General features: G+C 51.0%; 5 protein-coding genes across 7 annotated transcripts; 3 read left to right on the top strand and 2 right to left on the bottom strand.

The window, feature by feature from the left end:
* Nucleotides 1-26,043: 26,043 nt before the first annotated feature.
* LOC123782157 (phospholipase A2 group V) lies at nt 26,044-30,904 on the top strand. The gene is made up of 4 exons (XM_045782109.2): nt 26,044-26,093; nt 27,262-27,406; nt 29,569-29,675; nt 30,391-30,904. Exons 1-4 carry the CDS (start codon nt 26,054-26,056, stop codon nt 30,510-30,512), a joined length of 414 nt encoding a protein of 137 aa, XP_045638065.2. The 5' UTR covers nt 26,044-26,053; the 3' UTR covers nt 30,513-30,904.
* Nucleotides 30,905-46,677: 15,773 nt separating this feature from the next.
* Nucleotides 46,678-53,847, bottom strand: LOC123782466 (group IID secretory phospholipase A2-like). The gene is made up of 4 exons (XM_045782687.2): nt 53,740-53,847; nt 50,516-50,660; nt 49,833-49,939; nt 46,678-48,275 (listed from the first exon to the last, which is right to left on the bottom strand). Exons 1-4 carry the CDS (start codon nt 53,825-53,827, stop codon nt 48,130-48,132), a joined length of 486 nt encoding a protein of 161 aa, XP_045638643.2. The 5' UTR covers nt 53,828-53,847; the 3' UTR covers nt 46,678-48,129.
* A 14,600-nt stretch (nt 53,848-68,447) lies between these two features.
* Nucleotides 68,448-75,740, top strand: PLA2G2F (phospholipase A2 group IIF). Its single transcript, XM_045782640.2, has 5 exons — nt 68,448-68,563; nt 69,222-69,274; nt 72,306-72,450; nt 73,377-73,486; nt 75,565-75,740. Exons 1-5 carry the CDS (start codon nt 68,448-68,450, stop codon nt 75,738-75,740), a joined length of 600 nt encoding a protein of 199 aa, XP_045638596.2.
* A 16,037-nt stretch (nt 75,741-91,777) lies between these two features.
* Nucleotides 91,778-105,753, bottom strand: PLA2G2C (phospholipase A2 group IIC). Its single transcript, XM_087858329.1, is given in 5 exon segments — nt 91,778-93,853; nt 101,788-101,891; nt 103,195-103,295; nt 103,583-103,731; nt 105,651-105,753. Coding segments are annotated over 5 exon segments (618 nt in total). The 5' UTR covers nt 105,745-105,753; the 3' UTR covers nt 91,778-93,683.
* A 5,669-nt stretch (nt 105,754-111,422) lies between these two features.
* On the top strand, nt 111,423-122,054 carry UBXN10 (UBX domain protein 10). 3 transcript variants are annotated; one of them, XM_045782445.2, is made up of 2 exons: nt 111,423-111,522; nt 117,552-122,054. In XM_045782445.2, exon 2 carries the CDS (start codon nt 117,567-117,569, stop codon nt 118,410-118,412), a length of 846 nt encoding a protein of 281 aa, XP_045638401.1. In that variant the 5' UTR covers nt 111,423-111,522; nt 117,552-117,566; the 3' UTR covers nt 118,413-122,054. The 3 variants fall into 3 exon arrangements, with proteins under 3 accessions (XP_045638401.1, XP_087714390.1, XP_045638402.1); XM_087858264.1 differs by having other exon boundaries at nt 111,423-111,736; XM_045782446.2 differs by lacking the exon at nt 111,423-111,522 and adding an exon at nt 112,440-112,936.
* The last annotated feature ends 18,685 nt before the right edge of the window (nt 122,055-140,739 follow it).

The raw sequence follows: 140,739 nt of genomic DNA, 5'->3' as shown, positions 1-140,739 counted from the left end.
CTTCTAAGAAGGGGAAATTGGGCAAGGAGATGAGATGCGTGCTAAGGGAGAAGGTCATGTGCAGATGAAGGGAGAGATTGGGGGGTGCTTCTATGAAATAAGGGATGCTGAAGATTGCCAGGGGAGGGGCTTGGCACAGAGCGTCCCTCCCAGCCCCCAGAGGAGCCAACCGCGGGGGGACCCTGACCTCTGCCTCCAGAACTGTGACACGGTACATTTCCTGTGGCCTCCGCTGTCACGTCTAGGCCCAACACGCGAAGACTCTGGTGACGTCACACGTGGCTTCTCCCTGTTCCTTCTTTTCAGAATTTTTCCCAAGAATTCAAAGTCTGTAATTTGTCCTTTTGTCCTTCATCCAAGGACTAATGTAAGCACTTGGAGGACATCAGTGAACAAAACCAACATCACTACCCTCGGGGGGCTTCCCCTGTAGTGGAGACACAGGCAATAAACACAAGACACCGTAAGTCAATCAGGCAGCACGTTAGGTGGTGATAATGCACTGTGGCAAGAAGGGGTTGCCAAGTGCACCGTGAGGGGTGGGCTGCAATGTTTCCTAGGGTGGGTGGGCTCTAACGCGATGTGCTTCGGGCATGGTCAGAGCTCAGAAAAGTTTTCTCAAATTATTAATAATTAGAAGAGTCAGTTTACTGGCAGTGGTGGTTTTCGGTATCAGGATTGTGGCTGAAATTTTTCTACTAATTTCTGCTGTTTCCCGATTTTCCTTTTGTAAGGAAAAATTACTCAAAATACATTTGCACTTACAGAAAAGTTGCAGAAGTAGAGCTCCCGTACCCCCTCTTCCAGCTTCCCTGAACATACTCCACGAAGTCATGGGACAACACGGAACCCAGGACGTGAACACAATTCACTCATCTGTACACCTTATTTGAATGTTTCCAATTTTCCCGTGAAGTCTGGTTTCGGGTCCAGGATCCAGTCGGGGTTCCACATTGTGTGTCATTTTCGTAGCTAGGTAGTGTCACCGATTTGAGGACAAATCGGTGACAGCTACATTTTTCTTTGCTCATGCTGACCTTGAGACTTTCGAAGAGCACAGCTCAGGTTTTGGCAGAATGTCCCTCCGTTTGGGTTTGTCTCACGTTTTCTCATGACCAGGTTGAGATGATGCATTTTTGGCGAGAACATCACAGAAGGAATACTGTGCTCTTCTTAGGGAGTCTTATCAATGGTCTACGATACTGATCACCTCGATCACTTGGTTAAGGTGGCGTCTGCCAGGTTTTCCCACTGGGAAGTGACTATTTTTCTCCTCGTAACTAGTAGGTATCTCAGGGGAAGATACTTGGAGACCATACAAATATATTTTTTTCTTAGACTTGCACTCACTGATTTTGGCATGAATCCATGGCCCTTGCCTGCAACAATGAAAACAGGTGTTTTTTAGTTCCTGCCTTCCTTTTTCACGAGGAATTCGGATTCTGCTACTGGCAAGAGCTTTTCCTTGTATTTCCTCTTTCAGTTATGTGTTTATATTCTATGCATATCATTTTCATCTATGGGTTATAATTTAATGGCATCATTACTTAATTTTTTCTCTCTGATTGCTCCATCTTGGCCATGGAGACCACATTCAAGCTGAAACCTATGTCCCTTGGCATGCCCTCATCTTTTTTTTTTTTTTCCTCTTAGCACTTCCTTGCTTTCTGACTCCACAAGATATCCCAAGCTTGTCTTGTATTTTGCCTTTCCAAGCTCTGGAATCAGACATTTCTCCTAGGAGTCCCGGTTCTTTTCCTCGCCCTCCCTCACCCTTTCTTTTTTTGAGGATGGTATTTAGAAGCAGATATCTGGGAGCCAGGAGTACTCATTGCTATCGGAGTATCATTACTTCTGGGCTTTCTCAGCAGTCAAAGCTGGAAATACACACACACACACACACACACATGCAGTCGCATGATGAGTTTACACTAATGCCTCCAATTCCAACCTAACACCACAGGGTTCATTCTAACCGCCCCACCTTACCTATTTAGAACTTTTTTTTTTTTTAAGATTTTGTTTATTTATTTGAGAGAGAGAGACAGAAAGAGAGTGGCAGGGAGGGACAGAGGCAGAGGGAGAAGCCAACACCCCGCTGAGTGGGAAGCCCAACACCGGGCTCGATCGCAGGATCCAGGGGTCTTGACTTGAGCCAAAGGCAGACAGACGCTTAACTGACTGAGCCACCCGGGCACCCCTAGAACTTTTTCTGACAGGAGTTTTATTATGCACTATATATTTACCTATTTGTTCAATTCTAGGTCAAATACAGTAGTTTCAGAATTGCAAACCCACGCCTCTATAAGAAACAAATTTATGAATTTCTATACGTATTTTCTCCCAATCTGTGTCTTTTCTTCCCATTCTCTTGACTGTATCTTTTGCAGCACAGAAATTTTTAATTTTTAATTTAGTGAGGTTGTCCAATGTTGCTCAAAAGTCATCCAAAGCCAAAGTCATCTAGATTTTCTCCTATCTTGTCTTCTAGGATTTTTATAGTTTTGTGTTTTTCATTTAGGTCTATGATCCATTTTGAGTTCATTTTTGTGAAGCATGTAAGGTCTGTGTCTGGATTTTTTGTTTGTTTTTGCACGTAGATGTCTAGTTGTTCAAACACCATTTGTTGAAAAGACTATGCTTTCTCCACTGAGTTGCTTTGTTCCTTTATCAAAAATCTATTTGTGTGGGGTTATATCTTTTGCCTCTCCACATAAAGTTCAGAATCTATTCATCAATACCCACAAAATAACTTACCGGGATTTTGGTTAGGATTGCACTGAATCTATAGATCGGGTTGGGAAGAACAGACATCTTAGCAATATAAAGTCTACCGATTTCTGATCATGGACAATTTCTCTATTTTTTTAGTTCTTTGGTTTTTTTCTTCAGAGTTTTATAGTTTTTCTCATATAGATCTTGCACATTTTTGTAAGCGTTATACCTAAGTATTTCATTTTTGGGGGTGCTAATGTAAATGATATTGTTTTTAATTTCAAGTTTCAATTGTTCATTGCTACTATATAGGAAATCAATTAACTTTGGTAGATTAACTTCTTAGTCTACAATGTTGCTATAATTGCTTATCACTTCCACAGTCTTTTTGTTGTTTTGTTGATTCTTCGGGGTTTTGTACATGGACAGTGATGTCATTTGTGGAAAAAGTTTATTTCTTTCTTCCCAATCAGTATATTTTTATTTCCTTTTCTTGCCTTATTGCATTAGCTAGGATCCAAAGAACGACGTTGAATAGGAGTGATGAGAGGGGGTACCTTGGTCTTGTTCCTGATCTTAGTAGGAAAGCATCTAGTTTCTCACGGAAGTATGATTTTAGCTGTAGGTGTTTTGGTAAATATTCTTTATCAAGCTGAAGAAGTTCCCTTCTCTTCCCAGGTTGCTGAGTTTTTATCACGCGTGAGTGTTGGATTTTGCCAAACACTTTTTCTGCAACTATTGTTATGATCATGTGGTTTTTCTTCTTTAACTTGTCGATGTGATGGAATACATTAATTGGTTTTCAAATGTTTAGCCAACTTTCCATATTTGGAATAAATTCCACTTGGTTGTGAGGTATAGTTCTTTTTATACATTATTGGATTCCATTTGCTAACATTTTTGAAGATTTTTAAACCTACGTTCACGGGAAATGTCAGTCTGTGGTTTTCCTTTCTTATAATGTTTTGGGTTTTGGTATCAGAATAATGCTGACCTCATAGAAAAAGGAAGAAAAAAAGAAGTTAGGGAGTATTTCTTCTGTTTCTATTTTTTGGAAAAGATTGTGGAGAATTGGTCTAACTTCCTCCTTAAATATTTAGTGGAATTCACCAGTGATATCATCCGGGTCTGGTAGTTTCTGTTTAGGAAGCTTTAAGAAGGTTACTAATTATTGATTCGATTTCTTTAATAGATATTGACCTTCACTAGGGTATGCAAAATTGGTTTAATTAAACTGAACGTGAATTCCACATGGAATTACCATATGGCCATGTGGACTCCTCATGCCATTGGGAAGATAAGCTCAAAGAGGGACCCTTTAGTTGGAAGTGAGGTACAAATATGGGATGGAGAATGTGTATGACACTTGAATAAACAAAGAAGCAGACTATGAGAGAGATCTATGGACTGGTTTATTTGAATTCTATTTCAATTCCTTCTGGTGTATTCTCCTGTACTTCCAGCAGAGGCTGGAAAGCTTAAAACTGGGTTTATGAGACTTGCTTGCATCTGTTTGAGATCTTTGCTGGTGGAGGCATGACTCTGCGATGGGAGCTGTGACACCAGCGTCATGGCTAGGTGAAGGAGCACTGATCATGTTGTTATCAGAGCAGCGGCTCCCATGGCAGATCAGTTCTGTGAGGTGACTCTGGGAGTTTGTTCTGGAAACTCAGCCTGCTTTTCGGCACTCCCAGGTGTTCTGTAGGATTCGCTGCCCTCCTGTAAATATTTTTCTTCTAAATAAGCTAGACCCCCAGCCCTGAGTGGTGCCCTAGGGGAAGTTTGCTGGGGGCATTCTCGGCAGAGGAAGCTGTAAGTCCTGTGGCCGGCTCCGGGAGGAAGTGTGCTGTTGGAGGAAGTGAGAAAAGGCCAACTGGACAGAGCCTGGAGGCTGGAGTGCAGGCGGAGAGGTCAGAAGGGCCCAGGTTACTGCAGGCCTTCTAGTCTTCTCAGCTCAATCTGTGGCCCTACGAAGCCACAGTGTGAAAGATGGAATATTATTCATTACCCTTATCTTCAATCAATTTGATATTTTCGAGACAGGCAGTATTGTGACAGGTTTAGGCTTGAGAAAGAGAACCTCACTTGGGGGTAGTTTTAAGACCCACAGGCAACCAGAAGCTAGTGGTGGAATGACCTTCAGGAACAAACCAAGAGCCCAGTTTGGGGCAAGTCTTTCACAGTAGCAGGGGCTGGACTTGTAATGACCCTTCGTGGACCACGCAGCCTGGTGATTCCATTCCTCCCTTCCAGCTTGGCTGTGTGTCTCCTTGCTCACACCTCTCTCTGGGATGCGATCCAGGGACACAAATAAAACCACCTCTCCATCTTTGCCAGGGAGCGTCGCTCATTCTGTTTTCCACTGTGAAGACTTGGCACCCAGCAGGGCCTCCTCACACTCGCCCCACACTGGTGTGAGTGCTGCCCTCACATAAATCTCTCGGCACCAGTATGAACGTGGGCTTCTCCTGCACGCTGGAAATGAGCAGGGCTTCGGAGAATCCCTCTTTTCACGTATCTTACGTCGAAACGCCTCTCCTGGGTGTAAGCCACCTCCCTTCCTCCCCTCGGCAACAGGCCAGCTCTCTGTTCTTCGAGAAGGTGCTACAAGTCTTTGGATCTTAGTATCTGTGTGTCCAATCCATCCGCCAGGCAAGGAGGTCTTCAAAGTCTGGGGGCTTTTTAAGTATCAAGCCGTGCCCCCTCCTTCCCATCACCCAGGAAACTTCCTCTGTCTCATATTCCTCTGTCTCCCCATGTTACACTCTAAGAAGCTGTACAAAACTTGTCCCTTTAATTCAAACCACACAGATGGCTCCAGGAGCCGGAGGTGAGCAGGGAGGGCCGCTGCAGAGGAAAAGCTCTGTTACTAGTAGAGGCCAAGGAGACCCCCCCCCCCCCCCCCGCAGAGCTCACTCTCAGAGAGCACTTGCGATGGGCGGCAGGGTGAGGTAGTAACAGCGGCATCTCGTTCCCTAGCACACGGCTCAGGGCCCATGGAATGGAAGGGGCTCTGTAAGTGTGTGCCGAGTGAATGAATGAATGGATTATCCATACGTGGATACAGAGGGCGCATCCTGGACCACTCCGTCCCCGGCCAACACGATTAATTCTCGGCCCCACCTTCGGGAGGCGCTGAGGGGCTGATAAGTTACTTCTCTGGGTCATGACTGGCTCACAGCTGGAAAGAACTCTAGCCAGAAGTTTCCAGAGCCCCAGGACCTACAGCTAACAAGGTCCAGGGAAATGTCCACTCATGGCTTCTCGAAGAGTCTGTGTTTGATTTAGGTCAAGAGTTTGATTTCCTCATAGTAAGTAGGTGCCTTGGTTAGACGGACTGCTTATTCAGTCATTGTCTTAGTTGAATTTCTGCATCTGTTTCAACTGCAGCGAAATCTTTGTGGGCTCCAGGACAGAGCCAGGAACTTCTCCAGCCAGCTGGCCTCAGGGCCATCTGAGGTCAATGGAGGCTGTAGCCAGAAGTCGGGGAGGAAAAGGTGTTCTCTTGGTGCCCAGGAAAGGCTGTCAGTCCCAGAAAGGGATTCTCCCTTGGCTTTGAGATGTGAAGTCAGGCAGCCGGATGATTGGAGCCTTGTCTGACTGCTGCTCAATGGACCGAAGGAGAGATGAGCATGGGCTTGGAGTGGGGAGGGACACAGCTAGAAATCTGAAATCCTTGCTCTGGAAAAAGAAGAGCCGTGCCTTGATTTGGAAGAAACATGCTCAGACAAAAAGTAGAGAATGCGGTGTTGGAAGGGCCCTTAATGAGGATGGAGCTCAAGCATCTCACTTTACAGATGGGGAAGCTGAGACTCAGAACTAGGACTCCAGTGCCCTCCGGGTTGTTGCACCATGCCGTGGCTAGCTGGGAACATGAACAATGCAACCACCTCCCTCTCACGGTGTTGGCCACCTAACTCGAGACTCTCCTTCAAGTAACCAGCAAGTCCTTACTAACCCCGAAGTAGCCGTTGTCTGGGCAACCCCTTCAAAGCATCTAGAACACTATATGCACTTGACTTGTGCAAGCACACATATCTGGTGGTCCTATGCGCAGCCATTAGGGTGTAATTGACCTTTTGTTGAGTTTCACTCAGACATAGGAACTTCTAATCTCAGGTGCCTCCTTTAGTTGAAACAAAAAGTTCCAGTATCTTTGGAAACAGAAAATACATGTGATTCAGAGAGAAAGGGCAGGGAAAACAGCCTTTTAAAAATGAATATAAAAATAACCCCAAAAAACACTCATTAGCATTGCCATGAAATTAGATATTTCTTACTTCCCCTTTATTTAGAAAACAGATTACAGAGGGCTGAGACTGGGTTTTCTGGTCCCGTTAGGTTATCTGTTTGCAAGTCCTGCTACTCTGGGGTGTAGACCCCATACCAGCAACACTGGGATCTCCAGGGAGCTTGTTAGAAATGCAAAGTCTCAAGCCTTGCCCCAGACCTGTGGATCAAAACATGCATCCTGACAAGATCCCTGGATAATCTGTAGGCACAGAAGGGTTTGAGAAACACCGCCCTAGAGCATGAAAGCCCGTCAAACACAAAACAGGCTCTGAACAAAGAAAGAAAAGAAAATCTTGACCATGCTTGTGTTGTAATCGAGAATGCATGTAATCATATAAAAGCATTTATTACAACAATGGTTCTTTTAAAATTAATAGGCTCTGTTTTTTTAGAGCAGTTTTAGATTTGTACATAGACCTCCTCCCAGTCTGGATGTGCACGAAGTTTCCCCTACTGGTAATGTCTTAGCGTGGTACCCGTGTTACAATGAATGAATCAATACTGATACATTATTATTAACTGAAGTCTACAGTTTATGTGAAGACTGACTCTTTGTGTGGTATATTCTATGGGTTTTGACAGATGCATGATGTCATGTATCTACCATTATCATATCTTACAGGATAGTTTCACTACCCTAAAGCCACCCCACATCCCATGTTTCACCTAGATATCCATTCTCCCTATCCCACATTCCTGGCAACCACTGATCTTTTTACTGTCTCCCTCAGTCTTGCTTATTCCAGAATGTCATATCGTTGATATCACATGTAGACTTTTCAGATTGGTTTCTTTCATTTAGTAATCTGCCTTTGGGACTTCTCCATATGTCTTTTTGTGGCTTGATGATTCATGTGTCTTGTCGCTGAAGAGTATCCCACTGCACGGATGTACACAGTTTGCTTATTTACTGCTGAAGGACACCTTGGTTGCTGCCAGTGTCTGGCAATTATGAATAAGGCTGCTATAAACATTCATGTGCAGGTTTTTGTGTGGGTGTAAGTTTTCAACTCCATTGAGTAAAAAGACCTAGGAGGACAATTGCTGGATCACCTGGTAAGACTATATTTAGCTTTGTAAAAAAGTTGGGAAGCCAAACTGTCTTCCAAAGTGGGTGTACCGTTTTGCATTTCCGCCATCAATTTCCAGCACCCTCACCGGCATTTGGTGCCGTCCGTGTTTTGGATGTTAGCCACGATCATAGGTGTGTCATGGCTGTTGCTTTACTTTGCATTTCCCCGATCACATACGGCATGGAACATCTTTTCATCTGCTTACTTGCCATCTGTATGTCTTCTCTGATGAGGTGTCTGCTCAGATCTTTTGCCCATTTTGTAACTGGGTTGTTTGTTTTCTTACTGTTGAGTGTCAGGAGTTCTTTGTATATTTTGGATACAAGTCCTTTACCAGATGTGTGTTTTGCAAGCATTTGCTTCCAGCCTGTGGCTTACGTCTTTCACAGAGCAGAAGTTTTTAATTTTAATAAAGTCCAACTTAACAATTCCTCACTTGGTGGTGTGATGTTGGTAGCTTGAAATCAGTTGTAGTGGGAATACTTACCACACTTCGGAACTGGCGAACTCTACACAGCAAGTTTTGTTTTGTCTTCCCCCCCACAAAGGCTGGCTGTAGACCATTTGCTGGCAAACCACTGCTTCTCGCTGTCTGTCTAATCATTCCGGTTCTGTGACTTTTCTTTTTTTTTTTTTTTAAGATTTATTTATTTATTTGTTTATTTATTTGATGGAGAGAGACAGCCAGTGAGAGAGGGAACACAAGCAGGGACAGTGGGAGAGGAAGAAGCAGGCTCCTAGCAGAAGAGCCTGATGTGGGGCTCGATCCCAGAATGCCGGGATCACGCCCTGAGCCGAAGGCAGACGCTTAAGGACTGCGCCACCCAGGCGCCCCAAGGTTCTGTGATTTTCTAATGATTTTTTTTATATGTGCTGTAGAACATTCTTCTGTTTTGTGTACATATGTAAAATATTGGTATTTTCTCTTTCTTTTTTTTTCTTTTTAATTGTTCTTAATTTTCATATGTTCCCCCTAACATAGGAGATATGGTGATGGTCATTTCTTATCTGGGGATTTTTCATCCTGAATAATACAAATTGGTTTTTAAAAAAAATTATTTATTTACTTATTTATTTAGAGAGAGTGGTGGGGAGGGGCAGAGGGAGAGGGAAAGAGAGAATCTTAAGCAGACTCCATGCTCAGCACAGTGTCTGATGCGAGCCTCGATCCCACGACCCTGAGATCATGACCTGAGCCCAAATTAAGAGTCCGACGCTTAACCAGCCATGCCACACAGGTGCCCCTACAAATTGGTCTTTAATCCTCATTTTTACTGTGTTATTTATTTATAAATGACTTCGATATTAATAATTAGACAAAATTCTGACTATTGATGCAATGTCATCACAAATGATTATTTGTTTGAAAAACAACAAGTTTGTATCTAAAATGAATAATCACAAATAACTTAGTTAAACCAATTCAATAAAGGAGGCAAGGAGCTTTTATAGCTTCAGATAACTGATTTTTTTTGAACATATCTAAAATCATTCCAAGTGTAAGTAATAGTTATATTTTGCAAATTTTTGTAATTTAATTTAAAGAACTAAGTGCAATTTGACCTGACAAACCTCCTGTTTTGCTTTGCTTTGTGTTTGGTGAAGTTCTTGTCATAAAGGAGGCACTCAATAAATATATGCTGAAACTACAATTAAGGTCAAGAATAAGACCCAGATACCTGCTATCACACCTGCAATTCATTATTTTACTAGAGGTCTTAGCCAATGGAATAAGATGACAAAAATAAATAGATATAAAATTTAGGGAAAGAAGACAAAATCACTGTTTGCAGACACTATGACTCTCCTTGCAGAGACAATTAGCATTATAGACTAAGACAATTTGACAAAGTTGCTAAATATAAGAACAATATACAAAAAAAAAAAAATCAAACCCCAAAACAAAAAAACAAAACCTGAAGTCATTCCCACATACCACCAACAATCATTTAGAAAATGTAATGGGAAAAAATTCCATTCACAATGAATACAAAAAATACAGGATTTCTACAGGAAACCTACTATACAGTTAGTAGATTTTTTTTTTGAAGAAAAATCATACAACTTTGTCGAAGAACATATAAGAAGACCCGAATAAATAGTAAGACTATGTCATGTTCAGAGTTGGCAAGATGAAAGGTCATCAAGCCATCTACAAAATTCCATGTAATTCCAATAAAACTCCAATGGGAGTTGTCATGGAACTTGAAGAAACTTCTAAAATTCGCCTGGAGGAGGTAATGTTTAACCAACCCCTTTGGGAATAACCAAAACATTTCTAAAGAAGGAAGAAGAGAGACTTTCTTTAGGATGCGTGAAGACTTAAATGGTCATAATATTAGGGCAGAGTAATACCAGGGCAAGCGTGCACAGGTAGACGAACGTGAAATAAGGAAAGCCCAGAGACAGACCTCGGTGTAGGTGGAAGCTTATGTCCTAGAGGAAATACTAAAACTGGAGGGGAAAGGTTGGATCATTCAACCAAAAGTGTTGAAATAATTGACCTTTATGGAGACATTGAATTCCTGCCTCATGTCATACTCACAAGCAAATTCTGATAGAAGAAAATGCAGAAAAGTATTCTTTTGACCTCAGAGTCATGAGCGACTTTGCGAATAAAATACCAAAGCAGACCGATAACTTATTACATAAGAGTCAAATGTTTTTATACTGTAAAAGATGCCATGAATAGAGCTGAAAGACAATCGGCATGCGTGGGGCATATATATAGCAAAAGCTTGATGTCTTGCCAATCTTCTGCTTCCTGGAAGCAGCTGACACAGGAAGTGTACCCCTCTCACGGCCCTCCTGCCCCCAAATAGAGCTGAGCAGGGGAAAGACAGGGGTGGAGCTGGGGGCACATGGGGTCAGAAGCAGCACAGATACAAACAGCCCATTCATGAAAGAGGAAGTCCAAATGGCGAGTAAGGACATGCAAAACTGCTCGATTGCACTAATGGCGTTGAGGTACCATTTCATACTCATCAGATATGGAAAAATTGACAAAGGTGACATTATTAAGTGTTGGCCATGGTGCTGCTAGGCAAGTAAACTGGTACAACCGTTAAGGACAGAATTTTGGGATAACGAGTAAACTTGAAAATGTGCATGCCCCCCGCCTGACCTAGGTAGCATCCTTACCAAACATGTGTAACCTGATAGCCATGAGGAAACAACCAGACCAATCTAAATCGAAAGGTATTCTGCAAGACAAATGGCCTAGACGAAAAAAATATCAATGTCATAAAAGACTAAATAAAAAAAAGATGGAGGGGGGCGCCTGGGTGGCACAGCGGTTGGGCGTCTGCCTTCGGCTCAGGGCGTGATCCCGGCGTTATGGGATCGAGTCCCACATCGGGCTCCTCCGCTATGAGCCTGCTTCTTCCTCTCCCACTCCCCCTGCTTGTGTTCCCTCTCTCGCTGGCTGTCTCTATCTCTGTCAAATAAATAAATAAAATCTTTTAAAAAAAAAAGATGGAAGAATTTAGTAGATTAAAGAAGATTAAAGAAGCACAACAGATTACGACTGAATGCAATGCCTGATTCTCGTTTGGATTCTGGATGGAAAAAAGCAAAAAAAAAAAAATTGGACATAATGGATGTTACTTTGGCAATAGGGGAAAATTGAATATTAGACATTTTTAATGTCCATTAGATAATAGTATTACTGAATCAATGCTGAATTTCTTGAGTGCCAAAATTATATTGGGTTATGTAAAAGAATGTCTTGTCCTTAGATGGTAGATGTGGAATTCTTTAGGATAAAGCATCTGCAATTTATCCTCAAACGTGTGTGTGTGTATAAAACAGAAGTGGGACAATTATAGCAAAATGTTAACAATTGGTGAACCGAAGGGTTTATGGATGTTCACTGTACGAATTTTGCAACTTTTCTGTAGGTTTCAAATGTTTAATTTTTCAAAATAAAATTTTGGAAAAAACGTGAAAACTCTATGACCCAAGATTGCCCTTTTCCATACATACCTAAGAAGAAATCAGACCCAGAGGGACCAATATGGATTGCGTGAACGAAGCAAGTTGTGGGATATTAAGTATGCTATCATTCCATCTGTGGAAAAATAAAAGACAAAAACAACAAGGAATAATGTTATATATTGTTTATGGATCATGTATGCAGCAGGAGCATAAATTGTGCACTAGATATCAATTTCAGAATCTGGGTACCTGTGGAAGGAGAAGGAGCAGGGAAGGAGGGATGGAGATAGGATGGGAGAAAGGGCAATGAGGAATTTCCACTTAATCTGCAAGGCGTTAATTAAAAAACAAAAATCCAAAGCTAAACTGAAAAAAAAAAAAGAAAGAAACAACAAAACCCTGTAACAAACATAAAAGCCAATTTAGATAAAATCAAACAGGAAGAAAAAGAAAAATTATTCTTACTAGTGATTATCTTGGGTGAATATGGGGAAGTTTCACGTGTCTAGATTTTTTTTAAATGATATTTTTTCCTCCTCTCTGATCATGCAAAAAATAAAATTGAATATCTGTATTGTGTCAAAGACTATAGCAGTTGAACTGGGAGTTGCCAACCTGGACAAATAGAGTCTTTCTAAGCTCACGGGAGCCTCTGGTTAGCTGTGTGACCTTGACCACTTTCCTGGACCCACTGTCTGAAGAGCACTTCTCCCCATGGAGTTAACGTCCGTATTCAATGGGGTAAATCATGTGTTGCACTTAGCATAGCGCCCGGCACACAGTAAGCACCCTGTAAGGGTTAATGCCTCCACTATCATTGCAGTGGCAGCTGTATTATTATTTCCCAGCCCCTGCTGGCCAGGGCAGGGAGTCCCTCTCTAGGCGGCTGCTCTGGGCTTATCCATCCATCTCTGCACTTCTCCACTGTTCTTGGTGACGTGCTCATTCCTCTGCTTGAAACTCCAAGCAAGGGGTCTCCTGCTCGCGTTCATCTCTGTACCCAGCGGCTAGCACATAGTAGGTACTCAGGACATTATTTTTGAGTGAGTGTTGACACCACCGCCTTTCTGGCCACTGGTGCCTGCTCTCAGAGCTCACTTCGGTACATCTGCTTCCCCAATGGCTCTAGCACCTTGCACCCTACCCGGCTCCTCCCCACGTGTGTTCCTGGGCATCCCGTCCCTGGGCTCTCGGCTCATGCCCCTGTCTCAGCCGAGACTGAGGATCCCAGATGTTCCGATAGCCACGTTACTTAGCAGATTGTCAGGTCCTTAAGAGAGCTCTGAGCTCAGGAGGGGGGTGAATACTACAGGCTGGGGGGATTAGCAAAGGCCTTGTGGAGCCGGATAAGGCTGTGACCTGGATCATTCTGAACGCAAAGCCACCCCTGCTGGAATTCTCTGGGTCGCTGCCCAGGCCCCTCTGGTAACACCTACAGCCCCAGGCCCTGGGGTTTGTTGGACTTCCTGGATCTGTGAAGGCGGTTAGGGGCTGAGCAGAAGAATGCCTGGCTGGGAGCGGGCAGAAGTTTCTCTCGCCACCTCCAGACCTGTCTTCATCACTTGCTCCCATTCAGGCCTTTAGGACTCTGGAGGCCAAGAGTCTACTGGGATTCGCAGCCTACGGACCCCAATGTTGTGGCTGGGGGCGGAGCCAGGAGGCCCTGGAGCCCCACGGGGCTGCTCATGACAGCAAGCCACAGAAGCAGGAGCCGAGGCCAGGCCAGAAAGGTCAGTCATGGGCATGAGGCTGCATATACCGGGAGGGGCAGACCAGCTGCCGTGGGAGAGACGGGAGAAGGAAGGGTGTGGAGAGCAAGGAGGGTCCCTGGGGAGTGTGGGCAAGGCCTAAGCCCGGCCGGAAGACTCTCACTAGGGCCCTGGGGTCCCTTTCCCGTAAGGTGGCAAGCCCTGGGAGCCGTGTGGTTCTGACGGAGGCCAGGCCCACCTGAAGGGAGCCGAGATCACCCAGAAGGTTGTCCCTGAAACTGGGGGCAAAGCCAGGTACAGTCATGAAGAGGGTTAGAGTTGGAATCTGAATTTACGTTAATCTGAGGCTTTGCCTGAATTTCTTTATAACTCAAACCACAAGAAAATATTCGTCTTTGGAAAAAGAACCATCGACAGTTCTGAGCATCCCCTGTATGCAGACACTCCGGTACACGTGGGCGGGAGTGCAGGGCCGGAGGATGCCATTCTGGCCCGAAAGGGAAACCTCTCTGGCCTCTTCCTCCAGCCCCCTGGAGCCCTCCTCTCCCGGCCCCCATGCCCAGCCCCCTTTCTCTGGAAGGCAGTGTAGCTTTGGGCTGAATTTATGCAGCCTCGGAGGTCAGATCCATCAGGTTTGACTCACGGCTTTGCTGCTCACCAGAGGCGTGATATTCCTTCGATCCTTGCTGTCCTTGTGTGCAAATGGCAGATGATGGCAGCACCCACCTCCTAGGATCCCTTTAAGGGTAAAATGGGATCAGCCATAAAGAGCTCAGCATGGTGTCTGAGATCCATGAGCCTTGGCTATTTCTATTAGTCATTCGACAAACATTTTTTTCTCCGATCCAGTCTGGGACAGCATGCTAGATGCTGCCAAGCGTCGAGATGCAGTGAGACATCCTCACAGATTCACGGCCTAGTTTGTCCATTCACTGATGGATTTGCTCAGGCAGTCAATAAATGTATATTAAACCCTACGCTGGGCACTGGGGGTGTCAAAATAAAAGACACAGACCCCGTCCCCGGGTTGCTCGCAGTCTTGTGGGGGAGACACTGTGATAGAACACAATTGTCTTGTGATGAGGGTGCTCACAGGGTGCTGGGGGACAGCGAAGGGAACCCATCCAGTCCGGGGAGGGGGGCGGCGGTGGGCTCACTAAAAGGTTTTTTTTGGGGGGGAGGGCAAAGGAAGACCTAACGTCCTTACTGTTTCTCCAACTCACAGCCATGCTTCTACTCCAGGACCTTTGTACGTGCTCTCCTCTCCGTCCGCAATGCTGCTCTCCAGGATGTCCCCCTGGTCTGCTCCCACACCTCCACCATCGGACCTTTCCTGGCCACCCTATTTAAACTGACAAAGCCCACCATCAAGCTCTCTGTCCCAACACACACCCCCAGCACTCCTGTCCCCCTTCCCTGCATTACTGTTCTCTGGAGTGTTGATCACCCGCCAAACTGTATCTTCTATGCGGCATATTTGGGGACGAATTGGGGAACAAAAAGCGTTCTTCCCAGGAATGCACTGGGGGGCAGGTGGTGGATAAGGCAAGGCTGGAAAGGGTGGTAGTGGGGCCAGATCATAAAGGGTCACATGTCTGTGGGGGAGACAGGCACATTTGACCTTGGCAGCTGGTGATACGTGATGACCCAGAGGTTCAGAAGATCGATCCGAGAACAGAGGAGGAAAGCAGGCTGGCAGGTATCAGGAAAGGCATCCAAAGAAGGGCACAGCTCCTGTTAGGCCCAGGGAAGGAGTCCAAATATTATTCTAGATTTATGGCATTCTAAAAGCCTGGTCTCAGTTCCCCCATCCTAACAGACTGACAATGGATTCTCGACGCTAGAGTGCAGAGGCTGGTGGACTTAGCTTTGCCTCTGTTTCCTGCAGCGCCCAGCGGGAGCTCGGCCCACAGGAGTTGCTCCAGAAATGATTGCTGGGTTGGACTGGGATTGGAGGCCAGTGGAAGGGCCTGGGATTGTGCGTGTCAGGATCATGAGCCGAGAATCTCGGGCGCCACGTCGGATCTTGCCAGTCAGAGCCTGTGCTAGGTTTTCTCCAAAAAAAGAAGTGACATTACAGTGTGGAAAAACAAGTAGGCGTTTACAAGGCAAAAAAGACAATGAAGAGCCTTCTGGGGGTGCAGGGAACAACAGAAACGAAGGCAGAAAGGAAGGCTAGCTCAAAGCATGTTTCTAGAGAATGGAGACTGGTTTCTCAAAGGTAAACTGGTTTCTCAAAGGTAAAACTAGACAGGTACTTGCTATTGACGAGGTGTTTGAATTTGCATTTTCAGCAAAGGTTTTGGCGGAAATCAGACTTCAGTTTGTGATTGAAAAATAACCATTACATATGTAGGAACAGACTGAACCCCAGAGAAGACTAGCCGTGTGTATCTTTATTTTATTTTTATTGAAGTCATCTCTACACCCAACTTGGGGCTTGAACTCGCGACCCCGAGATCAAGAGTCGCACGTTCTTTCGACTGAGCCAGCCGGGTGCCCCCGTGTGTATCTTTAGGGCAGGCTGCCAACTTATCAAACGACTGAAATCCGGTGAGCCTGGCTGCTCCCTCAAGTCTTGGCTCATCCCCCCAATTATTCTTTATTCCACAGATAAATATCAAATACTAATACGTATGAGGCTCTGTGCTAGCTGCTGAAACTATGATGAACAAGACAGACGAGTTTCCTGGCCTCTAGCAGCAGGGGCAGGAGACAGGAGTCCTAAACAAGTCACGAAAGAAATGCATGAGAGGGAAAGACGATGGTCAGGGCCATGAAGGGGAAAAACAGTGATCTGAGCCTAACTGGAGGAGGAGGCGCTCTCTTGGGTAGGTGGTCAGGGAAGGCCTCCTGGAAGAGGTGGCATTGAGGATGAGACCTGGAGCTCGTACTCATGCTAAGTATTAGTATTCCCGGCACGGGGGGCAGCAAGTGCTGAAGCCCTCAGTAGAAAAGCTTGGAGTGCTCAAGGTTCATGGGATGGTAGGCACTGTCACTAGAAGGTCAGAGCCGGAGGTCCGGAGGTCATCCAGTCCGTACCCCACTCAATTGTTGCTTTTGCAACAGCCCTGAACGTGACTGTGCCATGAATCAATGTCAGGGGTGGGGGGACCCACGAGGCAGCGAACACAGAATATCTGACAGCTCTCCCCACACCGTAGAGCAACTGAAGGGCTGCTGACTTTTCTCGGTGTGTTTTTTTAATTTCGCTAAATTGTCATTTTTTTACACTTTTACCGACTAGAACTGATGCTTCATAATTGACTTAAGCTAACTTCATGTGCTTGTGACAGGTTGTCCGTGTTCCTAAAACTTAAAGAAATCTCCTTCTCCGGAGGAGTCAGGTGGGGGCTGCCCCATCTCCCGAGTCCCCATCTTTTGCACTATATTCCTTGTTCCAAAAATGCGGTAAAGAAAAAGTGCCTCTAGGGGCAGGAAGCTCACCCCCTCGGGACTGCTCACTCTATTCCCAGGACGTTTGGGCTCTTAGAAAAAACTTTCCAGACTCGAACCAAAATCAGCACCCTTGCTGCTGCTGGCTCCTTGATCTGGAACCACATGGGACACCTGTGGTCCTTTTCACCCTTGACAGCCCTTCAGAGATTTGGAGACAGAGGCTGGGTACCCCGAGCCCCCTTCCAAACACCGGTCAGCCCCTGTTCCCTCCATCTGACAGGCATTCTGTGACCCAGACACCCTCCCCCTTCAATTTTCCAGAAAGGTTCTCAGAGCGGGGATCAGACTGGGCACATCCCTCCCGATGAGGTTGGCGAGGAGCCCTCACTCTGGGCATCACACTCCTGCCATCATGGCACAGACGGCGCTGGCTCTGTGATCTGAGTGCTACCAGGCTTGGGGTCACAGGTCTGATGGCTGACCTCTGTCATCCCGCCCTGTCTTTGCGTGGTTCAGTTTTGGGGTTCTCAGGGTAGGACTTATTCATCTCCTGTTGAACTCACATCACCTTGCTCTTGCTCAAAGGCCATTCTGGGACACCATCAGGAGCAAAGTCCAAACTCCTTGGCCTGACACCCAAGGTTCTCTGTGACCTACCCCGCTGCATCTCTTCTGCCAGCCCTTCCTCAATTCCTGCTAACCACGTAGAAGTTCCCTTTTCTGAGGAATCAAGCGCGGGCCTGCCCCGCTTTCCTAGTGAAAACAGCCAATGTTTGTTGAGCCCTTATGATGTGGCCACGCAGTTCTGAACACCTGCCACGCATCAGCTCGGAACACTGGGATGACGCAGGTACAATGATTATCCCCATGACCGAGCTTAGCAAACCGAGGCCACAGAGCAGTTAAAAACCTTGCTTAAGGCCACACAGCTCATGAGTGGTGGTTCCAGAACACGGGCTTCTTATCAGTAGGAGGCGTGCCTCCATCAGCTTCTTGCACATCTTCCCTACTCGGCATCCGGTATCGTTACTAGTGTGAGATTGCTGACAGCACGAGTACTTACAACACCGCCATGGGCAGATGTTAAAAATTAGGGCTTATCTTCCCCTAAGAGAGCCAGTTGTTAAATATTCACTCAAATACACCTGCCTAATGCCCTCAGCTACCTCAAACATTTGTGGCTCCCCACATGAGCCATCATGACGCATGCCTGTGAGCCTTGCATAGGCTGTTCCTTCCGCCTGGGATGCCCTTCCTCGCATCCTTGCTTGGTGAACTCTGATCCACTCTTTTTTTTTTCCAATTTTTTTTATTGTGGTAAAATACACACAACCTCAAATTTACCATCTCAACCATATTAAATGTAAGTTCAGTGGTATTAAATACACTTATAATGTCGTACAACCACCATCACCGTCCATCTCCAGAACTCTTTTCATCTTGTAAAGCTAAGAGTCTGTTCCCATGAAATGCTAACTCCCTATCCTTCTTCCTCTCCCCTGGCACCCCCCCCCCTTTCTGTTTCTATGATGTTGACTACTCTAAGTGTCTCCTACAAGTGGCATTGCCCAGTATTTGTGTTTTTGTGACTGGCTTATTTCACTTCGTGTAACGCCCCCAGGGTTCAGCCCTATTGTAGCATACTGCAGAATTTCCTTCCTTTTCTGGGCTGAGTAATATTCCACCAGATGTATCTACCGCCTTTTGTGTATCCATTTGCCTGTTGATAGACTGTTGGGTCTTTTCCACATTTAAGCTACTGTGACTAATGCTGCTATCAACATGCATGTGCCAATGACTCTTTGAGACCCTGCTTTTAATTCTTTTGGGCACATACCACAGGTGGAACTGCTGGGTCGTATGGTGATTCCACTTTTAATTTTTTAAGGACTTGTACTGCTTTCCACAGCAACTGTACCATTTCACATTCCCACCAATGGTGTACAAGGGTTCCAATGTCTCCAGCCTACTTTTAAAGATGCAGTACAGGTGCCTTTTCTTCTAGAAAGCCCTCCGTGATCTCCTCATCCTGAGATAGGTGCCCCGATGTACATTTACTGAGCAACTACTGTGTGCTAGGCTCTGAGCTCAGCACTTGAGACACAAGTTTGCACAGGAGATGATGTCTGCTCTCCAGGCACTCCCTGTCCCATTACTGGGGGACAGCCTGAGAGAGGAGGACTCAAGCCTGAGTTCTATGACAGGCCATTAGAGGGCCCTCCAGGCCGGAAGAAACTGTGAAGCTGATAGGGATAAGACAGTAAGGAACGGCGGAGACCAGGGCAAAGCTAACCACGTGTCCAGGGGATGGGTGCAGCTCTTTCTCCACTCCGGCCAGTTGTTGTCATGTAGGAATCCAGAGCTGGGATCGGCAGGTGTTTTAAAGAGAAGCTGGAAATCTGGATTTCTGTCTGAGATCTCTTAAGAGATCTTAATGCTCACATGTTAACAACTAATTCCAGTGTTTGGAAAGGCAGTGTGTAGGACCAGCTCAGCACTAGCCCGGGGCTGCAAGTTCATAAATAAAGACCCAGGTCCACTCACTAAGCAATTACCAGGAATTATGAGCTCTGACTATAGCTCAGCTTTCACTTCTCCATGTACAGGAGGAGGAAATCACATGATACTTTGGTCTTTTTAGGTCTTTATTGGGCGTCAGCCCCTTTGTGGAGAGGCCAGAACATGGACCAGGGTGTCAGGCCAGGTTTTGGGTCCATCTTTTATAAGCTACCTCACATCTGCTCCTCAGTTTCCTCACTTACCGAATGGGGTCCTAAAGCCCCATAAGATTTTGTGAGAATTCAAGATCCCAAATGGGGACGTTGCCTTGTGCTGGTGGCACAGTGGGTAACCCACCGAGTAAGGAACTCCTCCCTCCTTCCTTCCTGATTGACCAGCCTCGAAACTCCCTTCAGATGGAAGAGCTAGAGTAGGCAGTATGGGTGATGCGTTCTGCATCATTCCAGAGACAGGCAAGCTTCCTGTGGAAGGAGGAATCAGGTAGAACTTCCTGGAGGAGGAGGAGAACTCAATGCGGACCATCTACCAGTGAGCTCTGGGCAATCCTGCTCTATGTGCCAGCCTCCTGAGGGGACAGCCGACCCTCTGAGGAGGCCGAGGGCCCTTCGGCAGCTCTGGTCTCGGGATGAGAGCGTGTCCAAGTGTCTCTTGCTGCCCTCCATGGGGCTTCCGCCCTGGGACGAACCTGCACAAAAGTGATTCAGCAGCTGCCAGAGAACAAGCACATTTATGACATGTTTAATTTATTCCACAGATATTTCCTGAAGGGCCCACCAGGTGTCAGATGGTACCCTAGGTGCTGGGGTCAGAAATGGCTCCGAGAAGGATCCTGCCCTCCAAGGGTCTTCCCCTCGATGGGGGTGGGAGTGGTTGGGGCATTTTCATCCCTGAGGTGTAAAGGACTGACTGGATCCAGTACCAGGCAGAGGAGGCTGGGTTGTGGGGTAGATGAGGAGTTTGGTCCTGGGGTTCCTGCGGGACTCTGAGCTACACTGTCAGGCAGGTATTCGGATTGTAAGGGTTACATTTATTTAATCACTATATTTGCTGTGGGAGCCGGGGCAGTGGGTATGAAGCTAGAGCTGGAGGAGTCACGCGTTCCCTCGGCAAGCCTAACTTAGCACCTGCTGTGTGCCGAGCACCAGCAGTGCAGACATGAAGCAGACACAGTGCCTACCCTCGGGGGGGCTGGTTCTCAGGTTAGTGCAATGACGTAACGGCAATAATATTTATACTAGTTACGATTCACGGAGCACCTACGAGGCGCCTGGCACGGTGCCGAGCCTCTCTGTCTGCTTTGCTTTATGGAATGATCACAACTACAGAACGAAGCTGGTTCCATTCTTGTCCTGTTCTACAGATGCTGACGGACACGAGACCTGAGGAGGCCAGGGGACGCAGGGGGTCGGAGGTGACACGCAGATTTGAATCCAGCTCTGTCTGACTGGAAGCTCAGACGCTTGGACCTGACATTGTACCTTCTCTTCATTCCCGTACTCATTTCTGGGAGTGTCATTGCTGTGTCAAAGCCAGTGCCAGGCACTGCACAGCCGGGCTACCCCTGGACATTTGCATGGAAATAAGATCTAAGTCTCTGACCCCCGGGGAGGTGGAGAGAGAGAGGAGCAGACTCTGAGCTCAGATTCTGTGAAACACCTGCATGCGGGAGGCCGACAGAGAGGGGGTGAGCCGCAGAGGGCGGATGGCAGAGCGTGGCCTCTCAAGGCCAGAGAGAGACGGGGGGTTGGGGGACAGTGAAGCCCAAGCTTGGGTAGCGCCAGGCTTTGGGGGGTCCCTGGGACCGGCTCCGGGACACAGCAGAGGCTTCAGGTGGCGCCGCGTTCAGAAGGAAGTGGGTGATGGGCAAGTGGAGGCTTCTCTGTCCAGAAATGTGGCTTTTAGAGGGAAAAACAAAAGCTGGAGAGACAGGTAGACAGAGCCGGGGAGGTTTCCTTCTGCTCGCTTCATTTGTTGTTGTTGTTTTTAAAGATTTTATTTATTTATTGGACAGAGAGAGAGACAGCCAGCGAGAGAGGGAACACAAGCAGGGGGAGTGGGAGAGGAAGAAGCAGGCTCCCAGCGGAGGAGCCTGATGTGGGGCTTGATCCCAGAATGCCGGGATCACGCCCTGAGCTGAAGGCAGACACTTAATGACTGAGCCACCCAGGCGCCCCTGCTTGCTTCGTTTTGTTTGGTTTTGGATGGCGAGGGCTGAGTGTTCGTGGCTGGAGGAAAGAACTAGTGGAGAAAGAGAAAAGACAGAGAAGAGTCTTCCCCCCTCCCCGCTATCACCCCCCAGACGTATTGCGTGTTTACTTGATGCCTTTATTATCTGTTCCCTCAACCCCAGGTCAAGCGCGAGGGAGCCCGGCCTCTGTCCCGTTCACAGCGGTTCCCCCGCAGCGCCTTGCGTGCATGAGACACTCAGTAGGTACCTTCTGTATTGAACTGGGGTTCACAGGGTTCCGCTGGGTGCCCAGCCTTCGGGTCTCAGGAAGAGAAGGGCTCCTGAGGACCGGAAGGAGGGGCTTCTCTCTGATGCTGCCGTGAGCGAGCAGAGAGAGGGGAGAAAAGACGCCAAGAGGGAGGAGAAGGAGGAACTCATACCCACGTCTCAGAAAAGTGTGTGCACATGGGGGTCAGGGACAGGGCAGGGCTCGGGAGTCACAGAAGTGGAGAACAGAGCATAGTAACAGTTACCTATGCTCCTGAAGAACATTCTAGAAGGTTACTCGTCATTTACTTATTCGCATTGTTTGGCCACTGCTGTGTTATAAATGCATTCATTCACTTCATCCTAACAAGGACTGTCTGAGGCAGGCCAAGTCCAGCCAGCCCCGGGAGAGATGTAGCTTGTAGTGGGGAAGCCAGGATTGGAACCCAGGACTTGCAGCTCATCTAGAGTCTGTGATGTCGACAACCCCTGAGCCACACACCTCGCCACCTGGCCTTAGTTTATATACTATGTTCCTCACCACAAGCCTCTGGGGTGGCAGGGAGTCATTATTCTCCCAGGTCACAGGAGCAGAGAAGTGTGGTGACTTGCCCGGAGTCACACAGCTCCCAAGTGGCTGAGTGGGGACTAAAGTTTGCATGGTTCTGCCTGCAAGCCTGGTGGGTTCTCCTTCCCAGAGAGAAGGAATGCAGGAATTTGGCAAGGAAGCCGGTGCCAAAAGGGAGGTGCCAGCTGGGTCCCAGGGACAGTTTACAGCATCTCCAGAGTGGGGTTCTCATGGGCTCCTGGGTCACCCCACCCCGGGAACAGGGCAGAGTCGGGGGTTGACAGGTTGGAAACGACAGGAAGAGGGGGTGCCGCCTGGCTGCCATGGTTGTCCCTGAGTTGAGCCCCAGGGAGACAGAATGAGATAGGAGCAGGAGTCGTGGGCTGGAGGACGGCACAGAGACGCAGGGTGGCGGGAGGAGGGAGGCTGCCCTGGGAGGGGGATTCCAGATCTCCTGTCCCCGCTGGAGAACCCTGGACCACGGGGTGGCCCAAGCCAGACCCTCCTCAGCATCTCTCCTGAATGTCACCCAGGCACCATGAGACACTCCAGGGAATGCTGCTTCGGGACCCAGAGAGGCAAAAAGTCCGCAGGGGTCTTGACGGGGCGGGGCGGGGGTGGGGGGAGAAACAGGGCTTCCTATGTGAGCCGTGAGGACTCCTGGAGCCAGCCCAGGCAGGAGCGTGGGAGGCGGGCAGAGAGGCCTTTAAAAACAGACGGCCCAGCCCCTTCTGCAGGCCTGAGACGGAGAGAAGGTCTCCCTGGTGAGGAATCTCATTCTGGGGGCTGCCTTGCTGGAGGTGGGGTGGTGCGCCAGGAGAGGGGCTGGGAGAGGAGGCCCCCTGGTGCCCCAGGGCCTCCCCCCCAGATTGAGGGGCTGTCACTCCCATGCCTGCTGTGCTGTCCATCCTTTGTGGCCAGAGACCTGACCTGGGGGTCCTAGAGCGTGGGGGGGGGTGCTGCATCCTGTCCCTCCAGGGACCTGGCCACTTCCGACCCCCACGTTTTCAGGCTTCCGTTCGGCTGTCTGTCTCCACTCTCTCCACCTCTCATGACTTCAGCCACCACTTTACTCCAAAATTATCTCGTGGCTGTGCTCATTTCCCTCTGTGGTTGCTTGATAAAAATAACCAGCCCCACATCCTTCTCCCCGGGGCCGGCTCTGAGCTCCACCAATGGGCCGCTTTCCTGGCCCGTGGGGCGGCTGTGTCCATGCCTCTGTCGCCTTCTCGGTGAGACCTCTCGGCATCATTCGGACCCCTCTCCACGGGGCCTCGCGCTGCTCCCTCACACCAATGGCCCTGGCCCAAAGTGCCCTAAAACGTGCCTGGGAGTTTGGTTCCATTCAGATACAGTGAGGCCAAGAGATCAGGAGCCGGGTGCCATTTAGAAGACAGTCTGTTCCTTACGGTTTCTGAGAGAAGGGGACGCACCGCACGGCGCAGGGCCCCACGGGGGAACACCAGGGTTGCTCAGGAGGCACGAGAAATGAGAGCGAGCTCTCCCCAAAGCCTTTCTTGTGTTTTCCACGGGCAGGGCAGGGGAGGGCAAAGGGTTTGGGATTGGCCAGCTCGAAGGATTTCAGCAGACTCTGGGCTGCAGGGGTGGTCGGTCCCTCGCTGCCTGCTTCCTGGCCCTGGGGTGATTTAGGGCAGGGGAAATACTGGCTGGGAGTGGGAGAGTTAGACAGGGGGATTGGGATGTGAGTTGAGGACTGGTTGGTTTACATAGATGAAAGCCGTGCTCCTCGGGGAGTCTTGAGTTCCCTCCAGGAATTAGCTGCTTCTGGGAGGGACTGTGTCTTCCCAGCCCCGCAAAGCGTCCACAGGACATCAAAGCATCCTCAAATATGAAAAAGGAAGAGCATGAATGGTACACAGGGCTGCTCAGAGGCAGAGGAGCAGAGCAGATTTACGGTTCTGGGCTGACTCGTTGGGCAGCTCACGTCTCTTCCTGAGCCTCAGTTTCCCCATCTGTGAGATCAACGACTGCTATCCCCTCCTTCAACAAATTGACTGTCGAGAGGACGGACACTGTGCCAGCAGGTTTAACAAGAGCCACCTGCCAGGGTCTTCGGCAGGCTTAAAGAGACAGGGGACAGAACCTGGTACACCGTGGGGGCCCCGTGCGTGTGGCGGGCCCCTTCCTCCTGTTGCAGCTCCAGGAAGCAGCCGAGGAAGACTGGTGTGGAAGGGTAGGGTCTAGAGCCTTTTCCCTTGGCTGGTTAGAGCTCTTGGAGTAGAGGCCATGTGGGACAGAACCCTCAGGAATGTTCTTGGAACTCAGAGGGGCTGCTGGACAAAGGGTGGCAAGGAGAGGCCAGCCCGGTAGCCAGGAGCCCCGGGGCGCGGGGCAGAGCGCTGCACAAGTGACCGCTGAACTCAGGGATCAGACACAGCTGGGCACCGCAGGGGAAATCCTGGCAGACCATCAGCCAACCGAGCAGCTGTGGATAAACAAGGACTTTGGGATCCAGACAGGGAGGGGACGCAGGCAGCCGCCGGTAAGGAACCTCCGAGAGGCCAAGTTAGAATCAGGCACTGGCCCAAGACACATGGAATTTCCTCTGCCTTCTGGGTGTGAGTTTTCGGGACTCAAAGGCAGTGATTCATGTGTTTGCCAAAGGCAGGTGCTGGGGAGGGAGGCTGGGGTCTCCGGCCTCCACAGCCTCCACGGCTCAAAGGCAACTTACTCGTTTGTGAAGGGAGGCTGTGTTGTGCAGTGAGAGGTGCGCAGGCCTGGGTTTGAGCCCTTCTTCCACTTCTTACTAGCTGTGTGGCTTCTGGAAAGTTCCATGAGCTCTTTGATCCCCCAATTCTCCACTGGAAAAATGGGAGAAGTGATACCTACCCTTCGGAGCCCTCATGAGTACCCAGGGTCGCCTTATTCTTTGGGTAGGCCCAGTGCCTGGGGCCCATGGAAATGATTGAACTTGAATTCTTTTAGAATCAGGAAGAAAAAATGAAGGTAGAGTCACGAATATGTAACACCACGTCCAGCCTGGATCGCGTTAGTTTCCATACCAACACAGTTGTAAAATATCACTTGAAAGAATATTTTTTGGAGGAAGGGGCCGACGAAGGCAAAAGTGCTCAGGACCCACAAAGCCACAAAAAGGCCTTGAAAGGTGGTCACACTGTCTGCAGAGGGGGGCAGTTGCATTGGGGCATTTGTGGTGGGAAAGTCCTCTCCTGCCTCTACGGGGGACCATACCCACGAGCGCTCCACTGCCCTGAGGGACCTCTGGGATCCACTCCTTGAGGTTTTTGCGTCTTTTCCGACCGAGGTCACCCTTGTGCTGCCCATAAGGAGCGACTGGGGCCTGGCGGGGACCCGGGGGTGGGGTCCTAATGTGTCCCCTGAGAGGCATGTCACGGGATGTGTTTTCTTTTCCAGAACCCCAGAGATGAATGCCCTTCTCACACTGGCTTGGTTCCTGGTTTGCAGTAAGTGCTGGCCCCATGACCTCTGAACTTGTGACCTTCCACCCCTAGGAACAGTAGTGTAGTGAAAAGGAGGCTAGTCTTTGAGGTAGAGACTTGAGTTTGAAGGTCGGCTCTGCCCTTCCCGTGTAGACTTGGCAAGAGCCTTCGCCTCTCTGGGCCTCTGTCTCCTCCTCAGTGACACAGGATGATGGTCAGCCCCCTGGTGGGACTGTCGCATGATTCTAGGTGGTGACGGGTAAAGGTTGTGCTGCGGGGACGATATGTGGCTTGCAAATGTGGGAGGCATTATTTCTTACTTCGGTGCAAAACAAAACCAGACATAGCCCAAATGAGAACAAGACCCTTCTGTAACTCTTCTGTTCCTGGGTTGTTCTCTGCGGAGGCCAGCCCCTCCTGCGGCCACCTCCCAGCTGGAGGTTACTGCACAGCACAGGGGAGCCCCATCACATGTACAAGCCCCCGACAGGCTGTCCTAATCTTAATGTCTTGCCAGATCCCTGGAGACTCACGGGGGCGGGGGGGGGGGGGGCAGAGGTGGGAGGTCTAGTGCAGGGAGGGAGCCCTTGGCTCACTGTGAAGCCCTGAACCTTTCCCTCCAAACTACTGTTTCCCAATCTGGAAGGCGAGGCAGCTGGCTTCAGTGATCTGGAAGGATTCCCCCTCCCCCCGCCCCGCTAAGGTCCTGGGCCTTGTGTTCTAAATGGTGCTATTTGCAGGGAGGGACGTATGCACCTGTCTGCCTGCTTTCTACAGCTGCCGTATTCAGACCTCCCATTTCTTGGTCATTCACTAAGTGTCCGCCACTGTGCTCAAATCTCATGTACTTTCTCTGATTTTAACCCTCAGGATAACTCCAAAATGTAGGCTTTCGCTTTAGCGCCCCTCCCCCAGCAATTTGCAGATGAGGGGGCAGAAGTTCTGAGAGATTAAGTGACATGTCAACATCATGTTGTGAAACGAGTGGCAGAGGCAGGATTTGAACCCATGTTTCCCATTCTCCGAGTCCGGACTTTTAGCTCTACTGCTTGCCCTCCCCTTTCTTGCTCCCATCCCACTAATGGGGAGAATAAGGAGGAGACGCCTGGGTCCCCGCAAGCCCCAGGGCAGGAGCAGGGGCAAGTGCAAGCTGGGCAACCGTGTTCACCGGGGTCCGGGGGCTGTCTTCCAGGTGTTCCTGCTGTGCCCGGGAGCTTGCTGGACCTCAGGTCCATGATTGAGAAGGTGACTGGGAAGAACGCCTTGACGAACTACGGCTTCTATGGCTGCTACTGCGGCTGGGGCGGTCGGGGGACCCCCAAGGACGGCACGGATTGGTGAGCCGATTATCATGATTATCCCTTACGTTCAGCATCTGTGCCTGCACAATCTCATATGATTCCACGTCAGTTCTGGAAGATGAATATTAAAGTACCATTTTATTGGTGAGAAAACTGCATGTCAGAGAGGTTAACTGACTTGCTTGGGATACATCTAGTAACGTCACGCGTCTCAGTGACCACACGTGTCAGGTGGTCCATTGCTACATAACATGTTACCCCCAAATGTAGTGCCTTCAAGCCACCATGACCATTTATTTTGCTAAGAATCTGCCTTTGGGGCCGGTCTTGGTGGGATGGCTTGTCTCTGCTACACCCGGCTTCAACTTGGGCAGCTCAAATGAGGCTGGACCATCCAGTTTCTGGATGGCTCACTCCCGTGGCCGACATGCTGTGGCCGGGCTGGCTGGGGGCTCAGCGGAGGCTGTGGCCCGGGGGCCTTGGTTCCTCTCACTTTGGCCTCTCCAAGGCTGTTGGGACTTCCCCACAGCACAGTGACCACTGGGTTCCAAGAATGAGTGTCCCAAGACTGCAAGACGAAAGGGTCTAACCTCAGAAATTCTATGGTGTCGGTTGGTGGAGGCAGTCACAAAGGCTTTTAGAGGAAGGGGACCTAGATTCCATTTCTCGATTGGAAAACATCAAAGTTCTAGAACATGTGAGAAGGAGTGACGGTTCTTTGGAAAATTCTGGGACCTCTGATGTGGATAATGGGATGGGGTCATTAGGTAAATGGATGGAAGATGGTGGGAGCCAAGTTTCCCACTGCTGAAGGGGGAGTTCACTCCCTCTGGTGATGGATTAGAGGTGGGGATGTCAGTATGAACTCCTGTTTAGCTTAATACAGGTGCGGGTGTTTACATACAGAAATAGGTACAGATGTGTGTACAAACACAGGTTAATATAGACACATTTCTTGCTCTGGCAGCTGAGAGGACCTAAAAGAAACAACATCCCAGGGGCCATAAGCAACTCGTAGTGCCCAGACCTGGTCTCTAACACCATTCTCCGAAAAACGGAACCAAGGTTCCTTGGAGACCTGGCTGATTCTAGGACCAGGGCAGAAAATGTACAAGATGAGCCTGGAGTCTCACGTAAGGCCAAAAGATAAGGCAGGTGTTTGAGAAGAACCACCTGCCATATTGGTGGAGGTATGTCGGGAGGGCAGGAGCCAACTGGAAGGGCTCCCAATGGCCAAAGCTGGAGTAAGTAGAGCAGCGAAATAAACCCATAGCCCCAGTCTTATCATGAGAGACCCCATAGAGGGGCATCCTTCAAAATGCCTACCCAGCGCTCCTCCAAACATCAAGGTCATCAAAACCAAGGAAAACGTGAGAAAGTATCGCAGCCAAGAGGAGCCTAATGAGACGTGACAATTAAATGTAACAAGGTGTCCTGGATGGGATCCTCACATGGAAAAAGGACGTTAGGTAAAAACTGAAGAAATCTAAATAAACTATGGACTTTTTACAATTAATGAATCAATAATGATGTATTGTGATTTAGCTGATTAGTTATTTAGTCCATGACATCAATATTGGTTTGTTCATTGTAACAAGTGTATTGTACTAATAGAAGATGTTAATGATGGGGAAAACTGGGTGTGGGGTAAAAGGGAACACTCTGTATGACTGTCTCTATTTTTCTGTAAATCAACTTTAAAAAATGCCATCTGCCCCACCTAACATACTGGACATTTGTCTTTTGCTTACCTAACTGTTCCACGTGAATTATGTGTTAATGCCAGGACCCAGGTTCCTTCCCCCTTGTGGCTCTGCCATCCCCTGTGGCCTCAAAGTCCTCTGCTGGGTGATCTCCATCCAGCTGAGAGATGGAGAAAGAGGGAAAGAGGAGGACAGTGTGGGAGGGTTTCATGGGTAGGTCTGGAGATGGTGGGCATCCCTTCTGCCCATGATGCCCTGGCAGAAACCTAGTCATGTGTCCACACCCACTTGCCAGGGAGGCTGGGAAATGGAGACCCACTGTGAGCCCTGGAGGAGAAAGTGGGTCAGTGAACCTCTAGCCAGTGGCAGGCAGCCCCAGTGGAAGAGCAGAGAAGGACTCAGCATTCTTTCTTTGCCAGACCATACCCACCCAGGTGGCCTCTGCTAAAGTGACACACCCCTTCCACTCAGGACCTCCGTCTCTTGCGTTGACAGGTGCTGTTGGGTGCATGATCGCTGCTATGGGCAGCTGGAGGAGAAAGGCTGCCACATCCGGACACAATCATACAAATACAGATTTGCACGGGGACTGGTCACCTGTGGTAAGGCAGGGGCTTCCCATTTGGGCCGCTGATAGAACCTGGGTCTTTGCTGGTTCTGAGTTCAGTGAATGCTCAGTCTGTGATGTTTCCGCCCTACCCCAGAGGTCAGACACAGCTGCAGTAATCCTGCCTTCTTGCCCCCAGCTCTGCCGTCCGAGATATAGGCTGGCTGACCTCGAGGGGCAGCTGAACTCATGCCAAATGCTTTGCATACCTCCATTGACTTGCTCCCCCAACTATCTTTTGGGGTGTGTTTAGTCTCCCCATTTTACAAACGAGAAACCTGGAATGCAGAGCCTTGCCAGGGCACACAGCTGGAGCTGGGATTCAAGCTCAGGTCCATCTGAGTTCAAAGCTAAGTCTGGGCGGGGGGTGTCTCCTTTGCGAGAACTGGAGTTTCTCCGCAGCAGGGTCTGTCTCCACCATCAGAGTGGGAACTCCCGGCTAGAGAACGTGTCTCCGCAGTCAGATTGGGAACTCCCAGAGGGCAGGGGCTGTGTCTGCCTGAGCAGAAACCTCCCCCTGGGGCAGCAGCTACACCTCTTCCATCAGCTCATGCATTCCCCAGTGTGGAGGCTGTGCCTCCCTCATCAGACTGAGGGCTTCCTGGGGTAGGAGGCAGCCTGGGGCGTCCGCTCAGACTAGCAGCAGGCCCGAGAAGCAGTGTTGGCACAGCCTTCCCTTCCTCATTGCGCTTGGGGTGTCTGGTTTGCAGAGTTCGGGCCCCTCTGCCAAGCGCAGCTCTGTGCCTGTGACCGGAAGCTGGTCTATTGCCTGAAGAGGAACCTAAGGAGCTACAACCCTCTCTACCAGTATTTTCCCAACATCCTCTGCTGACCAAGACATTGTCCCCTTCTCCTACACCACAGAGCTCACCGACGCTGCTGGGCTCCTGAGAGAGGCTGCCGATCTCGGACCTTCTCCTCTCTCCACGCTCCTTAGGGCTTGGAGGAGCCCCACGGCCCCTCTTCACAGTCCACAGTGTCCCAGGAGAGTGACTCTGGTCATAGGACCTGGTAAGGTCAAGGTCCCTGACCTCCCCTGGCGAGGTCGGCCCCTCTGATGCCGGGAGCTTGCCCTCAGCTCCAGGCCAGCTGTCTCCCCCTTGCCCTGCAGACGGAGCCCCTTCTCTGGCAAGATGCATTTACTTTTCAGTTTCTGCAATCGGATTCTCACTACCACACTCTAGAGAATTACGACTCAAGGTAGAAGCCAAATTGACCCCATAAGTCTGCCATATAGATATTAAATAAAATTTATTCTGAAGACAAATAAAACCATACAGGCACTTTCCTCTGCTCTGGGGATCTCCCTCACCTCTTCTTCCTCTGCCAATGAGGCGCTGGACCCCAAGTCAACCCCTGACTCCCAAGAACAGAAGGGGCAGATTCATAAATGGAAGGTTTTCTGGGACCAGAGCCAAGCCTCCTTTGGGGTTCATCTCCTTACACCTGGGGGTCCTCTCCAGCCAAGCACTGGGCTTCATTCTTCCTTGAGGGGGTGGGGAGAAGGTGCTGGCAATCATACCAGCATGGGCTTCCGGGCCAGAGAGCATCACGGTCAAATCCCAGCACCGGCTTCTCCAGCCGTGTGGTCTCAGGCTTGTTACTGAAATCCTCTGACTTCCAGTTTCTTTAAAAAAGAAACTAGATCGTTTCTTGTAATGTAAAGTGGGTAATGCGGAGGGCACCTGGGTGCTGACACGGGAACGGTGAGGTTCTGGAATGTCACCGAGCAGGACATTAAAAAAAATAGGGTTCAGCGGAGGGGTTTATTTTTACCAAGCAAGGATTCTAAAAAACCCACCTCATCTATCAATTCATAAGAGAAAGGGCCTTCTAATACCAAGACTGCAGGAAGAAAGCACACATTCCAAAACAGAGGACAGCTCTTTCCAAGAAAGGACCTTTAGTTTCCTTACGCAGACAAACCCCAAAATAACCACACAATAAATGGAATCTATATTTAAAAAGCTCCAACGCTGAACGTTTTCAAAATAAAATTTAATTTTATGAGATGACTCTGAAGGTACAAATGTCTTAGAAAAGTTCACGTCTGTATTTGACAGTGTTACAAAGAATGGGGCTCAAATGTCCCATTTGCTCATTAAATTTTTTTTTAAATCAAAACCACTTCCCAAGTCCAATGTTAAATAGGAATGTAGGAGAGTCAGAAGCTTCCCTCTGATGCCATCTCTCCCCAGTTGCGATATCCTGGCTGATGGAGAGCCCAGCCCCAGCTTCTCCCGCCTCCCATCAGGGTCAGGTGGCAGGCGGGGGTGGTCTGGCTGCTAGCTTCTGCAGGCTGTCATCTCTGGGCATCCCAGCTCGGGGCACCAGCATTCAGACAGGCGCAGGCAGGCATTTGTGGACAAGGGAAGCTGCGAGGTTACAGAAGCAACACCGCAGGCTGAGATGGGCTTGAGCAGGAGGGGCCCATGGGGAACTTTTATCTACTAGGAAATTGAGGTTCAGAGAGGTTAGGAGACTTTCCCAAAGTCACACAGCACATCAACAGCAGAAGGGAGAGTTAGATCTCAGATCCTGGTTCTAAGCACTAGACTCTGACCACTAACCCCACTGTCTTTGGCTCTAGCCCACACAGAGAGAACACAGAACCTGGGGTGGCTCAGGGACTTGTCCATATTAGGAGTTTTCAGGAGGAGCCCCTGGTTTCCACCTGAGGGCCAGGTTCTTCTCTGCTCTAACTGCCTTGGATAACGGAGGCCGTCCCTGGGTGGTTAGTCTGGTTGGGGCTCTGGCTTCGTCTTCTGTAGAGGGGGACCCCACGGAGGTCCTCCATGGTGGCTGCCCTGGACCCTCTCTCGCTTCTAGGAACAGTTCTGAGGAAATGAGGAAATCCGGGAATCGCCAAAACCTGGCTTGAGGCGGTCTCTTTGACTCTGTTATTTGACCAGCACTTGGGTGACGGGAGAGCCATCAGGGAGGTCGTCTCTCCAAATCTCATGGCCCCCCAGGGGGTGGACTGTCCTGGCCCTGTCACTCGGGCCACAGGATTTCAGGCAGCAGCACCAGCAGTACAAGAAACAGCCTCTCACAGAATGTTTTTCTTTACCGGCACCCACCATCGTGGAAGTCCAGTGCCCGTGAAAAGTCCCTGGATTTCTATATGGGTATCTCCTCGCCGTTCTGGGGCTCCGATCAAACCCTGGTTGATAAAGCCGGCTTCCTGGGGCCTGGCAGCATGCCTGACACCCAGTAGGTGCTTCACAAGTGTGTGTTGACTGAGTGAGGGACCGGATGAACGGGTGAAGGAAGGGGACATAGTCCCCGTGCTCGAGGTGTTCACAGACCAGGGTGGAGACAACTGAGGAGCTGGGCAGCAGTACAGCGGCTGTGGCGCGTTGACCTCTCTGGTGGCGCAGTCTGGACGAGTGCCGGCTCATCCTTGTCCCTTCGGCCTCCCAGTCCCTGATGAGTCCCTGGTCGGGGTTTGTACTGAGTGAGGGGATGGGCCCTTCATCAGACAGCCATGCTGGGACGGTATCCTCAGGGGCCAGGGGCCAGAGGGCAGGGGTGATGACTCAGTGCCCCGAAGTCTAGCAGGGGTGTGGTCTTCCTGCGTATGGCTTGCCCTGAGATGAGGTTCCAGCCTGCTCTATGTGTCCAGCCCCTGCTCAGACACAAGGCCAATGCTGGTCACACTTGCACATCTGTTTCTGGCACTTGCTCCCAGGCCCTATGCCGGTGCGGGAAGGAAACCGGAGTGCTCCCTTCTGCGGCCGTCAGAGAGACCCGTTCTATCGCACTCAGATGGCAAGAGCCTACCTGGGGATCCTCAGAAATCCTGCCACCTCCTGCAGGCCCCTCAGGATGGTGACCCTGCCCTTCCCTGCTGAATTGAAAGCCCACGACCATGGCATAAGTCAAGCCCTGGTGGAGGTTTGTTGTTCTCAGTCGAGGGTCCTTGATCCATCTTTTCTTTCACAGACTCCAATTGCGCCACTCCCTTCCTCTAAGGCCTTCAGTGGCTCCCCATTGCCACGTTCTTCAGCCTGATGTTCAAGGTCTTTCTGTGGCTGGGCCACACTGCCCTTCCACTTGCTCTCCCAACCATTCTCTTCTTCCCCAGACCTCCACGCCTCCCATCTTGCCCTGTGTGTGCCCCTCTGCCTCTGCTCTCATTGTTTCTTCCCTTCTGGGATGTTGTCCCCTCTCCTTTACCTGTGAGTTGCTTTTTTCCTTATTGGTAATAAAAATCATGAAAGCTACCGCTTCCTGACCACCTGCCACGTGCCAGGGACTTGCCTACGGGTTACGTCCCTTCATCCTCCCAACAACCCGACAGGCAGGTGTCATAATCCCGCTTCATGGGCGAGTCGATTGAGACCGAGCATGGAACCTCGGCCACATACCCCGAGAGAGGCAGAGTGGGGATTTGAACCCGGGACCGTGCAGATCCAGAGCCTGAACTCCCCGGGGGCAGGGCCTGTGCCTCACTGCTGCCGGCTCACCTTTCCTTGCTTGGCACAGGGTCTGGCGTGGGGGGAGTGCTCAGCGAGTGTGCCCTGCGTCAGAGCCCCTGCATGCTGCTGCCTCTGTCAGCGCTGCCTCAGATCAGAGACACCGAGGGGGCAACATCTTCTCGGAAGCCACAGCCAGGAGGCAGAATTACGTCAATACAGAAAACCTGGTTTTGGGGGAGCCTGGCCGCCGAGACTCCCACTGGCTCAGTGAGAACCGACAGCCACAGCCGGGACCCACAGACGCTGCCGTGCCTCCCGAGCACTCAGAGAAACGCGGGGTTAGACCCTGGCCAGCTGTAGCGGCTTCGTACCCCAGATCATCCGAACACCCCCTCCACACTCAACTGGGTTAGCATTCCATTGACCGGAATTTAATTTGGGGTAACGAAAAGGATGGGAACTAGATACAAGGTTCTAGTGCTGACTTTGCACGCGTCCCGGGTGACCTTGGGCAGCCCCCTTCCTGACCTCAGCTTTCCCATTTTACGAGAGCAGTTTGACAGATAATTGGAACTATAGCCCTGGTCGGTGAGTGGGTCATGAGATCAGTTTAGAGGGTTGCGCACACGTGTGTGTGTGTGTGTGTGTGTGTGTGTGTGTGTGTGTGTGTGTCGTGTGTGTGTGTGGGGGGGCTTATGCATGTGTTACTATATCACAAACAGTGAAGTGCTGCTTCAGCAAATTGTGTCTCCGTGGTGGGTGTGTGTGTTGGGTGACTGGGTCCGGGTGTGAAATGTATTACGTCTGTGGGTTGCCATTAAAAGGATTTGAGAAACCCTTGCTCACATGACCCCTCAGGGCCTGCCTGGGTCTGAAGCTGCCGGCATCTGAGTGGCTTCTCTGTCTGAGCCTTGATTGCACAAACCCCCAAAGGCTCCCCTGGGGTCCGGTGCCCCCGGACTCCCTTCTCCTTCTCCTCAAGCATTAGATCAGAACGGGGCTTCTGGCCGTGGATCTTCAAGCCTGGGATGGCATCAGTCCCTGAACGTGCTGGAACCGCCCAGCAGAGGAACTGGACATAAACTCAGGTGTCTGGCTCCTGGAAGCCATGACTTTAAATCCTGGGGGGCCAGTGTTTAAGGGCTTTGGACCAGACGGGGGCTCAGGTGGTAGCTCTGTGTATTTCCTCCCCTGTGACCCCAGGCCTATGATTCTAATTCTCCAAGCCTCAGTTTCTTGGCTGTCAAACGGGCTAATAATACCTTCCTCACTAGGCTGTTGGGAATATTTGATGATATGATGCCCTTAAATTATCTGTTGCAATGCCTGGTAAATAGTAGGCACTCAGTAATGGCACCTATTGTGGGAGAGGACCACCAAGCCCAAGCCCAAGAGTTTGACTCCAACCGGTTGGCTCTAAACACAAGCCCTGGGGCAGAGGTTGGTGTCCAGGGCGGAAGATGGCCCCGGGCTGCCCCATGAAGCGCTTACCACGTGGACGTGGGTGTCGGTGATGCTGTGGGCATGGTGATCCCGTGGGGAGCACGGCAATCTCTCAGGTGGGCGTAGCAGCACTCACAGGTGAGGCAGCACCTGTGGGGAGCCCCAAGCTGGGCCTGGGGCAGCGGGCCCGGCATCCAGTTAGAGGCTGCACGTTTCTGCACCTCCAGCCTCTGTCTGCGCGCTACCCCGTGTCACCTGTCCACTGACCCCACTGGCTAAACCTCTCCCACCTGCCCAGGCCAGCTGTATACTCCCTCCAGGGGACATCTGTCCTAGCGTCCCCAGCAGAGGTCACCATTCCTCTCCAGGGCTCCCATGGAGTACCAGTCATTTGTCCACTTGAGACCCCCCTCCCCCGCATCAGGCCTTCCCTGCCCATCTGGGCGAGGCGTGGGAACGCAGAGAAAATAGCAACCACAACACAATATGGATCTCTCTTTCAAGAAGCTCAGTCCAGGGAAGGAGACAGGTACTCCCCACCGCGGCAAGAATGAGATGCTCGATGAAGGAGTTTTGAGTCGAACCAAGAGGCTACTGTCTAAGCAGAAAGGTGGTGGGTGATGCCGCCGCCAGCCTCTCTCCGCACAGATCCTCTTGGCCCAGCAGGGACAGCTGTGCACCATCGCCACCAAAGCCAGCATCGAGCAGCGCGCCCTGCACACGAGGTCCCCGGTTCACACACGCTCAGGCCTTGGCGAGGTCACTGGGCCACACCACCAATACAGGGGGACCGTAACTCTAGCTCGACCTCCTAGCGCCGTGCGTCTCCTCTGCTGGGATAGAAGGGTTAGGAGTCGAGTCCTGGTGGAGCTGGGAAAGCTGGGCACCGATGCATCCTAGGGCTGCCCTCTGGCCTGGCAGGTAGAGGGGCTGCTGCAGAACTACCTGTCCTTGCAAATACAAATCCCGGGGCTGGACCACAACTTCTTGCCTGGGGACCAGAAATCTGTGTTTGTAGACAAACACATGGATACACAAAGCAGTCAGGCGTGGGGACACCGGGAGGCTGCACAGGTGACAAAAGATGAGCAAAGCCCACTTGGTACACTCGCGTATACCTGTGCGGACAGCCTGCTGACACCCGCAGAGGCTCAGATGCCCCGTGGTCCCAGCCCTAAGTTTATACATTTCTAATTTCGAGACAGCGTCTCCAGGGGTAGAAGTGCAGGACGTGTGCCCTCCTGATAAGACTGAGTTACAGATGACCCATCCTAGTCTACTTAACATATGTACATTTTATAACTTCCCCTTTTTATTAAAAAATTTATTTAAAACATTTTTCATTTTGGGGGCATCTGGGTGGCTCAGTCTGCTAAGTGTCAGACTCTTGATTACTGCTCAGGTCATGATCTCAGGGTCGAGAGATTGGACTCTGTGCTCAGGGGGGAGTCTGCTCCTCTCCCTCTGCCCCTCCCCCCATGCTTTCTCTCCCCCAAATAGATCTTTAAAACACTTTCCGTTTTTTTTGATAGAATATTTTCTTAAAATGTGTCACTCACCTCTCCACTGTTTAAACCAAGAACACCCCTGTAAGTTTGTCAGGCTCTCTCCTTACCCACCTTTTACCCAGGCTCGTCTAAGCCCTTGTTTGGGCCCTGTCCCTGAGTCTCGTCCTGAATGGCAAAAATCTTGTTAAGTCATCTTAGCGAGGATCATTAGAACATTGCTGGGTCTCTAACTTTCTATTTTCCAGCTATAACGAACCTCTTTTTCTTGTCTGGTAAGTCTGTGCTCATACCACTCTAGTAGACTATACTTTTGTGAACAGAAATGAAATATTTATGTGGTCTCCTTACCTGCTCCCTCCAACATCCAGAAACTCTTCGTGAGTATTCTTATTTCCATGGCAATATAATTATTTGCCTGAGTCCACTAAGAATCAGTTCTCCTTGCAACAGATCATCAGTGGAAACATTGGTTATATAACCAAGGCTCTAATGGAAATGTCCTATTTGAGAATGATGCCCTTAGGATCAGATATGACCAGATAGTTTTACGAACTTAAGGTTGATTTTATGGAGCCGATGTTCGCAAAACCCTCTTGAAAAAAGTGTTTTGGTACCTAGCTTTATGGGGTTCTTAGCCTTGCAGGTGAGTCAGGAAGGTCACTTCCTGGCAGACCCAGGGAACTCAGGGTATCTTGGGGACCTTGAGAAGAGAAGAAGTCACCCAAATCTGTGGGTACTGAAGGTAAAGTCTGGTGGTGAGTTCCTGGCTTGGCTTCCTAGGCTCCTGAAGTTTCTTAAGTGTCTAATCTGAGATTCCCTGTGAAAGCTTCTAGGACAGCAAACTCAAAAAGGCCTATGTGGCCAATCTCTGTTTTTACTGCCCTTATGTAAATAATCATGTCCAATTGAATAACGAGACCAGAATAATTTTGTAAACAAGAACAGCCGTGCTTAGATTATCTTTGGTCAGAAAGGGGAGTGACTGTAGAGAGAAATTTTGTGTTTTAATGGAAAACTATAGCCCACCCGTGGGGTTCTCCAATATCCAGCTATAATTCCCCAGATTAAAATTTCCAATTATTCTCCCACCTCCCTGACTCAGCATCGCTGAGAACTAAAACCGCCCTTTTCCCAATGTCCGGTAAACAGAAGGGGGATGACTTGTCATAAACTTCAGAGAAGTTACAATGGACGGTGTCTGCTGTTGTGTGAGCCTCTCAGGAAGTCTACTGGCACGCCCGATGCCATCGCCAAAGACATTCGAACTGCAAGCCAACAAGGCTGTCGGATCACCGTTGCTGTCCTCACTCCATCCTGTGGACGCCTCCAGCCCAACATCTAGAATTCTTCCGACTGGTTGCGTTTGGGTCTTAGAAACCGGGCTCCCAATGACTAATCTTTGCTTTTCTATTATGTTCATAGAAATTCCCCCATTTGATGCCTGACTGCTCACACCACCCAGCAAATAGCCATAGGACCATGTCCCAAGTGGTGGGTTAGCCGGTCCTTCACGAACAAAAGGCAGTGAAACAATCAATGGATTCATGCTGTTCAGAGGAAAGAATGTTTCTTCTTTCCTCGAACAAGAAGAGGGACTGATGAAGACTCTTCTTGACCAAATTCAGTCAGGCTCCTCTCAGACCTTTTTTGACTCAGCCTCATCCTTAAGAACAAGAACCCCGTCAGTAGGCTCAGCCAAAATCCTCACCCTCAATATCTGATCACCTTGGTATCTGATGAGGTTCCTCAGCCCTCATCATCCTCCAGGTGAGGTCTGATCACCCAGGCCTGCCTTTGGCAAGAATCCCGTTGGGTTGGCTTGGCCAGAATCTTCCCCCTTACCTCAGATGTATATCCTCTTGGCGATTTTCCACCCCCACCTGCTCCGTGGCTGTAGATGCCCACATGTCCATGCTGTCTTCAGAACTGAGCCCAGCTGCATATGAGGGCTCTTGTCTCCCATTGCAATCGTTCCTGCTTAGAATCTGCTTTTACCCCTTTAATACTGCCCGGCTCTGGTTTTCCTTTGATTTTACCCATTCCTGGAAGATTCCTGGTCACTGTGGGAATTCCTCTGCACTGACGTTCCCATTCTATTTCAGCTACCTCATCCTTTCTCCAGCAAGGAGCTGGAGAGAAAGGGAGATGGATCTTCTAGAAAGAAAAGTCACATCTCAAACTCATCGATCCATCAGGAGCAAAATGATAGATTCTGGGAATTGGCAAACAACTCATTTATCAGGTTTGAGAACCCCTGAGGCAGAGAATCTAAAAACTGGTTGCCATGCCTAAAAACTCTTTGAGTCATCAGTACTAAACATCTGATTTAATAAATCTGGAATGTTGCACAATTGGTTTCCTATAAATCGAAGTGAGCCAGCTGCCAGACGCCGAGATTACTCAGGTTTCAAATAAACTTGTTGATTGTAAACCTCAAACCTCTTATTATCTTCTCTAAGGATTTCTGTATCTAGAGACAGTCGTGGTATCACACTGAGCATCCGATCAAAGTTCTAACTCGTTTCAGCTTACAGACTTCCTTTCTATGTAGAATGCTCCAGACCTTTCAATATTTTATGCTTTTCTAAGTGTTGTCAAATCCATGATCCAAAAGAGCCTCAAAACATCCCATTTTACAGAGTAGGAAACAGAGAGACAGAGAGAAGCATGTCCTGCTTGAGATCCCACCCACGTTAGTGGTGCCAGGACGGGAACCAGCTTCTCAGAAGAGGGAGTCTCCCCTCATGGGCGCGGGGACCTCTTGGGGGCTGGGACTGGCACTTCTTTATAAGCCCTATCGCCTTGCCTAGTGCCTGACACAATGGAGCAGATCCCAGTGAGGACAGTATCCTAAGCATGCTTCACCACGGTTCCATTGAATCCTCATGTTAACCTGCAAAGGAAGTACTGTGAACACCCCATCCTGTGTAAGAAGATACTGAGGCACAGAGAGGTCCAGGAGCTTGCCCCAGGAACCACAGCTGGTAAGCGGTGCAGAAAGGAATGAACCCCAGAGCCCACAGTCTTCACCCAGGAAAGGTGTGCTGAATCAATATGGCTGCCCCTGCTCAAGACGACGCCCAGACAAGGTTTCAGTTCAGACCTTGGCCAGCACACCTGCTGCCCCAGGAGGGGAGAGTTACCAGTCGCTGGCATCCACAGGCTGCCCTGGTCCTCCAAGCCATAGTGACAGCCACCGGTGAGGCGGCAAGGGGGGGGTCGCTTCTCCACGGCCTGCTTGCAAATGCCACAGAGCTCCAACAAGCAGGCCTGGCTGAACTCGAGCCCTGGGGAGAAGGAGAGAAACATCAATAAAAGAAAGATGGGCGTGCCGCCAGCACAACCTACGACCACTGCTGCTAACAGTCCTTCAATAATGAGCACAACAGCAACTCCTATGTCTTCCACAGGCTGGTCTCTCCATGCCGGACAGGGTGCCAAGGGCCTTCAAGGGGTCTGTCATTCTCCCCTCACAACACCTTGTGAAGACAGCATGATAATTCCCGTTTTATAGGTAAAGAAACTGAGGCTCAAAGAGGTTCAGTGACTTGTGCCCAAGATCCTACATCCAGGAGTCAGGAGATCCCAAGAACTGGCAGACCTTGTATGTGGGACCCTGAGCCCATAGTCTTGACTACTACGTTAGAGCACTTTTCCTGCCAACTTTTCACGTAAAGCATTTTCCCCAAAGAGTCAAAATGGATGTACGGTTGTACATCTTGTTTTATCCACCTTTCCATTTAACATGAGCTTTTTCACCCTGACCACTTTGGTGTCAACGGGGAACTGCAGTCCAATGTCGGTGAAGAAAACTTTTCCTCTACCCTCTTATTTGTAGTCCAAGGGGGCCTGCAAATTAAACTAACAAAAGACAGATTGACAGGAGAAAAGCCATATGATATTTATTAATATTGACATGCCCAGGAGTTCACAGAAAAGAAGTGAAACTCAAAGAAGTGGTGAGACTCAAACGGATTCCTTTTTAGCAAAGAAGAGAGCGAGTTTGGACTTCAAGGAACATCACCTGTGGGGAAATGACTAAGAGCTATAGGGGGGAACTAATGGAAGAAAGCCTATTTTAGAAAAGTCTGTTTATGCAAACCGATCTGGGTGTTGACTCCCCAGCTTTGATGGTAAGAGCTGCTCTTCCCTCCAAGTACAAGGGTTGGGGAAATCTTCCTCAAAGGGAAATTTGTGTACTGCTTTGAGGCAGATAAGGGATGGGCAGAGAACTCTTCCCGCATCTGTCGATTCTCAATGGCCTTCAGCTCAAAATAATTCAAATGCAAAGTGGCATATTTTGGGATGGCATAATCTGATCCCTTTGAGGCCTCGGAGCAAGAGGGTAACAGAAGCTGGCTTAGCGTGGGGGTCTCCTAGCTTCCAGTCCAGCACTCCATGACTGCCTTCTTCCCCTGCTGTGCTTGTGCTCCCCAAGAGCAGACCCTGTGTTCCTCCTCCCTCGTCTCCAGAACCTTCTACAGCATCACCCAGCTGGTATCCCGCCTCCCAACCTGGCTTGGGACTTGCCAGAGAAGACGACAGACAGTGCTGCTCACAGAGTGCCTGACCTGCTCCCTCTCTGAGTTCCTTCCAGTCCTTCAGAATACATCCGGGCGAAGGTGGTCTCCAGGTGGATCCTGGGGGTCCTCAGCACCTCTCCTGTGCTCGCTAGTTGACCCAACTATTGCTCATGCACTTCTCTCCCCAATAAGAGTTTTATTTCCATTGCATTTATTTTTATGGTCACCGTCTGTGGATGACAAGCGATACTGATTTTCACTATACCAGAGTGGAATTAATTTCCTTCTTAAATAAAGTTGTTTAGGTTAAGAAAAGTTAAAAAAAAAAAAGAAGAAGGAAAATGAAATATCAAACCAAACATCTGGATGGTGATGTGTGAAAGGCTGGGGTTTGGGAAGCAGGATCCTCCCCCCCTCCTACCTGGTAGAGGAAGCAGTGGGGGCCGATAGAGCGGGGCTTGCATGGAGTCTGATCTAGAAGGTGGGTCTCCAATCTTCCAGCTCCCTGAGCTGTGCTGGCCCAGGAGGAACAAACCTTGGTATTCACGGGCTGGTCAGCTCCACGGTTGGCCATGGGGACGGACTCCGCCTGCTCTGGATGCTGGCCAGAGGGGACGTAGGCAACGGGGACCCAGTGATAGAGGGGAGCCAGTCTGCACTCTTTTTGAAGTATGATCCCGAGCCAGATGCAGCCGAATCTCCAGCTGCGCTTGTTAAAAATACAGGTTCCTGGGTCCCATCCTAGACTTACAGAATCAGACCTTCTGCGTGTGGGTTCTGGCCCAGGAACCTGCATTTTAAACACTCTCCGCCAGGGGACTCTTGTCCACTGTGAGGTTTCAGAACTGCCCCCTTGGGGAGCGCACCATCTGAGCTGGAGAGGGTGGCACGGGGATGCAGAGGGTGGCCTGGTTCGTGGTTCGACCTCCCAGCGCTTCCTGCTGAATGAGTTACCTTGGGCGGGATAGTTTACTTATCAGCACCTGTTTCCTCCCTGGGAAAAGGAGGTCAAAATACCCACCTGGCGGGGGCAGGTGTAATGAGGTGTAAATGAGATCGTGTGTAGAAGACTCTTAGCACCAGGGAACCCTGAAAAATGGCATTTTTGCATCTCCCTCTTAGGAAGCCAGATTATTTCCTCTTCCTTCTGCTCTGTGGCTCCCAGACTTGGGGTTTGGGGACCGAGGAGGGACACGTGCTGCAGGCATCCGCAGAGCCAGGCCCTGTGGCAGCCGCATCTTGGGGCTGGATCCTTGAGGGGAGAGGAGAGCCTTACCCAGGCCAGTCCGGGCTCGGGGAAGGAGCTCCAGAAGAGGCAGTCCGCTTTGAAAATGACCTTTGACCACACAGTCTCCGGGGAGGAAGGACCGGGAGTGGGCAGAGGGAGGGGGCTGATTTCTGATAGTTTTGAGGGAGGGGCTGGGAGGGGATAACGCAGGCCCGCTCTCCGATCTAAGACAAACAACTGTCGAATGAGTAAGTGATTAAGAACCAACAGAAAAGGTAAGCAGAGAATTGAAACAAGGCAGGGAGACCGAGTCAGGGTGGGAGGTGGTTGCTTTAGGTGGGGAGGGCAGGGACCTTTTCTTAGGGAGTGACTGTCCGCGGCGCTCTGGATGACTGAAGGGGCCAGTCTTGCAAAGAGCCCAGGGAAGTCCGTCCGGGAGAGCCCCCTAAGCCAACAAGGCTTGGCCAGGAACCTAAAGCAGAGAGAGAAAGGAGGGGAACCTCTCCACCTTGCCTTTTCTGACCTACTTTGAGTTTTCACAGACTACGTTAAAATCTCTTCTTTATTTTAAGTGAAAAAAAGAAAAAGAGAGGGGCGCCTGGGTGGCGCAGTCGTTAAGCATCTGTCTTTGGCTCAGGGCGGGATCCCAGCGTTCTGGGATCGAGCCCCACATCAAGCTCCTCCCCTAAGAGCCTGCTTCTTCCTCTCCCACTCCCCCTGCTTGTGTTCCCGCTCTTGCTGGCTGTCTCTGTCAAATAAATAAATAAAATCTTAAAAAAAAAAAGAAAAGAAAAGAAAAAGAGGACCTCTAAGCTCTAGAGCCATCCAGGCCCTCACTCCCTGTTGTCCAGGCTGCGCAGGTGAGGTCTGCTCCAGGATGACCTCAGGAGTGAGCAAGGATGCCCTGCACCCCAAGGGAACATCCCCAACTGACATGGGAGTGAGAGGGGGGCTAGGGGGACAGGAGCCCCAGCTCCACGAGCACATTGCAGCAGCAGAGAGGATGTGTGAAAGGAGCATGGGTATTTGGGGAGAGGCTCCTGCTGGGAAAACAGTCAGAGTTGTGGCCCCCGGGGGCTGGCCAGCCCTCGTGCCCTGGAGGTGGCACCCTGGGTCCCTGTGGCCTGGGGATTGGATTCAGCCAGCCATGGGATTAAGGGCTCCCGATGTGAGGGCTCTATCTGAGCGCTGCTGTTACAGTCAGTACAATTATTACCCGCCACCCCTCTCCCCAGGCTGCCTCCTGCCTTGCCGCATCCCCCCCTTACCTCCTCATCCCTGGGTGTGGCTCTTGCCCACTAAGGAGCACCCAGGGCTGATTCACCAACTGTCCCAGGAAAGAGTGTGGGAGGTAGGGTGAGACACGGCCCTGGAGCCAGAGAGAACTGGGTTCGAGTGCCGGCACTGCCACTTATCAGCAAGTGACTCACACTTGAGTTTCAGTTTCTGCAGCTGGAAGATGCAGGTGACAATCCCATGCCCCCGGGAGGTGAGGGGAGTAGGTGAATGGGCACCCCAGGTGTTCAATGTCAGCTGCCCAGTGTTGGCTCCACCCCTCCCCCCCAGTTGTCCTTTTGTGAGTCTGACCCCGGAAGGAACGGGAGACATGGTGACTGTGTCCTTCTGTCTGCCTCCTACACACAAGGTACTGGAGAAATGGGCGTGGAGAACAGACGCTGCCAGTGAGTCTCTCTTTACTTCGTGCCTTTTACCCAATTCCAGGAACTGGAAATTGGCCCAGAATGAGAACTCACAGGGGGTGGTGGTGTCCTACCTTACTCTGCAGACTCAGTCCTGGATGCCCTGAGACCCATCCCCCCATCCCACCTCTCTATCCAAAGTCCCATGTCTTTACCAACCTGGGATTCATTCATTCATTCATTCATTCATCATTCATTCATTCATCATTCATTCATTCATTCATTCATAGCAAATAACTATTGATCACCTACTGTGTGACCATCAGGCCCTGCACCAGGTGCTTAGCTCACAGAGGGGAGGGCTGCAGGCACAGTCCTGCTCCTGACCCAGCCCTGGCCTTGCCCACCCAAGACCATCTACAACCCCAAGAGCTCTGGTTGTAGCCGCTGCCGGCCACTAGGGCACATTAACCCTGTCTACTCTCAAGGGTCAATGAAACCTGAGGAATCGAAACTGACCAGAGTGATCCCATCACCTTGAAGCATTAGGGTTTAGGGTGATCTGTCCTACGGGGGAGGTCTGCCGGGTGGTGGCAGGAGGGTTCATTAAAAACAGACACGAAAGGGACAGCATGGTCTTTGCTGGATGTGATCACGTCCAGGTTTGGGGTCTGGAGCAGAGCTGCAGTCTGGAAGCTGGGAGGACCTACCCACGGGGCAAAGTAGCACAGTGAGCATGACCACGAGCAGGAGAGACACCTGGTGCTGATGACATCACCAAGCCACCAAAAAGCCACCATATGTACCCCTAGACTTCTTGTCATGTGAGGTCATAAATGCCCTCATTGTTGAAGTCCATCAAGTCACAGGAAGCTTCCTGACCAGAACAAATGGGACGGGGTGCCAGGGAGCAGCGTGGGGGGAGCCTGAGGTGGAATCCTGGCTCTGCCTTTTGCTGGTTGTGGGACCTCAGAGGTTGCTGTCCCCATTCGGAGCCTCGGGTTGTAAAATGGGGACAATAATGCCCATACCTGCCAACACTGATCTTGTCACCGTCACAGAGCCTGGCACACGGGACAATGGACAAGCGGGTGTCACCAGCTCTTGAATAAATGAACATCGTGCATCCTGACACAGCTCGCACGGTCGTGTGGAAGGGATAGAGGAATTGGGTGGAAAGAAGGGGGACATTGATTAACTATTTTCTCCTGATGTGTCTTGATTTCAGATGTGGTCCTTACATGACAAGAACAAGAGCACTACAGGTAACATTTAAAGAGGCATTACTGGGGCATCTGGGCAGCTCAGTCGGTGAAGGGACTAACTCCTGGTTTCATCGCAGGTCATGATCTCAGGATCTCAGGGTCATGAGATCCAGCCCTGAGATGGGCTCCATGCTTAGCGTGGAGTTTGCTTAAGACTCTCTCTCCCTCTCCCTTTGCCCCTCCCCCTTGCTCTCTTGCTAAAATAAATACATCTTTTTAAAAAAAATAAAGAGGCACTACCTCGTGCCAGGCACTGTGCTAAGAGCTTCATACACATAAATCTTGTTTAATGCACTGACCTCGTCTTATTTTCTTCTAACTTTCATCTATACTTTACATGCAATGAAACCCAAGGTTCCTTAGGTGAGGTCACATGGCTAGTCAGTGGTATGACTGGAATTTGAACCCAGTGCCCATGGTTCTTAATTCCAATTACCCTGCCTCACCATGAGCCACTGAGCTTCATGTAGTAGTAGGAAACGTGTTCTGTCAGCTGTCTCACTTATGTGTGTGACAGGCTGGAGGGTGTGAGTGGCTCCTAGTGCTCCAGCCCTGTCGCTGGAGACACAGCTAATCATATACAAATGACAGATCCTTACACGAAGAAGCCACCCATCCATCCACCCATCCATCCACCCATCCATCCATCCATCCATCCATCCGTTCACCCATCCATCCATCCCCCACCCATCTACCCATCCATCCATCCATCCATCCACCCACCTGTCCATCCATCCATCCATCCATCCATCCATCCATCCATCCATCCATCCACCACCTGTCCATCCATCCATCCATCCATCCATCCATCCACCCATCCATCCACTCATCCACCCATCCACTCATCCATCTCTCCACTCATCCATCTATCCACCCATGCATCTATCCATCCATCCATCCATCCATCCATCCATCCATCCATCCATCCATTCCAAGTCAGTTTCCCCAGAAGCTGAGCCTGAGACAGGATTCTTGTGCAAGTGGGTGATTTACTGAGGGTGTGCTCTCAGGAGAAACCTGTAAGGCAGCAAGAGAAACAGGCCAAACCAGGGTACGAAGCTAAGCAAAGAGGAGTTCCAGACGTTGGGCCTCAGCCTGATCCCATGAGGATCTCTGGGGCATGGAACATGCCGCCTGGGTGGTCCTGCACGGAGGTCAGGGCCAGGCAATTACGTCCTTCTGGTATTACACTCCCTAGTCACTGGTTAGAGGTGGGCAGAGGGGTGGTAGCTCCCAGCAGACAAGGAGAAGGAGACAGATGTGAGCACATAGCAGCCAAACATCTGGCTAACTGGGACTGGGGGACAGGGCAGGTGGGGACCTGGGTGGGACATCAGTGGCATCTGCCACAACCTCTATTCATCCATTATGGGTTCATTTGTCCATAAGCATTAATCAAGCACCTGTTATTTTGGGAAGCAGAGGAAACAAAGATGAGAGACAAAGCCTCTGCCCTCCAGGAGCTCCAGTCCAGTTGGAGGGGATTGGAAAAGGCCAGATATATCCCACTCAAGATCAAATCTGGTAGATTACAGACCCGTAAAGTGCTATGCGGGTTTGGAGGAGGAAACAAGCCTTTGGAGACAAGGAGGAGTCAGCCAGGGGAGGCTTCTGTTGCGAGTGGCCCTTGGACTCCGAGGAGCCTCAGTGGGGCTCGGCCACCTGGGGACGGCAAGCGGAGCACTCTGCAGAGGTCCCAGCCTGAGAAAGCTCCTGGAAGCAGGAGAGAACACACTGCATGTGTGTGTGGGCCTGAGCCTGGAGCAAGAGGACCGGCAGCTTCATCTGGCCCTTAGCTCGAAAGGGATTCATGGAGTCTCTTCTTGGTCCTGGCCACGGCTTTGGGTGCAAAGATGCAACTGAGTCCAAGACGGTCATGGGTCCTGCCTGCAAGGACTGCCAGGCCTAGTTTGGAAGCATGACATAGTGCCGAACAGTGCGAGTCCCATACTCCATGAGAGGTCCTACCCTGGGGCGGTGGGCAGCTTTGGGTTTTAAGAAGTAGAGCCACGTGGACAGAAAGATCAGTGCTGCCCTTCAGAGAGGCCACCCCGGCTGCAGCTTGGACAGTGTGTCAGACAGCGTGAGACTCGGGCAGGAGGCCTGGCCAGTGGCAGTGGCAGGGAGGACCCGCCACACCATGGCCCCCAAGTCTCCCAACACCTGTGGCTTCAGCCCAAACACCATCCCTAGGGGCTCCCTGGCCTTGGCTTCCCCTCAGATCTCAATCGACCCTCAGAAGAGAGCTGCTGCCTTGGTTGGAAAGACTTGAAAGGTCCAAGAGCAAGAAGGAGGGTGGGGCGTGGTTGAGACCCTCCCAGGCCGGTTCAGGGGGTCAGACGCTGGGGAAGGGGTGGAGTTGCAGAGCCGGAGATGCTGAGGAACAGGGGAGGGAGCATGGGGCAGCCGGCTGGGCTCCTCCTAGCACATAGGGGTCTGGCCTTTGCAGCGGGGCCACCAGTAGTAAAACAGGTGCCTCTGGTAGGTATCCAGGTTCTGCTTCAGGCAGAGGGCCACCGCCTTGTCACACGCGCACAGCTGCTGCTCGCACCAGTTCATCTTGTTGGCTGCGGGGGGAGGAGATGGGGGCTCAGCGTCTGTCCCTTCCCGAGGCAGAGCCCGGGGTGGACTTAGGGTCCCCGGAGGGAGTTTCTGAAGGCAGCCCCATCCTTGCGCAGCTTTAGGTATGGTACCCTTCCCAGCTGCTTGGACTCTAGCTGCATGACCTTGGGCACGTCCCGTGACCCCCCTGTGTGCCATTGCTCCTTTAGTTATGTATTCATCCACTTAACGAACAATTGAGCACCCATCCTGTGGCAGGGCCTGGAGGGACAGGACTGACCCAAACGGATGCGTGAGGTTCACACACACACACACACACACACACACACACACACACACCCGTGGGGGCAGCAGATATGTGTGAACCACAGAGATGAGGATCCCAACCTGTTCCTCGTGGAAGTAAGGGATGATGCAGGGGCTATAAGATGGTAAAATAGGGGGACCGGACTCAGCATCAAGAGCCATGTGAGCTGAGGTGGGAAGGTTCTGCTCCCCCCGTGGAAAGCCGGAGTGGCAAAGGGGAAGTGTTCCAGGCCAATGGAACAGCATGTGCAGAGATTGAGGCTGTAGGGACCTTGGTACATCAGTTTCATTATCTGTATTTGGGGTGAGGGTAGGGGCTGCCTCAGGGCTGTTGAGAGTACTGAAGAAGCAAAGCACTCCGCACACAGTAGGTGCTCAATAACTGTTGGCTATTATTGTTGCTATTACTTAAAGATTTTATTTATTTATTAGAGAGAGAGGGAGAGCAAGCATGAATGGGGGAAGAGCAGAAGGAGAGGGAGAAGCAGACTCCCACTGGGCAGGAGCCCAGCATGGGACTCGATCCCTGGACCCCGAGATCATGACCTGAGCCAAAGGCAGACGCTTTTAAGCCTTCAATGAACAGGGACTGATGTGATGAGCCCACTTGATTCCCAGCCCTGGGGGCTCCAGGCATGCACCCAGGGCCAGAGGGGACCAGAGGTCTAGCCCAGGCTCTGTCACCTGCGGCTGGGGGACCCTGGGCAAACACCTCTTCACTCTGGTCCCACTTTCCTTTTCTATTAAATGGAGCTCATCAGGGCCATGCAGGTCCTGGATGGGCTGCTCTGAGGACCAGTAACAATGTAAGTTGTAACAATGATACCATAGTCCAAGTGATTTATGAGATATGCTTGGCAGTAGGCATGTGGGAGGCTCGTTCTGTCTGCTCTCATTTAGTTGTTGAATTAACTTTAGGGGGTAGAGTACTGTTACCGTCCTGAGTTTACAGATGAGAATACAGATGTTCAGAGGCGTTAAGCAACGTATTCAAGGTCACACAGCTGGTTGATGGTGGCTCTGGGATCCAAGCTGAGGTCTGCCACCCTTCTAAATCCTAAAGGGGTCAAAACCCCCATTGGACCTCTCCATACTCCTAGCCCCATTCCTCCACAGCCCCGCTGCTGTCACTGGGCTCATGAGAAAAACAGAGAGGTTGAGTGGCGCGTGCACTGTCACACAGCATGTGAGGGCAGTGAGAGCCAGAGCTCCCTTCCTCAGCCTCTAACTCCCAACCCGAGGCCCCAGGCACTCACAGCACTGGATGTCCCCGTGGGAAAAGGTGTAGTCATAATGGTCTGTGTGGACACGGCATCGGTCCTGCCTCAGGTGAGCATAGCAGCAGTCATGCTTCCGACAGCACCTGGAGGGAGAAGACAGGAGGAGGGACCGGCAGGGGGCACAGCTGCCCAAGGGTGGAAGGCGAGTGCCCGCCTTGACTCCTGCAAGGGGAGTGAGCAACCTTCACCACCACGACGTGACGGGGGCGCTAATGTAATCCCCATTTCGCGGATGAAGAAACAGACTCAGGGAGGTCAAGCCACATGCCCGGGGTCACACAGCCTGGCAGTGGGGGATGAGGGAAGTGACTCCAGGTCACTCTGGATGGCTCTCCCCCGTCCTGGCCGACTCCTGGGGGTGTGGTGAGGATTGAATGAGACAGTGGCAAAAGAGGTAGGGATTTAAACACAGCAGCGTGCGATGGCAGCACAGAGTATGTGTGGGTGTTTGAACTAGATCAGGGGTTGGAAGTGCAAGGGGGCCTTCGGAGACTCTAGAAGGCAAACTCCAGGAGGGCCAGGCCGGGACTGGGCCTCAGCAGAGCTCTTAGCAAATGGCATAGAACGAATTCATGGAATGATACGTGGGGGAACAGGAGAGTCCCGGGGTGGGGGCAGGACAGGACTGCCACCTGTGGCCCTGCCTGGGAAGGGATTACCAGTCCGTGGCATCTTTGGGTTGGCCTTTGCCCCCAGGTCCGCAGTGACAGCCGTAGGGCCAATAGGAGAAGATGGGTGTCTTCCCGGTTACTTGTTTGATCATCTTGTTCAGGTTCAAGATCCCGCCCTGGGTTGGCATCACACCTGCCAAAGGGCCCAGCAACAGAGAGAGGACATGAACGTCAGAGGTGGCCCGTGGACCACAGGCCTGGCACTTGGGCCCTGTCGGACCAAACCAGTGACCTTGGATAATAAAATGACAATAACCACTATGGCTATTAAAAATACAACAAGAGGGGCGCCTGGGTAGCGCAGTTGTTAAGCGTCTGCCTTCGGCTCAGGGCGTGATCACGGCGTTATGGGATCGAGCCCCACATCAGGCTCCTCCGCTGGGAGCCTGCTTCTTCCTCTCCCGCTTCCCCTGCTTGTGTTCCCTCTCTCGCTGGCTGTCTCTCTGCCAAATAAATAAGTAATATCTTTAAAAAAAAATATAACAAGAGTGAGTACTTATTATGGGTCTTTTTTTTTTTTAAAGAGAGAGAGAGAGAGCAGGAGCGGGGGGAGGGGAGGGGCAGAGGGAGAGTGAAAAGCAGGCTCCCCACTGAGCAGGGAGCCCAACAGGGGGCTTGATCCAGGACCCTGGGATCATGGCCTGAGCCGAAGGCACATGCTTAACTGACTGAGCCACCCAGGCGTCCCTAGAGGTCTTTTCGTGTAGGAATTTATTGACTCCATTCAACCCATGAGATAAATACTCATTCCCCCCCCCAATAAATACACTTTTTATTTTGGTACATTCTGGATGTACAGAAAAGTTGCAAGGAGTTAGAGATCTTATACACCCCTCACCTACTTTCCTCCGATGTTATGATCAGCTTACATGATGACGGTACTTACGGGAACTAAGAAACTGACATTGGTACCACAAGAACTGTGCTTCATGCCCGGTTCATAGGTGAGCAGCCTGAGCCTGGTACCGGGTCACAGCGGCCGGTACGCGGAGGAGCTGGGATTGAAGCCCAAGGCAGGGTGGCACCATTCCCTGCTGCTGCACTGAGTTCCCATTCTGTAACAAGAAGACTCACCCTTCTCCCTGCACCCCTGCCCTGCCCCCAGCTCTCCTCCCCCCTTAGAGAAAGCTACAGATTAGAGCACCGCGTGGCTCCCCTGGGAGGCAGTGTGATGTAGAAAGCAATGATTTTCATGCATATTTTTCACTTCAGTCATAATTGCTACTAGTTGGAATTGGTCATAAGGGGATTTTATTTTATTGGGGGATAGGAATACTTAATGTTGAGAGAGAAGAAATAAAATATATGAAGTTGATGAATTCAGGGGAGAGCCTGGGAGGAACAGACCCAAGTGCACACGTGTACAACATCCAGAGACGATTCGAGAACCCAGATGGAGCCACATCTCAGGAAGACATGGCCAGGGGGGCCCTTCGAGTGACCTCATTATGGACCTCCCCTCCCATTCCCAGGCAAATAGTATTATAATGAAAGCTCTGCATGCAAATGAGGTTAATAGCCAAGTGGGAGTGAGCCCCAAACTGGGGAGGTGGAGGTGAGAAGAGGGGGTTGGGGAGGGGCTTGTGCAATGGGCCAAGGGTGAGATCCTGAGCAGGGTGCCCTGAGCTGCAGCTAAAAGTGACCAGGGTGTCCGGTAACTGCAGGCCTGTTCTGTCCCCAGTGTGTCCCTTTAATGTGCAGGAAGCCACGTTGTCACTCCTGTTTGACACGGTGGCTCCAGCTACACGATGTGTAGGAGACCCTTGCTAAGCCTTGAGGGGACTAATGACTGATTCTAGGCCCACTGGAAGCCCAGATTCCGCGATAAGGAACCCAGAGGCAACCCACGGCAAAGAGAGTTATTACCCACCTTGTGCGCCAACCAGGGACCTGAATTCAGAATCTTGCCTTTCTTGTCTACCACCTCCCTCTTTCTGCCCGAAGTCTGGCCCTTTCCATTGCTAAGTCAGCTTAGCAATACACAAATAAACTCACACTGGAATGATGCAGCACTCCCTTGCCAGGCAAGCAATAAGTTTAGCTTTGATCAGAACGCTTTGGGATGGTAGTCTTATTTCTTATAATTTTACGTGAGGCAAAACCAGCCCTGAGACACCGAGGAGCTCCATTTGTGGTCGTGAGCCCTTTGGTGAACTGGCTTAGCTTGTCAGTAATTCCTGTCCTGGTAGCTCTTTCTATCCTTCACTGCCACGGAGGGGGATGGACCCCCTTCCCCCAAGAGTTAGCACGCCTACCAGCTCATCACGCATGTGCTGTGTGTTAAGCTATGGTTTGCTCACTATTACTCACGCTTGCTAATCACTTTGGATACATTTTCTCATTAAAGTCCTAACAACCTTATGAAGAGGGTGCTACTGTGTCCATTTTACAGATGAGGACATAGAGAGGTAGGATGACTTGGCCAAGGTCGTCCTGCCAGGAGACAGCATTATAATGTAGGTTCCCCTGTGTATTTTATCTCTACAGTGCATTATTGCTTCTTTATGTCTGAGAAATTAGTTTCTGTAGCTTGACTGCAATTTCCCTAATGGTTTTCGCTGTAGCCCTGGAGATGTGTTCCTCGAAAAAATTTGGTAGTCCCAAGATAACATAAAACCACATTTTAAAGTACAAATCCTTTCTAACACTACATACTTGGATGGATCGAGACACAAAAACATCGATTTGCTAGCAACCACATTTTTACATTTGATCTGCGGAAGATCAAATGGAAACCGCCCCATCTCCCACCACCATCAACAGGACCCTCTTCCCAGGTTCAAGGCAGACAATGAACATGAAAGAAAGGGTTCTGAAAGCACACAGTGCTGTGTGTAAGTGAAAGATTGTTATTATCTGGTCAAGGTGACAGAGGGGAACAGGGTGAGGTGGGGAGATCCCTTTCTGTAACTTGTGTCCAAAGTACTGTAGACATCTGCTCAGCCAGCCCCAGGGTCTGAGCCTCTCTAGCTGCTTATCCTCAAGCCCAACCAGAGGCATGCTGTGCAGCGTGGCAGCCCAGAGTTCCCTGGCCGAAGCCAGCATTCTAGGCAACCAGTGGCTGCTGCTGGCTCCTTGCAGGGGCAGAAGGATCGAGGACTGGGGGGCCAGGGCAGCGTGGGGGTCAGAGCAGAGACTCAGTCTAGGAACGAGATACAGCACCTACTCACATCCTGCCTTCCCTTCCCAGCTGTGGGTCCTGCCCCACTCACCAGCAAACACCAGCAGTGTGCACAGCAGGGGAAGTTCCATGGTCCCAGCGCAGAGCAGTGGGCGCAGCTGCTGGAAGTCCCCTTCCATGCAGGCAGCCTCTTATATCAGCGTAGCCGCACCCAGCAGAGCCCACCCCTGTCCTTCCCAGCTCCCGCACGGGGGCACGCTCTTTCTAATTCCTGTTTCTAGCAATGGGGGAATTTTATTGTTCTTATTTTTAATACCTATTTTTTTTTAACTTTTTGATTGCAAAAGGAACACATTCAGTGCAGGAGATTTGAAAATCATAGACAATAAAACAATTTAAAATCGCTTGTGAATCCAGCACACACCATTCACTTTTCTTAGAAATGTATCTGACATAAAACATTGTGTACATTTCAGGTGTACAACATGTGGGGTGGACACATTTATATATTATACCATGACTGTCAGTGTAGCAATAATTAGTACCTCTGTCACGTCCCATAACTATAATTTCTTTTTAGTGGTTGGAATAAAGATCTAATCTCTAGCAAGTTTGATGATCACAACACAGTATTGTTGTCTGTATTCACTAGCCTGGGCATTAAATCTCTAGGACTTATTTACTACTTGCTGCAAGTTTGTACCTATAAATGATATCTGCCCTATTTCCACTCCTCCCTGTCCCCTGGTAACCACCATTTTGCTCTCTGTATTTATGAGTTTGGCTTTTTTTTTTTTTTTTTTGTAAGCTCCATGCCTTATGTGGGCTTGAACTCCCAATCCTGATATGGAGAGTTGCATGCTTTACCGATTGAACCAGCCAGACGCCCCACGCAGGTGCCCCATGCATTTGTCTTTTCAGGCTCCACGTAGAAGTGAGATCAAACAGTATTTGTTTTTCTCTGTCTGATGTATCTCACTTAGCATAATGTCCTCAAGGTCCATCCACGTTGTCACAAATGGTGGGATGGCCTTCTTTTCATGGCTAAGTAATATTCCATTTTGATATCTCTACCACATCTTCTTTATTCATCCGTTGAGAGGCACTTGAGCTGTTTCCACCATTAACATTTTGGTATATGTTCATTTGGTTCTATTGCTGTACGGACCTTTCCACACTCTTCCCTGACCAAATGAGAAGAATGTTACAAGCAGTACTTTGTAGTCTGTCTTTTCATTTACTCATCTAACTTGAACACATTTCTGTGTCATTAAGGATTCTTCTGTGGTAACAGTTTGCAAGGCAACCCCATATTCCTTTATGCATCTATGCTGTTCACTAATGAATCCCCTATGGATGGACATATGGGTTGTTTCCAATCTTTTTTTTTTTTTACTCTTCTCTTCCATACAGTGGTACAGTGAGAGAAATCCTTGAGGCTAAATCTCAGTTTGTGTGCAGAGTTATTTCATAGGATCGATTCCTAAAGTGAACCTGAGCCTCACAGCACAGGCACAATTCGAAGACAACTGGCGTGTGTTGACATCTTACTCCGCAGGTCTGCCTCGGTTTACATAGGAGAATCCTAACAAGGCAGATGGTGTGGACTTAGCCCAATAGGGTGGAGGTGCTGGTGGCAGGACACACAAGCATTCTAGAGAGGGTCTCCCACAAACGCTCCACTGGTAACCTTTCAAGTTGAATGGAAGGTCCATTGGTAGGAGAGATAGGTTTTCTCCCATGAGATGGCTCTCGAGGACATAGTCCACAGACTGACCTCCTTGCTGCCAGTTCACCCAAAAACGTGTGCCAGCAAGAGTTGCTGCTAAGAGTTCTCTCGAATCTAATTTTTCCTTGGTTCCTTGACTCAGTCACCAACTGACCACCTCATCTTTGAGAAAATAATCCGCAAATAATGCAAAATAATTAAGCAGCGAGCACACTCTATGTCCCTGGCATAGTCTTTTACATGCCTCCCTCGTGTGTGCTCTGTGCTCATTCCCTTACACGCCTCTCAGTGTGGGGCTTCACCATACCATCTTCCAGATCTGGGCTCCTGATTGGGCATGTGGGTACCTCCCAGAGTCCCAGCTGCTCCTGATCCGGTTATCATTTGGGTAGGAGCAAAAGCAGCCAAGAACACAGGTCCTTTGTTGATTCCAGAAAGCTTTTCCCTAATGGGACAGAAGACATGCCACTCATGCTACAAAAAGGCCTCAGAACCAGCTGTCCCTGACACTCCCCAGACCCCAGGGCACACCTGAAAGGCTAGGTTTGGGGCCAGAGGGACCTGCTTCAAATTCTGGCTCCTTCTCTTACCAACGGTGGGACTCTGAGCCAGTTGCTCCCCCTCCATGAGCCTTGGTTTCCTTATGGGGACAATAGTCCCTCCCTCCTTTGGTTGCTGTGGAGTTTAGAGGCCGCATGCATCCAGCACATTGTACCAAGTCCCATCCATGGAAAGAAAGTTAACACATTGAGTCCAGCTGGGAAGGGAAGAGGGTGGGAGGTGGTGTTCAAACCCAGACCACCTGGATTAAGGCTAACCTCCCTGGTGCTCCAGCAGCCTCACCTGGAGCATCGTGTCTTCCACTTCCTCCTGTGTAAAATAGGGACAATGACAGTACCTACTTCGTAGGCCTGTCACGGGAATTAAACAACATGGTAGGTGAGCAGGGCTTGGTCCGTAGCTAGAGATCAACAGACATTAGCTATGATGGTTCCCATCATCATTGCCATCTTTATCATCACCATCACTGCTTACGATGAACAGAAAACAATAGCCTTTTCTTCTGTGTTGTCAAATCTGCCTTAGTCCTGTCCACTGTTCCTTTCCTCTGAGTGTATTCCTTTTTCTCTAGAAATTTGACGTGGGTTAAAATAAAAATGTCTTCTATGATTCTTCTTGCCCTGCTCAAGCTTTCCTCCATCTTAAACATATTGAATATATTTATCATAAGTGTTATAATAGCTTTATCTACTAATTCTATCTTTTGGGTCATTTCTGGGTCTGTTTCTATTGATTGTTTTTTTCCTTATTATGGCTTTCAGGTCACCGTCCCTCATTATTATAGTTAACGCTGGGATGATAAATCTTTGTTTATGTTTAAAGGGTAGTCGCTTTAAAATAGATTTCCAGAAGTGAAATTGCTGGGTTGGAACACACAAAGGTTTTAAGCCTCTTCAATTCTCTGAAGGCTGTAGGAATTTAGAGACTCCTTTGCTTCTGCCTCCATCAGCACCTATGAGTTTCCATTGGGCCTCGTCATTCCTCAGGACTTGTCAGCAAGTCTGTGTGCTTTTACGTCCCTGGAAATGGTAGGAAAAACACTTGATGATACCATTAGGCCACAATCTGTCAAGATCTCCAGGTGCTGGGTGGAAAGGAGCAGGAAGTGCTTAGATGTTGGAGTGCAAATTCTGTTAGGAATATTTACCATCAGCCGAGCCTCCTCCGTGTGTCGGGCAGTGGGTTGTTGTCTCATTTAATTTTCACAACCACACCATGAGGAAGATACTGCTATTCCCATTTTACAGGTGAGGAAAGTGGGGCTCAGAGAGGTTAGAAACTTGCCTAGGGTCACACAGCTGGTAACTGGCAGAATTTGGGTTTGAAGACAGATCTGCCAGAGCCACTCTTATTATGAGCTGGGCACTGCTTTAAGTGGTTTGCACATAGTCACGTAAGTTACTGCCCTCATCCCCATGGTACAGATGAGTCACTGCACGCAGGGGCTCCGCCATACTTTCTTGCCTTCCCCACACTGATGGAGGCGGAAGTGAGGAGAGCTGGCAGAGTCTGGAAAACTGCGGCCCCAACCTCACTGCAGAAGAAAAGAAAGTGGAGCCCCGTCTCCTAAGAGGTACTCCCACAAGAGAGAGCATGTCCTTCTAGCCAGTGATAGACTACTTCCCTTGACCCTTCCCTCCCTGTAAAGCTCCACTCACTGAAACGGTCCCATGGCCTGGATTCCATCCACAGGAACCTACAGAGGGTATCAGAGAGGAAGCTTGGAGTTACCGAAGGTTTGCAGGAGAGGGTGGGGTAACGGAGCTGGCTTCCCTGGAGGTTCTGAGCTTTATCTCTGATCCCCTGCGCGGGCTGGGGGTTGGTTACCTGAGTGTGCTCACATTGTGAAAATTCCTTCAACAGTTTGCTATCAGACTCATGTGGCTTCGAATTCCAGGTTAACAGCAGCATTACCCTGATTCCAGTACTTCAGTGTTCTGAGCCTCAAGTTTCCCATCTGAGAAATGGGACCAGCCACGCATTCCCTGCTGGCTTGCTGTCATGAGTTCAGGTGGAATGATGGGGAATACAGGCACACAGGTGGTGATCAGTAAATGCATGGCGCCTGGTGACCCCTCCTCCCAGGAGGACAGAGTTTGAAATTCTGACCAAAGCAAGGGGCTGGGCAAACTGACCTCCCCATTCCCAGAGTCTCTTGTTTCTAAGTGATGCAGAGTTGGTCACACAGCAGGGGGCTTTCCACTTTGACCTCTCAGTTCATTCAGAGTGACCTAAACTCAGACTAGTGGCCATGGAATGTACTTTCAGAATCACTCGAAATCCCCACACCCAGCAGCTTCGTGGTGGTCATTGCCTGAAGGTTCTTCCGTTCCCAGCCTCGGCCCAGCCCCTGCTGCCTTCCTCAAGCACCACATCAGCCTGGGAGGTGGCGGAGCCTGGGCATTCAGAAGGAAGTGGGGCCAGACGGGCCTGACGTGGATTCTCTCTGCTCGTCTGTTTCCTCATCTGTTGAATGGGGTGGAGGGAAATGAGAACGCCCACCCACCGGGGTTTTTGTAAGGATTCCAAGGGGTATATACGGTGCTTAGCTTGTACACTGTAAGCACTCCATAATGGCAGTGGGTGTTGTTATTAATATTAGCTTATGGGAGGCAAAGACCGCACTTCCAAGAAATCCCACAGGAAGCCTGCAACTGATTCCATTCAACAGGCGTTTCCTGAGCACCTACTATGCGCTAGCTGCCAGCACACGCAGCACGCTGTGTAGGGTGCAGAGAGCAAGGAGTAAGGCAGATCCCACTAGGGACTTATGATGTCCCCAGAGCAACCAGACACTTTGGAGCATTTTGGAACTTGGGCTGTGCAGACCCCTAGCGCCCCATCTCTGGGTGGGGGCCTCACACCAATTTGCATGAGATGATTTGCATGGAGGTGGGTTGATCTGCCTGAGGAGTCAGAATGGGGGGATGACTGTGGACACCAAGATATTCGCTTGTCGGATTTGGCCGGAGCCCAGTGGAGAGGGCCATATAGAAGCTTCATGTAGAGGCTACGGTCACAGGGTAGGGCCCAGGGGACAGGAGAGCAAACACGGCACAGTGCGGAGCTGGAGGCATGCCCGCTCCTCTGTGCATGGCACAGTGTGGCTCTGAGGCTGGAAGGTGGGGTGGCCCCACCGGGCGTCTGAGAGCCTGCAGCTTTGGGGTGCTGAGGCCTCCATGATCAGTTGCGGGGGTCACACAGGGGAGCAGAGGAGAAGACTAGGAGAAGCCTGGGGCTCTCAAGGCTCCTATAGAGACTCCCAGAAATAACAGCAAGACTTTATTTGGGAAGTAGGGGCTCAAGGGGGTTCCGACTTACATGGGCTGGATAATAATCCAGAGGCATTTCTTAGTGTTAATATGACCCCCCAGGGGCCCACAACCCTTGTGAGACCTGGTGAAAGGGTTGGCCCAGAGGGATACACCATTAGTTCCGAGGGAAATAACAATACTTTGCTTTGCACGAAGCCTTTGCTCTCACTCCCTCCTCAAAGCACAATTTATAAGGTGGTATTATTTGCCCCACTTCCAGAAGGGTTAGTGGGACTTTAAAGGGTCAAGTCTCTCAAAGAGAGGGCTGACCAGACCCAGTGTCACTCCCAAGTCTGGTTTTTCCCAATGGGCTATAGCAGTGGGCTGTGGACAATGGCTGAATGGTGCCCTCCCTCAGTTTTTATGCTGAAATCCTAGTCCCTGCTACCTCAGAATGTGGTCATATTTGGAGAGAGTCTTTAAAGATGTAATTAAGTTAAAATGAAGTCATTAGGGTAGGTCCTAATTCAATATGACTCCTTATAAGAAGGGGAGCTTGGGACAGGGACAGGTCACAAGGAACGACCATGGGAGGACCCAGGGAGAAGATGGCCCTCTGCAGGCCAAGGACAGAGACCTCAGAAGGAGCCAGCCCTGCTGACACCTTGATCTGCAACTTCCAGCCTCCGGAAATGTAAGAAAATAAATGTCCGTTGTTGAAGCCACCCAGCCTGTGGTATTTTGTGATGGCAGCTGGAGCAGACTAATGCATGTGTTACAAGAGCCCAGAGAGAAGAGATGTCCTGGCAGGCTCCCTGGAGGAGGTGAGCTGCCGTTAGTCATCATCCTCTTTCTGCTGCTTGCTCCCCTTCCCCGCCCCGCCACGTACACACACACTATGCCTGCAGTTCAGAGATCTGATCTGAGGGATTGGCCTCGTCCTCCGGGCGCTGCCTGTAGACGGGCCTTCCCTGACTCCTAAGGCTGAGACACATGGCTCTCCAGCTTACTGCCTCAAGTGTCCGCCTCCATAAAATGGGAACAATGTCCTTTGATGCCTCACTCCTCCACCGTCAACTGCTTAATGATTAGGGATGATTTGGCAAAGCAGTCATTATAGATAGGGATATATAAAACATTTTTGTTATAAATGTAGAAGCCGTCCGTCTGTGTTTTCTTAGAAACGTTCTTTGTTTCTTTTAAAGTCAACTTGACTGAGGTACGATGTACCTGGAATAAAACACACCAATTAAAATGTGTCAAGTTCAGTGAGTTTTAACAGATGTGCACATCTATAGAGCCCGCCCCCAGCCACCGCAAGAAACACTTCCATTCCCCAAAAGAGTTCCCTCGGGCCCCCCTCGAGGTTGCGTTGTCCCAGGAAAAGGGGTCCCCTCCTTTCAGTATTCCATTGTATGAATGTATCACAGTCTGTCCTTTTTCCAATCGGTGAGGTTTGGATCGTTTCTGATTTGTAGGTGTTACAAATAGCGCTGCTACGAACATGTGTGTACGTCTTTGCACGGACATGTGCTTCCTTTTCTCCTGGGTAAAAAAGCAAGGGGTGGGATGACGAGGTCACATGGTAGGTGTATGTTTAATTTGATAAGAAATTGCCCAGCTGTTTTCCAGAGTGGCAGTACCATTTCTCGTTCCTCCCACAAGTATGTGAACGTTCCAGTTGCTTTACATCATCCCCCAAATTTGGTATGGCCAGTCTTTTAAATTTTAGGCACTCGAATGAATGGGTGGTAGAATGTCACGTGGTATCAACTTTCATTTTCCTGATGCTTCATGATCCCACGCATCTTTTGTATACGCTCATTTGTCAACCGCTATCTCCCTTGGTGAAGAGTCTGTGCAAATCATCTACTCCTTTTAAAACATCGTGTTGTTTTCTTATTATTGAGTTTTGAGAGCTCTTTATATATTCTGGACCTAAGTCCTTTATCAGATATTTGCAAATATTTTCTTCTGGTCTGTGACTTGTCTTTCCATGCTCTTAACAGTCTCTTTTAAAAAGCAGAAATTGAATTTTCTTGAAGTTCAGTTTCTGGGTTTTTTTTTTCTCTTATATATTGTGCTTTTGGCGTTGTACTAAGAAATCTGACTCATGTGACACAAAGATTTTCTCCTATGTGTTTGTCTAGAAATTTTATATGCTTCGGTTTTATATCTAGGTCTATGATCCACTTTGTAATATTTATTTTAAAAATTTTTGATAAAATATACAAAAGTGACATTTACAACCCTCATCATTTTTGAGTCTACAGGTTAATGGCGTCCAGTACATTCACACTGTTGCTGCCGTCACCACCGTCCGTTGGTATATTCACAGTTATGCAACCATCACCACAATCTAATTTACCACATCCCCCTAAAAACCCTACCCACTAGCAGTCACTCCCCAACCCCCTCTGTCACATACTCCCTCCCCACCCGTCCTAGGCAGCCACTAATTTACTTTTTATCTCTATAGATTTACCTATTCTGGCCATTTCATGTAAATGAGATGATATAATATGTGGCCTTTTGTAACTGTCTTCTTTAATTTCACATAATTTTTCAAGGTTCATCCATATTGTAACAGGTATCATCAGTATTTTATTCCTTTTAATTGTTGAATAATATTCCATAGTATAGATATTCCACATTTTATGTGTCGGTTCATCAACTGATGGACATTTACGTTTTTTCTACTTTTTCGTTGTGATTATTATTATTATTATAAATCATGCTGCTATGAACATCTGTGTGCAATTTGTGTGTGTGTGTGCTTCGATGTTTTCATTTCTCTTTGGTATATACCTAGGAGTGGCATGGCTAGGTCACATGGTGACTCCATGTTTAACACTTTGAGAAACCGCTGAAGTGTTTTCCAAAGTGGCCGCACTGTTCCACATTCCCACAGGCAATGTATGTGGGTTCCAATTTCTCCACATCCTCACTAATCCTTGCTATCATTTGTCTTTTTTATTATAGCCATCTTAGTAGATGTGAAGTGGTATCACAGTATGGTTTTTATTTGCATTTCCCTACTGACCAACGGTGTTGAGCTTCTTTTCATGTGATTTTTGGCCATTTGTTTATCTTCTTTGGAAAAATGTCTATTCAAATCCTTTGCCTATTTTCAAATCGGGTTGTTACCTTTTTATTGTTGAGTTGTAAGCGTTCTTTATATATTCTGGACGCAAGTCCCTTATTAGACTTATGATGTGCACATATTTTCTCCCATTCTGTGGGTTGTCCTTTTACTTTCTTGATAGTATAGTTTGCAGGAAAAAGTTTTTAATGTTAATGAACTTCAATTTATCTTTTTTTTTCCACTGTACTTTTGTTGCAGTATCTAAAACATCACCTAACCCAAAGTCACAAAGGTTTAATCCTAGGTTTTATTCTAAAAGTTTTATAGTTTTAACTTTTCCATTTAGATCTATCATCCATTTGGTGTTAACTTCTGTGTATGGTGTGAAGAAGGGATTCAACTCCATTCTTTTGCATGTGGATATCCAGTTGTCTCAACACCATCTGTGGAAGACTCTCCCTATTGGATTGTCTTGGCACCTTCATTGGACTGTAATCCGTTCGATAAATTTTTGTATGTAATGAGAGGTATGAATGGAAATTCTTTTTTCTTTCCTCTCTCTTTCTTTCTCCCTCCCTCCCTTCCTCCTAATCTCCCTCTTTATCTTTCTTTCCTTTTTCCCTTCCTTCCTTCCTTCCTTCCTTCCTTCCTTCCTTCCTTCCTCCCTTCCTTCTTCCTTCCTCCCTCTCTCTTTCTCTCTTATGATAGTCAATTATTCTAGCACCATTATTGAAAATCTATTCTTCCTCCATGGAATTGCCTTTGCATCTTTGTCACACACACACAAAAATTATCCAGGGGTGCCTGGGTGGCTCAATCAGTTAGGTGATTGACTCTTGACTTTGGCTCAGGTCATGATCTCAGGGTCCTGGGATTGAGCCCTGTGTCAGGCTCCATGCTCAGTGGAGTCTGTTTGGGTTTCTCTCTCCCTCTGCACCCCCCACCCCACTCACACACTCTTTCTTAAATAAATAAGATCTTTAAAAAATAAATTTTCCATAATTGTGTAGCTTTAATTCACATCATCTATTTTGTTCCATTGGTCTCTTTGTCTATCTTTATACCAATGCACACTGTCTTGATTATAGTAACTTTATAAGCCTTAAAATCAAACGATGTAAGTCCAACAACTTTGTTCTTCATTTCAAAGTTAATTTGATATTCTAGGGATTTTTTAAATTTCCATATGAATTTTAGGATCAGCCTGGCAATTTCTATAAGAAAGGTCTATAGTATTTTAGTTTGAAGTGCATTGGCTTTATAGAGAAAATGGGGAGAACTGACATCTTAACTACATACAGTTTTCTGATTCATGAACATGGTATATCTCTACATTTATTTTGGTCTTCCTTGATTTTCCTGAGCATTGTTTTATAGTTTTCAGTGTACATATCTCCATGTATTTTATCAAATTTATCCCTAAATATTTCATATTTTGGATATTATTATTAATATTTCATATTAACACCAGTCTCATACAACTGGTGTTCTTCAATCTCAATTTCCAGTTGTTTGTTGCTAATATACAGAAGTACAATTAATTTTCTTACATTTTCGTTCTTCTATTATGTAATGTTCTAAACTCATTTATTAGTTTTAGTAGCTTTTTAAAGATTCTACAGAATTTTTTACATGGACTACCATGTTTATGCCAATAGAGACAGTCTTACTTCTTCCTTTCCAATTGAATGCCTTTTATTTCTTTTCTTGCCTGGCCAAAACCACCAGTACAATGTTGAGTAGAAGTGGTGAGAGTAGATATCCTCACTTTGTTCCTAATCTTGGGGTGAAGAGCAATTAGTCATTCACCATTAAGTATGATGTTAGCTGCCAGGGGTTCTTGTAGATGCTCTTTTTCAAGCTAATGAAGTTCCCTTCTATTTCAGTTTGCTGACATTTTTTAAAAATCAGGAATGGATGCCAGATTTTGTCAAATGGCTCTTCCTTTGTATTTATTAAAAAGATCATATACTTTTTCTTCTTTAATCTGTTAATATGGTTAACTACATTGATTGATTTTTAATGTAAAGCCAACCTTTCTTTTCTGGGATAAACCCCACTTGCTCGTGGTGTATTTTCCTTTTTCATATTGTTAGACTCTTGGCTAACATTTTGTTAAGAAATTTTGCATCTAGGGGTGCGTGGGTGGCTCAGTTAGTTAAAAGTCTGACTCTTGATCTCAGTTCAGGTCTTGATCTCAGGGTTGTGAGTTCAAGTCCCGTGTTGGTCTCCAAGCCCAAAAGAATTTTTGCCTCTATGCTCATGAGGGATATTAATCTGTAGTTTTTTCTTCTTGTAATGTCTTTATCTGGTTTTGGTATCAGAATAATGGTGGTTACCAGAGAGAGTTAAGTGGAAGCATTTCCTCCACTTAAATTTCCTGGAAGAATTTGTTTATAATTGGTGTCATGAGCTGAATTTTGCCTCCCCTTCCATTTATATGTTGATGCTAACCCCCAATATCTCAGAAAGTGACTGTATTTGGAGATATGGTTTTAAAGGGGTGATTAAGTTAAGGTAAGGTCATTAGGGTGGTCCCTAATCCAACTGGACTGGTATCTTTATTTTTTTAAAGATTTATTATTTATTTGAGAGAGAGAGAATGGACGGAGTGGGGGAGGGAGAGGGAGAGAATCTCAAGCAGACTCCCTGCTGAGCATGGAGCCTGACTCGGCTGGATCTCAGGACTCTGAGATCATGACCTGAGCTGAAATCAACAGTCAGACACTTAACTGACTGAGCCATCCAGATGCCCCTAGACTGGTATCTTTATAAGAAGAGGAAATTCGGACACACAAAGAAACAAGAGGGATGTACACATACAGGGTAAAGACCATGTGAGAACACATAAAACAGGTGGCCATCTGTAAGTCAAGAAGAGAGCCCCCAGAAAGAAACCAACCCTGCCAATGCCTTGATCTTGGACTTCTAGACTCAAGAACTATGAGAAAATAAATTTCTGTTATTTAAGCCACTCAGTCCATGGTAGCTTGTTATATAGCTCTAGCAGTCTCATACAACTGGTATTATTTCTTCTTTATGTATTTGGTCAAACTTACCAGTGAAATCATCTGTACCTGAAGTTTATTTTAATTAATTAATCAACTAATTAACTAATTAATTAATATGTTTTAATCTACATATTCAATTTCTTTAATAGATACAGGGCTATTTCCAGGTATGTGAGCTTGTGTCTTTCAAGGAAATTGGCCATTCCATCTTGGTTATGGAATATATTGTCTTACATTCATTTTAATAAAAAAATACAAATAAGAAAAAAAAACCCTCCACTTACCCTACTGTCTAAAAATAACCATTACTCATATTTTGCTATATATTCTTCCAGAAAATTTTTATACATGTGCACATCAACTTCCTTACTTCCCCTTCTCCAACCCCTTTTTTAAAATAAAATTGCTATTACCCTTAATATCCAGGGCTTTTGTTTTTTGTTTTTTTGTATCATCAGATCTTTGAAGACACGATCATGGATGGATGTTTACTAATGTGCTTAGCTCATCCCTTAACTTATGCTGCTTCTGATTTTGGGAGGGAATATCACAAAGAATGCCACAGTCAATACCCTTTGCATCTGTTGCTGGGAACAACTCAGGTGTTCATCCAGGTTTACAGGCTTAGAAGTGGAATTACTGGGTCAGCCAGTTTATTGTTGACTTCTGGTGTTGAGTACCCTGTGCTTGAGGGGAGGTGGGGGGAGGGAAGAACCCATCCCATCCCACCCCTCTGCCCACCCGGGAACTCACTGTCTCTGGAGAACAGCCCAACCAGCACAGCCAATGGGAATGTGAGATGGGAAAATGGCAAGAAGGCAGTTCAGAGGCTCTCAGAACGCTGGCTGTGGCATCTTGGCATAGATCAGCAGGTTGGAGGCTGTATCTTCAGTGTGTGGGCTGTACTGGGCCTTACTTCTTGGTTCTTTCTTCCTCCTCTGGAGTGAGTGATATCATTAAGAGGTGTTTGCAAAAACGGAAGCCAAGCTTTGTGCAGACAGGCGAAGACCAAGACCAACCTCATCCTCCCAGCTCTCTTGGTCCTCAGGGAGTTCCCAGGCTGCCAGGGCAGATGCAGCCCTTGTCCCATGGGGAACCCCCAGATTTTTGTATAAAATTATAGTCCCCTGTTCTCTGGGATTCCCAGGCTGAGTGAAGTGTCAAAATCCACAAATCAAAACACGTGCAGGTACCTACAAAGGAACGGTAAGGAAGTGCACCTTTCGAGCAGGCACATGTGAGTGGAGGCAACAGAGTTTCGGTAGAGTAACTTCCTGGGAACGAGGAGGCCTGGGATCCACAGAGAGGAAGTTGAGCCAGGAAGTGGAGGCTGGGAGAAGGGGAACGATGGCCACCTGGTTTGGGAGGGCCAGAAGAGGAAGTTGGAAAAGCTAAGGGTAGGAAGGGAAGCCCCAGGGGATTACTTCTGTCCCTTGTCAGCAAGTTTGGGGACCTTGGGGGACAAGGGCTGATGTGAAGGCAGGGGTTGTATGGGTTAATTTCCAAGAGTACTCTTCTCTCCCTCTTCCTTGTTCCCCTTCCCGCCATCTCAATTCACCTCAAGGGCTGGAGAACAGGCTTCTCTCGGGATCAGTCGGATCTGTAACTGGGCACTTGCCACATGCCCCAGATGACTCACACCTGTCACCTGTCATCTGTTAGCGTGATCCTTACTCTGTGAGGCCCGGTTATATCATTCTACAGCTGGGGACTTAGAGACCAGGGAAGGGAACTCTTCTGTTGGGCTCTCAGAGCCAAGAAGAGGGGGTGCTGGGGTTGGAGCCCCTGTCGGTGCAACTGTCCAAACCTCCAGGGACTCCAGGGCTCCAGCCCCTTTCTGCTTCCCTCCTATCCCTCCCCCACACACACGCACACATGCCACCCTCACAAGAGGCAAATGGCAGCAATTCGCAGGCCACCAGACTTTCAACCAGAGAAGGCTATGCCCCCAAGGATACCTCTAGAAATGTCTGGAGACATTTTTGGTTGTCACAACTTGGCAAGGTTCAGGGACAGGAGCATGGGGAGGGGGCTCTTCCTGGGTCTTGTGGTGGAGGTCAGGGAGGCTGCTCAGCGTTCTTGATGCCCAGGACGGCCCCCACCACAGAGAGGTGTCAGGCCACGCATGCCACAGTCATGCTGTGGCGAAGAAGATGGGCTCGGATCAGCTGGGCTCGCCCATTCAGATGCCAGCTGGGGGCTTCTTCCTGTCTTAGCCAGGTGGGGGCACCGAAGTGTGGGTAGAGAGGTCCCCAGAGATTCCGGACGAACTCCCTTCCAGCTGTGGATGGATGCCTTACAGACATGGGCATAGCCACAAGGAGGGCCCCTGGCAAAGACTTTCTCTTTGACCAAACCCTGCTTGGGGTCCCTTGAGCTCTTTTCCAAGAGGCCTGGACTCTCGGACTCCTGTGTTTGTCTCTGCGCTGTCCTGCATTCTCTCCGAAAGCCCCTGTGAGCCAGCTCAGCCAGGAGCCCCCATCCTCGATACCTGATTACCCCAGATGTCTGATGGGGCTCCTCATCAACCTGCCACCCCCAGGTGATGTCACCCTGGCCTGTCGTCTGCAGGAGTCCTGCTAGGTGGGTTTAGCCAGGATCCTCCCACCCCCCCTTAGTAATTTTTCCACCTGCTGACCCCCATCCTGCTCCTTGGCTACAAATTCCCCTTTTCTTTGTTGTATTTGTAATCGAACACAGTCTCTGTCCCCCGCTACGAAACCCCACTGTGGTGGCCCCGCCTCTCTCCAATGCCACCTTGAGTAAAGCCGGCCCCACTGTGCTTTAACAAATGTAACTGAACAACTTCTTTGTTTCACATCTGTTTCAGGTGGGAACAGGGAGCCCTCTGGGTGAATTTCCTTCCAGATGTGCAGGGAGGGTGCAGCTCCTGGGCAGGTGTGCAAACCCCCACCTGTAGGCCGAGGGCCCTGGGGCGGGGACTGTACCAGGCTGTGGGCCGGGCGGTGGCTGTGGGAGGGAGGAGGTGGAGTCTCCTTTTTCTAGGGCAATGTCACCTGCGTCCTGCCCAGGGGCACTGCCCCGGCGCTACCCTGCCAGCACGTGTGGCCCCGTTGAGCTGGAGCCTGCTCCCCGGAGCCTTCAAAGCAATCGCGGACCTTACGAGCCCTATGTCGCTGGACCCCCAGAAAACAGAACATGGCAGATGGGGCGCAAGCCAACCCCAAAGTGTTCAGGAAGAAGGTGCTGGTTAGGCACCCCTCTGGGTGGAGGAGCCCAAGTCTCAGGGCCTCTTCTCCTTGGAGAACTTCCAGGTACGTGCCTGCTACCCTGGGATGGAATCCTCTGTGGAGAGCAGCAGGGATGGGGGTGGGGAACTGGTGCCTGGAGTCCATTTCTCCAGAAAGAAGAGCTCTAAGTCTCTGAGTGATGGCTGAAATACGTCACCGCATTTTCAGCACCAGAAGGGCATTAGGGATCATCTAGTCAATCCTCATGAGGCACCTGAGGCCCAGAGAAGCTAAGGGATCTACCGAGGTCACACAGCATTTTGGAAGGAGAGCAGGGACTAGAATCTAGGGACCCAGGTCTCTCGGCTCCAAGTGCAAGACCCAGCCAGCAAGTTGGGTCATGTGACTGACTTCCCGGAGTGTGTTTGGAAAAGGGGTTGGTTCTGATCTGTGACAGAGGCCTGACCCCATGAGACAGTGAGCTTCCTGTCTTGGAAGCTGGTGCAGGAAGGCCATTCCTGCTCAGGGTAAGAAGGAAGGAGGCTCCTAGTGACTCCTGGCTCTACCATCCTGGGGACTGTTCTTTCAGGAGCCACAGGGCAGGTGGGAGGTTCTCGTCACAGAGCCCGGGGAAGCAGGAATGGGGGCCTAAGGGACAGCATTGATGGGGCCTCTGATGAGGCCGGGAGCTGCAGGCGAGTGGAAGGGACGGACTCGGGACTTGGATTTTCTCCTCTCTCAGATCTAGCTTGGGTATGAAGAAGTTCTTCGCCATGGTCATCCTGGCCGGCAGCGGTGAGTAAAGGCTCTGGGGACACTCCTGGTTCTCTCCCACTCTCACACTTTCTCCGGTGGCCTTGGGCAGCTAGGTTCTCGAGCCACTGGCTGGCAGCAAGACCGTGGGCCTGCACTGCCTCTCTGGGCCTCCACTTCCTCGCTCAGGCCCTGGCGGCCTTCCTTGCCTTGGGGCTGTCTGCACCCCCCCCCCCCAGCCATAAACACACAGAGGCCCCTCTGCTCGGCATTTACGAGCCTCCGAGGCGGCAGGGCCCAGAGCTGAGCAAGCATCGTAAAACGGTGGTGTTTGCTGGGCCTCTGGCTGCCCCGGGAAAACCTGGGCGTTTGTGTAGATAGGAGTGTGTTTGTGTCCATGTGTACATTAGGCAAGAGCTAATGAGTCTGTGTGTGGCCGTACGTGCGTACATCTCTGGGTGTGGAGGTGTGTCTCAGCACACGTCTGTAAAACGTGTAGGTGGATGTTAACTGGGGCACCTGGATGTGCGTGAGTGTGTGTGCAGCAGGTGTCTGGGAGCGCACAAGCCGTCGGCGGGGAGGGTCTGGTGGCTCCTTTCCCCGGGCTGCTGCTCCTGACGCCGATCCCACCCCGCACACAGCCAGGTGTCTCGGGAAGGTGGGAGGAGGGAAAGAGATACCAGAAACAAAATAAGGTTAAATGTGGCCAGTCGTGAAAAACGGGGGGTTGACGTGGCTGCTAAAGTGACTGTTGTTTGGAAGACAAGCATCCGCGTTCAGCCCCAACCGCTGGCCGGGGACAGCAGCAGCCTGACCAGGCGCGGACTCCCTTTCCTCTGCTTGGAGCGTGTGTGTGGGCGTGGCCTTGGCTTCCCGGGTTCGCCGTGGGTGCTGCATGTGTAAGTGTGTGCTAACGTGCGACCGAGTGTGTGAGATGGACGTATGAGCGTGGGTGTGAGGTATGTGAACGCGCGAGGTGGTAGCGGGAGAGTGTGGGCACAACGGTGTATATGACGGCGTGCACCTGTGTGGGAGGTGCCTGTGAGGGTATCACGGGCGCGTGCTTGTGAGCATACGCGGTGTGTAGAGGAAAGAGTGAGTGTGCATTTTGCATGAGCATGCTGTGTGTGAACGTGTGGGAGGGAAGTGTGTTTCTACATACACTCTACACGGGTGTGTGACTTGTATGTGTGTCTGAGTGTGAGGTTGCTGAGTATGACCACGTGACTGCGCGTACGAGGTATGCGTGTTTGTGGGTGCGTGTGCGCTCCAGAGCATGGTGCGTGGAGGAGAGTCTGAGGTGTGTATGCCCTTGTGAGTGTAATGGGGTGTGTCCCCCCGTGTGTGAGGTGTAGAGGGCTCCTGTGATAATGTCCACCCCGTATGGAGCTGCTGGTCAGAGGGCCCTGGTGATGAAAGCTGCTCCCCTCCCCCCTCCCCAGGGAACACCTGCACAGCCAGACTGTGGGAGGCGGGGCTTCAGGCCAGGGAGCCTCCTCCTCACAGCCTGGGCAGGTGGCGCCCTGCAGGAGAGCTGCGTTATCCCTGGATTTGGCAATCGATGTCAAAGAGCTTAAGCAACCTGCCCATGGGGCCGCAGTGCCCACGGAGAACTTGTCTGCAAACCCATGGCTCTCTGGGTTTGACTCGCGCGGTCCCATTCCAGATCAGAGTCCCAAGCAGGTTGGCACGCAAGTCCTCCTCCAGCAGCCAACCGCCAGCACAGTGCGGGGTGGGGGGAGGGAATGGGCTGGGGGAGAGAGCCTTGTGCAGCTCAGGGATGGGCTCAGGCCCATGGGACATGGGGTCCTGCCTCTCCCTGCCCCGGACCCCGCTGAGACATGTACGTCTCTCTACAGCATCCTCTTAAAGTCATTTGTCCCAGCTCCTTCCCTGTTTCCTTTCCTGTTTGCTCCTTATTTTCTGTAACGACAAAAATCAAGAAGCCAATAGACACGACTCAGGCAGAGCAGGATTCCCCAAACCCATTAAATGGGGCTACAGCGGCTCTCCTGCCTGCGTGCGGGGCGGCCTCACCCAAGGAAGGACTAAAGCACCAGGCTCAGGTTGACTCAGCAGTGAGCCGTGAGATGCCGAGTCAGCACAGGCCCTGGGGCCCGGGAGGCAGGGAGCAGGGGAGAGGAGGAGAGGAGGATCTGTCTCTGGGGAAGGCCAGGCTGGCAGGTGCGGGGATGCGGCTGAGTTTGCTGGTGTGGGAGGGGGTCATTGCGCTCTTGCTGCTTGTGAGACATGGCCAAAGGGAAATGGGTTTGTGTGTGTCTGTCTGTCTGTCTGTCCGTCTGTCTTTGCTGAACAACCAGAGCACCGAATTGTCTCTGGATTCATTGTGATTTGCGAGTACTGTGGTAGGGACACAAAGTCCCTGCTGGAGGCAGAGGAGCCAGACCAAGGCCCAGGGCCCAGAATCAAACCCCTGTGTTCAGAAGACCACGTGGCATTTGTGAAGCCCCTGATAGTGGCCCCGGCACTTGGGATCTCACTGCCTGGGTCCAAATTCTAGCCCTACTACTTTTTGATAGCGTTCTCGGGCAAGTTACTAAGTTAAGTGCTCTGGACCTCAGTCTCCTCATCTATAAAGTGGGGATAATAACAGCACTCGGAGTTAATGCATGGGAGGGGTTTAGGGCAGCCCCTGGCACAGAGCCCTCAGCAAATAGGAACAATGATTATAAGGGCCCTAGTGCCTCACGTTTTTGCTTTGTTTTTTTAAGATTTCATTTATTTATTTGAGAGAGAGAGAGTGCAAAGCAGGGAGAGGGGCAGAGGGAGAGGGACAAGCAGACTCCCTGCTGAGCAGGGAGCCCCACGTGACCTGGGGCTCGATCCTGGGACCCTGGGATCATGACCTGAGCGGAAGGCAGATGCTTCACTGACTGAGCCGCCCAGGGGCCCCTTCTCGCAGCTTTTTATACACTGCTTCCATCCTCCCCCACTCTGCTCACCCTCCCCCCTCCCTCCCCCTTTCCCTGGCCCCAGGGTGTGGGGAGGTAGGTCAGACAGGAGGGGCCGCCCAGCAGGCAGGACGCTCACAGCACCCTCGGTTTTCTCGCAGTCCTACCCGAGGCCGGCAGCAGCCTGCTGAACCTGAAGTCCATGGTGGAAGCCGTCACGGGGAGGAGCGCCGTCCTGTCCTTCGTGGGCTACGGCTGCTACTGCGGGCTGGGAGGGCGCGGGCTGCCCATGGACGAGGTGGACTGGTAGGTCCCGGAGCGCCTGTGCTGCTGTCATGTCGGGACTGGGAGGGGGGCAGTGAGGGTCAGACTGGTCTCCGTCTCTGATGGATGGGAGAGGACCCTTCCCCCAAAGGATGAGGCTGGTTCAATGAGTTAGTGACCGGGAGCCTGGCCTTGACCCGTGTCCTCCTCGACTGTCTTAGATGGTTTCTATTGTCCTTCTGCAAGTCTTAGGCTTGGAGGCATTTGAACTCCCGCTCTCGCCAGGAAGGAAACATCGACCTGCCCCCAAAACACATGAGAGCAACAGACATGCAGCTCACACTCAGCAAAAGGAAGGGCTGTGACCCCTCTCACCCCATCACCCTGGAGGCTCTGATGGAGCTTACTTTCTGCTCCTGTCTCCCCAGAACCAGCCAGCACCAAGTCGGGGTATCACGGGGGGCTCAATAAAGGCATGTTGACTAATCGCCTTCCTCCACTAGAGGGGATGGCGGTGACCACACTACATTTGCTTCCTGTCCTTCACCCCCAATCCGTACTCACCCCTGCAGACCTTTGTCTCTCCTGGCCATCCCGCACAGCCAGGCATGGCCTCTTGATATAGTCAGGCTCCTTTGACACTGACTGAGGCCTGACCCTCCTTCCCATCCTGACCACATCGCCAGACAGCCTGATGCTTCCCGCCTCCTGCAGCGGCAGCTAGGGCTCTCAGGGGGGAAAGCTGGGAGCCCTAGGCATAGAACAGGAAGGCAGGATCATAGGCAGGAAACTGGGGCACTGGCCGGGCTCTGCCTGGCTGTGTGACCTCAGGCAAGGAACTGCCCCTCTCTGGGCCTCCGTCTGAAGGTCTGATCTAGAAGGAACTGGAACAGATGGTTGGGGTCTCTGCCACTGGGGGATGGGCCAAGCCTGGTTATGGGGGCCTGCTATCCTCTGTCTGCTCCTAGGTGCTGCCATGCCCATGACTGCTGCTACCAGAAACTCTTCGACCTGGGCTGTCACCCCTATGTGGACCATTATGACCACACCATCGAGAATAATACTTCGATCATCTGCAGTGAGTTCTCCCCCTGCCACTCCCCCCTCCCCCACCTAGGAGAAGGGCTTAGATTGCCAGTCCCCCTGCCCTGTGCTGGGGCTGTGCACAGGGTTGCCAGACGACATACAGGACGCCCAGTTAAATTTGAGTTTCAGATAAACAACGAAAACTATTTTCACGTAAGTATATCCTAAATATCGCATGGGACGTCCTCATGCTAAAAATTAAATGTTAGCATAAAAATCAATTACTGTTAGTGTAACATTAAGAATTAGCATAAGTATATCCCACATAATATTTGGGACATACTTATACTAAAATATGTACTGTTTGTCTGAAATTCAAATTAGCCAGGCCTCTTGTTTTTGTTTGTTTGTTAAATCTGAGAACCCTAGCCGTGGCTCTCCTCCTGATGTGCTCTGATCCTCCAGGCCTGAATTGGCACCCTGATTCCCAGGTCCTTGATTCTTAAGCTTCACAGAGGTTAGGGAGTGGTTCCGATTCAGTGGTTCCGATTCAGTGGGTCCGGATCTGTTTTTAACCAGATCCTCCGGTGATGCTGAGACTTTGTGACATGCTGACCTGGGTTCAAACCTGGATTCTGCCAGCATTTCCTGCTGTGTGTAATCCTATGCAGGGTGCTTCCCTACCTGGCCTCAGGCTCTCCATGGGCCCATGGAAGGGTGTGGATCAGAGCAGACCTGTTCCTTTCCGGTTCTGTCTTGGGGACCCCACCAGAAGGTGGCCTCATTCCAGGACGCTCAGTGTTTCCAGGATTCAAGCTATGAGAACCAGGCCGGGCGGTGTTCCCTCGCTTACCACGGACTCTCCAGGCCATTCCTCCACTGAGGGATGTGGTGTCCGAGTTAATGGCCCGAGTGTCCCTGCCCTGCCTCCCCTTAGGTAGCAGGTGCCCCTGGCCCAGTCCCATGGGCAGCCCCGGGCTCCCTTTGTCACCGTGTCTTAACTAGGTTCGTCTCACTGTCCCTCACTAAAAGCTCACAAGCAAGCCCAGCTTTGCAAAGAAACCCCAAGTCTCCTGTTCTCTGGGGAAGCATTTGCTGGGGAACTGGGAACGTCTGGGGCACCTCGGGAGCCCAGGGCACTGAGGTCCCCGTATTCTGCAACATGGAATGGAGGGGCTGGCTTGGGAGAGGGGGGTGTCTCCTCATTAAAGCATTTCCCCAAAGGGCGGTGGACTAACTCAAGCAGTGGTTTTCACATTGGGTTCTGGGGGTTACTGGGGTCATGGGGGTCAGGTGATGGGGAGGTCCCTGAGTGGTCCAGCTGGCCCTGTGAACTCATTTGATAGTTTAAGTGCTTCTCTTTTGGCCGTTTGATATATTAGCCTCCTGCAAAGAGTTTCATTTAAGAGCAAGTATTCTGCTGACAGAAAGTTTGAGAAGTGTGCCAACCACTGAACTAGGGAGGGGTTCCCCGAACCGGCACCATCTCCATCACCTAGGAACTTGTTAGAAATGCAGATTATCAGGCCCCGCCCAGACCCACTGAACCTGAAGCTGGCGGGCTGGGGCCCAGCAGTCTGTTTCAACAAGCCGCCGGTGGATCCTAGTGCATCCCTAAAGTTGGGAACGGTCAGGGCGGATGATTTCTGGAGGCTCAGAAAAGTAGCAGCAGCTGCAGCCACAGTGACTAGGTCTTAAGCATTTGCTCATGGGAGGCCCTAGGCCAAGCTCTTTAGGACCCCCTCCTCAGCAGCTCCTTATCACCAGCTCCCTCCAGGAGTCGGGGGGGGGGGGTGGTCCTGGGATTCTGTGATGGGAGAGACGAGGCCCTGGGGCAGGAGATTCCTGACACCTGAGTGTCTGTCCCAGCCCTGCCTTGGGTTGGCTTGGGTGACATTGGTAAACCCGCCCCCCTTTCTGGGCCTCAGTTTCCCCTACTATAAAGTGGCACGTTGGACTTCAGGGCTTCCCTGATTTAAGCACGCCCCAGAGCCCCCAGGAGGGCGGTGGACACAGCCGGCGGGGCCCACCCCGGAGCTTCTGAGCTGCCGGCCTGGGGTGAACCGCCAGTGATGCTGCTGCCCCCCACCCACCTTCTGAGGCCCACTAGAACCTCTCTGCCCCACACAGGTGAGCTCAACGAGACGGAGTGTGACAAGCAGACCTGCGAATGTGACAGGAGCGTGGTTCTGTGTCTCCGGAACCAGACGTACAACGAGAAACATCGCAACTACCTCAACATCTACTGTCAGGGCCCCACGCCCAACTGCAGCATCTATGAGCCGCCCCCGGAGGAGGTGGCCTGAGGACACATCTCCTCCGCTCCCCCTGCATCTCCCTAGTGCCCTCTAGGGACCAGACAGATGGAGCAGGGGGAGGTGGGGGGAAGACTGGGAGCCTGGGGTCTGCCTGGCTCTTTCCTCCCTGGAGCCGCCCCTGCGAGACCGGCCCCAGAGGACTCAGGAAGGTCTGGGCCCTGACTGTGGCCCCCAGGCTCCCAGTTTCCCCTGAGCCCGGGGGAATGTGGGCAGAGGTGGGAGAGGGTTAGCCTCGGCAGGGCCATGTCCCGCCAGGGGCCCTAGACTTGGCAGGGAACAGGTGCCTTGTTGGGGCCTCTCCTGAGTGTGAAAGCCAAGGCCTGAGAGAGAGGAGGTGGGGGCCTCTGCGTGGGGCCTCTGCCCCCGGCCCAGCCTGACTTCCTCAGCCTGACCCTCACGGTTGGAGCCCGGAGACCTAGAGACCAAGACCCTGAGCTACCAGCTCAGCCCCAGAGCCTGGTGTGTCCTCAGGCCGCTCCCCAGCCCACCGGCGTGCTGCGCCCAAGGCCTGGGCTCTGGGGGCCTCTTGGCTCCCCTAGGAGATGATTCAGGGTGATCCTTGCTTTCTCTCTAGAGCTCCATGGTGGGGGGCGGGGGGTGGCCCAGAGTCTAGGCCCAGACATTAGAGGATGGCCACAGTGTCAGCCCCAAAGTCTGGCCTCAGAGCAGTCTGCAGGGCACCCACAGAACCCACGTCCCCAGCGGCACTCCCCTAGGTGCAGGGTGACCAAGACGGGGGCACAAATAGGTCCCCCAACACTCAGGTCTTCCCCCTCCTCCCTCCTGAGCCGGCCCTACACTATTGCACTGCTCTGAGGAGCACCCAACCCCAGGCTCCTGGGACCCTGACAGACGTGGAGGGGACAGCCCCCCCCCCCCACCCCGCCCCGTGCCTTCCCTCCTGCGGCAGCCAGGCCAGTGGGTGGAAGGACCCCAGAGCCGTCTCTCCCTGCCAGGGAGAGGCGAGGCTGCACGCTGGGGTCGGAAGCCCTCTCAATGGGGAAGAGGCCGAGGGCTGGGACCCACCTCCGTGAAGGGGGAAACAAAGGCAGGAGGGACCAGGTCCAGGAAGGAGGCTGTGGGGAAGGTTCAGGAAGGCAGTGGGGAGGGAGCAGCGTGCAGAGGGAAGGGAGGGGAGAAGGTGGGAGAGAGATGGGACAAGAGTGGTCTGGGCAGGAGAATCGGGGTAAAGGAGCCTGGGGCACAGGCCCTCCTTGGGCCCAGGTTCCCCCTGAGCCCGGGGGAGTGTGGGCAGAGGTGGAAGAGGGTTAGCCTCGGCAGGGCCAGCTCTCTTGACTCCGCGCCAGCGTGGCTGTTTCTCCAGGTGCGCCCTCCCCTGTCCCGCCTGCCTCACCTCTTGACCTCAAGCTCAGCGGCCTCCAAGTAGCCAGCATGCCCTGCGTCACCCCGAGGACCCACTGGCACAGCGCTGTGACCCACCTGGACACCAAGAACAGCCACCAGGAGCTCGATCCGCCCTGCTAGTACCTTGTAGACCACTGTCACCAGGGATGGTTGAGAAAGCCGGAGGCAGGAGAGGTGTGGGGGTGGGGAGAGAACGTCTACCCCCAAAATAGCAGCACTGGGCAGAAGCCTTGCCAAGCTGCATCTTCTAGAACACCGGCGTTGGGCACCGAGGATGAAGCTGTTTGTTGACGTCGGCTGTCACTGTGCGTGAGAAGAAGCCCCTCCACGGCTCACCTCCAGCTGACTGTCGTGGCTGACTGTCGTGGCATGGCGGCTCTGGTCCCCTGTGAGCGTCATCACTGACATCTTCCAGCTAACAAACTACCCTTTCCTGGCCGTCTTGGGAGGGCCCATTATCTCTGAGCTGAAGCCCCCACCAAGCCAGAGGTGGAGGCAGGATGGGGCACCTGGAGTCCCTGCCTCAGGTGGGGTCTGCAGAAGTCTCCGCCCCTCACCCCTGGGAGCCCAGGTTTCAGGCTGGGCCCCTCCAGCTCCCACACATGTCCACTCCAGAGAGTCTGGGTCCGTGTGTCAGGACGAGATTCTGCTGCCAAGGAGTCTTGCCTGCCCCATCCCCCACCTTGCCCCGGCCTGTCCAGGATGCTGCACCCCAGAGACTCTCCATAGGACTCAGCACCCCCTCCTCAATCTAATAAAGGCCTCCTGCCTCAACTCCCCACGGCTGGTCCTCCTTGGCTTGGCACCCACTGGCCAGCATCAGGGGAGGGCACAGAGACTCCCTCCAGGGTCTGCGGCTCTGGGGAGAGCAGGTTCCTGACACCCAGCAGCTGGCATGGCCTGTCCCCTTCCTGCCCCGGGGCCTAGATGATGTTGCCCTATTCTGGCAGAGAGATGAGTGTCAGGAAGGCTGGAGAGTGGTGTGTTCCAAGGGTTGGACAATGATTTGGCCTGGGTGCTTGTCAGGCATCAACCTCCACCCCGTCCTTTGCTGTTGAACATCTCAGAGAGGGGAAGTAACTTGTCCAGAGTCACACAGGTTGTCAGTGATGGAGCTGGGTCTGACTCCTCGGGATCTGACTTTTTTTTTTAAGATTTATTTATGTATTTATTAGAGAGAGAGAGTGGGGGGGGGGAGGAGCAGAGGGAAAGAGATAAGCAGCATCCAAGCTGATTGCAGAGCCCGACTCGGGGCTCCATCTCACGACCCTGAAATCATGACCTGAGCCGAAACCAAGAGTCAGACACTTAACTGACTGAGCCACCCAGGTGCCCTGCATCTGACTTTTAACTACCCTTCCTTGCACCTGCTTCATGATGACCCACCCGGGCAGCTGGGGACAGTGGGGCCAGCGACTGAAAACCCAGCAGGGCACCAAGTCCTGGTCCTCGCCCTGGCCCCTTCTCTGACTTAAGTCCATTCCCTGTTGGGGGCATCAGTTTCCCCATGAGCAGGGGGACCAGAGACGCTGTTTCAGGCGTTCCCCAAAGCCCTGTGTTTTCCTGGGCACATCTGGGATGATTTCTGGGGTGCCACTCCCCCACTTCAATCTCCACTTGAGCAGCTCTGCTTTTCCTGGATTATATACTGAATGTTCCCACGAACTACTGTAAGAAGAAAAAGACAGTCTTCAGTAACTTTGGACAGAATCATCCATTGGTTCATTCATTCAGTAGACCTGTACCGATGGTCTTCTACAGCCCAGGGGGGACACCTCCGATCAGACACAGAATCCACCTGAGGGAACCCATAGGCTGGGAGGGGGAGGGGGGCATGTGACAGCCTTGCCATACGTGCCAAGCAGTGTCATGGGGAGCATAGGGAGCATGGAAATTGAAGCCCCAAGTATGTCCATGGCAGTCCCGGAAGGAAGGGGCCCCCAGGGGGCTAGGGGGTGGAGCTGGGATGGCTTGTTTGAGGTCTTTGGAGGTGGAGAGAGGAGGTGAAGGGGTCACATGTTTTGAGGAAGAGGCCCCTTGCTTCTGTAGTCTGGGCAAGGGTAGGGGGAGAGTGTCTCTCCTTACTCAGGACTCCTACCAAGTTATGAGGTCTTTTAGGCTAAGGCTTGAGGAAGGGACCGCACTTGCCTTGCGCTGGTCTGGGGCTGCCATCCACAAGACTCTGTCCTTGACCCCACTTCAGTTAGGCTTCCTTGAGACCTTTCTCAACCAGGCCTTGACCTCAGGGTTTCCGTATCCATCTCAGCACTGCCCCGTTTTAGCACGAATCCCGTCCCACCCCCGATATCTGATCAAATTCCTTACCCTCCACCGTTTCCCAGGCGGTCCCTGATCACCCGGGCCGGCCTTCGGCCAGAATCCTGTTAGGTCCATTTAGCAAGGATCCTCCAACCCTCAGCCATCTTCCAGCCACCAGCCTCTCCCTGCTCCTTGGCTGCACATGTCCGCCTAATAGCCGGGACGATTCGTAATTGTTGTATTCAGAACAGAGGGCCCAGTTCCATAAGGGCCCCTGTGATTGTTCTTGAATAAATTTTTTTTTTTTTACCATGTAAACAACTGTCTGGGTCTAGTTTTCTAGCAGCCGTGGTGCCATAACTCATGTGAGATCCAATTCATCATTGGACCCCTGGCCATGTCATCCAGGACCCCAGGTGGACATTCTGAGGCCTTTGTCTTCCATCCTGCCTGACTTTTTTTTTAAGATTTTATTTGTTTACTTATTTGACAGAGAGAGAGAGAGCACGGAGGAGCGCACAAGCAGGGGGGGTGGTAGGCAGAGGCAGAGGGAGAAGTAGGTTCCCCGCTGAGCAAGGAGCAGGATGTGGGGCTCGATCCCAGGACCCTGGGATCACGACCTGAGCCAAAGGCAGACACCCAACCAACTGAGCCACCCAGGCGCCCCGGTCCTGGCCGATTGATCGGGGACCCGTTGTGAGCCCGACTCCCGAGCCCGGGCTCCGGGTGAACGTCCCTGAAGCACAGCCCGGGTAGGTTTTGGCTCTTAAGGTTCCGAGTATGTTCTGTGAAGCTGGATGAAGAGTCATAGGCGATGTTGTTTGACAGATTCCTGCTGGGCTGGAAGTCTTTCTTCCTGGCCCTTTCTTTGAGAGGGGATTCACTGCCTGACTCCCGAGGCTGGAATATTTCTCCTGGCTCTTTGGGAAGCCTCTCTATTCTACTTGATCCTGCTTCTTCCAAGGAAACGTCTCAGTTGACTGAAGCCCCCCCCCCCCTTCAAGACCCTCTGCTGAATTTGGAACTTCACTGCTTCCTCTAAGACGTCTCCTTTCCCACGTCCCCGCCTACCCTTTTTGATCTTCCCTTCAGTTCCCTTGTATCCCCTGATGGGACCCCTTCAAACCCCTGCCTGCTCCCTCCCTCTGCCTGCCCCTGCCAGACCTTTTCCCTGCCCCTGCCAGCCCGTTGGGCCCTTGAATAATTAGCTCCCTGTCTCCATCAGGGTTTCTCAAGGGACTCAAGGACCCCTGAAAGCAGCTACCTGAAGCTAAGAAGGAAAACTGCTCTTTGGAAACAGACTGGATAATTTACTCACTTAGATGGGATTTGGAGACATCCAGGCAGGTCCCCTCAATCTCGCCCCTAAGATATATTCCACGGCCTCCTTAAACTTACATATTGGGGTGGGGGGTGGCGCCTGGGTGACTCAGTCGGTTAAGCCTCCAACTCTTGATTTCGGCTCAGATCACGATCTCAGGGTCCTGGTGATGAGGTTGTGGGATATCGGTGAGGTTCAGTGAGGTGGAGTCCGGAGCCGATGACCAAGAAAGAATTCTTGAGACATCTTTGGTGCAAAATGGTGGCTTATGAAAGCACGGGGAGAGGACTCCTGGGCAGAAAGAGCTGCTGCCCCAGGCTGTGAGGGGTGGCTGATTATATACTGTGGGGTTGGGGGAGGTAAGGAAAAAGAGAGGTCGAGAAAATACTTTCATATGTTAAAGAAGATTCTCAGGATACCGGAGGCCTTGCAGTTGTCAAGTTAAGGTTGTTTTTCCCTCTAGCAAGGCGTTAACATTAAGATGGTTGGAAACTTCCTGGAGGCTGCGGGTTATAAAGACATTTAATTGTATCTACATTCCCTTCCGGAAGCTCAGTTATTGATAGAAATGCTTTGTTCTTGTAAACTGCTAAGACATTTGTAAACCGAGGGAGACTCAAGTCTTGCAGGATTGTGGTCTCTATAGGTTAACTACTTCTTTGTCCTTTAGGGCAGCCAGGAGTGCCTGAGGAATGTCACCTACATCCTATGGGGGGTGGCGGGGCGGGTTGCAGGGTGTCAGCTTATGCCTTGTCTTCAGCCAGCCTTCTGCTCCCTCATCACTGGGATCGAGCCTCATACTCAGCGGGGACTGTGCTTCTCCCTCTCCCTCTGCCACTCCCCTGCTCGTGCTCACTCTCTCTCTCTCCTTCTCAAATAAATAAATAAAATCTTTTTTAAAAATTACATACTGGGGCAACTGAAAAGCTTAAAAGTGTCCTCCACAAACACTCGTAAAAAACTTTAACTCTTATACTGAATAAACCACCTCAACTTGTCCCATCTGCCAGAAACACAATTCAGATAAAAAATCCAAAATGGAGCAAAGACGAGATCCAACTATTTTTCTACAAACCAGGGAGCCTGCATCACTCTGTTTTGCTGATCTGTGGCTAAAATTTTAGAGTGAAACCTGTAAGATCTCTGTCCGCATCTGTCCGTTTGTGTGTGTATGTACGTATGTACTGTGTGTGTACATATGTACCGTGTGTGTACGCATGTACTGTGTGTACGCATGTACTGTGTGTACGTGTGTGCCGTGTATGTACTGTGTATGTACGTGTGTGCCGTGTATGTACGTATGTGCCGTGTATGTACTGTGTATGTACGTATGTGCCGTGTATGTACTGTGTGTGTACGTATGTGCTGTGTATGTACGTATGTACTGTGTATGTGATATTGTTCCACTCAAGATGGCATTGCCAAATTAATCCATGAAATCCCTTCACGGAGCTCTCTTCAAAATGGCTTAGATACAGGGGCGCCTGGGTGGCTCAGTCGTTAAGCGTCTGCCTGCGGCTCAGGGCGTGATCCCAGCGTTCTGGAATCGAACCCCACATCAGGCTCCTCCGCTAGGAGTCTGCTTCTTCCTCTCCCACTCCCCCTGCTTGTGTTCCCTCTCTCGCTGGCTGTCTCCTCTCTGTCAAATAAATAAATAAAATCTTTTTTTAAAAAATGGCTTAGGTATAAATCAGCCCTTCTATTAATTATCCCTAAAATACCCAGAAATATAGAAACTACTCCAGATATTTTTCAAGCCCATATGATTTGAGCAAGTCTGGATAACTAAGGACAGTTTAATAGCCCTGGTTGGACAAAAAACAGCCGTGTCTTCTGAGTTACCAGCGATAAAGGACAATCGGAGCGTATGTTTTATTCTACTGAGGTTTAGTAGTTAAATAAGGTAAGGTCATATCTACCAGATGTTGAAGACCATAAAAAATTATAAATTGAACCTAAGAGCAAATGTCTAAGGAAAGGTGCAGTGAAAATGAATTGCTTGATATCCATTACTTCGTGCAGCAGAAAACAGAAAACCCGTGTCTTTAGGTTTTTTTAGGCTCTTGCTTTCACGATGCTTGCCTAACATGCATGGGTTGTAAAAGTAGTTAACGGAAGTAGCTCGAGATGCTGGATAGTTTTGCTTCGGGTTCTAATATGCTCGCCGAAGAACAGTTTCCAAAATTTTTTTAGTAGCCTGCAATCTTAACAGTTATGCCAAATTAAATTAAGTAAAAATCGTCATTAGCTATCTAAATCATTTCTAAGTCAGATAAACCACTAAGACATTAATTACTAGGCACAAGTGTAAGCTTATATATGTTTGGCTTTTTATTTTTATACGGTATAAAGAAATATCTTTGGGCCTATTGTATTAGAGGAAGTATATGTTTCTAGAAATTGTGAGATGGTATATTCATAAAACTTACTCATTTACTGTAGAATGTTGATATACAGCTGACAGTTAACCGTCGTTTACCTCCTTGTTTTCACTGGAAATCAAGATTACTGTGGCTTAAACATTCTAAGCATATATAAGTGAATTGCTAGAAATTTCTAGGAATAAGAAGGGTGAAGAAAAAAGCTGCATGCCAATTATGCAAGAATGTGGGCTATATTTCTGTTAGGGAAAAAGGAGAGTACTTTTGTCTTCAATGTCCAAATTGTGTAGAGGTTGTTTAAAAGTTATTCCAGAATGAGAAAGAGGAAAATATAGGACAAAAAAAACATTTCAGTGGATATAGAAAGTTGTAGAGGGTTTGTGGAAAAGGAATTTCATATGTGGTCAAGCTGGCTCAGATTGAATTGATTTATTTATACGGTTTTTAAAATGAGCCCGTAGTGTACAGATGCAAAACTAGAATTTGGTTTTCTTTCTGTTGAAACAACAAACTTTTCTTGGATTATTGGTCTGCTCTTTCTTAGAGATTGTAGAAAGTTTTTCTTTTCTTTTTTTTTTTTTTAAAGATTTTATTTATTTATTTGACAGAGACAGAGACAGCCAGCGAGAGAGGGAACACAGGCAGGGGGAGTGGGAGAGGAAGAAGCAGGCTCCCAGTGGAAGAGCCTGATGTGGGGCTCGATCCCAGGCCTCCGGGATCACGCCCTGAGCTGAAGGCAGACGCCCAACGACTGAGCCACCCAGGCGCCCCTGTAGAAAGTTTTTCTTTACCTTTTAAGTGAAACTGCCTAGGAAACAAAGATTTTGTCTTATCCGAATAATTTCCTGTGTTTATGTTAACCATATCATGTCATTGATTATTTAAGAGAATATAGACTTTTCACTTAAAAAAATTATTTATTTGAGAGAGAGAGAGGGAATGTGTATGCAGGACTGTAGGGAGGGGCAGAGGAAGAGGGAGAAGCAGATGCCCTGCTGAGCTCGGGCCCTGGAAGCAGGGCTCCATCCCAGGACCTGGAGATCATCATCCGAGCCGAAGTCAGAGGCATAACCGACTGAATCCCCCAGGTGTCCCCCAGACTGTTCACTAGGGTTTTTTCATTTTCTTTTGTTTTTACATTTTTGACAGTTCTGCCTTCCCCCAAAATCAACTCCTAAATGAAATCCTGATCTTAAACTGACCTTGAACTGGGTGCCTGGAAAACCTCCAAGGATTTGTTCTTTCACCCTATAAAAAGAGATGTTAAAAATAATCTGGTTTATTTGACATGTTGGATTGCATGGCAGGCACTGTCAAATCAGAAGTGCTTTAACTTTTCCTGTTATATTTGTATGGGTAAATATTTTAAATTAACATAAATATTTTAGAAATTGTATGAAGTTCCTAGAAATTTGTCAGTGCTTTCCTGCTTATGTAATCTCCTGACATAATGTTATCAGTCATAATTCGAGTTATTATCTTAATGTGTTGTATGTCACAAAGACAATTACATTCCTTTGTCAGTTAATTGTTTTATAATGAGCTCTCATCAGATCTTTTAACCACGGGCCGTTTTAAGCCTTTCATCATTTACAAATGGTACGCTTTCCTCTGATGCTTTCCTAAAAGGTCATGTCAATCAGCGGGCAGCCAAAATGCTCCATCTTCTTTAGCAAGGACAATTTCAGACACCCCTGGAAAGGACTAGGGCAGGTATTCTGGGGAAGAGGCTTCTGGTGACACTGAATAACCTTTAGATCACGTCGCTGACCTGAGTAAGGATTTCCAGAACCAGTAGAGAAGCCGATGGGTTCATCAAATTGCTAACCCAAGATCAAGAAGAACAAGAATTAATTACATGGGACTGAATTAACCAGTGAAGGATGATTTTAGTTTTCGCTTCGAACGTTGCTGTTTTGTTTTTTTTTTTTAATGTTCTATTTTCTGGTTTCAAAGAACTCCTTTCCCTTTTATCTCAAGCTGTCTATAACTCATGACAATTTAGTAGATGGTAATTTTGCAAGCAGAAACATAACAGGTATCTTTTATCTCTGCCTGATCTCTCCAGAATTTGGAAACTTATACTGAGTATTTTTATTTTCATGGCAATATAATTATTTGCATACATTCAAGGAAAATCTGTTTCCTTATGACAGAACATCACTGGAAGCTGGTTATATTCCCCAGGCCTTGGCTGGAACGTCATATTCGAGAATGATGTGCATAGCACACCACGGAAGGAGCTAAGGTTGATTTACGGAGCCAATGCTTACAAAGCCCTTCTAGAAAAACCAGCCTGGTACCCGCCTTGCAGGTGAGTAAGGAAGGTCACTTCCTGGCAGACCCAGGGACCTTAAGATATCTTGGGGACCTTGAGAGGAAAGGAATTCACCCAAATCTGCAGGTATTGCCAGAAAAACCGGGTGGTGAGTTCTTGTCTTTGCTTCCTAGCCTTGAGAGGCTCTTAAAAGTCTAGCCTGAGATTCGTCATGAAAGTTTCCAGGAGAGCCTTTTTTGCTGCCCTTGTGTGAAAAATCATGCCCAATCTAACGAAATCAGACGTATGGTATAAGCAGGAGTCAACAAGAGAGGTGTCTGTATGGTGAGGGAATAGAAAGCTAGCTGAGGACAAAGGAGAAGCTGGCACCCCCCCCCACGTGATGTATGTGACATTCCTCAGGCACTCTGGGCAGCCCTGAAGGAAAAACAAATGGTTAACTGACAGAGATCACGGTCCTGCAGGACAGGAGTCTCCCTCAGTTTACACATGTCCTAGTGATTTACAAGGAAGAAGCTTTCTTATCAATAGCCTAACTTCCGGAGACCCATAACTCAGTTTCCTGAAGCCCTAACATCACCCTCCCCTCCATAAAATGGAGGGAGGCTGAGGCAGAAGGAAATGTAAATAAGACTGAATTTCTTTTAAACCTGCAGCCCGCGGATAAGGACGTGTGATAGGAGGAATGTACGTACGGTTCCTCCAAGAAGCTCCCAACTATCACCATGATAACACCTTGCTAGAGGGGCAAACAACCTGAACTTGGCAATGGCAAGGCCTCTGGTATCCCGCGAGTCGTCTTTAACATATGAAAGTACTTTCCGGAAACCTCCCTTTTTCCTTACCTCCCCCACCCCATAGTATATAATCAGCCACCCCTCACAACCTGGGGCAGCAGCTCTTTCTGCCCAGGGGTCCTGTCCCCGTGCTTTCATAAACCACTATTTTGCAGGAAAGAAGCCTCAGAATTCTTTCTTGGTCGTCGGCTCCGGACTCCACCCCACTGAACCTCACCGATATCCCACAGCCTCATCACAGTGACCGATGAGAAACGGACTCATATTGTTCAGAAAGGAGAATGTCTTTTCTTTTCTCAAACAAGAATGGGGACTGATGAAGACTTCTTGGCCAAACTTCAGTCAGGCTCCTCTGAGACCTCTCCTCAACCAGGCCTGAACTTTGGGCTTCCATCTTTGCACCTCGGGCATGTGGCAAGAAATCTGCCAGGTCAGTCTGGCAACAGCATGCACCCACGCTTAATATCTGGTCAAATTTGTCACCCTCACCCCTCTTCCCCACCCCCCCACCCCCCAGCAGGGGATGTATGGTCGCCAGGCCTGCCTTCGGCAAGAATCCTGTTAGGTCAGTTTAGCAAGAACCCCACCCCCTCACCCCCCCCCCACCCGCCCCTGCACTGTCTTAGGGATTCTCCACCCACAGAAGCCTCCCCCCGCCCTGCTCTTCTGCTGTAAATCCCCACTTTTCTGCTTCAGGGGAGCACAGTTAGTATACTGAGGTCTTTCTTCCCTCATTGCCATAGTTCTCGAATAAAATCTGTTTTTACTTGAACTTCTGTCCAGCTCCGGTTTTCCACAGCAGCATGTCTGCCCAGATCTAGGTCAGAATTCTACATTCTTGGGAAGCACTGCTCCCCCCTCCCCATTCTTCAGGGCCCTCCAGGGAGGGGCTGCCAACTCTTTTCCAGGACTCGAGTGACACCTAGTGGTCATTCTCGGTCACTGCCCGTGCTGTGAGCCACACCCCCTGCCCCGCTGCTTCTGGACCCCGTCGCAGACTGGCAGTGCCCAGAAGAGCACAAGGACACGATCAGCAATCAGGATCACCTCTGTCATCCTTTATTGCTGTCAACACTGTCTCCCACAAAGAGCAGATGGGGCCACATGGCCTTGAGCACATCACCCCCCCACGCACACGTCTCCTCCATTTCTCCGCCCTGTGCCATGTGGACCCTAATGAAGAGCACATTGTGGGGCTGGAGGATGAAATGAGGCCGTGGATGGGAATGCCCTCGCACAGGGCCTGGCGTGGAGAGTGGAAACTGTCCGCACTGATGACGGGTGCCCTTGGCTGGCGTTTCGGACCAAAGGTCCTCAGGGCCAGATTGGCAAAAAGCAGTAGGTAGAAGGAAGAAGGAGCTAATGGAACATTCATGGGGACATTCTCCCCAAAATGGAAACCTGGCAAGTGCAAAGCTGTGGTTTAGCAAGAAAATCTGGCTCCCTGCATATGGGTGTGAGGGGGATAGGGAGAGCGGCAGAGAAGGAGGAGGGGAGAGAGGCAGTAGGAAGGTTCTGCGGAGCACGCATGGCCCCAAACCCACAGCCAGGCACCTGGTGCCTGCCCAGCCCTGGGCTCACTCAGCTGGGCCTGGGAGCCAGCACTCCCTCAGGCTCGGGACCGGACTGTGAATGCAGGGAGGCGGCCCTCTCCTCTCCGGAGGGTTGCACGGCAACGCTGGCTGTCAGCTACCCAGTTGTGGCTTTCTAACAAGCAGCTGACACCACCAAGCGTGACAACAAGCACAGTCCGGGAGGCAGGGGTGCCTGGTAATGCGGTCGCGGGCATGGGGCCCTGCCAACGGCAACCCAGCTGGGATACGGATGCTCAGCCCGGGCAGGCTGTCCAGGGTCTCAGGCTGTCAGGGCCCAGTGAGAAGAGCGGGATTTATTAAGCGCTTACTGTATGCCAAGCACGGTGCTCAGAGCCCTGTGTGTGCCATCTCAATCAATCCTCTTAGCGACCCTGTGCGGTGGGTCTTTATTTCTAAAAGGAGCAAACGGAGGCCCAGAGTTATTCAAGGTCATACAGCAGAAGCAGGGTTTGATGGGTTTGATGGGGCACCTGGGTGGCGCAGTTGTTAAGCGTCTCCCTTCAGCTCTGGGCGTGATCCCAGTGCTCAGGGATCGAGCCCCACATCAGGCTCCTCCGCTGGGAGCCTGCTTCTTCCTCTCCCACTCCCCCTGCTTGTGTTCCCTCTCTCGCTGGCTGTCTCTCTGTCACATAAATAAATAAAATATTAAAAAAAAAAAAAAGAAGAAGCAGGGTTTGAATGCTGAAATGGGGTTGAATCATTCCTGGGATCCCTCTGATCATCAGTAAGACAGTGGATGAGAAAGAGCCTGGGGAACGGTCAGACGTACACAAATGTTGGGTTTGGGACCATGAGGAAATCAGGCCAGAAAGAAGAGGGGCTTGTGTGAGGTCATCCTTCCTCCAGCTTCCTTCGCCAAGACCTGGGCTTTCTCTCCAGCGGACCCCTGCTCTGCACTCACCTCTGCTCCCGTCCTCCCCGCGCCAGCCTCCCTCCTGGCCGCCACCTGGGGCACACTCCCCTCTCCTCTCTGCCCTGCCCCGCCAACACCCACTTACCCTTCAGGTAGGTCCGAAGGCTTCCTGGAGCAGCAGGTCCGGATGGGGGGCCCCAAAGTGTGCCTGCCTCTGGGCTCCCCGCTCTTCACTGTCCAGTTGGCATCTGTGTGTCCCTACCTGGGCTGCAAGTCTCAGGTTGAGAGGGGACCCCCTGCTGCTTCCCCTGAATTCACAGTCCCCAGCCCAGTCTCACCACCCTGGGTATTCGTGTGATGGCTGGATGAAACCACATGACAAGTTAGTGGCTTGGCCGGAACCTAGGTCTCCCTCTAGGGCAAGTGTTTAAACCCTTGGAGTAATTTCTTTGGTCACTGTCCCCCTCCCACGTCTCATCTCTCCAGTTCTGGATTCCTTCTGGGACAAGCTTGCTGAGGGGAAGGGTGGGGTAGAGGGGGCAGAGTCTAACAATACTGGGCCTGGGTCCCCCGCTCTGGACGTGTTAGCTGTGTGGCCTTGCGGTACGTTGGAGCCTTTAACAGCACCTGCCTGAAGATGGGTCAGGTGCTCTGGGTTTGAAGGTAGCACTGCATCTGGACAAGGGGAGTTCTCAGTGCCTGGGGACTGCATGGAGGGCATGTGCGGACTCCCCTTCTCCCACTCAGGGTCTCGGGCCCCGGGCCATGCCCCCACTCTGTTCTCCCATCTGGATGTGATTCCACTTCCCAGCGAGCTCGGCAACGCCTGACCCTTCCCGGAGCCACCAGCCTAGGCACTCCCTGACCCAGAAACCCAGTCACCTCACTCCCCACCGCACCCCAGCGCGCCCCACTTCTCAGGCCCACAGCCACACCCACGCTGCCATATGCCACGGTCCCCACATCTGCTCATCCCTGCGCCTTTCACAGCTTCACCGACACCCCGGGAGTGGGAATGAGGGACAGCGACTCCACAGACGCGGCCCACATGTGCACAGTCAGCCCAAAGCAGCGACAGCATCTCCCCTTGGAGGGCACTGAGCCCCACACCTTGGTGGAGGGTGTGCCCACCACGCCATCTCCCTCACTGGCTGACAGCTTCACCAGGCAGCAAGAAACGGCCGGCGAAAAGCTCTAGAGAGCTGCCACATTCGAAGTCTGTCCCCTTGGAGGTGGGGCGCACACTCCAACAGTGCCAAGTGCGGTCCCCCCGTCACCGCAGGCCACGCACTCAGAGGTCTAGGTTGACCCCGAGGACGCTGGGGCTCAGCGCGATTGAGCAGCCCAAGTTCACACAGGGAGGGAAGGGGTTGTGTTGCAGAGAATGGGCTGGGGGACCCCACTGCTCCCAGGATCAGGTCCAGGCTTCTTAGGGGGACGTCAAGGCTCTCCCTCACCAAGCCCTGCCCACCTCCTCACTCGTGTTGGCTCTGGAAAACCACCCCCCCACGTTCCCTGCTCCCCACTCTGAGCTCCTGGCGGCCCCTTTACGTTTCACATCCTCTCTTGACCACCTGTCATTCAACACATACATCAGTGATTTAAAAAAGAAAAAAAAAGGACAAAGATCTTTGCCCTCATGAGCTTACGCTCTGGCGGGGTAGACAGACGTAGCACGTTGAAGGGGCAGGACCAGAGAGAAGGGAAATGCCAGGGGCCAGTGGGCAGTATCCAATGGGGTGGTCGGCATCAGCTTCACGAAGACGCTGAGATCCCAGCACAGCTGGAGGAGATGGTAAGTGAGCTGCGTGGGAAGCCCCTTCCAGGCAGAGGGAACAGCCCGCCGGGGCTGAGTCCTCCGGAGGGAGCGGGCCTGGTGTGCTCAAGGAACAGCTCGGAGGCCAGAGTGGCTGAGGGGGGTCAGGGAGAGGGTACAGGAGCTGAGTCTAGAAGCAGGTGGGGGGGGGGGGTCTGGGGATCTCCTGGGCCCCGGGAGGACGTTGGCTCTTCGAGGGAAATAGGGAGCCATAGGAGGGCGTAAAGTAGAGCAGGGACCTGCTCAGACGCCAGGCGCGGGGCTGGCTGACAGGCTGCTGCACGGAGACGAGATTGCAGAGGCGCGGGGTGGGTGGGGGGCGGAGAGCACGAGGAGGAGCAGCTGCCCTCGCCCACCCGGGTGACCAACCATCATGGCAGCCCTGAAGGTGGTGAGACGTGGTCAGATTCTAGATGTTTCCTCTCTCGTTTTATTTTTTTAATGTGTGCATTTTACTAAGTATTTTATAAATACATACAGAATCTAGTTTTATTTTGAAAGGAGTGCCAACAGATTGGATGTGGGATGTGAGATATGAGAGAAAGAATTTGACATGCAGATTTTTGCCCTGGGTGGGGGGCAAGGATGGAGGAGGGCCCCTCAGCCGAGAGGGGGAGAGGCAGGTGGCGATACGCTCGCTGGAGTGCATATTGAATTACCTTCCATCCCTCTCCTGGGAGGCTCTGCACACCGCACTTGGCCATCCCAAGAGCCGTCTTCGTGTTCTGGTTCTCAGGTGAGCTGTCAGACCCGCAGCGTGCCTCCGGGAAGACTGGCCTGGCCTTCTTGGACGACAGTCATTGCTCCCCACGCGGACCCTGTTCCAGCACATTCGGCAGCTTGCTTTGTGATTGCCTGTTGACTTGTGTCCCCCGGTCTGAGAGCCACTTGGAATCTGATGCGTCCTTTTTTCTCTGCTCTTAGCACAGGCCCTGGCTTGGAGTAGGGCCTAAGAGTGTACTTGTTGCCGGGTGAAGGGCTATCTTTCCAGGAAAGCAGGCTTTCCCAGTGAGAGTCAGCGACATCCCTCTGGATGCCAGCATGGGCCAATCCCCTCTACTTTACACATTAGGAGTTGAGACTCAGGGAGAAGAAGGCGGCCTGGATCTGTCACTGGAACCTCTGTCTTCCATGCTGAGTGCAGCTCTGGCCTGCTTCCTCCTCGGTGACAGATGGCCGGGTAGGTCCGGAGTCCTGAGCTGGCCTCTGCTGTGGTCAGAAACGTCCTAGAAGGGAGGTGCCTGGCTTGGACCCAGCCACACTAGTTCCACACCTGCCTTTCAGCAACCGCCTACCTCAAACCTTTAAGAACGTCGCCAATGAATGCCCATCGACCTCAAGCTCCTTTTTTGTGGTTGTAATTACTACTGCACATGGAGGGAGGGAGGGAGGGAGGGAGGGAGGGAGGGAGGGGGGAAGGGAAGGGAAGGAAGGAAGGAAGGAAGGAAGGAAGGAAGGAAGGAAGGAAGGAAAGATGAATTTACCACTCGGCTTTACCCGCTGAGCGAGGCAGAGCCCGGAGCCCCGGCTCCCAGACCCTCTGCTGACCACCCGCCCCTGGCTTCCTTTACTGTCTTCACATCAGTGACAGCATCACTCAATCCAGAGTTTAAGCGTCTGAACTTGACCTTCTAAAGGCTGCTAGGGCTCATAAAGTCCTCCCCAGGTTATTGAGACCTGGTTTTGCATGTTTCTTAAAACCTCTGAATCCCTACTGCCCAGTGCTGGTGGGGGTGCCCGATGCTCAGCGGGGGCTCACTAAATGTTTGTTGGATGACTGCGTGATTACTGCCCTCTGCGGGTTCTCTCTTATTATATGAGCACGGCTTTTCTCCTCCCAGAGCTACAAGGTACGGGTCAGAGGCCACGCCCACAATGTTTTCTGGCCTCCGGGTGTGGCACAGTGCTGAGAACCCAAGAGTTTCCATGAATGGACACCCGTTATATCAGTGAGCTACACTGTGTAACAGGCCACACCACACCTTAGCGACTGAGAATGGCAGCCTGTATTCAGCACACGATCCTGCAATTGGCCACTTAGCCTGGGCTCAGCCGGACCATTGTTTTGGTTCCAATGAGCTTGTCTTGTGGGTCATGGTCAACAATGAGTGGGGTTTGCCGACCCTCGCCAAGTGCTCTTCTGTGTCTGAGGTCTGAGGGAAAAATCTGGGCTGAAGGACTCTGGTCCCACCTGCCAGCGTGCAGCCCAGGCTTTCTCTCGGCAGAGCTTGGCGTCCTGGGAGAGTAGAGCACCAGGCCTCCTTGGCCTAGGCTCGGGAACTGGTAGAGCATCCATTCGTTCCACTACATTCTATTGACCAAAGTTATTCACAAAGCCAGCACGGAGTTCAGATTCAACCACTGGGAAAAACAGACTACTTCCTGATGGGCAAAGCTGAGCACTCCTTCACGAGAGGAAAGGATGCAGAGAGGTAAGGACGACTGTGGCCAATTTTGCATTCTGCCATGCCAGTTGGGCATTATAAAGAACAGAGTCTGCTCAGCCCAGGTCACACTGGTGTTCATTAGAGTTTAAGTCTGATATCACTAGGGGCTCCTGAATTTGGATGGAAATTTCAGGTCCCTCTGATGCCCTCTTCCAGGCCCTTTCTCCATCTCTGTGACATCTTCCTGGCCATGGCACCCACGTGACAGTGATGGTTGTGGATATCCTCATGCTCTGTCTCCAGGGAGATGGAAGTGGCATTATTTTTTCCTGCCTGAGGGATTTCAGAGAGCAGGACCTGAACAGAGGAGAAACAAAGTCCAAGCGCATCTCTTAGCTCCTTGGCTGTGTGCCATGACAGCGTTTGGCGGGATCCCTACTCTGCCCCCAGCTGGATGCGGGTTGCTTGCCCGGTTCCCAAGTCCGCCCTGCATCCTGATTTTGAAGGAGGGGTGGAGGGAGAGTTTAGGGTAGATCCTGCGTCCTTTTCCCCTCTTGGAAGTTCCTGGGTGGGGGGTTGGGAATATCTCTCCATTTCTGTCACCTGTTGGATTGCTTCTTAGCACTTAACGACTATCAGAAAGTGGTATTTATTTGTGTCTGTGTGTAGGGACTGTCTCCCTCCATCCGCATGCCAGGATTTGATCTTTCCCATTGCTGATCGGCTGCCCCCTGCTGTCGAGTGACAGAGGAGTACCCTCGGCCATGTGCTGAAGGGTGACTGCAGAACCAGGGCCTGTTTGGGGATGGCGTGAGAAGGCTTCTGGAAGGACAGGTGGCACTGGAGCCCGTGCTGATCGACGAGGGGGCCCGTGGCTGCCTAGCACTGGAACTTACGCCTGCCACAGCGGGGCCGGCTGGAGAAGAGCTGCTTGAAGTTCTTCTCGTAGGTGGGCAGGCTCTCTCTGAAGCAGTATGCAGACTGCCGGTCACACTCACATGCCCGCCGCCCACAGGGGCAGCTGACGCCGGGGCCGAGGGCACACTGACCTGCAGAGAGAGAAAGGGTCACTGGAGGCTCTCCTCGGTTCTAAGGTTGGGGAAAACAGGGACTTGCTGCAAAGGGTCAAGGGTTGAAAACAGAAAGGGAAGAAATTGGGAGTCCGTCTCCTGGGTCCCTGGTCACACCTAGATATGCCACGAGGCCTGGAGTAAAGAGAAGCCTGAAAGGAAATGGCTGGGCTGCACGGAGGGGTGCCCTGAGTGGGCACGCACGCCAAGGAAACGGGACCCACTTTCTCAGAACTCACCTCATACATCCAGCTGCTTGCTTGACATCTCGCTGGGACGTCTCAGGCAACTCCAACTTAAGGCGTTCAAGAAAGAACACTCGATGTAGCGCTCCCTCCACCCACCAACCTGTCCTTCACCCATGCTCGTGGCTCGCAAACGGCACCACCTCCTACTCGAGCCAGAAAGTGAGCAGCAGCCTGGGCTCCTCCCTGCCCTCCACTTTGCACATCCAGGCCACAGCAAGCGCCACAATGTCTCTGTTTAAAGTACTTCATGCTCCTCCCTCTTCTCTCCACCTTCCTGGCTACCACCCCAGTCCCTGTCACCACCTGCTCTTCCTCCCTAACCGGAAGAAACAAACAGGGACTGTCTTAAACTTTCACCCTGACCAGGTCCACTCTCCTGTTTCAAGCCCCAGTGCAGTTTCCTAGTACTGGGGGAAGACATCCAAATCCTCACCTGGGGCCCGAGAGCAGCCTTGCCATGATCCGAGCCTCGCTAACCCCTCCGTCCCCACTGTCCTTCACCCTGCTCAGGGCACACAGGCCTCTCTATCACATGCTTGGCTCCCTCTTGTCCCAGGGCCTTTGCTCTCACTGTTGTGTCTAAAACACTCGTCTCCAGGATCTTCAAGTGACTGGCTCCGTCTCCTCCTTTGGGTCTTGGTCAGATTTCCCCTCTTCAGAGAGGTCCTCCCTGATCCCCGACCTAGAGCTCCCTCCAGCCACTCTCCCGCACATCCCGTCTGTCTCATTCACTGTGCTTTGTACAACCCGTGCATCTCTTATGTGTTTACTTGCAAGTGTCTGTCTCCCCTCGACAAAGCGTGAGCTCTGTGAGACAGAGGCTTTGCCTGTCTCGGCCGTCACAGTATCCCCAGCATGCAGAACTGGTGTCGGCACATAGTAGGTGCTCAACCGATGGTCGCTGAAAAATGAATGCCGCCTCTGCCTGGACCATTGGGATTGAGTGTCTGCCCTTTGGCCGAGTCACCACTAGATGGGGATCTTTTATTTAGCTGTCAGAGCTGTAGTGCTCTGTGTGTGTGTGTTTTCTGCTCTCTTCTAAGGGTTGGGGGTGAGGAAGGGCGGCAGCCAGACTCCCGTTTGTTGATCATGGGCAAGTAAGCTTCAGTATCCTCATTTACAAAATGATGATAAAAACTATAATAGTGTCAAAAATAAATAACGGTGCCAGGCTCGTCGTGGGGGTTTTTGCGGCTGGGTACAGAGGGAGTGGTTTGGACATGGCAGGTGCTCTGTAAGTGCTTATGATGATGATGGTGATGCATCTGGGAAGAGGAGGAGCCCTTTGAAGTTGGCCCCAGTGCTGGCTGTCCTCTGTTTGTTTGCCTTTCTCCCTCTGAAGTCCAATTCCTGCAGCAAGCTGTCCTCCCGCATCTCCCCGGAGACTTTGGTTTCTCAACGCACGTCGACAGCCGTCCTACGCTTCAGCTGTGCCCTCCGTGCACCCTCACAAAATGCGCCAGGGATGTTCCCGCCCCTGGTTCTCGGCTCCTGCCACTCCCACTGTTCCTGACACCTGGGTCACCTTTGCCCTCCCACTCCCTCTTTCCATCTGTGAAAATCCTCCAGGATCCATCAAGCCCCAGCTTCCCCAGGAGCCCCTCCCAAGCCCCTGTCTCCTCCGGGTCTCTGGCCTCCCTCGTACCCAGCACACCCCTTGCTTCCCTCTGGGGTGGCCACTGTGGTCTCCAGGGGCCCACGTGGACTCATCGCTGGTGTCCTCGGGGGGCTACTTGGATGCAGGGCACTGCCCCCTTCAACCTTGCTCTCCTCGGGAAAGGGCCTGTCACTCACCCAGGGCGCTGTCACTGTGCCTCGACCCCCTCCTCTTCCTTGCCCTCTTTCTGGTTACCTCTGTCTTCTGTTCCTGTCTTCCTCTCTTCCATCTCACCTGTACTTTGTCCTTTCTCTCACTTCGCTGTCCCTTTCTTGCTCTGTCTGAGCCTTTCTGACACACAGAGTATCACCCTTTCCTGATGCACAGTGCGACCTCTAACGCCTCGCCTGGGCCCCAGGCCCGCTGGAACCGATCTTGAACAAGGGTCAACGGCTGTGGGCTATATCATTTCTGGAGCATCCCACAGCCATGGCCAGACGAGGCCAGTTGAGCCCTGGAAGGAGACGCAGCCCCGGCCTGAGAAATGTCTTCTTCGCAAGCCATCTTTCCCAAACCAGCCTGAATCCAGTTCCTGCGGCTTCCAGGTTGCTAGTGGAGACTCTGAGGCACGAACTGAGACATGAAGAAGGGAACTGGCGGCTTCGGGGCCGGCTTGCTCAGTCCGTGAAGTAGACTTCCACAAATGGGACGTGGCAGGACGCTGTACAGGAATGTTTGTCGCGGAGAACCCGGGCTCCTGCCAGGCCTCTACCTGCCTGTGCCCCGGGCTTCCGCCCTGCTCTCTAAATTCTCTCCCTAGGCCTCTGGTTTGGTTTCAGGGCTTTAAATGCCATCTGAGGGGCGCCTGGGTGGCTCAGTTGGTTAAGCACCTGTCTTCAGCTTAGGTCATGATCCCAGCGTCCTGGGATTGAGTGCCACATCGGGCTCCCTGCTCAGTGGGGAGTCTGCTTCTCCCTCTGCCCCTCCCCTCTGTCTCTCCTCCCTGCTCGTGCACACACACTCTCTCTCAAATAGATAAAATCTATTTATAAAAAAATAATAAATGCCATCTGAATGCCCATGACTCTTGGGTTCTCATCCCAGCCTGTGCTCTGGACTCCAATATGTTCCTGTCCACTTGACTTTCCCGTCGGGTGTCTGATAGGCATCTCGAACTCAAGAAGGCTCATGCCAAGTGTTTGCTGTGTCTCCCTAGCCTGTTCTTCCCCATCTGCACAAGCTCGGACGGCACCTTACCTACAGCTGCTCGGGCCGGGAGCCTTGGATTCCGTCTCTTTTTCCTTCCCACCCCGCATCTCATCCATCAGCAGCTCCTGACAACTGACCTCCAAAACACCCAGCATCAGACACTCCTCTCCTTCTCTACTCCACCACCCTGTGGCAGCTTCTCCCCAGTGCTCACTAATGGCTCCCCATCTTTCCTCCCTGGCTCCCCAACTACCCTGGACAGTGGCCAGAATGATCTTTCTAAAGCAAGAGCAGAGCATATCCTGCTTCAAACACTCTGCTGGCTTCCCCTGCAATGGAAGGAGAAGGCACCCTCCTCACCCGTCGGCCCAGCCCTGCGGACCCATTCCCCATGCGACACCAGCCTCCAAGGCCCTGCTGCCCTTTACCTCTGCTCTTGCCGCACTGGCTAAGTGCCACTTCCTTGCGAGGGCTTCTTCAGCCACCTGAAGTAGCCATCCTTCCCTCTCCCTGTCATCATCATTTTGTATCTGGTTGCTTTGTTGCAGCACTGGTCAATACCTGAGCGCACTTTATTTCTGATTTTGGGGGGCCTGACTCCCTCCCTGGAGGCAAGCTCCCTGGGCAGGGAGTTTGTCTTCTCATTGCACACCTGCAGCCCTAAACACGCAGTAAGCCCTCTATCCCCAGCTGCTGCTGCCCCACTGGCTGGACTTTTACCCTCTGTGGGGCAGCTTCCCAGGAAACGGGAAGCCAGTTCTCCACCCAGACCCACTGCCTGGGTTCTTTAGGGTCTCAGGCAAGTTGCTTGTCCCCGAGCCGGTTTCCTCAGCTTTCAAACCGGGAAACAGACACTTGCATTAACTATTTCATGAGTTCATTCATTCACTCATCAAACAGGTACTGAGGTCTTAACATGTGCCTGGCCTTCTAGGTACTGGAGGTACAGTTCTGAGCAAGCAGACCCCATGTTGCATAGCTCCCAGGGCGTCCTTCTCTGTGGGTTCTAATGAAGACGAGTGCCCCCCACACAAGACAGGCTTGTTCCTTGCTCCCCTGGAACTCACATTCTGGTTGGCGGGGGAGCGGATGCATAAACAAACAAGGTAATTTCAGGTAGAGACAAATGCTAGGAGAAAAAAAGGGTGATGTGTCAGCGAGTGGAGGTGTCGTGAGGAATACATTCAGTAATGAAGGAGAAAGAGCTTTGCAAACCACAAATTCCAGTGGTTACCATGTTCACCTTCCCTCGTTGGTGGAGTGAGAAGTCAGAGGCTCAGACATGGAGGTGTAAGTGGACCAGTGGCTGGAACCTGGTCTCTCTCTGCCTCCCATGACCCCTGCACAACACATACATGCCTATGTGGGTGGAGGGGGGTGTGTGTCTCTGCTGGCTAATCTTAAAGTCCCTTGCAAATGCCAAGTACTTATGTAAGCCCACTCAGAGGAGGGATAACAACCTTCTTGGTTGCTCGAGGGTGGCCTTCCCCACCTGGCAAATTGGCCCCAGGGCTTGAGTTATAGGCCTTTCTCTGCACTGATCTCCCAGTGACATTTAAAGACATGGACAGGCCAAGTTGTTTTTCTCCTTTCCCTTCCCTGCTCACAAACTGCATCCCGGATCAGCTGCTGGTTGCTAGGCAACCCGGGGCCAGGCTCTGGGTACAAGATTTCAGAATTTGGAGTGGGGGTGGGGGTAGGCAGTTAACCCTTTCAGCAGCTCTTCGAACGCAGTGTAACTGGGGTCGGGGGAGAAGCGCTTTTCTTCTCTAGGGAGTTAATGACATTAGCTTGAGGGGGTACAGGTGCAGGGGAGAGACTTCAGCGAAAGCTCCTAACAGTAATGAAGAAAATCCCAATGCTTTTCTGCAAAAGTAAAGGGGAAAAGAAAACTTCGGTGCAAAAAGAAGTCTCCTCTTCTAAAAGGAAAGGCATTACCTAGGCACCTGCTATAGGCCAGACTCTTTAATGGGGTTACTTCAGTAACTTTATGAAGTGCAGATTATTATCCCCATTTTACAGACGAGGAGACTAAGGCTCAGGGCAGTTGTGCAATTACCCAGCTAGAAGCGGTGGAGCTGGGATTCGGACCCAGCTCTGCCTGACTCCAAACATGTGCTGTCTCAGGGCCTCTTAGCAGGGGACACAAAGCTAGAACAGAAAGATCTGGGGCATTACAGGGGAGCCAAGTCCATCTGCCTTTTGCTGTCCCCTGGGCCGGTGCTGAGCATTCTGATGACAACAAGACTTGCATTTGTGGGAGCCCTCCAACCAAGTGCATCCCCCCAACACCCTCCTGGCAGCCCCATGACACTGGGGAGAGCAGTGTGAGGCAGGAGCAGCAGCTCTGGGACCAGACAACCTGGGTCCGACTCATGATTCTTCTTTCCCTGGCTGTGTGACCGTGGCCATCTCAGCTAACCTCTCTGAGCCTCAGGGTCCTTCTTGATAACCATGCCCACCTCAAAGGTATATCCTGGGGGTTAAGATTTTGGCTCTAGAGAATGCCAGGAGAGCAGGACCTGAGGCTGCCTTGCTCTGCGCTCCAGCCCCTGCACAGCGCTGGCCCTGAATGAGCATCCAGTAGGCACTCAAGCAATACTGGACAAGTAAATGAATGTGCCTGGGTCTGGTGTGTGGGCTCAGCAGACCCAGGATCAGAACCCAGATCACCCAGCTCCTAGCCCTGCTCCTGGGAGGTGAGGTGGGGAGGATGGGGGGCTGGCCTGGTACTCACTGGCTGGGTCAGCTGAGGAGGAGGGTGCTGATGTCCCGCTGGTGATGCGGAAGCCCCTGCCCCCTCCCCATGCTGACTCCCTAAGCAGAGCTCTGGACTCCGGGAGGTCCACTCAAGCTTTGGGGGCAACTTGTTGCCTGGCAGTGTCTGTGAAAAGGACAGCCCAGACTGCAGACCTTCTAGCCCAGCTCCTAGCCCCTTCCTGCGACTCCCCACCCCAACACCTAGTGGATGCCGAACAGAGGATGTTTCCGGGTGCCACCTCGGTGGGGGGGGGAGGGCTCCAGCCTCTCCCTCAGATCACTCTCTCCCCCATCTCCTGGAGTCCCAGACTGTGGCTCTGGCCCTACCTGGGAGGGGGAAGAGGGCTGCTAAAGAAGCTGCTAAAATAATAATAGTAATAATAATAATAATAATAATAATAATAATAATAATAATAAAGCAGCTGCCCCAGGTGCAGAGGGCAGAGGCTTGCCCCAAGCCTGGGACCACAGTGGGGCTGGGGCTCTGCACCTGCTGAAATTCTACTCCCCTTCTCAGATCACCTTTTCCCTTCTTTCCCCATCCCTGCACTTTATGGGGGCATCAGAGGACAGAGCTCCTCGAGGATATTTTCTCTAAAAGTGGTAACTTTTCAAGCACTTTAAGGTAACACTTGACATGACAGATGTTATGATCAAGAGGCAAAGAGATGAGAAGAAATCATATGGAAGTGAGACCATGAGCCAGGCTGAGAAGAGTCAGAGGCACCTTTTTTGTGTGTGCGCCCGTTCCAGCTAACCGCCAGGCTTGTCCCCCTGACTCCGGCCAAGCGGGGCCCAGAAGGGTGGGAAGAGGCAGCCAGAAACTCAGTCCCTGCCTCCGAGGGCATCACGTACCAAAGTAAAGAACACTTTGGGGGCAACCTCCCCCAGCCCCCTCCCCTTGCCCCCCCACTAGGGCCCTGATCCCATCCCATCCCCTGCACGTGGTCTGTGGGATCTCCCAGAAGACACACGGCTTTAGGTATGAGCACCGTCATGACCCGAGAGCTCCAACACAGAAGTCTCCCTGAACTCACGTGGGAAATGGGGGTTCTCCCAACGACAGTGTGCATGGGGGCCAGGGGCTGTGGAGGCTGAAAAGCAGACCGTCTGTCTTCCCATTGTGGGGCTCTGAGCCGCCAGCCCCCCAGCTTAGGTCTCACCACTGAACCAGGAACACCACATAGTCCTAACACTTGGCCAGTCTTGGTGTGTCCTGAGCTGGGGCCCTGGCATTGGGGGGGGGGCATTGGGGAGCCTGGGTTTTGGGTGCTGAGTACCCACTCTAAGGGGGAGATAAAGGGCAGGGAGGTGGTGGTTCCCTGACCTCAGGAGGAGACAGGTGAACTCCGACATACAGCCAAGCGCAAGTACACATAGGGAGAAAAGTGGATCGTGCAAGTCCACAAGGCCAGGGAGGAGGCCAGTTGCCCTAAGAGGCATTCAAATCACTGGCTCCACGGAATGAGTGGCATTCACAAGAAAGCTACAGCCAGGGACTTCAAATGTGCTTGCTCTTTAGACCAAACTTGCCCTACACACACCCACACCCCAGCAGCCCCAGAACATGCTCCGGGATATCGGGGGCCACTCCCCACCTGCTGGACACTCAGTACTTGCCTGCCCTTGTCCTTTGCCCTCCTCCTTGAAGGGCCTCGATGACACATGAGTTCCCTTCCCCGACCCCTCCTATTTACTTTTGTGTCCCCCCACGGCACTTACCCGTGCTTGGCATGTCCTCGCCCTAAACAAATATTTTTTCAACTGAAAGAAACTGAGCTGCTTTGTTAACACATGACAGACACGAGGAATGTTCTCAACAGCAACAGTTGCCAAGCAAAGCTGCAAGATTCAATGTAATCTCAAGTCAACAACTATTTACTGAGCAGGTGCTGTACCCCGGGCACCACGCTCCATGCTCCCCGAGGTGCTGGAGGTACAGCCACGGACAGGAGAGACTAGAGACCAAGCAAGGACACCCAAGAAGCTCCGATTCCTAGAATTGTCACTCTCCATCTCAAAGCACTCCTCTGCCAGGAGGGAGACATGAAGGAGAGGCCCAGGTTCAAAGCCATGTCCCTGCAGAGAGGGCTACTCACAGACCACGGTCCCGTTGGCGATGTGGAATTGGTAGCTGTTCAGCATGGGCTGGCAGCCGAGCTGCTTTAACTTCCCGTAGCAGCAATCATGTGCCAGGCAGCATCTGGGGGCCAGACCAGAGCAGGTGAGGGGGGCAGGCCCTGGGGCATCCATCAGTCGGGGCGGGGGTACCATGGGTGGAACCTGGAAAGGACGCCCCTGCCTCCTCCCCAGAGTGAGAAGGCATTGAAGATAAGGAGGTAAGTTCTTGAAAATATTAACAATATAAACATAACCACTAACATTTAGTGAGCCCTTTCTAGTAACTTCTGCTATCTCATTGGCTCCTCCGTGTAACCCCGTGAAGTGTGATTGTTGTCCTCATATTTGTAGGGAAGGAGATGAGATCTCAACAGGGGAATTTCCTAAAATTATACGGCTGGAAAATCACACACACACACACACACACACACACACACACACACACGGGGCTCAAACCTAGGTCCATGTGACCTGGTCATTCATGTAATGACTTTTTCCTGAGCACCTACTATGTGCCAAGCACTGTGATAGTCCCTGAGGAGACAGGGGTCAGCAAAAACAACCATAGTCCTTCAGTCCTTGTTCTCACGATGCTCAGAGTGGCCTGGGGAAGGAAGGGAGGACACCAAGAAGAGAAAACAACTGGGACAGGACCGGGAACTGGGTTCTAAGGACAGAAAAGCAAATGCTCTGAGCTTCAGTCCTTTGTCTCGCCATCCCTACCTGCGAGTGGGCTCTTTGCTGTTTGTCAGCTTTGTTTCATGGTGTTAAAATTGCCATCAGCCTTTGGGCTTGGAAGGAGAGGGACAGAGAGTCAAAGGTCCTGGACTTGGAGACAGGCAAATACTTGTTCCGAATCCTGACTTGGCCCCTCAAGGACTGGTGTGTTGTTAGGCTTTGCCGTGGTGGTTTAGTGGGTCCTCATGGTTGCTGCCTGTACAAGACGGGGTTGGTATCACTGCCTTGGCCTCTGGATGGAAGGATTAAGTTAGGCCCCATGTGCAAATCACTGATCCCAGTGCTCGGCACATGACGGGGGTTCCATCAGTGTCATTGCCCCCGTAGGGCTCTGGGATCCCTCCGGCTGGAATATTCCATGGTCTCAGGAGCCCAGCCGCTCAAGGGGAGTCCCCTTGAGTCCCAGAGGACTCAAGCTCTAGGAGTGACATTTTAGGTGCTGCTGCTGGGACATATTTATCCACTCGAGGTTAAAAGTGGGGAGACACACCTCGTTTCTTATTCCTTCAAATGAATGATGGGCAAACTACCCTGTCTCCTACTTTCCCTTGCCCTCGCCAGTTTATACCAACCTTCTCGGGACTCACGCTCCCCACCCCCACGCTGAAGAGTAGGCCTGGCAGCCACGTTGGGCCATGTGGCCTCGCCCAGATGGACAACTTTTCCAAACTGGGCCACGGGGATTCTCTCTCCCGGAATGTGGAATTCGGCCCGGGAGACAGCAGGGCAGCCTTGCTGTGGTCTAATCCTAAAAACTGGGTTGCTGAACGAAGATCACGTTTGCCGTGACGTTTGAGAATTGAAGACGTTTCTGGAGCTCTGAGCAGGATTGACTAGTTAATTTTCGAGGCCTGGTGCAACACGAGAAGTCGGGGCGTGTTGTTCGAACGCAAGGATTTCAAGATGTGGTTGCAGAGCTGCGAACCTCAAATGGGCTTCTGTCACTTGTCGTGCAAGAGTCCTGACACCCCGCCTCACCGCAGGCAGGCGCGGGGTTTCAATGCAAAAAGGAAAGCAGGCCTGGAGCCTCCGGACTCACCTGTCAGTGTCATCCACCGGGGTCCCTTTGCCCCCAAGGCCACAGTAGCAGCCGTATCCGTAATAGGAGAAGAAGGCACTCCGCCCTGTGATGTGTTTGACCATCCTCTGAAACTGCCAGAAGCTGCCATGGGCAGGGGCCATCACTGCCAGCCAGAAAATAAGAACGAAGACATGGGGTAGTGAGAACAGTGCCAGCCTGGCTACCCGTCCCTAGAGCGCTTGCATCCGGGACATCAGGAGACCCCAAAACATGCCCCCAAATACGGGCATGGCTGGGATCATCAGCCCCTTTCACCGGGGAAAGTAATAGGATCAGAACACTGTGTCCCACAGCCAGCTTCTTGCTAGCCCAGGAGGAGAACCCAGCCTCCACGACGTTCACGACATTACCATCAACTATGTCTTCCCCCGCCAAGTGAGAAACCACTATCCGAGGCAGAAACACCCTTGGGTCTGATGCAACATTAAAGGGAGAAGTTCAAAGCCAGAGATGCCAGTTCCTACAAATACCGTCAGGCATTTACAATCTCACAGGAGAAGCAAAACACTTAAGAAGCAGAAAAGATGCCCTCAATCTATTTTTTTTAATGGCAAATATACATGGACCCGGCAATTTTTACTTCTACAGAATGTTTATGAAAGTGGGGGAAGAATACACACACACACACACACACACACACACACACATATATACACACACACAGGGATGTTTGCTGCAACGCGTCCCTTGTGGTATCAAAAAATTGAACACCACCCACATATCCACTGACAGAGGGAGAATAACTAAATTGTGTCTTGAAAACATCTACTTTTAATAGCAATCTCTCCGGGCAGTGGGATTGAGGAAGTAGGTGGAGAAGAAGATAGACACCATTTATATACTTTTATGCTGTTTGACTTTTTTTTTTTTTACAATGCACATGTATTACTTTTCTATTAAAATGGTCAAAATATATGTGTGGAAAAGCCTAGAAGCATGTCTATCAAACTCTTAAGAGTGGTTACATCCGTGTGTAGGAAAAGGACTAGGGTCTGGGAAGGATGAAAAGTAGCTTTATCTTGCTATACTCACTTATTTTACTTTTTAATTACCCGCATATGTTAATTTTGCAATCAAATAACATGAAAACGTGAGCTTGAGGAAGAAACACAGAGACAGAGGGGTTTGGGACACGTTCACAGGAAACCCACGTGCAACTGTGGTTTTGTTGTCCTAAAGCACGACAGAGGGGGTGGAAGCCCGGGGTGGTCACTGCTGTCCAAACAGCCCCTGGAGAGAGGCCAGGGTCACCTCCGGCACTGATCTCGTGGAGGGCCAATCGTGGGGGCGGCGGAAGGGGTCCTCTCTGCATTTGGGCTTCTCTCCCCCCACCATGATCTTGAAAACTGTAAATCCCACCACGGACTAAAGGGAAAATGGGAGCTCCAGTTTTGACATTTTGACTTAGGGACGCAAAAGCTACACAGCAGAAACAGACAGAAAAATGGATCTGGAGAAATCTCTACTAATGAAACTCATCGGAGTCAAAGAGTGTTCCAGCAAACCCAACGCGGTTTGCTAGTAAGTTCTTTCTCACTGTGCAGGGGTGTGTTACCTGATCTCCTGGTAGCAATGACTTATAATTATCCATTATTCCATAAGTCACCATAAGAGAGACTTTCTGATGAGAACTAATTGTCCCTAAATTAGATATATGTCTGCGTTTTTGTTCTGGAATCTACATGACTTTAAACAAAGGCAACGGAAAGAAAAGAAAAGAAAAAAGGTTCCCGAAGGGGATATGTGGTAAAACAGTAGTCAAGGCCCTTTTTCTTAGCAAATGGTTAGCAACCTTTGATTTTCTTAAAGTTCTGTGAGGTCCCAATGCTGGGACCAACCCATTTTGTAGAAGAAACAGAAGGAGGAGGGCTTTGGTGGAAGCCTGTTCCACTCCTGATTCTATTTTGAGGGACACCTGATTTTCCCCTCACCTGATGCCACGTCAGGAGGGGCCGCCCTGAGACACAGACACCCAGACAGGAGGACAGAGCCCTGGAGCTCTCCCAGCTCCGTACTACTTACGGCAGGAGGCAAAGACCACGAGAATCCCGATGGCCTTCATTCCCGAGGACACCAGGAGGTCGGAGGCTCCACGATCACACCTTTCTCTGCTCATGAGGGGTCTGCCAGCCGAACTCCTGAAAATGACCAAAATGAGGCGAGGCCATGCGGGTGCAAAACCCCAATCACAGCGCAGGGCTCAGAGCAAAAGGATCTTTTTCAAACCTAATTATCTCTGAATATGATACCCCTTCTGGTATTTAGACCTAAATATAAAGATACGAAGGGCTCAGTTGTCTGAAAAGTGCAAGTGTTTCTTTTCTTTTTCTGGCAACATCATCCCTTCATCTCTTTCATTTTTTTTTTTTCTTTTGAGGAGTCAGTATTTCCTCTTGCTTCCAAGTTTAAAGGCATCCAGGGGGTCCATGATGGAAATTCCGGGCCAGGAAGTCTAGCCCCACTTGCACGGTGGGCCCCACTGCCCGTGTCTTCCTTCCTTGGTATCAGGTATCTCATTCAGGAGTTTAGCCCCTCTAAATCTCGGCTTCCCCTCCTATCAAGTGAGTCTAAGATACCTATCAGTAATTTCAAACATTTATTAAGAAGTTACTCAATGCCAAGTGCTGTTTTTTTTAAGGTCTTCACGGGTATTCTATGATTTAATCCTCACAAACTGAGAGGCTTTGCCATTGCTTTAGAGACAGAAACAAGAGTCAGAACAGCTTCCTTGAACCCACAGAGCCCCCAGCTTCACAGACTCGGGGTGGGGAGCAATGGAAACCATGCAGGAAAAGCTGCTCGGTACTGTAAAATGCTATGTCCGCGAAACGCACCCCTCTTATTACTGTTAGCAATGCTAAGGGTCCTCGTATGTGGCTTGCTTCCCACAGAACAACAGAGGAGGGCTCAGGGTCCCCTGTTGTCCCAAGGAGCCCCCCCTCCCCTGTTCGGGCAACAGCTCTCTCTAAATGCAAGTGGTCTTGACGTGGCCCATCAGAAATCAGGCTAAATCTGATAACAGCAGGACTCGGAGTATGAACAATAGTTCTGTTGAGCCCAGAGAATTTGGCAGGCACAGAGCTTTGGCTAGATTTACTCCCTGTGACAAAGTTTCCCAGGAAAACTTCAAAATGAGCGTCCTGCTGCAGAGCCCCGGGCCAGTTCATCAGGCATCTCTGCTACTTCTGCCCCTCTCTGGCCAGATTCTGGTGGAGGCTGCAAGGCTCGGGCCTGACCGGGCCTGGTCCCAGCCAGACTCTGTTCCAAGTGCCGCAGGGAGGTTTTTAAATTAGGTTCCATTTCTACAGGCTGGCTCCCTTTCCTCTTCTGAGTCTGCAAAAATAACCGTGTGATGGTGCAGTCCAAGAAGAAGGCACACATGTCTTTTAATCGAGCAGGTGATGACGCTTTGGAAAGACAAAGAAAGGGACTTGGGTGCGTTACCAGCAATGAAATCGGTGTCTCTCTGTGCGCCAGCTTCTCCCTCTGTGTGTCAGCTTCTCCCTCTGTGTGCCAGCTTCTCCCTCTGTGTGCCAGCTTCTCCCTCTGAGTGTCACATTCTCCCTCTGTGTGCCAGCTTCTCCCTCTCTGTCAGCTTCTCCCTCTGAGTGTCTGCTTCTCCCTGTGTGTCAGCTTCTCCCTCTGTGCATCAGCTTCTCCTGTGTGTCAGCTTCTCCCTCTCTCCAACCATGCTTTGTTCACTTCCCGACAGGTGTCTCTCCTGGGAGCCTCCTGAGAATGCACTTCTCTGTCTCAGAGTCTGTGTCCAGGGAGGCCAATCTAAGCCCATTGTAGAGTGATAAGCAGTGAACTCACCTCCAAAAGAAGGAGTTTGAGAGGCCTTGAATTACCTTAAATTTGTATTCCACTCCTATCTGTTCCTCATACAACTGGACAGGTAGAGCACTTTCGTGTTTGGCAACTGAGGAGAGCAAGGCTCGGAGAAGTGACACACAGCTACCAAGTGGCAGGACCAGGACTTAACCTCTGGTCCCAGCCCCCCAATTCAGAGCTCTTTCCACCTCACCAGGCTCCCTGCTAGACCTCTTGCCCATCTGGCCTTTTGAGGATGACCGCATTTTCACAGACACCGGCCTCCACGGCTATGACTTAGGCAAGACGGGCATGGTTCTCTCCTTTGACTAATTGCTTGCAGGTGCTCTGGATTGTGCTGAACTAAAAGCGAGAGCACAGGGCCAGCGGCCCAGGGACGTGATGAAGGGCTCGAGCATGGCGGGGGGTGGGGGAAGCTCGGCACGGACTCCAGTGCCAGCCTCCAGCGCAGCAGCCAGCGAATTGGCGGGTCTTTGGGAGCGATGCCCTCAGACCCAGCAATTCATCTGACATAGACGGTGCTGAAACATTGGTAGGCTTTTCTCCCCGGGGAGAAAATAAAGAGGAAAGAACCCATGAGCTCCATAAGTCAAAGATCACTCGATTTTGTCCACCTCTTTATTCCCAGTGCCTGCCAGCATGCGTGGAAACTGGCACGTACTAGTACTGAGGGCGAGGCTGAGTCACTTTTGTGTCACCCTTCTACTCCCTGTGTGGCTTCTGAGCTCTTCCCAGACAGTAAATCCTCACGGCCCCCAGCTGGAGAAGTACTGCTACCACCTTCCCTGTGCAGATCAGAAAGCCAGGCACTGAGAGATGGGAAGTAAATATGCATTTGAGGAATGAATGAAGGAATGAATAAATGATCAGAGTCCGATTGTGCTTCGAGTTACAGAAATATAAACAAAACTATACCCTACCGAGGGCCAGCATGCGCTAAGCACGGCTTGTAGATTATCGCCTTAAATCCTCTTCCAGTGCTCCCCATGTGGCCTAGATGACCAAGCCCAGTTTCTAGATGGGAGAACAGAGACTGGCAGGGGTTAGGTATTTTGCCCTGCAAATTGACAGAGCCAGGACTCAACCCAGGTGTGTGGACGCCAAAGGCGGCCTTCTTAACCCTGAGCTGTTCTCCTGCTTCCCTGCGGGGCATTGCACGGTGGGCTCTACCTATGCAAAACACGGCTGAGAAAACAAAACCAAAACGACCCGAGCATCCCAGCAGATGCCACAAACACTCTTACTTGAGACACAGTTCCAGCAAAGGATCAGCCTCTTTTCTCGGACCCAGCAGTTGAACAGGAAGGGAGTTAGAGCGGCAGCTGTTGGTAGGCAGGCAAGGGAGAGACAGAAGTGATGAAAACAATAACCGGCCAAGCCTACGACGCTGGGGCCAGTGAGTGTGGGGGCCGATGGTTCTAGCTCCACCCGCACCGTCGCACCTGGAGTGGTTGTTGACTGCAAGTTGTCAAGGAAAGGCTGCACTGTGTAAAAGACTGCAAAGGGGCTGAGCGAAAACTCCAGATTCTCTGTCGGAGAAGAGGGTGGGAGCAAGGCTCCGCCACTTCCTGGCAGAGCCATTTAAGGTCCCTGAGCCTTGACTTCATCATCCGTGAGGTGAAGACAATGAGCCCGACCCCCCACGGATTGCCAGCAAGACGCAACAAGTCCCTGAGGTCGAAAGCGCTTGGTCACCCGTAGCCAAGGTGAGGTACCATGTTTGCTATGTCCCGCTTAAGGAGACGGGGAAGGAGGCACGACATTTATGGATGTTTTCCAATAATATGCGGAAACAATAGAAACCTGCAGTACTTCAAGAGGTAGATTTCGTTATCTAGAAACTTCCCTCTTGCAGCGCCTCTTGGGAAGCTGATGCATCACGAAGCATAGTAGCGGCACCAGCCTCTTGGCCTCTCTACCAGAGTGCGCACCCGGTCCCCCTTCTGCTTAAAGATTATCCGTGGTCTCAATCAACACGTCTAATGGGAGCGAGGACAGAATAGGACACTGGGTATAGACTCCAAAATCTAGAAGCTGCTAGTTCAAAAAGAGGCCAACTGCTCTTTGGGGACAAGCTGCTGAGACACTGAAGCTCTTGCCTTCAGCCCAGCCCTGGGGGAGGTAATTTAGACTTCAAACCAGACATCCTTGGGGGATACTAAGTGGCAACCAGCCGGGTCCCTCGGTGGAAAATCCAGCTGTGGAATCAGCATTGTCTCTTCATTAATTGAACTCTCGTTTGCTGATTGGAAACCATGACGCAGGCACTGTGTGGGCAAAGCAGGGGACTCAGACACAGGCAAGTTCCTAGCCTCCAGGAGCTCATAGCCTGATGAAGGAGGGGCATGTGGGAGGATGAAGCCAACGTGATAATGAGCACTGACCCTCACTGAGCACTCACCACGTGCCTGGCACTGTGCTAAGACCTTTACAGGTAGCACCTGATATCACCCCCATTCTTAACCACACTCCCATTCTTAACCACCTACATTCTATAGAGGTAGAAGCCGAGGTCCAGAGAAGTGTAATCAGCTACCCAAGATCTCTAGCTAGCAAGTGGTGGAGCCAGGATTCAAATTCCAGGGGCCACACCTGCCACCTCACGACCAGTGCAAGAGGCAGGTACAGGTAAAGGTGCCATACGGGAATGCCGGGGTGGGGGTGGGGCTTGGCTCTGCAGTACGGGATGGAATCAGCAGATTGGGGTTCTGGAATTTCTCTGCCACCCTGAAGGTCAGTTGTTTTCTTTGGCAAAGGAGGCCCATGATGACTTTCTGGAAGAGAGCACTGAAGATTGGAGGAACTGACCTGGTGAGGGTGCATGATTCTTCTCGGGCATGTTCCACTGGACCAAAAGGGATCAGCAAAAGCCCACGAGGTTTGGGAGTGGAGAGGAGTTGGTCAGGAAAGGCCTCCAGGAAAGAGCTGACTTTTTCACGGAGGCCTTGAAGGATCAGTAAATTTGGATTGACTTCAAGGAAGGAAGCAAGGTGGGGCAGGCATGAGCAAAGACCCTGGGGATGAAAAGACTGAAGGCCCATTTGGGGAACAAGCTGGCTGGAAGCCATAGAGAAAGCTGGGGAGTAAGGGAACCATGGCTGGAAGGAGGGTGAGTCCACATTTAAGCTGGCAGGGCAGGTGCCTCTGGCCACGTTTACTGAGAATCCATTTTGTGAGTGTGCCAGAGACCAGGCATTATAGGGTTCGTCCTTTGAAGACATGCTCTTTAAAGAAAGAGGGGAGACAAAGGTAGCAAAGTCAGCTCTCTCTTCAAAGAGCAGGAAGACACAGCAATTGGCTGGTTGGCTCCTTCCCTTTCCCTCCCTCCAACCTCCCCCTGGTACTGTGCAAACATGACACCAGGGAGCAAAGGGCACGTACTGCTAATTATTAAACAGACCGGAGGCATCAGCACCATTTTAGTGCATGCCCACATGGACACACACACACACACACACACACACACACACACACACGGCAGGGAGAAGCCAATTTGATTTTCCAAAAGATTGCATAATTCTTAGGTGTTATTAAAATAGCTGATGAAGAATCTACTTTAATCTTTTTTGGGTGGGCGTCGAAGGCCTGAAGAGCATTGCTTAGATATTTCTGACAGAATCATTTACAAGAAATAAGCCACCAGCACAGAGCTGCAAAGCCGACAGTTCCTAAAACCGCCACTTCCTGCACCTTCTTGGGGTCTCCGATGCCACCTTGGATGTCCAGGGCAGGTGAGGGGGTGACCCTAGAAGGAGGCATGCCCACCATGAGCTCCCACAGATCAGGTTCAGTTTTGCTGAGAAGGGAAGAAACCTCACTACTGAAATGATGCCCTCCTTCCCGCACCCGAAGGCCTCCCTGTCAGTGTCCGTCACGTGGCACAGAACCACGTCCAGCTGTACTGAAAACAATCTGATTTGTAACTCTTTAGGGGCACGTGACCTGTCTCCTCAACCAAACTCTAAACATCTTGTACGAAGGTCAGAGTCGTGCCCTATCGCAATCCCGTGTCTGTGTGTCTGGGATACACAAGATAGCGGATATCCGGCCACAACGCTAGGTAACGAATCCTAATTCTTTCCTCTGATAATTTGGTTCTTGGATGTCTACTAACATTATCTTCCTATAACATAGTCACAAAATTATTCATCTGCATATTCTAAGAGTCTAGAACCGTGCCTGGCAGACAATACTAGCCCAGTAAGGGCTCCTTCTGAAGCTATCTTAATTCCATTTTGGAAGAAAGTCTTCATCATCAAGGTGGGATCTGAAGGGTAAGTGGGCATTAGGTGAAGGAGGGGAGGAGGCAAAGTGTGGGGAGGGTGGAGAAGAATCTTCCAGACATCGGGTTCGGCAGGAGCAAAGACCTGGAGTGTGGCGAGGGTATGTCCATGTGTGGCCATGAGGCAGGGAACTGGCTTCGGGCAGTCTGGAGGAGCAGTAGGTCCTGGACAGAGTCAGAGGACTCATCCCCTCCCATTCGAGCAGGAGGGATGGAGGAAAGCAGCCAAGTGTGTAGTCTGATGGCAGAACACTAACAAGGCTTCCATAGGATGGCCTCTAATTCTCTCTGAAGAGGGAAGTAGGGATTCTTCTGCGTGGGAGGAGGGGCAGGGGAGAAGGGAGAGATTTCAGGAGAGAGGACAAGGTTTGAAATAGCCACGGAGGAGAGAGGAGACAGATCTGAACTGGGGCAAGTGGAAGGATTTCTGTGCGGGGGCGTTAAGGGTCCAGTGGAGGTTGGAGACCACACCTTTCCATGATGCCAATGTCTAGGACTGGTCAAGGTGTCTTCAGCCCCTGCGTGTAGGCGGACTGATGGGAGTTTCATCAGGTAGGAGGGAGGGAGAGGCAGCAGCACAAGGGCATGGGGGAGTCTCTAAAGGACCGTGGGCTGGACAAGGCAGGGAAGAAGCAGATTGGTGGGGTTGGTGGGCTGGCGGGGAGAAAGCGCAGAGGGCGAATGGGGTAGAGGTGACTGGGGTTGCTGGAAGTATAGGGGTTGTGGTTAGGAGGGGCAAAGCAGGGGCAGATGAAGTTGATTACCAAGGGTCCAGATGCAGCAGGGAGTGGGGGGCTGATGTGGAAGTGAGGTCACGGACTGGGTGTTGAAGGGGTTGCACTGAGAACAGACAAGGCAGACAGAGGCCCCAACTCAACACAAGCCCTAAAGCAGTCACTGAGCCTGGAGGGTGCCCAGGAAATCTGTCAGTCCAGCAGCTTCTCCCCAAACCCGGGACACTGAGCAGGTCGGGCGGGAGCTGCCCCCTCCCCCCCCACCCCCGCCCCGTGACAGCCCACGGTGCTCCCCAGCCGGCTCCGGGAGAGGAGCCAGGAGGCCCCCCACCCGCGCGCCCCGGGCCAGGCCCGCCAACCGGAAGCACGTGGCCCCCTCCGGCGCGTTGCCCGGGAGACGCCGGCTGTTTACCAGCGGGACCGAGCCGGGCGACGGCGGCGGATGGAGCAGCAGCGAGGTGAGCGCGCCTGGCCGCCTGGCTACATGGCGGGGGCACCCCGGCCCCGGCCCCGGCCCCAGCGGCGCCCCCCAGGGACAGGACGCCCCCCACCCCACCCCCAGGAGAAGCGGCCACTTCCGGGGCAAAGCCTGCCCAGCCCAGCTCACCCTTGCCGGAATGGGACAGCTCCCGGGCTCAGCGGAAGCCGAGGGGCCTGGGAAAGCTCTGGGCCATGCCCTCCTGGCTGGGCAACTGGGCCCGGGACACAGACAGCCCCACAGGGACCAAAGGACGTCCAGCACGCGGAGAGACCGGAACCAGATCAGAGCCTCCCCCAGACCCATGCTCTTTCACCCAAGGCACCTCTCACTTTCTAGACGTTCTTTCTTGCCCCTCCCCCAAAGGCCTTCTGCTGTTCCAGCACAGCTCGTTTCCTTCTGGAGCTGCCCGTGCTTGGAAGTCATTGAGCTCTCCTCCTCCACCTCCCCCCTCCCCCACGCTGCTCTTGCAAGCATCCCCACTGTCTTCTCCAAACCTTTGATCACTTGGTGGCTTGTGGTCCAATTTCTCCACTCCCCCTTTTAGATGTGGCACTCTGCGTGGGACAGTGCATTCTAATCACTTAGTCGGGGGCAGAACTGGGAATGGTACCAAAGTTTTCTCCTGCTCAGGCCAACTACCATCTCCTGTTGATTCTTCTGAGTGCTTTCATCCTGAAAGACTCAGGGGGGCGGATTGGGGGGGGGGTGTTGGCAGGGGATAGTATTAACTGATAAACATTTTAAAAGACCAATTCAAATGTATGCATCCTGGGTATATATCAGCAGATGGTATGTGGGTGGGTGTATTTTACTGCACTTGCTGTGGGTTTAGATTTGGGTTGTGAGTGGAATAGGGTGGCCTGACCCTGTGCTGAGAGGTGGGCTCCTTTGGAAAGCAGGAACGTGGCCTCAGCCTTTGGCGTCCAATGTTCTTCCTTTCCAGTTGACTTGGCGATTCATCTTAAGGAATGGGCACCTGCCCTTTTGGCAGTTCCCTGGAAACAGTTACCAGTGTTTGTTTCCTGACTCCTAGCAGGCCTCTGGAGTGCCGCTATTCTGTTTAAGTAAACAGGCCACTTGCCTATCCGGCTGGTGGCGGCTTGATGGATGCCTACACCTCGATCTTGTCAAATCACTTTCTGGTTGAGCGTCTGCCAGGTCTAGAGGTGGGGAAATGAGCTGAGCGGGGATAATGATGGGCGCTGCACAAGCTTTCCTGGACCCAGGGGACCCAAGGTGTGGCTACAAAGGCACGGTTAGCCCAGGTCCCCGAACACCTGTCTCCCCCCTCCCCCAGCTTCCCCTCTCCATGGGATAGATGCTGGGGAGAGTTGGTGCTCCCTCCGTGTAACAGATGGTCCCTGCACTCGGGGGGAGGCAGCGGGTTATGAAAGCAGGTTCGATGGAACGGTTTTACCTGAAGGAGGTGTTAGTCTCTAAATAACCATGAGTGGGCTTATAGGAATTAGTCATAATTGAGGTTTTTTTTTTTTTCTCTGAGATAGCTCGCAGTCATGTTATCTTATGACCAGGGTGTCTTGAATATGACTCCCCCTGAACATGGATAATTATATAGTACCAAAAGGTATAGAAAGTACATGCATATACTCAAGTTTTACTGTTAAAAATAATCCAGCTGAGAGCCTGCGAGAACACATGACTTTCCTCATCAAAGTTGTTAAGGAAGAGGTTTCTAAGTTACCAAACTTACTGACAGTTAAACCTTCCCGAGGCATGTGTGGGAGTTAGAAGCCAAGTCTGTGATAATTCTGTAGAAGCTGTGGCAAATTAATAGCCATTCCTGGAGGGGGGGGGCCGAGACGGGGAGCTGCTTCCCGAATCGAGCTTATCTCTGGCAGAACAGTTGGACAGTTATGACCTTCTCGTGTCATCCTGAGTTAAAGTGCAGAGCTGCTTAATTACAAGCGGAAGACTTTAGAACTAAGCCAACCGGGGAAAAAACCACATTCTTCACAGTTGATCAGAAAATAGATGAAATTAACAAGGAGACGGGCCGGCTTTTTTTCATGCCAAGGAGAAGGTTCCTGAACTCCCAGCAGCCAGATTGGGTGTGAAAACCTAGCAAGAAGTGGAAGATGGGTGCGTGGAAAGACCCAGTCTGTGGACAGAACGGAGCAGACACAGAGGCCTTTAAGTTAAGAAAGGGAGGGTAGCTTTCGAACCGGCTAGTGCTCGGGAATATAGGGGAAGACTGTGTTTTGTTTGGGTATGGTTTTAATGGAGAGGAAGAGGATACTTTCTAAAATTTGGCAAATGGGTAAGAGGCACAGAACGGTAATGTTAGAATGGAACACTGCAGGGCTGGAATTGCATTGATCAGGATTGTGTGATGAAGGTAGCTTGGAGTAGGTCGGTTTGAGGTAAGGATGCAATTTAAGTGGGGCATTAGAAGGCATTTCTTAGAAAAGCATCATTTTGCATTTTTGAGGCAAGTTCATAGGCAGTAGCTCGTTGAAATCAACCTTCCGGCGTTTCTGTGCAGTGGGTGTGGCAGGTGTGGGTCCCTGGATTTGCCCGGCTGGTTAGAGGTGACTAGGAGCAGAACCACCGAGGGCCCCCTGGGAAAAACCTCTGTAGCAACAGGTAAGGCTTTTGGAAAGCAAACAGAAAACCAAACACAAAAGCAAGAGAACCTTACCTCTTCTTAAGCTTTGACTACACAGGCGCCGAGCCTGGTGCTTACAGCCCTGGTTACGTGATTTCGTATTATTGTCTTCCTGTTGCGGATAAAGGAACTGACCTTAGAGGTGTTTAAATAATGTCTTCAAGGTCATATGGCTAATTCTATAGATGAAGAAAGAGATGTATCAGAAAGGTAGAATGGCGGTGCCATGGTCACTCAGCTAACTCTCGGCAGAGCCTGCGATAGGACCCCAGACTTAGGACACTAGGTCCTGATTCCTTTGCACTCAGACCTGGTGCTTTTTGGGGACCATGAGGCACAAGAAAGTTACCAGAAGGTCTTTCGAGGGTGGGGAGAGACCTGGTCAGCCTGTATGGTGGTTGTCAGGATTCCAAGGGAGGAGGGGAGCCCTAGACACCCCACAGTGTCCAGGGAAGGATGTAACCGGGGCCTGGAAGGGGGACTTGGTGGTAACCGGGTTAATGAAGGGGCCACCAAGATGGTGGAGAGAAGAAGATGATGGTGAAGAATTGATCCGGCAATTTGGGCCTGCACAGAGAAATGCCCATGCCTCCTTCTGAGCCTGGGAACATGGGGCCTCTGTGGGATTTTGCTAGCACACACGAGCACCCCCAGTGGGAGACACACACACAGAGGCCCTCAGAGTGTTCACCAGATAGCTGGGAAGACAGAAGGTGAAGCCTGGTCCTTCAGAGCAGGACCGGGTGTCACAAGACCTGGGTTCTAGTTCGGGCTCTGCCGATAGCTGGCTTTGTGACCACGGGGCGGTTCCTCTGGCTTCTGACTCCTACATCTGTGGGGTTAGCATGTGCCCAGGGTCCCCTCTGGCGTTGGTCTAAGACACAGTTTGGTACATGACGCCCCACCGCCAGTCTTGTGTGGCTCTGGGCTAAGAATAGGTTTTATACTTTTAAATGGTTGAAAAAGCATGAGAAGACGAGGACTATTCTGTGCCACATGAAAACTATATGAAATTCAAATTTCAGTATCCAGAAACGAAGCTTTATCGGCCCACAGCCGCACCCGTTCATGTACTTGCTGTCTGTGGCGGCTGTCACGCTCCAAGGGCCGAGTTATGGAGTTGCGGCAGACCCTGTTGGGGGGCAAAACTGAAAATATTGGCTATCCGGCCATTTACAGAAAAGGTGTGCTGGCTCCTGGTCTAGAACCTGTGTACCTCCCTGTGAGTTCTGGCCAATGGGCCGAGATCAGCAATGGTGTCCCCCCACCCCTCCCCTCCCCCACCCCCCTGGTGACAAAGTTAGGGCCGCGGAGGGATTTTTGACATTAAGTCATCTGTGCAGAGCCACGTAGCCAGGCTGAATGAAAAGATGGGAGGAAGGAAAGGAAGTAAGATCTAATTATGGGTAGCCAGGGAGAGTCAGGAAAGGCCTAGGAGAGAGAGGGAAACGGGTCAGTGGCTGTGAGCGCAGGGTTGACTCATTGCAACAGAGGTCACGTGCTCCCAAAGCTGAAAACGTGTCCTGAAAAAGTCAGCCAGCCCCTGCTCTGGATAGTGACTTGGCTTGTTCCTTTTCATTCCTCTGGTCTCTCGGCTTAAAGAACCCACCCCACCCCCATAAGAATATGAAGTAATCTCCACCCCCCACCCCCCGCACTCTCTGGTGCTTACTTTATTTTCCTCACGGCAATTATTACTCATGGAAAATACCTCTTTACTTGTGGGCTCGACACCTGTCGTCCCTCGTTCTTGGTTCACTGATTTTTCCAAGTGATTGAAATGACTGACCTGACCGAGCAAAGGAATGAATGGCAGCCGGTGCCCCTGCCCCGATGCTGGAAACCCAGAGAGAAGCCCCTACCTCCCAGCCAGCGGGCACTGATTCCGGTCCCTGGGGTGCAGGGCTCCGAGGCGGAGGTCCCGGGAAGTGTGATCCATGGCTTCTCTTCTCTCCTGCTTCCTTAGGGGTCTTGAGAAGCAATGGCCACGGAAGCCCCTGTGAACATAGCCCGCCCTGAACGCAGCCCCGTCGGCAGTACGGCAGCTGACAGCTTCATCTGGCAGCCAAACTCGGCAAACATGCACGTCCTCAGGCCCAAGTCCGCCAAGGGACGGACGCGGCCGAGCCCACACAGACCGCAGGGCACAGAGCTGCACCCTCAGCGCGCGCCAGCCTCCCTGCCTCCAGCCATTCCCTGCGAGTCACCAAGCAGCCAGCGACCAGGAGCCTGCGCACCCAAGTCCCCACACCAGGGAGCTCCCGATGAGATCCCCGAGCTGCTTCAACAGGTGCCCATCGGCGCCGCCTCTTCCCTCAATAAATACCCAGTCCTTCCTTCCATCAACAGGAAGACCCCGGAGGAGGGCTCTGTGGAGACAGTGGCTAAAAAGGCCGGCTCCCTGCAGCTGAGCGGCGTCCGGGCTCTTGACCAAGAGGAGACCGGCACCATGAAGACAAGTGAAGAAGATTCCAGAGCTCCAGCTTGTTCCCCCAAGAGGAGAGTCTTCGTCAGAACCAGGAGACAGTCCTCCCCCAGGGCTGGGGACCTGGAGGAGCCATCAGATCTGGAGCCGCGGCTGCTGCTGGCCGTCAGATCGCCGTCGGGCCGAAGGTTCGTTCGCCATTTCCGGCCCACCGATGCCTTACAGACCGTGGTAGCTGTGGCCGAACACAAGAACCAGGCCAGCTACCACCCCTGCCGCATCGAAACGATGGAGGTGCCCAGAAGACGGTTCTCCGACCTCACCAGATCCCTGCAGGAGTGCAAAATCCCCCACAAGTCAGTGCTGGGCATCTCACAGGAAGAAGGGGAGGGGGAACCCTGAGTCCACAGCCCCCCACGCTGGGGTCCTAGGTCTCCAAGTAAGGAGTATGCTTGGGTGCTGTGGCCTTCCAGGCAGCTCGGTGCCAAGCGCCATGTGAACCTGGTGCGGCTGTGAGCCTTGGGACTCGTCTTCACAGCCTCTCCTCTGGAGTGAAATTTGCATGGGTGCCAAGTGCACTGAGAAGGTTCTCCTCCGGTTGTTAAATTCCCTCCAGCACTGGAGGGAACCGGCAAGTTACCAGAGCTGTTCCTGAAACCGCCGTGACCAGGTCTCCCCCTTTCCCGAGTTCTGGGTCCTTTCTGGAGCACCCGCTTGCCTTTCCAATGAACTCTCACTCTCTTGAAGCCAATGGTTTGCCTTTCTGTATTTGATGCGGGATTAAATACTTCCCAGAGAGGATTCTAGCCTGGTAAATAACCAGGGCTCAGGAAATGTCGAACCGGCATTTGTATTTCTTGCAAACATCTTTAGGAAACAGGCAGTTGACATTATCTGGGAAGCAGCCCCTTTGCTAGGCTGGGGGGGAGTGGGGGGGGCGGGGGCTAGAGTTTCCTAGGGATTACTGTTTGTGTGATGCGGCTTCAGAGGAGAGAACAGGTCTTCCGCTAATACAAACCCCCCAAGACATCCACGTTTCTGAAATCGTCTGAGAGCTAGAAAGTAAATTGCTTCCACAACCATGATTAACCCAGTAGCCACTTTTAAATAGAGAATAAGTAGGTTTGCAAATATCGGTAGCGACTCTCCGTATGCAGCACTCTTCCCAAACGGAGAAAAACCAGTGTAATCTGATTTCCTTTGCTTTTGTCACTAATGGAATCTTTTTGTTTTTAAACCATACAAACCTACAAGTCTGTACAGGCTTGCACGGAAGGCCTGGTTGGCTTATCTGGGTGTGGAGATGTGGTTTCGGTGTCTCGCCTCCTTCCAACAGAGACTCCCTGCAGCGGGGACAGCGGTGCCCCTGTTCTGTGATTTCAGAACCTCCGGGAGGACAAGGGTGCCTCTGTCGGGCGTCACTCGGCTGTGCCCGTGCTGAGAGACCGTGTGCCCACGTGTCTGTCTGATTGCAGGAGGTGTGTCTGAACGCCTTAGCCCGTAGCTGTGTTGAAGACCACGGGGTCTTGGCTTTCCAACTCTGAAGTGGTGACATGGACAGTTTGCCAAAGTCCTCTTGTATCGGGAGTTCAGCGAGACTTCCAGCTCTCATCTGGATCCTCTTTGTGGCCAAATCACCATTCAGAGTCGGGAAACCCATCCCTCAAGAGCTCAGCCATCATGAAGCCCTGAGTACCAATGCGCTCTCCCTGCTCCTGGGTGCACAGAGAAGGCAGGAGTTCTAGAAGCCTATCAGCGTGGCAGCCCCAGCAGCAAGTGCGTCTTCTACCAAGATAAGGAAGGCGGCTGGGAATGTTACTTCCAGCAACTTGATACTCAGCCATGGAGATTAACACCAACATCGTTGCCTCTAAAGAAGGCTCGCCTTGTCCTTCCTGCATCCCACACCACCCAGATCACTCAAGAGTGGGTTCTTTCAGAATGTGTGGTCCAATTTCCTAATACCAGCTCAGTTGCAAAGGTGAGCTGGGGCTTGTAGGGTCCCGGGCAGGCCCACGCAGCTGGCCACCTCTCCCACTCAGCGACCATGGTGGAGGGGACTGGGACCCAGTACAGAAGTTTTTTACCTCCCACCTAGGACTCAGGCGCGTATCTGCCTCTGATCTAGGAAGCTGGGGAAAGAGCCTCCCGCAAAATCACACCTACTCTGTGGTAAGAATAAAATCCCACCCACCTGGGACTCGGTAATTTCTCCAGGCAGGAAATATGTAGAAAACTAAAGTGAAAGGGAGCACGCTCACGGGAGCTAGAATCTTCTGCACTTAGGGCTTTGTGGCTGTAATTTAGCTTGGAATTTGGGGGTGGCAAAAAAAAAAGTGGAAGGCATGAAACATAGAAATATTTTAGGGTATCTTGGACATGTGAATAGAGGTAGATTTGAGCCATCTTAATAAACTTTTTTTGGACAAAAGGATGATGACACAATAAAAATTGATTTGTGTGAAATCAAGTCAGTGGAGAAGCACACCTCCTATTCTAGCGCGGGACTCTGGCCACCGCACTCTGGCAGACGGAGGGGCTCACCAACCTCACCGTCTTGGGAAAGCATTTGGCTCTGTTGTTAAATCCAAGTCCTCGTCCCCAGGCACCCCGGGTACCCACCCTTCCCATAGCTCTTGCTTTCAGGTTATAGGACAGCACCAAGCTCTGTATGCAAGAGTCTCTTGAATGTCTCCTAAAAATCATTCTGAGGACTCTCCTTTGGAGGTTGGCAAGAGCGATCTCTATCAGTCTATCAGAAGGGCGACTCTGCAGGTGGCCCTGCCACGTAGGCATCCTGGTCTAATGGGTGGCCTCGTGTGACCACTTTGTAGTCACAGATCTCACTCATTCATTGAACAAATTGTCACGGAGGACCTACCCTGTGTCACACATGGGTGACCGGCATTGGCGTCCCACCAAGGGAGCATTGGCAAGGAGATGTGGAACCACCTTGGGACTCTCAACTCCAGCCCGACCAGAGTGGGTGGCTGTAGCTTCATCCACGAAGGACCCTGGAGTGAGGAGCAGATAGGCTGTTGCTGTCTCCTCACCGCCTTGTGGAAATGCAAAGGCAAGTCCTCCCCCACCTTTCTAGCGACGGTGCCAGGAAGAGTGGTCATTAGGGATGTGAACTTTGCGTAGGACACAGCTTCAAGACCAGTTTTCCCAGCATCTCCCCTGATACAGTCCAAGAGGTAAATTAGTCCTGGCAGCAGAAGGAACAGCAGGAGAAGTAAGTGACTCATCATTTAGAATCCAGAAAATTTTCACCAACAGATGGCAGGTGGTTTTAACACAACAGTCCTTGCCCTGAAAGTACCTGGGGATCCAGCCAACAGCCGGTAAGCCAGGGCGGTCCTGATGAAGAGATGCAGGTGAACATGACCGTCGGCCAGCAGTCACTCCAGAGATCCCGCAGAAAATACTCCACAAGCAAAGAAACGTAGTCAAGCCTTGAGGTTTCCAATACCATGAAAAACCGTAAAGTCTAGTGACTGATCAGCGTCCCAGGCATTTATTACAGAAGGAGGCGCTCCAGGAACAAAGCCTCACTTTTGTTCATGCACTTTACCACCGTTTCCAGTGCGTTTCTAGTGTCAAAGCCATGCTGCCTCAAGGGACCAAAAAAGTTACTCTTTACACAGCTTTTTAATAAGTTGAGATAAAAGAGTGCACGGTTTCCGGTAGTTTGAGGTGCATCTTAGACGAGCCTTTTACATGATAAGAGGATCTGCTTTCCTACCCTTTAAACAGAGTTGCAAAGAAAACTAGATGACTCGACTTCAGCCTTGTTTGGAGGCAGTCTGCGAAGGAAGCAGGAACGTCTGTTTCCATGGTGCTCAGAGCAACACACCACCGTCAAGTGCAAGGTTTGGAGCCTGTTAACCCTCGCCCAGAGCCAGCACCAACCCAAACCCAGAGGTCAGAGGCCACTGTGGGGGAGTTGGCAAAACCCAGGCGGAGCTGACTTTTGGTGACTCACTGACACACAAGACAGTGACTTCCATTGTAAAAATAAAATTGGGTGTTTTGTTTTCCATCTACAGTGGTGATGTGGCATTTTCCTTTCCTGATTAGGGCAGTGTCTGGCAGTTCTCTCTGACGCCCCTCTGTGTTCCTCTACCTTCAGCAGCGCTCCTGAACGATGTATGGGGAAGATCAAATCTCCGGAGGTATTTCCGGACACGCTTGAATCCTACCCGGGGAGGTTGAGCCACTGATAGGACAACGGCCGATGGGTGGGGTTAAGCAAACCTTGCTTCGAAGGTCTGCTGTGCTCGGGGTTGGGGGGAGCACTCTGGCTGCTGTGTTGAGAGTTGACCACGGGGGTCAGGGTGGGAGACGGAAGACCAGCTCTGGCTGCTGACCGTGACCAAGGGGAGAGATGGTGCTGACTTGGGCCAGAACAGCAGCCATAGATGTCGTGAGAGGTGTCAGATTCTGGACATACCGTCAGTTAAGTGGGGGGAGAAAAGGCAAGATGGTTTTGACAAGTTGGGACCCAAGTGGATATCACTTGACCATATCACCACGGGGGACTGTTCCTGCAAAAAACGAGCAAACAAACATGTCAGCCACAAACACGTGCTGGGCAGGGAGAAGCACCGACCAGCAAAAATCTTCGCAGGGAAAAAGCGCATGAGTGTGTTTGGATAAAATGTACAGAGAACCCCAAAGCTACTGATTGTTTTGATTGAGAAGACATACAACTAAAAATGTCACTATTTCACTGAAAATCAATGACCATCTAACTCTGGGGGTATGATTCCTGACCAAGGTTCCTTAATAAACCTGGTTCCAGTAAAATAACACATTGTTTATATCCCCCTCCTCCCTTTCCTGCCTGCCTCCGTTCTGTTCATTCAAACCCAGCAGCTGATTTGTGATGCATTTCTTCTTGGGAGGGCAAAGAAAACCACTGTCCTTTGACCTAATTAACAAAGCTTCCAAGTTTTAAGATTTTCCTGCTCACCTATTTTTTACAACAAGGCGATCTGTGCAGTAAGGCCTCGGTCCTTTTTGTGAGCAGCTGAGGACGGCACCTTCTGGCATCTGCCCAGTGAGGGAGCAGTAGACTTGCTCTGGTTGGTGAGTACCACTGACAGACACCCTGGGTCTGCTCCAGCCCCAGCCCACTGGCACCCAGAGTGGCCAGCCACTCGCAGACAAACCGTGGGAGAATAGCAGCAACTCTCCTCTTCCCAACTGGGAGGTACAGTCTGGGAATTACCCACCGCCCCCCTCCAGCCCTGCATCTAGCTTTGGCACACTGCAGGGTCCGCCTAGACCAGACTTAAATGTAGCAAGTCCCAAAGCTTCTGGATCTAGACTCTGGAGGGTTTATTAGTTTCCCCAACCCAGCCTGGGCCTCAGCTTGCTCTTTGCCTTCTTTAAAAAAAAAATTATTTATTAGAGAGAGAGAACACATGCGTGAGGAGGGGGGGAGCAGAAGGAGAAGCAGGCTTCCCGCCGAGCAGGGAGCCCAACGTGGGACTCGATGCCAGGACCCTGGGATCACGACCTGAGCTGAAGGCAGACATTTCACCGACTGAGCCACCCAGGCGCCCCGCTCTTTGCCTTCTTAATGGAGCTCCCAGGGGGTCCTCATCTTATTCAGATCATCTGTAACAATTTCATTCAACAAGTATATACGAAGAACCTATATGCCAGGTACCTATTAGGTATCTAATAATCAATGAACAGAGCAGAACAAAAGTCCCTGCCCGTATGGAGGTTACACTCTAATGTGGGGATACAGAAAAAGAACAAAAAACATAATAAACAATGCAAAGAGGTGGAAAGGGATACATGTGATGGAAAACAGGAAAACAGAGCAGGGTAAGGGGGATCTGGAGAGTGTGGGGGGTGTGGTAGAGGATGAGATGGTCACATGGTGGTCAAGGCCGACCTAACTGACAAACCAGCATCTGCACGGAGAACTTGAAGGAGGTGAGGGGGCAGGGGGAGTGGAGAGGTGGGGGAAACCTGTTCCTGGCAGAGGGGATGCAGAGGCCCTAAGGAGTGAGTACATCCAGCCTCTTAGAAGAAGGGTTCCAGGCAGGGTGGCTGGAGTAAGGGAGGGCGGAGCCATCAGACCTGGGGGTGGGGAAACAGATCACACGGGGACCCACTGTCACTGGGTAAAATGGGGAACCACTGCAGGGTGCTGAACAGAGGAGTCGGTACCTGACATGTGTCTTCAAATCAGCGATCTGGCTGCTGTGCTGAGAAGCTATGACTTCTGTAGTCCAAGCGAGGAAGGAAGACCAGCGTGGTAGCCATGGTTGCCACGAGAAGCAGTCACCTGCTGGGAATACCATCCCTTTACTTTTTAAAAAAGTAGTCTGGCTTTTCAGGGTGCCTGGATGGCACAGTCAGTTAAGCTTCCAATGCTTGATTGAGCTCAGGTCGTGATCCTATGGTCATGGGATCAAGCCCCACGCTGGGCTCCGAGCTCAGCGGGGAGCCTGCTTGAGATTCTCCCTCTCCCTCTGCCCCTCCCTCTTTCTTAAATAAATAAACAAATCTTAAAAAGAAGTAGTACTTACTTTTATTGTAAAAACAGTATTAAAGTAAATGCTAAGCCATAACGTCATCATCATCAAACATTTTTCCAAACAGGAGAGGCTCTCACTCTTACAGAATCCATTGTGTTCTGTCCCCAAAACAAAACACATACATTTTTTTTTAATGGAAAACTTGGAAAATATAGAAAAGATTGAAGAGGAAAATAAAAATCACCCATAATCCTTTCCGTCAGAGATCGTTGTTATTAATATTTTGGCACCTGTTATTTCTCTCTCAAAGATTAAATTCATTTTGCACATTACTCTCTTGCCAGTAGGCACCCATACATTTAACATTTGCAATCCTAGCAAACACAGCGGTTTTAGGTTCTTTTTTCCAAATTTCCCCAGTCTGCGTAATTATTTTAAGGCTGAGTAATATTTCAACATGTTGCTGTAATTTATTAAGCCGTTGCCCTTTTGTGGAACATTTCAATGTTTCCAGATTTCACTATAGAAGTCGATGCTTGAAGCTTCCTCTATGTAGCTTTTTGCATCTTTCGAATGATTTCTTTAGGACAATTTCCAGAAATAGGATTAGAAGGTCAAATTATCTAAAACAAAACAAAACAAAACAAAAAACACCTTGTGGATTTCGCTGCTTTTCAAAGGCTTATATAGCGAGCATCTCAAGTTTTATTATGGTACCACAAGCTTCAAGGCTATTGTTTGGTTATAATGTCCCTTACTTTTATTGATTGAAAGTAAAAACAAAGTTTTTTTCTAATTTTGCACATCTTTGATTGCTATTGAATACTAAAAATCTCACATGTCTTTCAACATATTTTTAATGTTAAAGTAAAAAACCCAAGGGGCAGTTAATTTGTTGTCATAATCTGGGGCAACTAAAGCCAAGGCAAGTGGGGGCTGATGGTGGGCTAAGAGATAAATTTCTTTGTTCTCAAGATTCCTATTAATTGATACATGCATTCTACCTGACACAAGTATTACATTTTATAAAATACATATAGACCTGAACTGAACTCTATGCATGTTGGATTTTTCTGTATCAAATCTTAGTTAAATGCATATCTTTTCATTGAGCCAACAAAATTACCACATACACGCATGGGATGTGGGGCATAAAGATGAATCAGACAGGTCTTTGCTCTCAAGGAATTCCCAATCTAGTAGGAAGACTCACGTAAATGAAAAAAATATATATATATACCATATGCTGTTAAGTACTATACCAGTCTTTTACCTCATTTGGCAATAGTTTGAAACAAACTAAGTACAATAGTGGCAGAAAATAGCGTTACTGATTTATAACAAATGGTCTCGGAAGAGTATCTGAATGCTCAACTTCACTGGTCAAAGCCATGAGCTTTCAGTCCAACCACCTGGGCTACCCCACCACTGTCTCCTAATGTTTTTTTTTTTTTAAGATTTTAAGTATTTATTCGACAGAGATAGAGACAGCCAGCGAGAGAGGGAACACAAGCAGGGGGAGTGGGAGAGGAAGAAGCAGGCTCATAGTGGAGGAGCCTGACGTGGGGCTTGATCCCGTAACGCCGGGATCATGCCCTGAGCTGAAGGCAGACGCTCAACCACTGTGCCACCCAGGCGCCCCCTCCTAATGTTTTTTAATTGGGGTTTTAAAAGAGGGCGGGATGAGGTAGGAGAGGTAAACTGAGGCAAAGGCCAGGCTGGGAGTGCTGGGAGTATGGGCACCCTACAGAGAGCGTCTGCCCCCACTGCCATTTCCACTGGAAAGGGGCCACGGAGGCAACACCCCTGGGACTTACTGGAATGCTCTTGGGCTGGGTCCTGGCTGTTCAGGCCGTGAGACGGTGTTCAAATCATTCCCCACCAGGCGGGGCCAGCCAAGGCATAGGGTACCGACCAGTCAAGATTCCTCAGTCCCATCCTCTAGGAAGTCTAGGTGTAAGCCACAGACACCTGCTCATGAGAGAGGACGTCAACAGCACACACACCCACAGTCGAGCCCGGAGACCAGGCCTTCATTTTCAGGCAGAGGAGGGTGTCGGATGGGGCAGGAGAGGGTGCAGGCGGCCGACAAGCACTGGGGAAATGCAGACCATCACCAACAAACCTCTGACTCAGCGTGGCTGGAAGTGCCTCTGAACGGCTTTTGAACTCCAAGAGTGTGTCCAATGGGCAACAATTGAATAATAGATTTTAAAGGTCAGGATGGGGGGCAGGGGCTCAGCATCTAAAAGACTCCAGAGTTTTTTTTTTTTTTAAAGATTTCATTTATGTATTTGAGAGAGAGAGAGAGAGAGAGAGCGCACAGGCAGAGGGAGGGACAGAGGGAGAGGGAGAAGCAGGCCCCCTGCCTGACTCGATCCCAGGACCCTGGGATCAGGACCTGAGCCAAAGGCAGATGCTTAACCAGCTGAGCCACTCAGGCGCCCCAGGCTCTAGAGCTTTTTAAAAAGATCTGCTCAGGATCTTCTGAATTAAAGTTCCTGGGGTTGGAGGCTGGGCACCGTGGGTTTAGAAACTCCCCTCCCCCCCCCAAAGGGTCAACCAGCCTCAGAACTGCTGGGCGGGGCTAGGTCGTGTCAAGGTCTACGTCTCTCTTCATCTCAATCTCAACAGGCCAGACCAGCGACTGGCCTCCGAATCTGCACCCCAGGCCAGGCATGCTCTCAAATGTCCCCTGGGGCTTCCTCTTCATGGGGCTGGACCCCCCCTCTACTTGTCAGGAGCTGCCTAGTCCCAGCATCAGCCCCAGCTTCTGCAGGAAGCCATCTCTCCCTGCCCTGAGTGGCCCCAGCTCATTACCCCCTCAGGTTCTCACAGAAGAAACAGTGCTATGTGGAGTCCAGAGAGCATGGCACTTGGTGTCAAAAGTCCCGTGTTCCGTGCAGTGGGTCCTGCTCTGCCTCAGTCTTCCCACCCACAAATGCAAACAACTATTTCCCAAGGGGCTGTTGTGAAGAATCAGATGACGTAATGTTTCCTGAGAAAGTTTGACATCTGTAAAAACATGTACAAATGTCTGTCTTTATTCTAGGAACTACCCATCTTATACCATTGCTACTGCTCTCTTCATGTGTTCCACAGACGTGTCCTGAGCAGCTGCTTTGGGCCGGGTCCTGGGGATGCAAGGGCGAAGACATGCTCACTGGCCTCCAGGACCTCCCGGCAGGTCGTACACAGAAAACCAGAACGTCATGGGATTAGTGCCGGGCACACAGCAGGCACTCAGTAAGTGCGTGTGGAATTAATGAATACGTTAAAGGATGCTAGGGAATCACTGGCTGCGGATGCGGAAGGTTCTGGGAAGTACTGTGGGAGCTGAGGTTCAGAGGGACGAGTAGGAGAGAACCAGCCGAGGGAGGAGAACTATCCTAGAACCGACGCACAGCTGGCCTCTTTGTCCAGGCCAAGAAGCCCTTCGACAGCAGCCCGAGACTCATTCGACAGTGCCCAGCAATGGGCCCTGTGCATGGTGGGCGCCAACCTCCCCCAAATGAAACTCTGAAAGATCCTGCTTTCGAAACAAAACAACTACTTAGCATCAAGGGCGTTAACGCTAACTTGGGTCCTTTGGGTCATCAGCGCCCTTCTGCCAGTTCACAGCGATGTGTCCCATCACGATGCAGTCCCTAGTGAACTTGGCAGAATTTTCAGTGTCCTCACAAGTGCTCTGTGTAGAACTGGCCAACACAGGTTGGTTCAGTCCGTCTGCTTGGTCCTCAGCCACATACAGCAGCACACGTCTCTCCTTGTTGTAATCAGGGTAATAGATTCTTAGCAGGGAGGGCTGCCGTGGAGACAGGTAGGTTCCTGTTCTCTAAATATTTCACATTTTCACAAGAACAGAAGCCCGGTCTGCAGCTGAGACAGCTACCGTATAAGTAAATACTCTACCGGCCCTTGCTTGGACCTCTTTCAGGGACTCTGTTTCTGAAGGAAAATACTGTGACCTGGGCTCAAAGAATCGACCCGAGGCAGAGCAAAACACTGATGACATTGGGGGTCCCCCCTGTGACCTCCGTCCTTGGATATATCCGAGAAAAGAAATGGGGCTTTGGGACTGGGGTGGTTTGCACCATCCCTGGCCAAAGACAGAGGCTGGGCAATCTCTCAGGACCCCTTCAATTGTCTGACTCCACAGACCACCAGGGGTTGGGTCTTGATTACTTGTAACTGGAGATTTTGCTAAAAGCAAGCACCAGTGCCAAGATGAAAGCGTGAACGGGCTCCTTTCTGCCGAACGCTCAAGTTCGAGTTCAGTGATTGTTATTGAGCCCCCTGACGTGGCCATCCACCCAGCCTGAATGGGACTGCGCTCCTGCACCATCTGCACCCGGGGCCAAGTGAGCAAGCCAGGCGCACAGACAGCCTCACTGAGCTCCAGACCCTCCCGGGTACAAGTCATCCCTTATTGAATGCCTAGCCCGTGCCCAGACCAGTCCTACAACAGGAGAGGGAGCTGGACCGGTGGGTGTGAGTAGAGCTTGCCGAGCAATGCAGATGACATTTTCTCAGCCTGAAGGACATCACAGAATTAGGAACCATGTCGTTCAAAATCTGTGCAGAATGACCCATACGGAATGATCTGCCTGCTGCCCCAGGTCGTTTATCCCCCCACCCCCCCGCCAGCCAATACTATTCAATTCCTACCTCATTCACCTGCCTTTCCTCTTCTTCATTTTTTAGGATTACCTGAATTTTTCTTATTTATACATTAGCTGTTTTCCCAAACCAAGTACGAGGCCTGGGTCCTTGCCTGTCTGGACCCCTGCTACCCCCTGCCTGGTTGTTAAATGTGTATTGAATAAAGGGACGGGTGTCCTACGCCCAAGGGCATACCCCCAGCCCACTGGGTTTGGGCCTCTTGAAGATGGCAAGCAGAAGGTACCAGAGAAGTGGGATCCCTGGCTTCCCGGAGTCTGGTTTGCACGCCGGGGCTGCGGGCTTCACCTCAAACAGAGAGAGGTAGCCTGAGCCCCAGAGAGCGAGGTAAGCTGCTGGGGCAACCTGAGCTCTGCGTGTCGGGCGGTGCGTGTTCAAGCACGTGCATCCTCGGGCCAGATCACCTGGGCTCAATCCTAGGCCTCCCACCTGCCAGCCAGGTCATCAGCAGCCAGGTATTGCGCCCCTCTGTGCCTCAGTTTCCCATTGTTTTAGTTAGTGTGCTGAGCTCCCAGGGTTGTGAGAATTGAACAGGCTGATACACAAAGCTTCTAGAACCGGGCGTGGCCCACGGTGACCCCTCCTGTCCACAGCAAAGAACACGGGGGAAGATTCCCTCGCCTGAGCTCAAATGTCATCTTAGAGCCAGAGGATGCTTCTGAGCAGGGCTCTGGGTCCATCTCCAGGGGTCTGCTCCTCCCCCTCCCGACCTGCCCCCTCTGGGTCCCTCCCCGCAGGCCCTTCTGTCACTCCACAGCGCCACCTGCCATGCTGTCCGGAAGAGGGGGGCAGCCGATCACAGGCCAGGCCACATCCAACGAGTAAATCAAGTGGAGCCTTGGACACTGACCAGAAATGAGCAGCAAAGTCCCCGCCTCTGCAAATTGTCCTCGAACACCGACGTGAGTTCAGATCTCTGGAGCCCCTGGCTGTGAAGTGTCTGAGGGCAAAGCTTTTCCCTGAGCAGCAGAAGGGAGAGGAGAAGGACGGCATTTCCCCCCCACCCTCCCCCCACCTCTGGCCTGACCCCTCTCTGCGCCACGACTGACAGCTTCCTCCCGTGGCTGCTGCCGAACATGGGGCGGGCTGTCACATCTGACGCGGGGAAGGGACGGAGGATGGAACTGAGTGTTTTGTGTCTGCTAAGAACTTCACAGGTAGACCCTCCTTTGATCTTCAGAATGCTCTTCTGAGGCACATGTCATCCCGGCCCGTGTCCAGATGAGGCAGGTGGGAATTCAGAATGTGACCTTGGCCAGCGCACGGGGGTCTCCGATGCTCAGGGACGCCCGGAATGGAGGTGGCAGACTGTGGGTGGGCTGGGGGGGGAGGGGCACCAGTCTCCAGTCTGTGTAGGAAGAAACACCTTCGCTCCCTCCCCCAGCTGGGAACCCCTGCCGGAGTTCCGTTCCCTTCTGGGTGTTTCTCCATGTTGTAATCACAGTATTGATGAGACGATTAATGGCATTTAATATTTCCTAATCACTTCCACAGTTTCCACCGTCTAGGAGGATATCTGGGGCCAAGGTTCGCGATGTCCCCTAAGCAGGCTGACACAGACAACGTGTGCCGGATCTGGAAGAATGTTTTCCACGGCCGCTCCCCCCCGCCCCCGTTCGGCCGCACCCAAGCTCCGTGCAGACATGCCGGTGGCGGGGACCAGGGGCCAGCTCTCAAGTGAGTCGCAGAAAACATAGTTACCTTCACCAGGCAGGAGATTCCTACTTCCAGAGAGTGTGGGACCTTTGCTTGAGAAAGTCGGGAAAGGCCACACGGAGGGGCTCGCCCTGCCGCTGAGTCTTCAAGGACCTAACAGGTGTTTGCCAGGCAGAGAAGCAGGTAGGGAACAGCCTCCAGGCAGAGGGAAGAGCATGTGTGGAAGTTTGGAGTCAGGGATGAAGAGCACGGAGTGCCTGGCGGGTCCTCCCGGGACAGTGGGAGGCAAGATGATGGTAAAGGCCCCTGCAGGCCCCACTGAGGAGGGGGGCCTGGACCCTCCAGGCAAAGGAGAGTGGGTCTTTCAATACAGGAGTGTATCTTGTCCCAGATCAGAAGTTGGTTCTAGAAGGGCCCTTTGGTGGTCGTAGAAAGGGTAGCTGAGGGTCAGACAGACTGGAAGCAGGAGCCTGGGTTTGGAAGGCCTGAGCTAAGGCCGTGGCAGCCTCAAGCACATCCTTGCTCCAAGCCACTAAGCGGTTACTAAGGTTCTTTAAAGGGCAGCGTGGAGCTTTTGTATTTACAGTCATGCTGGTGGGTCAGCATGGCTGTCTTAGCACAACCCTGATGGCCGACTTGCACAAAGTGGAGGCAGGGCTGCAGTGGAACCAGACCCTGGCCAGGCCAGCGGCCCACCCTGCAGCCCCCGCTAATCCACTACGGTCACGTGGGTCTGACCAGCCTGTGAAGATGAGCCTGAGTGCAGCTGAGACCTTTGGTGGTCACAGGCAGCATTCCTCCCTGGCCTCTGCCTCCGTTTCCCCACTCCCAGAAAGGGACACATCTCCTGATGCCCATATTACGAATAATGCAGGCAATGACTACCTTAAACAGTTGAGGGGTCCTGGGCACCGAAGTACAGGCTTTCTGTGGATTCTCTCTTTTAACATCGTGACAAGCCTAAAGGCAGGCTCTAGAAGGGTAAGCAAAAGCCAGAATGACAGAAGCGTTCCTACAGAGAAAGGAGAACCAGTGCAGATTCATCTGAACCCTGAAACCCCCAACCAGCTGCTCTGCTTTGATAACAGGGTGCATCACGTAGAGAGACCTCTTCCCCCCACTTCTCTCATCCCTCCACATCCCACCAGAATCAGAGGAGCTATTTTTGAAGGCCTCTGGTGCATGCTCTTGGTCTATCAAAATGTCTGCTGAATATTTATCATATTGAAAAAGAAAAGCTCTTCATTAATTGACGGGCTGGCCTTTCTTTGGGGACTTTCATTTCTACCCAACCTGAGACGGGACTCTAATGTTGAATGAGGTGGTCTGTGGCCCTCACAGTGCCCTCATTAGTTACGCTCCCCAATTCGTGGTTTTGAAAAGACATTGAACTCCACAGGGGCACAATGAATTCCTTGCCCCCCTAGCATTCACCCCTCTATAACGAGGCCCTAGAGAGTGACTTGGAGGCAAACTGGTTCATGCCAACCGTTTACTGCACAGAACGATATTGGGGGGCAGGTGTGAGCTATAGCTCGTCCGACCAATTGGAGGTGAGTCCATGCAAGATTTTACTCTTATTAACTTAGGAGGACGACTCAAGTTGGCAAAGTTAACTAAGAGCAGAAGGATTCTAAACAACTGCTTTTGCAAACTTTCTCACGTACCATTTTAGGAGATGCTGCATGACTCGCTGTTAGCAGGTGTCTTCAGGGGTGGAGATTTGTGTTGCCAATTTGGGGAAGGAGAACACTTCTTTGTTCCCCTCTGAAAAGGCCAACAGAAAGTCCAACCATCGCTGGGGTCGTGTGCGGAGAGCTGCCCCATGCAGCACCTGAGGAAGAGAGGGTCTTGGGGTTTGGTCAGCACTTGTACTTCATCTAGAGGCCAAAGGGTGTCAGTGAGGAACACGGCCTCAGGACAAAGCTATACCAGAGTGGGGGCCAGGGAGGAGAGTCTCTGAGGCCCGTGGCTTACGGCAACTGTGGCTTCCCCGGGAAGCCACGGGTAATTTACGAGATGCAGTGTCCTCTCTGGTCTTGAAGCAGAGTCAGGAACTGCTGAGAAAAATGCCCATCAGGATTCTGTGACTCTGGCCTCCGAGGGGAAGGTGGGCCACGCGCCTCTCCCAAGTAGCGTATCGAGCTCAACCTCCATGCCTTACTGGTAAACCTGAAATATTGCCTAGAAAGAGACAGCAGAAGTGCCTGACCCAGGGCTCTCAGAAGACACGCCAACGCACTGCAGTGTGGTAGACGGACCCCCAGCCTCAGCACTGGGAGACCCCCCTCCAGTCCCGACCGTCACATACCAGCTCAGCAAACACGTGCCTGGAGCCTTTGTGAATCTCAGCCTCCTCTACAAGTGGGGATGATGTCAACACTTGCTCTGCCCACTTTCCAGGATGGGTCTGAAGAACCAAAGGGAGAGTCAACGCACAAGCACTTTGTATCCTGTAGAAGCCTGTGGCCACGCCAAGTTAGGTGCTAAATGTCTCAGTGACCCTACCCACCTAAGCTTCTGCATGTGGGACTGGATCTGAACCCCAGTGTCTCCTGTTTCTCCTTGACCAAACCCCTGCTAGATTCGTCCTTAAAGCTTGGGTGTTGATGTTAACTTTAGGGTTCCCCAGCTATTCATCAAAAACTGGTAAACCTTTCTAGCACCATAGATGCTGAGCAAACAGGAAAGGCTCCAGCACACCTCTGCCACAACACATCCAGCGTTCTCAGAACGTGGGAGTGCAATCCGGGTCCCCTGTCCAGACCTGGTTTCCAAAGCAAAAGCTAGCCCTCTCTTGCGTAATCATCAACCAGAAGGTCAAGGTTGAGAAGGCCCCTGAGCCATTTTCTTGTGGAGGGGAGGTGGAAGCCAAGACCAGCTGTCTCAGAAACCAAGGGGAGTTGCAAGGCAACCAGGTGGTCATCTGCCCAAATATAGAAAGAAAACCTTTACCTAGATTCTGCTTCCAGAAGGGATTCACAGTTTGCGCTGGTAAAACTATTTCCTGGCTGAGAGCTGACCTACATTGCCGTCCCTGCCCACATTGGTAATTGTTTACCACGGGGGGCCTGTCCTTTGGCCACCATCCTTCCTCTGGTTTCCAGGCTGTTAATTGGTTTCCAGTGGTTTTGTTGCACCAACTGTACTGAATCCCTCCCTGTGATCTGTTCACTGGCTTCCTTGAGCATGCTCAGGGGAACAGATGCCCCCAAAGGCTTCATAGTGGCCCCAAAGAGGCATTCCACTCACAAAAACCATCTTTGAAGATAGGGTCATTTGACTGTTCTTGGAAAAATGCTTGCAACCCCATGGTCATGGAGAAGGGAGAATACGGGAGGGGGTGGAGTAAGACGGGAGGCAGGCAGGTGAACTTGCTGGAGAGGTTCTCTGCTTTCTTAAGACCAAAGAATAATCAAAGCAGGAAAGAACTGTGCAGGGCACAGAGGGAAGTTGGCGTGAATGGTTCACTTATGGAGACGCAGGGGAGCTCTACTCTCTCGGCTGGGAAGCCAAAAATTCTACAGTGTAAGGAAGGCCACAAAGCAAAGTGCTTTTAGATAAGTCTCAGGTGCAAGTCCTTAGCCAAGACGGAGTCCAGTCTTTCCATTCTCCAGAGGAAGAGACTAGATCAGAGAGGGAGAAGTGACTTGGCTGATTAGTGAAAGAATCTGGACTATTTCCTCGGGCTTTCTGACTCCCGAGCCCATGGTCTTTCAACTCATTGGACAAATGCCACTTACGCCTTCCCCTCTGGAGCTCCGTGTGGGTTTTTATCTGTTTTATTCACAGCTATGTCCCGAGTGCCTTGGGAAATGCCTCACGTAACAGAAAGAAATCAATCTTATCTTTGGAATAAACAAATGCCCTATTGACCTTAAGGCATTGTGGATTTGGGATCTATCCGGCTGCTTTAGGGCTCTGACCTATTAGTGCATTATGTAGGAACTTTTTTTTTTTTTATATGCTGATCACAGCCCAGATTCAACACCTCGAGGAGGGACATTGTTGTGACGGTCTGGAGGGCTGCCTGCCACCGTGGGTGCCATGTCGATGCGGGACTGGAGGCAAGGGAGGGCCTAGGAAATTGTGAATTGTTCAAAGGCCTTTTAGTTAAAGGGATTCAGTGAAGAAAGAAGAGCCGGCCTGTGTGGCACAACTGGGGGCTCACAGCCTCAAGATCAAGGTCAGGAGAGGAAAGAAAGGGGCTCCAGCGTGTGCGGCTGGGGAGGGACAGCTCAGTTCAGGAATGCCTAGTAATGAGCTGGGGCCTTGCCAGACTCAAGAGAAAAAGGCGAGTCAGAGATTTTCCTCTGATAGATGATTACAGAGGTTTGGGGACATATTGGCTTTTAGGACATGCTGCCGGATGTCACTGCAATTCGTTCGGTGCGAGGCCTCTGGCGAGCAATGCACCCTAATTATAAGTGTTCCCGTGGGAAAATACAATCTGCCTCTTTATAGCCTCTTTTTCAGGGATGTGTTGGGCTGGAAAGCAGGGCTGTCTATGCTTCTGCATTGCAACAGAGTCCTGGACACTGCAACAAAGCCCAGCTTTAACCAAGCGCTTTGGAGGAGAATTAATTTTGGAGGGCAGGACGGTGACAGTGGAAAGGTTATAGAAGCAGGTGGAAGCAGGACCTCCCTGGGTGGGGGCTTTCTGTTTGGGGGCTGCCAGGCTGTTCCATCATCCAGAGACCTCAGAACGCTTGTCCAGGGGTAAATCAGGCCATGGGATGCTGCACTGGGACTCAGCCAGTGCCCCGGGTGCTGAAGGTTTTGTCAGATCCTGGCCAGTTTGGGGCATTCCAGTCCACAAAAGTCCCTGAGTCCGATTCCCTGGATTAGAAAAGCAAAGCGGCATGAAAAGTTCCCCTACTCTAATCAGCTCTGAAGAAATTAAATGAAAGGAGCACGTTTAAAGGTTAACCGCCCACCCTTCATACTCACGTTCCCGGCTTAGCGCTCTGCCAGCAGTCTTCGGTTGGGGGCAGGATGGGCTTGACCTTCCGGCTGGAATGATGATGGTCCAGGAGTCAAGGGAAGGCCCAGACTCAGAAGGAAGAGAATGCAGTCAAGAAATCCTTTTGCTGTTTTAGGATATCCATGAGAAACTAGACTAAGATTTATCCCAAGGCATAGCCATATGTTTCTAGTCAACATTTAGGATTTTATTTTGAGGGAATGAAGTTAGGCATTGGCATTCACCTTTCCCTCCATCCCTCACACTGACACTGAATAATGCAGCGTGCAGTTTCCACAATCGTGGGTAACAGGCTACTCCGTGTACATGCCTTTTAGCTGGAGACTGGCTGACAGGCCCACATGGTGTGCGGTTCCTCCCAGCAATCTGCTTTAACCAAGGTCAGGCAGTCCCTAGAGCGCAGGAAACAGGGGTCCTGCACCCCCTCCTCCACCCCGTCCCTCTGCTGGGATCTGGGTAGCCTGTGCACCTGGGCACCTGGGGACGTAGGCTTGCAGGGAATTTCTGAAAGGTGGGAGAGGGAAGTAGGCTTGAGATCAGAGGCACAAGCTTTTCCTGGGCTCTCAAAAGAGTGGACAGGGCAAGAGCTTGGGAAGGGCTGGGGCTGGCAGCCCACACCTCTTTCTCTTCTCCCCTCAGGGCACAGGTAACCTGTGGCATCTGTCTGCTCTGTCACACGGTGTCATGGATGTGGTCTTATCCTGTGCAGAGTTTCAGGTTAGATTTGGGGAGAGGGGCGGCAAGATGGACAACTGACTTTGTTCTAGCCTTGCACCCATCCCCGGAGAGTCCGGCCAAGGCATTCTATAGGACAGTAAATAACAGGGGTCCCCGCTCATGTTGGCCTCCACCTCAGCAGGGGTCTGAGATGCCACTCAACAGACAACAGCAGCTCTTTCACCTTCTGGATTCTTTACTGTGGTATGTATAGCTCCGAGAGAGCGGAAGCAGGGCTCAACTGATGAGGCTCTGTAATGTCGAAGCTGCCTCTGGCTGGCTGTGTGACATTTGGGAAGTCCATTTCCTTCTCTGGTTCTCAAGCTTCTTTGACAGCAAAGGAGGACAGCTGATTCTTTGGTTTATTTCAATGAGACTCCACTAATTAAAAAAAAAAAAAAAAAAAGGCGGCGGCACCAGAGGGGGCTTTTCTTCCTTTTTCCACTAGATGGCACTGTGCCTCCAACTGCAGCGGCAGGACCTGGCCCTATCCGGTGGGGATTAATACATTTGCTCAGCAGTCCCACTTGGGGAGCCCTGCGGAGGCAAGGGTGGTACTGCTCTGCCAGGACCAGGCAGCGATGGTGCAATCGGACTTTGCAGGTTGAATCAGGGCAGAACAGGAACTGGTCAGGAGCTTATATTTCAAAAAGCAACTCGGTTTTAAAGGGATAAAGCTCTAGTTAAGGTTGGGCAGTCTAGGCACGTCCTCGCCTCTGATCCCCACAGCATCGCCTGTGTTGCTACGTGTATACCCTGTTTTTGCCAGGACAGCGTCCCAAAGGATTCTGGCGCAGGCTCTGTGCTGGACTTCCCTTTGAGGTTCTGCTTTCTAGAATGTCAGCCTTGCAGCTCAAAGACTCTGGTTAAAAAGAACCTTAGGGCAAGTCCCTGCCGTGGCATCCCCGAGCTGAGAGTGTCCAGGTCACCTGTGACCAGCACCTTCCCTCATGTCTGTTCGAGTCAAACATAAGACTGACATTCTTTCCTTTCAACTATAATCTTGACTTCTTTTTTTTAAGAGAAGATCAAAAGCTTAATTCAACAAATGTAACCAGTAAGTCCTTTTTAGAAAATATGAAACAATATAGTATCAAATAAAAATACTTATAGTCTTTTGTGGGGGGAGAACAAAACCTGTACAGTGTCTAAAGCTATGTTAAATTTTGCGCACGTATGTGGGCAAATATTATAAGATAAGGAACAAATAGAAACATAGTTTCATCTATGGCATTTGTGTCATTATGGGGGGGATTTTTCTCTCTTAAAGTTAGAGTGTTCTTAGTTTTGTTCTGATGTATAAAAAATATCAATAGCAAAGCCCTGATAATCAGGATCCACTGACTCCTAAAAAGCTTCCTGCATTTCCCTAAAAATGTGTTTCGGTTTTATAAAACCCCTTTTCAAGCTCTCTGCCCAAATATCAGAATTTCCATCAAGAGTGACTATTCTTGAGTTATTTTTAAAGATTCCCTTTCCGAACCTCACCATTGATGCTCTTCCCATTGATTTTTAAAAACACAATGTTTGGGATAGAACAGAAGAATTACTTGTTCTTCTCTCTTTAAGTTGAAGACAATAGTATATAGGAAAGCTATTTCATAAAAAAATGAATTCGTAATCTTACCACTATAAAATAAGTGCCTTCCCCGCGCGTATTCCCGCCTGGACGCTGGCCACATACATAGCTATTTCGGTATAGTTGTAGTCATAGAATACATGCTATTTTGCAGAATTCTTCTTTTGAGAAACCTGCCAATATTTCTCCAATATCTGGCTAACATAGTTTCCAATGCCAAAATTGTCAATACCTGATCCAAAGATCCTGCAGAAGGATACTCAGCCGAAGCTGAAATGACATTACGGAACGTGACCTATATACTTCTAGAAATAGTGATGTCTCTGGGTTCTGATTAGTCTCAAAGGACAACGAGGCACCCACAGACGTGATTCAGCGATCCTTACCCCGATCCTCAGCGTTAATTGGCCCCTCCTCTGCATTCCACCCCCTCCCCCTTGTGTCTCTATGGAGCACATTTGGATCTCTGTTAAGCTTATTGTTTACGCATGGGTGTGTGGCTGGCCCTGGGCAGTGTCTCCTTACCTTTCTCTCCTGGCTCATGGCCCAGCACAGGGATTAAACTTAGAGAGTGAGCGATTCCCAGGAGGGCACCTTCCTTTGTCAGAGACGGTGGGCTGCAATCTATGGCAGAAACTGGGCTTCTGAAAGAAAGTAAGAAATAAAAAGGAGCCGTCTCCCAAAGCCCAGAATTAGGGAAGAATTAGAACTATTTCTCAAGTACCAAGAGTCTGCCTTCCGTCTCCCACCTGGCAGGGAGGAATGGTACCAACCTGCCGTAGACCCGGGTTTATGCACACCATTCACTGACCCAGTGATAATCTCAATGATATCCTTTACTGGTCTATGCAAATCTAGAGAATTCTAAACAGTCCCCTTTCTCGGGGTAATGCTGCCTGCTCGCCCCGCATAAGAGGCTGTCTCCAGCTGCTGGGGCTTCCTGATAAAGGGCGGGAGTGCTATCCATCAACTCATGGCAGGAACGAGACAGGGAGTCACTTCAACCCCAAATATACTTCGGGCTCCACAAAGACACTCAGACATCACTTTGCAACACAGTATTTTTGCCGTTAACTACCTACAGGACAAGTCAAGACCAGCACTGATGTTTAATTAAAACAAATACGAAATAAACTACTGTTGTGTCCTTAAATTTCGCTCAGAGCAGGCTTGCAGATTCCAGTAATGAGACATGGCAGGCCAGTAATTAAAATGTAAACTTTGCTTTCATGCCCTTGCAGGGTAAGAATGGGCACAGCTTGCTAAAATACTTCCATACAATGGTAATTACTTGATACTTCTCTGCAAGGTTCTATTAAAGCATTCCATGCAACCCCAGATGCCAGGACGAAAGAGATACCTTTTAATAAAGCTCTATCCCATAGTCATCTATTTATACCCTGCCTTGACTCAGAAAGAATTTGAGGTAGCCCACAACCAACATGGCAGAAGTCGCTGCCATCTGTGATTAACTATTACATGTCAGATACTGTGTTTTTTTGACATTGCCTATAATTGTACAGAAATCCTGCCCACCCCGCCCAGGAGAAATATGATTAGGGATATCATCAGTGCCGAGATTCAGAACTCAAGGTCCTGGAGTCAGACTACTTGGCTTTAAGTCCCGGCTCCATCCCTTACTAGCTGGGACACTCTAGTTACCTAACTTCTCGGTGGCTCAGTTTCTCATCTGCATAATGGGGATAGTAGCGATTACTACGTTAAGATTGAGGATCGAATGGGATGAACAGGTGAAGTATTTACAACAGTGCTGTGTCCATAGGAGAGGCTCTGTTGAGGTGAGGCAGGCTGCAGAGACACCTAGCACTCACTCAGAAGCCCGTGTGTCCTAAACGGCCAAGCCCCTGGCAGTTAAGCAAAGCCATGCGGCCAGTCCAAGTTAATAAAATATGAATGGAAGTGACATGTGTCATTTCTGGACACAACACTTAAAAGCCAGTCCATGACTTTTGAGTTCTCTCTTCTCTGACCTGGTGACCCTGGAAGCCATACATATTGAGATGGTAGATGGAGGGCACCTGCCTCCCAGAGTCTCCAGATGGAGAAGTGCCCAGATAATACAGATCAGATTTTGCAAGAATGTAAAAAAAAAAAAAATCAATGTTTGCCTTATGAAGCCACGGATATTTCCAGATTTCTTTGTTACTGCTGCAGAGCATACCCCCTCCTGACTCACGTAATTACTGCTATTCTCATTACCTTCTTTTTGCACTCTGAAGAAACTGAGGGTCAACTAGCCACCGGGAGAACCTCCATCCAAAACCGGGTATCTATTGAACTCCAAAAGCAGCATCATCACACTAACATTTGCCCTCTCCAGAGTCCCTGCAAGCTCGTGGGTGCGATGGGGAAAAGTCCATTCTCGAGTAAGCATTGATCAAAACGTCAGAGACAGTAACTGGGGGGGGGGGGGGATATGTGTATTTGCCTCCTCCAAATTTGAACCAGAACGCCCTTAAAAGCTCTATCAGGGAACTGGGAGGGAGAGAAGCTTCAGATGCTTTTATACCCTGACTCCTGAAATTGAAAGTTATCACAGATTGACTGTTGTGCTAGAGACGTGGAGATATGTGCCATGGAAATCCGGGAGAT

This window comes from Ursus americanus, chromosome 33 (genome assembly GCF_024610735.1).
Source record: "Ursus americanus isolate L20-20 chromosome 33, mUrsAme1.1.p, whole genome shotgun sequence".
Classification (NCBI taxonomy): domain Eukaryota; kingdom Metazoa; phylum Chordata; class Mammalia; order Carnivora; family Ursidae; genus Ursus; species Ursus americanus.
This window is presented reverse-complemented; position numbering and strand designations above follow the sequence as displayed.

What these genes read in the sequence shown, in the direction of transcription:
- LOC123782157 (XM_045782109.2), top strand. Translation starts at nt 26,054, where the DNA reads ATGAATGCCCTTCTCACACTGGCTTGGTTCCTGGTTTGCA. An exon ending in CCCAAGGACGGCACGGATTG is followed by an intron (nt 27,407 to 29,568) that starts GTGAGCCGATTA and finishes TTGCGTTGACAG; the next exon opens with GTGCTGTTGGGTGCATGATC. An exon ending in ACGGGGACTGGTCACCTGTG is followed by an intron (nt 29,676 to 30,390) that starts GTAAGGCAGGGG and finishes TCTGGTTTGCAG; the next exon opens with AGTTCGGGCCCCTCTGCCAA.
- LOC123782466 (XM_045782687.2), bottom strand. Translation starts at nt 53,827, where the DNA reads ATGGAAGGGGACTTCCAGCAGCTGCGCCCACTGCTCTGCGCTGGGACC. An exon ending in CACACTGCTGGTGTTTGCTG is followed by an intron (nt 50,661 to 53,739) that starts GTGAGTGGGGCA and finishes GCCCTTTGGCAG; the next exon opens with GTGTGATGCCAACCCAGGGC. An exon ending in CCACGGGGACATCCAGTGCT is followed by an intron (nt 48,276 to 49,832) that starts GTGAGTGCCTGG and finishes CTCCCCCCGCAG; the next exon opens with CCAACAAGATGAACTGGTGC.
- PLA2G2F (XM_045782640.2), top strand. Translation starts at nt 68,448, where the DNA reads ATGGCAGATGGGGCGCAAGCCAACCCCAAAGTGTTCAGGAAGAAGGTG. An exon ending in GGTCATCCTGGCCGGCAGCG is followed by an intron (nt 69,275 to 72,305) that starts GTGAGTAAAGGC and finishes GTTTTCTCGCAG; the next exon opens with TCCTACCCGAGGCCGGCAGC. An exon ending in CCCATGGACGAGGTGGACTG is followed by an intron (nt 72,451 to 73,376) that starts GTAGGTCCCGGA and finishes GTCTGCTCCTAG; the next exon opens with GTGCTGCCATGCCCATGACT.
- UBXN10 (XM_045782445.2), top strand. Translation starts at nt 117,567, where the DNA reads ATGGCCACGGAAGCCCCTGTGAACATAGCCCGCCCTGAACGCAGCCCC.